We start from the raw sequence: 142,771 nt of genomic DNA on the forward strand, positions 1-142,771 counted from the left end.
AATACAATGAACCCATGAAAAATGCATAGCACAGGGCATGGTGTATAGTGAGCACACACTAAATACTAGCTTAGAAGTTTGATTGGCTTAGTATTTACGATTATGGTGGGTACCTCAGCAGTGTATCAGGCCAATCTCTTTAGGTCAGCCTATATATTTTTTGGCCATTCATCGTTAGCTGCTAAAGAGATTCCCTAATTTCTATAGGTTAGGCTGATCAACTTGGCAAGTCACAATAATTAAAAACTCACACCTTGACTATATTGTCATAATTATCTGAATAACTGAGGGAAAAGTTACACATGCATTCTGAAAAGGAGAGTTTAGCAAAACGTTCCTCCTGCCCACCACACAGTATACATTCCTTTCTATTTTTTAATTTTATTGAACTTATTGGGCTGGCTGGCATTGGCTAATAAGATTATATAAGTTTCAAGTGCACGATTTTATAACACAGCATCTTTTGTAACCAGTTCTTTCCCTACCCCCGATGCAGCTCACCTCCGAATAGTGTAAAAAAGCAATGAAGATACAACAAAAGAAAAATACGTAATCTCGTGTGCCGTTTTGCCATTTATAAAACACGATGTCACTTACAGCCGTTCACAAATAACATCTTACAATAAAGAGTTCTGTTCACATTAGAGAAATGCTACATATAGATTCTGAAAACTGAACTCCTTGTTGAGGCTGGCCTTTGTATCAATGATGTCTTTCATTAATGGACAGGGAAATAAAGGAGGTAGCTGTCAGCATGCACCCTTTACTTCTCAGATTTGAAAAGGAAATGATCCACGGGGATGTTTTTGATCTGCAGTGAAATGTAATATTCTGTTCAGGAGTTGACATAAGAACCACCATGTTGAGGGGGGCTGGTGGGGACAGAAGGACCCCCGCATATTTTTCGCTTGTTTCCTCTCTCATCAACTGGCAACGTGACAGTATTAGCGGCAAACCTTCTACCCCGTGTCTGAAAACCAAGCACTTAGGCATTTTTGAGTGATAATTCAATAGGATTAAATTACACGCAGGTGACAGTTCAACCTCACTAATGAGGTACATTTCAGTAAACTGTTGACAGAACTGTCTGGAAGGTTTCTTTAATTTACCAACATGTAACAACATGGGAAACGCATTCGTCAACGAGATGAAGATGAATAAGCAGGTCTAGGGGTATTTTACATTAATACCTGACAACCTGAAAGGGTTTTTGTCACGGGCTCTATTTAGCCCACGGCAGGCACAGAATAACCGGTGCGTGTTAGCGTGATTGACTTCCCCAAAGCAATGAAAGGAATTATCGTGAAGAGGGCTGAGTGGAAAATATGTCAGAGAAATTTCTTTTCCTTCCAGTTAACAGGAAGCGTGTGCCTTGTACAGCAGGTGATGGTTGCAGCCAAGTTCAAAGAACGTTTCAAATCGTTTCAGCTGGCTACATCAACACTTTCATTTTTCAAATTCTTTGAGTTTGTCCTTATAGTTGAAAAGATCTGTCTGTATATATTTCCAGCAGGTGTTGATTGGGAATAATGTAAGGTTATCCTTGCCCAACTACATAATTTATTCCAAGCCAAAAAAGAGAGAAAATATAGGGAGCATGAAAGAGCAGGAAAAGAGAGACAAGGAAATCGGCTTCTGAAGGCATCAAATGCTTACCAAAAAGCATTTCTAGTAAGATTATACTAGCCAATAAGAGGAGGGCAATGCAATCATTTGCATCCTTTGAGAAACATTCTGAACTAACAATGGCCCTCTAGTGTCTGGCATGTTAACTCTACCTCAGTGGATGAACATGGTAACCATTTGGTCAAAGGGATTGTCTGGCTGTTACGTGACCAACTCGATTGTCACGTAATAGCTTGATGGACACAGTTTTAAAATTAAGAAGAAACAACTGAATTTTGTTTAGAGTTGACTAAGCTATCGAATCAATGATTTTGGAAAGTTTCAATACTACGAATGGTTGATAATAGCTGTTTACCAGCATCGTGGAATTTCATCGCCCCACAATTCTATGGACATCAGTGCTATTATTAGCCACAAAGATAGGATGCAAAAGGCAGATGGAGAGCCCACATGGCATGGGAGTAATCAGCAGAGCTACCACTTGAATCCAGGTCTGTAGTATTCAGACTCTTCTGCCCACTGGTTTCACTGTTCCTTAGTAGATCCTGCTTCTCCACTAACTTCCTAACATTCTCCTATTTTGCTAATTCTGGTCATCTAACCCAAGGGTGGCTTAGTTTGCAAAGATGAAAAGGAGTTGAATCAACAGGGAGCAAAATGAAATACATTTTAATAGAAAAGTCTACTTTCTTATCATTGGGGAAGTCTAGTGCCAAGCTGCATGAGTGGCCAGAACGAGTACCAGAGCAGTTTTTTTTAAATGAAAAATCAATCCTCCAGATACACTTGAATTTGAATATAAAGATGTATTATAAAGATTTAAATATTGTTTGAAATAGGAAGTAAAAGAAAAAATATTTGGTAGGGCCAAAGGAATAAATAAATTGTAACAAGCGCATGCAGTAAAGTACTGTGCCACCATTAAAAGACATTAAGTAGATCAGTGTGTGCTAATATAGATCAATGGCCAAGACACAATGTTAAATGAAAAACCAAGGCACTCCTGGTATATCTAGCATGTTACCAAATGGATTGAGATACAGATTTATACAAAATAGTATATAATCACTGGAAGGATCTAGAAGATACTGGCGTTTGTTGTCTCTGGAGCAGGCAACCAGGAATCAGAGAAAAGAGACTGCTTTTTGTTATGTAATTATTTCTACTATTTGAATGACTTTTTATCACGTGCATGAATTACTTAAAAGTATTTTAACATTGATACAAAATAATTGGGGCTCGGTCAATGTTTGTTGATCTGGACAATGATTAGAACACACGGGTCGTGTTAATCCAGAAGCACTGGGCTTGGACACACACAGAGATTTTAAATGGGGTTCTGTCACAAACTAGCAGGACCGGGTAATAGTAGCTACCCGACACCTCACAGGCTCGTGAGCATTAGATGAAATAATATGCAGTAAAACATTATCTAAAGTGTGAAAATACAAAGCATTGTCCCTGTTTATTGATAAGGCAGGCTCCAGTGAAGATCGGGAAGCCAGGAGTCAGAAAGGGATGGCTTAGCAGGGACAGTGTTTGACTTGCTTCCGCAACGAAATATTTCCAAATAGCCGCTTCGTTACCCTATTCCTCCTGTTTTGCCGCTAGATGTAAAAATATTATTTTCCTGTTCAACAAGGGAAAATATTCATTTGGAGAAACACTTGGGTGATCCTTTGGAGGAGAAGGTCAACGTGAGAAGGTAGAGAGGCTTCTACCTCGGTAGAAGGTAGAGAAACGTGGTCACGTTTCCTTGGAGAAGGTGGAGCAGAGAGAGGAGAAGATACAGACTGAGCTCAGAAGAGATCGGGGCTCAGCAATGGGCACCGGCCACCACTGCACTTTCCATTAAGACCACAAAATGGTGGAGGTGAGCAGAGCTCAGGGGCCGCCAGGAAAAAGGCCAAGCACAGTATGTATAGGGTCTCTCAAGGCAAAAGAGACAAGGAGATGAGAGATGGAGAGAGAGAAGCACAAGGAAGTAAAAACTCAGGGCCGCTTGGGAATAAAAGACTCGTGGGCCCTCAGCTGCACGGGTTGAGATCTGGGCGTCACTTCAGACATGTAAGAGGCAGGGGCCCCAGCTGACTTCAGGGTGACCTACTATTTCCCCAAACAGGTAGTGAGCCACTGAAGTTCAGTACATGTTTGGTGTTAGGCAGAGCTGGCAGGATGCCACGTCAGTGAACTGATCATCCACAATCAGCGGGAGGGTTCCTAGGTGAAGTGCAAATTGCTTTCCCTGGTGCCTGACCCCTCCAGACCATAGTGATAATTGCTGCTCGGTCCTAAGCTGGGCTTATGGACCTCTCAGGGGGCCATGCCCTCCCTTCAGGAAGGCTTCCAAGTCACAGGGGCTGCATACACCTGAGTGTGACAAATGAGGAGTTTATCTGCTAATCAATCAGTGCACAATAGTGGGTATTCTGTCCTATCCCCAAAGCAGAAAACACCACACCACTCACCTAAAAAAAAACAAAACACAAAAATGAAACCTACAGCTTCTCTCTATTTCTAGTAAGACATGAAATCGGTTCAATTTGAATCCCATAAGCAGTAAATCAAATATCAAATTTAAAACAATGGACTACAAAGAGCCTCCTCGAAGTCACTTAGCGTTGATAAATTAGTAATGTGTTATTAAATTATTCATATCTTTTTTTTCCCTTTGCACTGTAATGATGTACTGTACACAGCACCGATAATTTACTTAAGGCTGAGTCCATTCACTTAATTATGCTGCTGAACTTGGTCGGCCGATTGGTCATCACGAGGGTTTTCAGGCAAGCTAATCACAAATACATAGAACATGTCCCTTATTGTCCCCAGCGGCTAAGTGCTGAAATGCTATTTAGTGCTCGGAAGGTTAATGTGCTGCTTATGTAAATTGTCCAATTTAACATTCAGCAGCCGTATCATAAATTCTGGCTCCAGAATTTCATTAAACGTATGTTCAAACTAGTTGACCTTAAAGGTTAACAAGCACAAGTTGAACAGGACAATTATTTAACTCGCTTCTTATCAAGAGACTGGCGCGGACTGGCCCTGGCATCGCCCCGCGTCCCTCACGATTACAATTCTTAGAAGGTCTCCGGCAAAACTGCGGGTCATGAATTTTCATAAGGATGTCAGATAATAACTATTTATCTGAACTTGTTTTTCTTTCTTATAAACTTAAACTTTGATCTTAACATTCAATTAGAAATGACTCCGCAGAGGAGGACTAGGTGACTCCGGGAGCCCGTGGTCGCATTCTTGGGGGTCCGCGCGAGGGTGTAAAGCAGGGGATCTGCATTTTCATTAGCAGAAATGAATGTGAGTCAGACACTCACTACGCAGTGTGTGCAGCTCCAGGGAAGTAACTGGCCCAACACTGAGGTGCAATATCCCTTGTTGTTTTTGGACATTAGACCAAACATTTCGGCTTCCTTCCTTCCTCCCTTCCTTCTTTTTCTTTCTTTCCTTTTCTTTCTTTCTTTCTTTCTTTCTTTCTTTCTTTCTTTCTTTCTTTCTTTCTTTCTTTCTTTCTTTCTTTCTTCTCTCTCTCTCTCTCTCTCTCTTTCTTTCTTTCTTTCTTTCTTTCTTTCTTTCTTTCTTTCTTTCTTTTTCTTTCTCTTCCTTCCTTCCTTCCTTCCTTCCTTCTTTCTTTCTCTCTTTCTCTCTTTCTTTCTCTCTTTCTTTCTTCCCTCCCTCCCTTCCTTTATCGTTATTCTATTACAGTTGTCACAATTTTCCCCCTTTTACCCTCCTCTGCCCAGCGCCACCCCCACTCCCACCATCAATCTGCACACCAGTGTTCCTGTCCATGGGTCATTCATTCATGCTCTTTGGCTAGTCCCTTCCTTTTCTTCCCACCATTAACCCCCTCTCCCGCCTTCCCTCTGGCCACTGTCAGTCTGTTCTTCAAATGGCTATCAACCTCCTGGAGAAAATGCATTCTCCTTTGCCTTTCTATTATTATGGGTTTTAATATAATATAAAGGACAGATTATTCAAAGCATCATTTTCCTTGCCAGTCTGGTTTTCTCCACTGGCACTTGCTGGGCTTTGTGAAATAGGGGCAAAGCTCAGGGGGTGATGATGGCCTCAACACTCTCACCTAGGGCTGTGTGATGCATAGAGCCAAGCCCCTGGGCTGACGTTTCCAAACCCTGCCCGCTGTGGCAGGATCTGGCAATGGCTTCCGGGACGCATCACACTGGTACCCACACACCAGCAGTCTCCACAGCTGACCGTCACTGTACACCAGGAAAGGCACAGGAACCAGTCACGGCAGGTTCAGCTGTGAAGACTGCTCACTATTGGAAAATCAATCAGCGAGGAGGAGCAAACAGGATTTCGTTAATGCATCCCAAGCTGGCTTTCTCTGAGGAGCTGAAATGGAGAAAATATGTCAAAATTGCCCATAGGCACATTTATCGGGTGCGTAATAAGCAATTTTAAAAATGTGTTTGTTAAAAGTAATGAAATGCAATGATAGAAAAGAGATAGATGATCAATAGATAGATAGATAGATGATAAAGAGATATAGGTAGATGACAGATAGAAAGAGAGATAGGCAGGGGATAGATAGGTAAGAAATAAGCCCATCCTCAGCCAGTTCCTCATTCTGCACTCCTTATTCCCCGACAGGTTCCTGGATTGTTAGGAACTGTTTAAAGAAATAACATAAGGAAGAAATATTTTCCAGCATGAAAAAAAATGTGACAGTGTTTTATACCCTCTTGTGTTGCTCTTCATCCAAACTTCATCTTTTGAATATTGGCTCCGAATCCTGCCTGAAAGGGGACATAAATAAAGCGAAATGGCTAATGGACTAAAAACACTTATGATCAGGTTTTCATAACTAACGTTATTGATAGCTTCCCTCGCACGTGCGCTCCTGCACACTGCAATATCCATTTCTAAAGTAAGATTTAGAGCCCTATTTGCAATAAAAGGCTAGCACATGCAAATAAAGAACTGGAAAGGGAGGCCAGCGGGTGGCATTCCCCTGGAGAGGGAGAAGAGAGCTTCTTGGGAAATAGAGCTGACCGCGGTGTGGTGGGGATGGAGAACACCTGCAGATTTGGGTGTGGCTGTGCTTTTGCTTGTGTCCTGGACAGGTCTTAAAGGACGGAGAGTTGTTAATCTGGAAAGGACCGCTCCTTTCTACTTAATGGCATCAGCATCTGACCGTGGCCATGAACATAGGTTTGTATATCTGTCCTTTCAAAGAATACCAAGATGGCCATGTAGGAAATGTAACCAGCAAACAAGGAGGCAAGATGGGAATATTTTCAAGGGGATTTCAAGGGGATCTTTATGATACGGCTTCCCGTGTCAATTTGAATATGGTTTTCCTGGTTTTATTTTCCCCCTTGAAGATCTCTATTTTAGCAAAGATGATTAAAGTAAAGCTTTTCCAATGCCTAGAAATTTGTTTTGTGCAAAAAAATTCATATTATAACTTTCTCCTTGACAGTATTTTAGCTGCAGTCACAGTGAAAAGATATTAACAAACAAAATATTTTATCTGCTTCTTGCTATTTAGATTGAGTACTGGGAGCAAAATTTTCTTCTACTTTATTTTTATTGATTTTTTATTGATTGACTCAGAGAGAGAGAGGCATCGATTTGTTGTTCCACTTACCTATGCATTCACTGGTTGCTTCTTGTATGTGCCCTGCCTGGGGATTGAACTCTCAACCTTGGCATATCTGGAAGATTCTCTAACCAACTGAGCTACCTGGCCAGGGAAATTGGCTTCTATTTTATTTAGTTCCTATTATTCCAATGTCAGCAAAAATATTTTTTTCTTCAAAATCTGGACTTTATTATTTTATAAAAAATTAAGTTCAGATTACATAGTAAACTGTAAATTATGGCTCTATTAAATTAAATCAATTAGAAGGAACACATGACTTGCAGAGTTGATATAGTTACTCATATCTACAATAGGGTCCCCATCTTTAATTATATCAAAAATACAGAAACACTGCAATCCTGGTAAGTGTCCCACTTGGAATTGTGCAGTAATACTAGAGATTGTCACCTCTGTCCTGCCAAAAGGCTCCTTGGGGAACAAACTCGCTGGGATTGAGACCACGGGGCCACCGGGCCATTGCAGGGCCTCACAGGCCATGTTAGGGATGATTAATCACTATGACCTGTGTTTGGAAAAAAATCGTTGTATCTGCTGAGTACATGCAGGGAGGCCAACTGGAAGGGGTCGGGGGCTTTGCCAAAAGCCCACTGGAGGGATAATGGAGGTTTTGACCATGGTAGTGGCCTCGGGAAGGAGAAGAGTGGATAGATACAAGAGGTATTAGGAAGTAGAGTGCCAAGCAGCACGGACAGTCTTGCTGTGTGTCTTTTTTATGACCATTTTCACAGGCTCGGTGGTGCTCCTCAAGGCTGGGGAGGAGCCAGCACAGTGAGGCTCCTGCCCTTAGCCATCTGATTTCCAAGGGTTGCATTCCGGCTCAGTCGACTTCTTTGTTTGTTACTTATTGCTTATCCCTGTAATTTCTAACTCAGCACTTTTTAATACTAAGATTGACCTTGAAATCGTCCATGATCTGAAGGACATTGTTTGCATTTCCTCTTTAAGGGACACAGGCCCCACCTGGCCCTTCCAATGATCCAGCAGGCTTACTAGAAGCCTGTCAAGTCAGCTTCCACCTTCCACTTTATAGGTAAAACCCGGAATGGAATCCCAAGTTTGGAGGAAAAAGATCATCGGTGACTCCACCACAGCCTGAGCAGCTGCTGAGGTCAACAGAATGGTCTGGCTATTGCACGGAAAAACCCACAGTCGTCAGACCATATTTATGACCGTATTTAGTGCCCCGCAGTCACAATCTCGTTAGGGCCGCCCTCACACAGTACAAGGCCTTTTCCATTAGTCCAAGAAGGAACAGAAGGTCAATGTCTCCCTTAACTTCGATGTACTAATTAGAGAGACCCTCTACTGGGCCAGGCTGAACATAATTGGGCCATTACCGAATCCCACCACAAAATAAAAAGTATACGGTTTCTTTCTTGTTGCTTTTCCTGTGAGTGAGACACAGATCATCCACGAATGTTCAAAGTATAACATGAATATGACTTGCTGGGTTTTCTAAATGTGAAATCCCAGCTCCTGAGACTCCATTAATACTCCCCATGTTAAAGGACCTTACTGAACAGGGAGACCTGCCTCTGATCCATTCTAAATATCTAGTTTCATGAACATCATTTCATGGGAAGCTCAGGAATTACTATTGACACTGAAAATTCATTTCTCTCAGGAAAGACACCAAGGTTTCCTTAAAGGCCATGATGTCCCAGGGACAATTCAATAAGACCCCTTCCAAAAAGTTCTGTGGATATAATACATGGAAACTTTCCCCCCAGAGCTACCTGTACACATCTGGAATAGCTCCTCCAAATCTGGCCTGAAGTCAGGGGGAGGACCATGGAGACATCGTCTTTTTGGAGGTGAAGTGAGCTACCAAATCCTCTTGCAAAGGCCAACATTTTCCATCCCTTTCTCTTTTCTCTGGGGCAATGACAAAGCCCCAGTTCAAAACGTTGGATGTCTAAGCCCAACAATTTCTAGTTTGCCTTTAAAAAATTAAATTTCACACTTACTCCTTCCATATGAATGGGTCCGTTTGAAATGACAACATGAATACAGCTTGAGAGAAAGTTAGAAAAGCAGTGTGCCGTTGCTTCCTTTGGAAGTATCTGTGGTCATAGTGGCCCCAGTTTCACTTGGTGTCAGAAGGGCTGCGATGAAGTGTGATCACACACTCGATCATCCCCATTTTTCATATTGAAAGTTCTCTCTGTCAATATCACAACAACTCCGCAAGGGAGTGGAGCCCAAGAAAATGGAAAGTCGGTATTTCAATAGATTGCATTCAACTGTCACAATAGGGAGGGAGTGGCAGGCCCTTGGATACCATTTGGGATACACTTTCTACTGACAGAAATGAGAATCTAAAGGTCCAGAAGGATGAAGGCAGCCTGCTTTCCTGTTTACTTGATCATTCAGAAATCCTGGGCAAATCATGTCACTTCTGGCGAGTCCTGCCGAAGAGACAGTCTACTCCGATCACGAGGTGAGTTTTTAATGGGAAGGTTTCATGCGAGGTGAAATATGCTCCCTGATGCATGAGAGTGCCCGCCCGGCTCACTAATGCAGGCTCGGAGACCAGGAGTCCACGAGCAATTTGTTCCAAGAAATAAAGCCTATTCGTCTTGCCAGGATTCGCCAACCAGATGATGTAATCTGTCCCTTTCTTGTTTACAGGCATGTCCCTAAAGAGGCGATCGAACATTGCGTCATTCTGGTTAGGAGTAATGAGGCCGCTGCCTGAGTCTTAATTACACCGCAGGCAGGAGTTCAGCGCTGGAGGAGAGAAAGATAAACGGGGAAGCTCTCCTCTTTCAAAGGATGTTCCACAGGCTTCAGAAACACGTGTCCTTAAAGGAAATATTATAAGACTCAGAAAGAGTCCTCTGAACAGAAGGAGTCTGGAATGTTTGGACTTTGGAAGTAGTTCTACTTTTCTATGAGAGAGCAAAATTGCTGTGAAAAAAAAAATGGAATTCTAATTAATTTCTTCTTAATGAATTTCGAAGGCTTTAAGGAGACACACATGAGAGATTGTTGCTGGTCACTTCTTCTATCCTAAGGGTCAATACCCACAGGAGACAGACCCTCACCCAAGGGCAACCCCGTTCTGGGAGTGCCCATCCTCACAAGGACGGTTATCCGCTGTGCTACACAGCAAGCAGTACCCCTCTCTCCTCCCACGATCCATTCCAACGGGGTTTGGGCTGAAATCAAGATATACCTTACGAATCTTTGATCTCTCTCAGGAATATGGTACCTCATTTCTTTTTTTAAGTTTTCCTTTACATCTCTCATTAAAATGGCAAATCAATTAAATGTTTGTGATGCCATTTCCTCTGTGACCACAGCAGAGTTTAACATTGATGACAATCTCTTCGTTTAGGGAACTCATCCCACTTGTGTTTAGGGCCGTCGTATTGCTCTTCTCCTAACTTTCCTCCCCAATCCCTCATTCTCTTTCCTCTCCATACAGGAGCCCTGGTAAGCCCTGGGACCCCGAGACAGCTTCTTTGTCTCTATACTCTCGCTTCATAATCCCACTCTCTGTAGGGAGCCTGAGGACTATCACATAACCAGAACCTCTTTCCAGAAGTCTTGCCCATTGTGTTTGCATTCAGTCCCTGCCAGACAGCGGCATCCCTGCCCAGGATCCACTGTGCAATCAACCCTCCTGGCTCTCAGCTCTTAATCTGTTCTCTGTCCATCAGTTTAGAGATTTCCAACGTGCTCACATCAGCCAAGCTGCAACCGAACATCCAGAAGAAAATATTACATCTCTTTTCCTCCTATAAATATTGGTGTTTTTACAAGGAACTCTTCTCCCTCCATCTGCCCCATTCTTCATAAAAGGAATCACCCTCAATGGAGTAGGCCCTGCAGGCAGGCAGGGATGGACATATATGGGTGCTGACAATATTTTCATCACAGCATGCATTCTAGCTTTCTATCCGTCAAGGCCAAGCAGGACACAAAACTGCTTACTAATTTCAATCGGAACATTGAATATAAAGAATTATGTGTAGAAATCTGGGGAGGAATATGTGGGGAATATAAGCCATGGCAAGGAACGGCCGCTGGAGAGGGAGGATTGTATATTATGCATTAATGGGTGATCTTGATAGCTGTTCTCACACTTTCTCTGTTCAGATCAGTAAAAGTGATGTTATATAGTTGCCAAGCCATACTCTTTCTAGTGTTGAAAATAAAGATGATAAATAAGGATTCTCATTTGCAAAAAAAAAAAGAATTATTAACTATAATAGAGGGTTGGCGTAACAAGGGATTAGCTAGTACGAAGTTAAGTCTAGAGAATAGAGTAACAGCAGATATCAGGAGTTGAGACTATTCCCAGAGCTGAGAATCAGCACCCAAGGAAGAAGTGCCCCACACCCCAAGCCCCTCCAAACACACAAAACTGAGGTCCAGATCTGGTGGGACAGCGCATGGCTGTGCCTTATTTATTTGGGGGGCGGCTAAATATTTATTAAACCAAGCTTTTCAATGATATCTACCTACAGTCTGTAAACATACACAGTACACATGCAAGTAAAAGACTCTTGGATTAGAACAAGTACAAAAACTAAAGATCCATTTCTACACGGGCACCTCCCTACTCCCTGGGCTGTTGTTATGTTGTAATTGAGAGTTAACTGGAAAAACCAGAAGGAGCTTAGCCCAACGCCACGTGCCAGCATGGATTTCGAGACTTATATTTGTTCCACATTGTGGTAGGTTGGATTACAGCAAGGCAGCAGTACACTTTCCACCTTCACAGACGGGATGACATAGTACAAGCTAAGCTTCTCTTCTCGAGGTGTCCCTCCCTGTTACCATCATTAATAAGAAACGTGGTGTAAAAGAAATGATGGACCCCAGGTAGTTACAAAAATAGATAACTATAGAATAATAAATATCTGCAGTGAGCAGAGCACCGTCTTAGAAAATTTATTTTATAAGAACTTGCTGGAAACCCAACCTCCAGCACTTCCCGGAAATCGATGCCCTTTCAGGTGCCAGAGGAAGTTGTTCCCTGGCAGATATTCCCCTGGAGGCACTCTGCTGTGACACTTCCCCAGGGGTGGCCTGGGGAAGCTGCTGGCCACTGGGTGCTGCGGGCCACCGTGAATTGCAGAGTCAGATGCTGGAGAAGCCACCTGTGCATAGGGAGGCTGCAGACTGAAGCACCCAGTAACCAGGAAGAGGTTCAGTCTTACAATGTCACTCCAGTGCCCTCTACTGACAAAGCTGAACATCTCGCTGGCGCAGGCAAAGGGAAAATATTTAAAGGACCCCACTGTATTTTCACAGAGCAGCCAAAAAGGATGGATGTGGAGCTGAGAGGCAGCAAGCTAATACCTTGCACAGGTATGTTTGTACCAATCCCCGTGCAAGTAGACAGAGGATTCAGTTATTTCCATCATACCGTAGGACATTTTATTCGCATCCTGTTCGTTATTTTAATTCACTGTGAGGGCAGGGATTTTTTTTTTTCTAATTTATGAATTCCCGTTATGAATGCCAGTGCTTGGCAGAAATTTCCATTGTCTGTTTTCAGGACCTACTTGTTCAAGGAGTAAGTGCAATGGTCCAGCACACTAGCTCAGTAGCTGAACAGCCCCTGGAGCGGACTGCTTAGGTTCGAATGTGATTCTGCCACTTACAGGCTGTATGACCTTAAGCAAGTATTTCATCTTTTCTGTGCCTCAGTTTCCTTACCTGTGTAATGGGAACGATAGTGCCCAACTCATTGACTGATTGTGACCCTTAAATAAGCTAATACAGAAATGTTCCACTTAATAGCAGTAATCCCGTTATGAAAATCAGATTTCTGCAGGAACACCTGGATCCTTTGTTACATTATTTATAAGAAGAAAAACTTGAATGTATAACAAATCAACCAACCTTACCTCTCCAAGCAATTTCTCAAATTGCCACCAGAGTAAATCCCTCGACATAAACCATCATATTAACGACATCAAATGCTCAAAACATCACTGATCACAGCATCTTAACACGTGGTGTTTCCTATGCAGGGCATCTTCCTTTCCTGTGTAATCATTTCTCTCTCTCACTTTGCTTCTTCTCTACAATTTTTTTCAATGCTTTCCCGACTGTGTTTTGAGCTCTATAGCACCAGGCAAAAATAAGAGCTAAATGGGAAAGTCCTCAGGACACAAGTTCAAGACCAAGGTTACACCGAGCAGCATGATGAGGGCTTCTGGTTACCGGCAAGGTCCTAATCGGCCCACTCCTGAGCTGTGCCCTTTTTGTTGCCAACAATTCCAGTTTTCAAAAGGTTTAGGCTGGAATTTAATATTTTACCCATTGTGTTTGAAATGAAAGTTTTCCTGCACACGGTTTTGTTTGAAAATGCATTGAATTTTGGGAGGGAGGGATTGTAAATATTTTTTCCTTATATAAACAACTGAGTGAGTCCGGTTGAGAGGTTCCTACTCCATTAGAAAGTCTGGGTATTACAAACCGCTAAAACTGGAAGGTTAGGGTTAGTCTTTAGAGTGCGCCTGGCCTAGAGAACGCGACGTAAGGGTTTGTTTGCTGTCTTATCCGTCTCACTCATTTAACCTTATCAGTGGGTTCGTTCATTCATTCATACCTTTCTTCCTTCCAAAAAATTTTTGGGGAGCTTCTAAGACGGTCCAGATCCCATTGCTAGCCATGGGGCGGGGGCGTGAAATGATGAATGAGATATGGTCCCTACTTTCAAGAATCCGACAATTTAGGAGGGAAAACGGGCCGATTGTGGCAGCTGCTTGGAGGGAGCGCGGGGGCTGCGAGAGCAGGTGACCAGATGACCTTCGGGAGAAGCTGGCGGGGGAGGGAGGCAGGAGAAGGGATCCGCGTACTGGCGCGGAGCTAGAAGGGTCGGACTGGACCCCCTAGCTCACGGAACCCGGGGGGGGGAGGAAGCGAGAGTCTATTCGCTTTGCAACTGGAAGCCAGGTTTCTCCCCGACCCAAGTCTCAGGCTGCAGCCGGGAACTCCGGGCTCCAGGGCCCCGCCCCGGAACCTTGGGTCGCCGGAACTCAAAGCCGAAGTTCCTTTCCTTACCACCGGACGCAACTCTCCAGGGACGCTTCCGGTACGGAAACATGGCCGCGGCCGTGCAGGACTCACGTGGGGGTACAGGGAGAAAGCTGAAAAATTCCCTAAAGAAGAAAAAGAAGATGAAAAAGGTAGCCAAGGTTGTAGCATCGGAGCTGGAAGACGACAAAAAAGACCCTGACGGCCTTGGAGGTAACGTGCTAGAGCTGAGCGCTGGCTGCCCTGAGAGAAGGCCAGGCCGAGTTTGCGGGAGGCAGGGGATGCCAGTGCCTTTGCTCCGAGCCCCCCGAACTTCATCTGCGCGCCTGGCGTCCAGGGGGCCACTTTGGCCGCATGAGAAGGCTTGCGGGGAGTGGTGTTGAAGGAAGGGACGTTGTCAGCCTTTTGCGCTTGCACACCTTTTTTCAGCAGACATTTTCACGGCCACTCTTATCAACTAAACTAACGGAACTGCTGCTTACGGTAGGTAGCAAAAGGCGAAAGGAAGGGGGAGTTTTGAAATCACTAGAATGGGATAGGTCTCACAGGGAGCGTGGAGCAAAAGGCTAAAGCAGGTAACAGGAAGATGGATGGTGCGCTTGCCTTTTCGTGTGCGGTAGGTGGGTGCGTGTGTTCAGGAGTTACACATAGCAATGAATGAAAGAGTAGGTGGTTGAAGTAGAGTAAATAAAAGCGGCTGATAACTGTCTCTCGCAGAGACGCTTGATGTGGAAAGGAAGGGAAGGTGTTTTGAGGCTTTCTACCGTGCTGCATCCGTCCTGCTTCCTCTTTATCATCATTCTTGGCACTGCCAGCTTCTTAGGTTACAGGGCATTGCTGACGATCCCTGACTTCCTGTAGCCCAGGTATTGCTCTGACAGCTAGAGCTCTTCTTTTGCCATGTACCTCAGTTCATGTCGGTTACCATCTCAAGATATCCCTTGGCTTCCCAACTCATAATGACATCCAACAGCCTATGTGGTCTCAATCAGGTCGTCCCACGTCATCTGCTGCCCTGGTCCTTACTAACCACTAAATGCATCCTAGCCGTGCTGATATCCTTGTGGTTGTGTTTAACATATCATGCCCCCACACCTAGGTTTCTGCACTTGCTGGCTTCTCTGCGGAAAGTACTTTTCAGATGTGAGTATGGCTCTGTCTCCCTGGGTTCCTGTAATCTCTGATCCAGTGAGTTACCAACAAGACTTGTGCCTGACCACCCTACCTGATGTGCCACCACTACTCTCCTTGCCTCCCTGCCTTCACTGTTCGACTTACTAGCCTGCTTTGTAAGCATTTCCCAAATCGTCTGACGTTTTCTATGTGCTCGGCGTCTCTCCCAGCTGGAATGCAAGTTCCTTAAGAGTAGAGATTGCTGTATCTCCAGGGCCTAAAACAGTGCCTTTGCACAGTGGATCATTCCCTGATGTTTATGTGAATAAGTGAATAAACTTGAACTTCCAAGACCAGGAAGAAGAAACTGTTACATGCTACTGCTGACCCTGCATGCTTAGAGTCTTCATTACCTGCCAAAGGAGTTAAGAAAAACAAGCTATTTGTTGAACAGAAGTTAGAATTTTGGTTTGAGATTATATATATATACATATATATATATATGTATATGTATATATATATATACATATGTATATATATATATATACATATACATATATATATATATAAACAAACTCAATAGACTGGTTCATGTGGAGTTGTCAGAGAAACACACACTTACTGCATTTGGAGCAAAGTATCAGTGCTGCTTACAAATTTAGGTGGAAATTCGATTTCCCTTTTCAAGTACTGGGTAATTCCAAGTTAGATCTCTTAGGTAAATGCTGATTGCATTATTGTAAATACTAATTAGGTTGTAAGGTTCTCTCGCTAATATAGATCAATTACACTATGGGTTAAGAAGGCTTTTCGCTAACAAGGAAACCTCATTATCCAGTTCAGTTCAGTGAACACTTGCTGTGTGCTGTTCTATTTCAGTCACCCACTGGGTGTTGAGGATACAAAGGATGAGTAGATTCCTGCCCTAGAATTGTAGTCTTAGGAAAGATATTAAACACAGGACTTTAATACAATGTACTGAGTATTATTATGAAGAGGTAGTTACAAAGGTGGTAGTTATGATTATAGTCCAATTAAAATGAGAAGGATGGAGACGGAGAAATCCGTATCCTATCCAAATCCAGCCTGGTCCTTGCTTCCTTCTATGTTATACCTGTCGCTCGTAGTATACTGTATTGTTAGTATGTTAACGTGTCTCTCTCCTTGTGGACACATGTTCTCTAGCTTACCGGCGTCACAGTGTTCTGAACGCCCCATTTCTTGAGCACAGTCCGCTCTGTCTGTGCCCGGCAGTGCTTTTGCTGTTCTGTTAACGTCCTCCATTTTTTCCCCTTCACTTTCTCTTAACCAGCTTTCCTGTGTCTTTCAGGTTTCAACTTAGTTGTCTCCATCCACTTTTTCCTTCAAGATTTAGACTCTCTCTGTATAGAAATAAACAATGAAGGGCCTTTTATTTAATACATTCAGTAACGTGGACCCTTTGGTTGTCAGATGGGGCATTTGCTCGAATTTGGGCTTTGCCATTTAATGTAAGAAGTTGCTGTTTTTCTCTCACACAGTCAGGTATTTCTGGAAAGGTGACCCATGGGAACGGCTATCCTAGTTCAGACGTTTGTGAGCACAGGGCCTTGGCAGAACTATGACATTATCAAAATTTTTCGGATAATAGGTACTGAGAAACTATAAAGGCAGAAGATTGAGTTTGGCTTCAGAGCCAGGAGGAATCAGTGTGCAAATTATAGGGTTATTGTGTACCTGCTCATTTTATCAGGAAGTTGAATCAGAGACTTATCTTTGGATTTTAATTGGACCCCAAAAGTTGATAGAGATATGCCTTATATCCTTGTGAAAGTGATTTCCTTTAGCAAGATACTCCTAAGTTTCATAAAAAAACCCACGCAGGTGTTGTTTGAACTTTATTTTTCATCTTCCGTCTTTAATTTCTTTGACACTCGTATAAGAAAGGTAAGAAATTATGCTTCTATGGGTATAAAACTCTTAAGTGTTGTTCGTCAGACTGCAGAAGTCTCATTCTGTGCAGAGAGGCCCGTCTGCGTGGCAGGGACGGTGTCTCGGACCCTGGCACGTAGCACAGAATGTCCATTTACTCACTGGGTAGACGGGGAATTTCTCTTAACCATAGGTACCAGGTGTCATTGAGGGTGAAATTAACAGAAGTTGTGTGTAATGTGAACTTGAATGATAGCATAGCAATTCGGAGTGACTTTTTGGTAAATTGTAATTTTCTCCAGGAGGGTTTGAAATTTGTTCATAGCAAAAATCACAGGTGATCATGAGTCAGAAATATACAGAAGGTAAAACACTACATCTAGCATTATACATAATAGATAAATGTCCTGCATTATAAGGGGGAAGATAACACAATGAATATTTGGCTCTTAAGTTTGTAGCCTTTAAAATACACACACACACACACACACACGTACACACATAGCCTGTCTAGCAGGTAAATCAACTCAGGTAAAGATATACAAACGCTGTCTGATGATATCAAGTATTATCGAGGGCAGGGTGGTAACTTCTACCTCGGAGTCATCTCGAACTACTTAGGTTTATTGAACTAATGCACTGTTGGAGGTTTAGACACCATGCTAGCTGGATTCTCTCGCTTGTAGTCTTGCTAAAAAAAAAAAATGTAGAGTCGGTAAATCAGCCCTGGTGAAAAAAGCCTTGGTTATTATCCAGTGCCATGAAGTAGTTGGCCCCATCCCTCGAAATGGGCCCATGTGACATGAACTACTGGGGAGGATGGTAGTTTTATGTCTCCTGAATTGCTCTGGTCACATACGTGAAACATGGCTGTCAGGTCTTAACAGCTATCCCCTCATTTTCAATAAACTACAAAGCTATCTTTAAGATATAGTAACCTAGCAGACAAATGTGCTTTCCATCAAACTGTAGCGTACAGCCTCCTTCATCATTTAAGTTACTGAAAAGAGCAGAGGGACACGCCTAAGGAGTGAAGTCTGTCACAGCCCTACTTGAGTGACGGAGCGCTGTTTGGGACGGACTGGGGAAGCAGAGTGCCTCCAGTCTGCCTGTGTCGGCCCCTGTGATCTCATCCGACAGCTTGTCCTGTAGCAACGGTTCTACTTTGTTGTTCGTTATTTTTATGGAAACCTGGGATGGCTACATGTTGTTCAAAGGTAAGTGCTTCTGCAGAAGTTTGAGAGCGTCAGTTTTGAATGTTCCAAATGTAGAACTGATTGGCAGGAACGACCGGGGGCTGAGCAGAAGAGATGATCCCAGCCGGGGTGGGGAGCAGCAGTCGCACAGGGCCCTGGACGACGAGGGCTCTGTATTCTCAGGTAGAATCAGAGCGAGTGCGAGGACCGGCTGCTCTGGTTAGCAGAGCCTTAGGTAGAAATTCCTTTTTCATTCAAGCTCTGTTACAATATTTCATGAACAGTTTCTGCATCAGCTCAGTACACATTGGTCTGAGTTGGGTCTTTGGTGCAAAGCTCCATGGTGCTCCAGAAGTCTAACAGTCTCCTGTCCCTGGGCCCCGCTAACTTTGCGGCTTTGGGCATGTTTTTCACTTTCCTAAGGAGCTTCAGAATCATCCCCGGTGTAAATAGATAATAAAAGGAGCTCACGGAGTGTTGCGAGGATTAAAAAGTGTTTTAGGTCATAACTAGCTCTTAACACGTGTTCTCTAGTTAGTATTAGCATTATTTCAACCAAGATTGCAGCCGCAACTTCAATGGAAGTACAATCCATGTTACCCCTCCCTTTTTTTTAGTCTGTTTTTAAGCTTTTGGGATCCTCCCTGCTCTTAATCTGCCAGGATCTCAGTGTCCTCCTCTGTCTTCTGGTTACTTACTGTCGTTTGTTTCGTGCCTGCTGCAGACCAGTGCTTCACCTGCCTTATCTCATCTAATCCTCTCGGCAGCCCAGTGAGGGAGGCACTGTTCTTATCCCCATTTAAAAAGTGATGGAATCCGGATATGTGCCAAGTCTGTCTGCTTCCATAATCTGAGCTCTTGGCCCCAGGATGGACCTTCCTGGTCATCTGAAGCTTCCCATTCAGCACCTCACGTCTTGCAGATTCTAGCTACCAGAGGCATTTCTTCTGGGCTCCTTCCTTTTCCTCCACCAGCCCCTTAAAATTCTCGCCAGGTGTATCCACAGTGGCGCCCCCTTAGCCACTGTTCTGCTTTCTGCTGTTCAGTTACCGCAGGAACTGTGTGGTCCAGAACCACATTCACATCCATTTTATTACAGTGTATTGTTGCAGTTGTTCTATTTTATTATTACTTATTGCTGTTAATTTCTCACTGTGCCCAGTGTATACATTAAACTTTACCGTAGGTATGTATGTATAGGAGAAAACGTAGTGTGTTCAGGGTTTGGTCCTCTCCATGGTTTGAGGCATCCACTGGGGAGTGTTGGAGTGCATCCCCCACAGATGGGGGCAGCTACTGTGTGTGAGTGTGGTGTGTAATCAGTACTTAAGTGTTCACTGTGGGTGGGCTAGGCACTCTTAAGTATATGTATATATAATCGGTGGGGTGGGTGCTGTATGTACGTACGTGTGTGTGCGCGCATTTGTTTAATTATCACAAAACCCCAATGAAGTAGATGTAGATGAAGTAGATGACAGTATTCTATTGCCATTTTCACAGACAGGAAACTAAGGCACAGAGCTTTACATCTTCAGAAAAGTTGCATAGATTTGAGTCTGGAGTTGAGGTTGAATCCAGGCAGCCTGACATCCCTTTTCTTCCTGTTAACTGCTTCTGTGATCGCAATTAAACTTTTATAAGGACTTCTATTTGACTTAGGCTAACTTCTGAATGTGTGAAGTATGTTAAAGGTTAACCAGGAGCCTTGATGTTCCCAGATGGTTTTGCATTTTATAAGGACAACCTTCTTAACCCAGTGGAGAGACTGCCCAAGTGCAGACCTAAGGTGGATCCCCAGAAGAAAAGTTCCAGCCATCTGGCCTCGGACTGGCAGCAAGCACACGGCTAGAGTGTAGAGCTGGGTTTTGGTTCAGGGTTAATGTAGATTAACTTGTCCTGGATCATACTCATTTCTCAGACCAGCTTTTTTATATTCGTCTTACCATCCGGTCCCAAACCTCCATTTTCAGCCAGTGTGAACTTCTTGTCATTTTGTATATATCTTACTTGTAACATTCTCATGCCTTTGGACATGCTGGCTTCTTCTGCCTGGAATGCCAATAATGATCGTTGCAGTAATCGGTTTAATTTCCATGCAGAGCGTAGACTCCCAGCTAGGATGTTTGGGTCCTACATTGAGGCGTCCTGCCTCTTTCAGTTGGCCCCGGGCTGTGGGACCTTGCTGCTTTGGCCTCCTCCCTTCTCTTGTCATTCAAACCCTTGCTTTGTCCTCTAAGAAAAACCGAAGTGTCAGCTTTGTAGGAGAAAAATACGCCCCAAACAGCCACTCTTTTTTCATTGTTTTTCTTTTAGAAGAGCCCTTCCACATTTTTGCAGTTGGTTAACTGATTTATCTACCCTGCCCAAGAAGTCATTTCTTCGGGGAGAGAAACCTGGATGGAGAGCTTTCATTTTCTCCTTCCCTCCTCATCACTCCTGAGTGCTCAGTGCATAGTATTGAGGGACTGCGGGTTTTCTTAAAACTTCATCCCAGCTCCAAAGGCTCAGGGCGATGGCTCACTCTTCTGCCAGCAGCTGACCCTAGCTGGGGTCAGGGACAGGGGGCAGGTTTGAAAGGGAGCTGGGCCTTTGGGGAAAGGGCAGCGGGAGATGAAAGATGCCTGCGTCGCCCTCTGTCCACGGAGTGCTGCCCTGTCCTATGCACTAGTCACTGGCCGCGTGTAGCTTTTAAAATGTAAAGTGGTTAAAATGAAATAAAATACACAATGCAGGTCCCTGTTGGGGGGACCGTGTGACTCTGGAGTCCGGCATACACTAGACTCACCGAGCTATCAGACTGAGCTGAGTGGTAGTGCCGTCAGCTTTCCTTTGTCGGAACTTTTTAATGTCATGGGACAATATAGTTCTTGTCACCTGTATTGCATGTCAAAGTCTAGAGTCATGTGTCCTCGGGTTTCTTAAGTTTACCTGCCATTCAGGATTCAGAGAGATGCTTCCAGTTAAATAACTGTATGTGGCAAGTGCATTTTTAGGTGTTTTCTACTTGTTAAGAAATATGGAACACGTTAGGGCACTAGAATTATTCCGGGTTTCTTGCTTCTATCAGTTCCTTTAATATTTTTTCATACCACTGACATACTTTATGGTGTATGATAGTGCTTTTTAAAAACTTATTCTGCTTCCTGTGTTTAACTCATGTGTATGTCATGTTCTGATACTTTTTTGGAAGATAAGGACCCTCTTTATTTTTACCCATATGCTTGAATTGCATTTTTATGTATGTTTAAAAATATATGTTTTATTGGCTGTTTTCTAATATGTTACACATTTTGAAATATATTAAATATTTAGTTTTTACATCCTTTTCATTTCATGAATTCTCAGCACTTCAAAAAAATTACTTTTGTGCAAAAGTAATACCAACATTGCGAGTAGTGTAACGACCAGCCAGACGTTCAGCTCTTCCCTCCATTCCTCCCTGAAGTCATGGCTTCAGGTCAGGAGGTTGGGGGGTCACTCAGAGGTTACCAGCTGACATCCATTCCCTTGCTTTCACTTTGATCACGGCTATAAGCTCATATTTTTTTTAAAAAACCTAAAGGACATTTAAAAGGAGATGTGGCTGAAATAACTTAGAGGAAGAAACGGGGCTTGGAGTTGCAGATGGATGGTTGTGAGCGGTCAGTGGGCTGTGAGAGGTGCAAGCAGGGGCTTGGGTGGGCCGCTGCTCGGGGAGGGGGGTGGCCCAGCCCTACACGGCCTCCGAGGACGCTGTGCTCTGGGCTGTGGGTTGCTTTGCAGTCCCACGGGTTCAGGTGAGGGTTCTGTCTGGATGGGAGGGCATCAGATTGAATTACACAGGGAGCGGTGGGAACCTTGTTCGTGCTTATTTAGGCCTCTTTCTAAGTCATTCAGCATTTAAAATGCTACTTAAGTTACTACTGGTGTTTAGTAGAGATACTTTGATTGAAAGAGTGGAAAGGAATGGTGTTTCCAGTGTGCATTTGGAGACGCAGCTGGGTCAGGATTGGTTGGAAGAAAGCACAGTTCCCCAAGGACGGTGCTGCCGAGTGGCAGGTGGCAGAATGCCACGCCCCTTCCTCTGTGCTCACCCCCCTCAGCCACCCCTGTCAGCTCTTCTGCTTGGTAAGGAACATTCCGGGCTGCTGAGCTGTAGCATGATTTTCTCCTTTGAAGTGTTTTCTAGTACGGTCCGCGCGTTTCTCAGGACAGAGGAGCTCTGGGGGGGGCGCTGCCTCAGAGAGAGGCGCAGGCTGCCGCCCGAGCGCTGGGCGTTCCATGCGGTCACCTTCCAACCCCGGGGGCTTCAGAACTTCACCACCCAGGGCTTCTCAGCCAGTTCACTTTCAGACAGGGCTGCCAACTGGAGTCCTGCCAGTTCCCTGAGCCCAGCCTTTTGAATCTTATGTGAGGGACTAGCTTGTGGTCACCTGGATGTGCTTTCTCGGGGGGTGGATTGCAGGATATCATTCAAACAGTCACTTTTGTATTTTCAGTCCGCAGCTTGATAGTCTCATTGAACCGCTCAGCAGTGCAATTGCGTCTTCTTTATCTCGGGGTACATATCCCTTCATTAGATTACTTCTCAAAACTGGTAGAACAGCCAGCTGTGTAGTTACTCTCAAATTCTGTGAAAGGAGGCTGGCTTTCGGCTGCTTCTGCACATGATGGAGAATGTGGAGGACCTGGCCAAACCCCCAGGGAGGCTGTGCCGACTCCCCTGTGCCACGGAGACGGCGCGTTCTCTTGGCAGTTTGCCCTTTGCTCATAAAATAATCTTGTTCATCTCCTCAAGTGGTTCACTGCACAGAGAAGGCCCGTGGACTTGACCGTCTCTGCACTGGCCCCTGACCCGTGTCATCCTCTGTTACCCCTCGACAGCAGGCTGGGGATGGGGTGGGGTTTGTTTTTTGCCACCTTGGTCCTGGGTGAGGGGGACCCTGCATTGCCACCCCTCCCCCATCAGCACAGCCAGATCTCTGGAGGCTGGTGGCAAGGGCGGGGTCCCACTGTCACTGCTAATCTCTGTGCCCGCACCTGCCGTCCTGGGAGAAGCCCTTCTTGCAAGAATGGGGACAGGTGGAGAACCGCTCTGGGGTTCTGGGGGCTGGCCGTGGCCTCGGCCACCTCTGCCTCTGGCGTTAGGGCTCCGCTCGTCTCTTCTCCCAGGTCCTCCAGGGAGGTGTGCGTCCGACGGGGGAGCGGTGGGGGCCGACAACGAAGATGAGGCCGGCCCCAGTGACGGTGACAGTGAAGGTGCCGCAGACGCCCGCGTGGACACCAACGCGGGCTGGGCAGACGCCATGGCTAAGATCCTGAACAAGAAGACGCCCACGAGCAAGCCCACCATTCTGGTCAGAAACCGAGAGCTGGAGAAGGAGAAGGAGAAGCTGAAGCAGGAGAGGCTGGAGAAGAGGAAGCAGGTGTGTGCCCCCGGCGGCTCCCTGGTCTGGCTTGTGTGTCCTGTCCAGTCCTCAGTGCTTGTCTGTAGCCAGCTGTTCCCTGCGGAGCTGGTCCAATGGGCAGTCCGCTGTGGAACTTACTCTTCCCAGCGGGTGGAGGGCCAAAGTTCTGTTCACAATCCTAGTCGGAGTTACTCTGTGGAGTAGGTTCACCCTTCAGTCAAAGAATCTGAATCTTGATTATGTGGCCCAGCTAGAAGAGGTCCTAAAAATACCAGAACCCTTCAGTGCCTGGTCCCAGTGTCCCGGGAGAGACCACCTTGGAGGCTGGAGAAGCCACTGGTGACTCTGCTGCCAGCCGGAGCTGTGTCGCAGGTGACGCTCCCACGCAGCGCAGGGGGGCACACGCCCTGGGCCCACGACACGATGCGGCACAGCTGCCACGGATGCTGTCAGTCTGTGCTCTGGTTAGAGCCTGTGGCAGGTTACCAGTTTGCTGGGTAACCAGTACTTATTCCTAATCGTAAGTATAAGGATGTATTTCAGAGTTTAGAAATATTTGGGGATTATGCATGCCTATTTTCCCTTGGGTACTACAGGTAATTCACAGGAAACCTAAAAGTAATATGTATATTTTTTAATTTCTGGCATAATCTGATAGTGAGTTTCACGACCCTTGAAATAAATGATCTGATTTGGGGAAGAACCTGTGCCTTTAGAAAGGAATCGGCTAGTCTTTATCATGAGAGCGGGAATTCGGTTTTGCTGTTAGCCGTTTTGCTACTAGAAGCTGGGAGATGGGGTGCATGGGGAAAGGGGGCAGATGAGAGCAGGCCCACTGCCTGGTTCTGGCTGCGGTCCCAGCGCTCGCCGTGCCTGGTGCTCATCGCGTTCGGTGTGTTTGCTGCATGGGGACATGGAACGGGGCAAGGGGTCTGGGGGCCACTTTGATCACATTGGGTTTCACTCGCAGGCGGTTTGAATTCGATCATTTTGTCTGCGGGGGTTTCTTATTTCCTGGCTCCACTTCTGCCTCTGCGAGATGGCAGTCACCAGCGCGCTGCGGTTTGTGCCTGAGAGGCCACGTGGCCAGGTGTGCCGTCAGAGAAGTGGGTTTAAATGACTCTGAAAAGAAAATTAGTCACTGTATAAACTGGGTACATCTGGACATGACACTGTTCATTTAAAAGCTGATAAAGGTTCTTCATAATTCTGACTGAGGAAGTTGTTCCTGAAAATAAAGAGAAACAGTGTTTAAACTCGTGGCTCCCACAGAGGGCAGTTTGGGGTCCTCCCAATGCCACCCCTGAGGGCCAGGGCTCCTGTGCACAGCCCGCTAGGCCCCCGCTGTCACAGCCCCCCACAAACCCACCCGAGCCCCCCACATGACATGCTGGGTGCGAGCCTCAGGCTGCCCCGAACACATGGGCCTCTGGCTCTTCCGAAAAGGCCTAATGCTCTCTCACCGACACTGTCACAGCTGGACAGGAAGCGGGAGTGGGAGATGCTGTGCCGTGTGAAGCCAGATGTCATCAGAGACAAAGAGACAGAGAGGAACCTGCAGAGGATCGCCACGAGGTAAGGCCGTGGTTTTGCCCCGAAACCTAGGTGTGCCAAGCTGTGAGAGCCATGCGCGTCCGGCCCGACCTGGTGAGGGGTCGCTGCCTGCTCAGGGCCCGTGACTGTGTGTAGGCGGCCTGTTTAAGACGGGACGCAGCCAGGTCTCCGCAGCCCTCTGGGACGAGAGTGCCGTGGCTGATGGTCTGTCTGGTGCGAACCTGTTTCGGATCATCTTGTTTTTATAGCCACACGTGTAATCAGAATACTTACTGCTGTCTCTCTTAGGGTAGGTGTCTAAATTTCTGGCACTGGATGATTACTTTTATCTTGAGTAATATTTAAGGCATGACAAATTATACGTGATGGCAGCCTCGTGCTGTCCTTTGATCCTGCACTTTTCATCATTGGCACCGAACACTTGCTCGATGCCCTCTGTGTCTAGGTCAGTGGGATCCGGATGTAGCAGGGGCACAGCCTGTGTGTTGGGGACAGGTGACAGGGGAGTCGGGGACAGTTCACAGAGGGGATAGCTTTGGGGTTCCTAGGTGAAGAACACAGCAGGTATACGTGGTGGAATTCTTGCACTTCTAGTTCCCTGCACTGTTTCTTCCCTTGTCTAGTCCCCCGGTGTTGGAGAGGAGACCCCGGGGGTGGCGGTTCACCGGGGAGCAGGACAGCTGGACAGCCAGGTTCCGTGCCAGTGCTGACCGAGGAGCTGCGTGTCCCTGGGCTGCGTGTCCCTGGGCTGCTACCTGAGTTCTCTCCGGCTCAGTTTATCCGTCTGTAAAACCGGGACAACATTGTCCTTTGCCACAGGGTTCCTCTGGAAACGAATGAACTGACACGCTGACCTAGAGAAGTGGGGCGCCAGTGCGGAGTGTGGGGGCCTCCTGAGCTCTGACCCTGGGGCGGCGGGGAGAGGGAGGACATTCTTTGCCTGGAAGGGTGTGGGCGTTACCCTGTTTGTAACTGGCAAGGGAGCCTGTCGGTCTCTGGACACTGACAGAAGAGATGTCTGGGTCAGAGACACAGGACCCCGTCACTCACGGCCGACTCAGCAGCCTGAGCGGCGCGGCAGCCACACTGGCTCCCTTTGTCCCCCTAGGGCTGCACAGGGGCCTAGCAGGGTGCCTGCCTGCAGGAGGCGCTGTCCTCGGGACTCGGCAGCCTACATGGCGAGTGGGGACCAGCCTGCTCTGTGTCTGCAGGGCCCTGTGAGGTCGCAGCCAGAGAGTGGACCTGTTCTGGAGTGTCCGGGCTGGAAGGGACGCTAATGGTCTTCATGGGTGCCGCCCAGTAGACATGGGATGGCAGCCGCAGATGCAGTGCCAATTGTTCTGGTGGCCACGCTGAAGAAAGTAACAGAGGTGAAATTAATTTCAGCGTTTCATTTTAACCACTGTATTCTAATGATTATTATTTCAACATGTTATCAATATAAAAGTTATTCATGAGATTCTGAAAAAATATTTCATATAAAGTCAAATAGATATTTTTTAAAATTGGATTTTAAAATTAGTTTTGTATCGTAGGAGTTTCAGGCAGTATAGCTGACTGCCTTTTAGGCTGCCTGAATATCACTTTTCCCGTTGGCAGATGAAATGAAGGTCTGGAAAACCGACCCTGGAGTGCGCTGTTAGGCAGCTGCCTCTGAAGGCTCTGCTCTTTCCAGGGCCCCGTAGTGCCCCGGCCATTGGGTAATCATGGTTTGAGAATAGATGCTGGTGTTAAAAGTAACTTCTTAGTTCTAGTTGCGCAGAAGTTGATCTAGAAAGACCAAAGCTGAGAGGAAAACAGATTGTGTGTCAATGCACGTGTATATTCATTCTCCTGATAAATTCATAAGCTTATATTCATTCATCGAAACGTGCGAATACACTGCTCCTGCCCGGAGAATGTGTCTTCCAGTGTGACTGGTGCTTCCCCGCCCCGCTCTGGCCCCACAGGGGTGTCGTGCAGCTGTTCAATGCTGTTCAGAAGCATCAGAAGAACGTGGACGAGAAGGTGAAGGAAGCTGGAGGCTCCATGAGGAAGCGCGCGAAGTTGATCTCCACTGTGTCCAAGAAAGACTTCATCAGCGTTCTGAGAGGGATGGACGGAAGTGCAGACGAGCCAAGTTCGACGGGAAGGGGTTCAAAGGCCAGACAGGTGAGCCTTTCAGTTTGACACTGAACAGTTTGGCTGGGCGGGGGCGGGGCCGGAAGCACACAGTAGAACGAAAGATTCTTCAGGTTTCATTGTCATTTTACACGCCCACAGCCTAATTTAATTTGGATTCTTAAAGTCGCGTGATGATTTATTCAGTATGGGCTATGGATGGCATAGCCCTGTGGTTAGAGCTCAGCAACCCATAGGTTCGGATACACTTTTTAGAGGCAGAGCTGCACCTGTCCCATCTGAAGTCCTGCCTTTTGTGCACTTTGGGGACCAGAAACCTGAGTGGGACGTACAGCCCCAGTGGGAGGTGTTTCCCGCGGGGGTGTGTTGATGCTGTGACTTCTACAGCAGGAAGAAGCAGAGCCTTGGGCAGCAAGGCGGAGTCTCCCTGGTGCTGAGTGAGCAGGGACGTTTGGTTGGGAAGGACGGACATGGATGTTTTCATGGTCTTTGCCGAGATAACTGTGCTTGTCCAGCCCTGGGGCCTGTGTGGGACTCAAACGTTTCCTCTTTAATGTGCAGGTAGAAGGGTCCAGGGTGCTTTAATCTCAGAAGTGCCATATTTTAAAAATAAGCGAAGTACGTAGTTGTATTTGATGGGTTGAGTTTATTGCCAACAAAGGCACTTCAGGGAGGCAACGAGTTCCTGATGGTGGGGCTCTGCGTGCCTGGGCAGCAACTGAAGCTCGGTCAGGAGGGGCATGTGGGGGTTCAGCCTGGCGCGGGGGCGGCACGTTTCTCCAGCTCCTGTGGTAGTTGCCACTTCACCTGTGACAGACGCATGAGGACGCAGACTGAAGACGACGTGGTGAAGGTGCTCGCTGGCGCTGCCGCTGGCAAGGGCCTGTCGGAGTCAGTGCAGCCACCCAAGCTCTGTGTTTGGGGATTTGGCCTCTTCGGTCCGGAAGGCAGGCCGGGTGCCGGGGACATCTGACTGGCAGAGCTGGAGAAGGGCCGCGGCGTGGGCTGAGAGCAGCCAGTGGGGCGTGGGAAAGGAAGTGGCTGACCTTGGCCTGGCGATCCTCTGTCCACTCCAGTGCCCAAGGGAAGTGCAGACACACCCACGCCAGCCCAGGCCCTTCTGGTTGGGGAGTTCCAATGGGGTCGAGTGGGCTCTTTCATTGGGGACTGCCCAGTGTCGGTTTCTGGAGCCCTCTGGACCCCTGCACCTGTTCTGGAGAAGAATCTGCAATCTGCCGCCCCCCTCTGTGGTGAGAACGCGGAGCCGACCGTAGGCCAAGCTGCCTTGGGGCCCGGCAGCCGGCCTGCGGGCTGTGCTGGTGCTGCTAGAGAAGCGCTGGCTGTCTGCTGCCTGCAGTCCTGAGTGACAGGCCCCACGCAGGGTTTTCACCGATCGGAGTCTGCCGGTACATCACCATCAGCTTTTGTTTTGTAACAGAACCACAACAGTACCTTTGCGGTAAAGGGAAGCGCCGGCCAGTTTCTCTGGGAAAGGGTTTCCTTCGTGATCGCCGGGCACCGAATCCCCACGAAGGTCTCCAGGTTAGACAAACCACTGGGAGGGAGTCGGCAGTTACGTATTTTCCTGCTGTTGTGGCAGATGTCAGACACAGAAGTAAGTCCGGGGGCTCTGTTCTCAGGCTTCTCATGAATGGCACCCGCCCAGTTTCTGCAGAACGAGGCTTTTAGAGGCGGGAGTGCTTCTGAAACACCCGGCTTCTCGGGCGTCTTAGTAACTAACAGCTGGACTCACATCGCTTTGTAAAAGTGCGCCTTCTTCCTGGTTTGTGGACCTGCTGAGTTTGGAAGTTCCAGAATTTGGAAACTCGTTTAGAAAGTTCTGTTTCAGTTGACACTTTATATTTACTGAGGAGTTAAAGTGCCCTGGGTACCAAGTGCACCATGACTTAGCCGTTACAACGCACGCTGGCTTCCGTGGCCCTTCGGCTGACCCCCTCCCTTTGAGCGATCCCTTGCTTCTGGGGTGACAGGGTGACCAGACCTGCAGCCGCCCATTTCTCCCAGGAGCGCCCATGAGGGCCGTCCACTTAAACTGATCTGTGATGTTGAACCATCCGCGTCTGTTTTCTAGATGGACTCAGGCGCTGCTGATCCGTTTGAGTTCCCATGTAAGCGCTGGGATGCAGCCAGTGAAAGAACGGGCTGTGCTTTAGGAGCCTGGCTCCCAGGGCCTGACAAACAGCTCGGGCTCCAAGCGAGGGTGGAAGTGTACAGGGCTCCTTGAGACATTGCATTTGTCTTTCTGGTCAGTTCGGTCCACTCTGACTTACTACCAGTTCTCTAGAGGATGTAAACACCGGGGAGAGTCAGAGTTGCCCACAGACTTCCTGCTGTGGGGCGGACGTGGACACAGCACGTTAGAATGGAACAGACGTCACCGAGGAGAGCTGCTCCGAGCGGGGACCCAGGTGCCGAGCTCATGGCAAAACCAAGGGCCACAGGGGAAACTGACACAAAAACGACACAGTGAGCAAAAAACTGTTGCATGAAAGAAGCATGTTTTTCAGGAGTATTGGGCCTGAATTCTTGGGAAGCTAGAATGCTGTCTGTTGAACTTGAGCTTGGTCCCTGATTGAGGCTGACAGGATTTTAGCCTCTTGGTCTTCTTTCCTAGGATTTCCAGGGGAACTCCAGGGTTAAAGGTCTTAGTTTAGTCAGCAAGGCTTAAGGACCACAGTGGGTGCAGCGCTGCTGTTCCAGATGGGGCACAGGCCCCCAGGACTCCGCAGCTCCGCCTTTGGGCCCAGGGCGTCTGCAGGGTGGTATCAGAGCCTTCGGGGAGGGAATGGCGCTGAGGCAGGTACAGAATTCTTGATCTATAAGTAGACACTAGGAAAATCTCTGCAACTCTCTTCTGATTGACCTTTTCCGAACCCCTTTCCTGCCCGGTTCTCCTTATGAAGAGGTGGGCGTGAGATGCGATGTTCAGGAGGTTTTTAGGTGCAAACCTGCCAACCCCTCGGGGCACCAGCATCTGAATAAAGTGCCCCTGGAGATTGAACCCTTGTCTCTGCTTACTGGTGTCGGCGGTGACAGCACGAGCACCGGCTTTCCCGGTTTCAGGATGTCCTACTAAACGCTTTTCGAGTCTGCCGGGGTCTTACACACTGTCCATCTGAATGCGGAAACTCTGCCGAGTCTGGAGACCATACACGGAGCTAACAAAACGGAAGCCCGTGTGAAACATCCTAGTAAAACAGTTAAAACAAACTGAAACAAGTTTGTGAAGGAATGGAGAAAGCAAAAAAGGTCAGAACACCCAGGAATTGCTTATTAAGAATTCTTTAAGAGTCAGAAAAGTTGGGTCTGTTTTGATACAGGGTCTTCCATATTATGTTGTGGGTTCCACATTGAAAATTGTGAGCCCTTTATGATTATTGGGAAGTTAAAATGCCCTGCGTGGTGGTTAGGAACACACTGATGTTCTTACTCAAATTCTAAAGATTCGGGGCTATATTTCGCTTCTGTTGATTGCTAGCAGAATACATTTGTTAGGTACTGGGATTCCCAGTACCCTGCAGTTCCCGAGCTGAATTTTCAGGTGGGCTTTAAGCTCATGTAGAGGAGACTGCCAACGACGACAGCCCACTGAAAGTTTACAGCAACAAGGGCATTAGGACGCACTTAGCCAGAGTTGAGAACCTTTGTTTAAATTTAGGTGAAACTACATTAAAGTGAAAGCTGAACATTCTTCTAGGGGAAAGCGGAGAAATCAAATATTGCTGATTGCTAACCGTAGATGGGATTATGTGGTCTGTTTTTGAAGAATTCGACTTTAATTTTCCCTCTTCGGAATTGAAATGGGCTCAGCTCTTCATTACTTGGTGGCAGACTAATGAATCATTCCAAGCCTGTTTTCAGCTTTCTTTTCAGTAGCCGCCAGTGTAGGTTTGAACCTTGAAATGGGAGCTGATTGACGTTTTTAAGGGTTGCCTTCATCTTCCAAATCGATACAGATGCTTCTGTCTGATCTTGCTGGAATATTTATATAAAGCCAGGCCAGGGAGGGCGGGCACGGGGACTGTTTTGGTTCCTTGCCGCATGTGGTTCGCATTAAGTGTTTGCATTTAATCAGTTTTGCTTTTCGGTTGTGGGCGCTCACAGTTCTCCTGTAGCTGCTCTAGGTCACGGAGTCGGCCCCCATGGGCAGACTCCCGAGCTGCCAGGTCCTGGCCCTTTCCATCTGGGCTTGGACAGCGCGCAGCCTCCCTGCAACGGCAGAAGTCAGCGCCCGCCGTGTGTAGCCCGGGGAACTGTGTCTCACGTCCTGTTCACCCGGGTGGCTCCAGGCTCCGCGTGTGTCAGAACCCTGGGGTGGCTGGTTGGACCAGTTGCTGGGCTCGGCCCCCGAGTCTCTGGGCCAGCAGGTCTGGAACGGCCCTGAGGTGCTGGATTTCCAGAAAGTGGTGGCGCTGCCGATGCCTGACCTGGGACCACACTTTGAGAAAAACTGGCATAGACTGTGTCCATTGCTCACAAAACAAAAGCACCTCCGCCAGGACCCCCCAGAGAAGCTTCTCTTCATTGTTAGTCTTCACACCGGACGACTAAGAGAAGCTTTGAACTTGTCCTCTATTGCTCTCTGTGCCAACAACACATGTTTACATGCTTGTCTTTCAAGACATGCAGGAGAGGCCATTGTACCTCCTCCCCTTTGGCCCAGCGCTGCTCCTTCCTTCCTGCCGCGTGCTTTCACTCCACCCCAGTGTGCTTGGGGGCGTCCTCAGTTAGTTAGCCTCTTCCTGGGCCGGACTCAGGTTCAACTTTGTCGGAGGCAGGTAGGTAGGTAGGTAGACAGTTATGGAAAACGTAGTATCTCCAGGTTCAGGAGTCTGCTGGGGGTCCCAGACCGCATGCCCTGGGGTCGGGAGACCGCACTTGGAGGCTCTGTCCCGTCCTGGTGAGCCCTCCGGGAGCCACTCTGCCCCCAGGGCTCTGCTGCAGGTCCGTGGTGCCCGGTGGTACCCTGTTGACAGCACCTCGGATGCAGTCAGCTGCGAGCGGAGGCCGCCTCCGAGACCGAGCCTGTTCCTGGGAGCAGGTGCTTCTCAGACGGCACAGGAAGCTGTGAGCCATGCGCCGGGCAGGAGAGGAGTTCGGATTGTTGCCTCCCCGTGGGTCTCCGTACATTGGGTGCGGCTTTCTCTTGTTTAAGGTGGGAGGGGGTTGGCAAAGACAAGTGGGGTTGGACGCGGGAAAACAGCCTCTTGCCAGGTGGGTGGCTGACTCGGACCCCACAGAGGAGGGCCAGGGTGGCAGGGGCGGGGCTGCACCGAGGTAGGTGCTCGGCCCGGGGTTCAGGGCACTGGGAGCTGTCCCGGTTGGTCACCCTCCTCCATGTGGGCACCGGGCTCTGGTGTTCTCGCTCATCGGCTGGTCCAGGTGCTCTTTGTTTGCTCCTGCGTGTCGGTTTGCCCCAGTGCAGTGTGCTGGGCGACTCCCTGAGTCCATCCTGCGCCCCTGCTCCCCCGCGTCGCTCTTGGACCCCAGGAAGGGGGAAGGACGCTGGGAGGGCGCCTTTCCTCTAGGTCGCAGCTCCAGTCCTTCGAAATGGGACGATCGTTTCGGGCCGTATCTTTTTAAAGGCAGCCTTAGCAGAATTAAATGTCATCTCTTGTAACCCGACAAATATCTTTAACATCTTTTCTCTTAAAAGTTGCTTTTCATATGGTTTGTAAACCCCATTAAAGATAATACTGTTTCTAACCAAATGTCACGGGGTCTCGCATCTCTAGAGGTTTTTCCAGTACTGTGCATTTCTGTGAATGGAATAAATAGAGAACCATCGACTGTGAGCTCTGTGAAGACGGGCTTTGTTTTGAAGGGTGCTTCTCAGTATTTGCGGAATGAGGGAAAGAATCACAGTCTGTGTTCTGCCTATGTTGTAGTACCCAGCTGTGGCCACAAGGTGGTACTGTTGTACCGTGAAATGTGAGGCTGCTGTTGGGCTCCCACGTGGGGGGGGGGGGGTCGGGAATGGAGAACTGTACTTGAACAACAATTTTTTAAAATGTGAAGAAAAAGAAAAACTTTGGGGCTGCTGGGGTGGGAGTGAATGTGTTTTGTATGTGAGAAAGCATGAATTACAGGATCTAGAAGGTGCAGGGTTTTAAGGTGAGTTGTGTCCTTGCGCAGTTCCTGTGTTGCAGCCCTAACACCCTGCACCCTAGAATGTGACTGTGTTTGCAGGTGGGGCCTCTGAGGCGGCTGGGACGGTCTCCCATCTAATGCGGCTGGTGTCCCTATAAGAGGAAACTCGGACACTCAGGGAAGCACCAGTGGTGCAGAAATACAGGGGAGACGTGTGAGAACCTGTGAGTGTGTGGCCGGCCCTTTGCAAGCCATGGAGACGCCTCAGAGGGAGCCAGACCTTGATCTTGCCCTTCCAGCCTCAGAGCTGCGAGGAAATGCATGTCTGCTTTTTGAGCCAAAAAACTAACAGTAACAGACCACCTATCATGCGTACTGCCTGCTCACCTATTTACAGTGTTTGCACCTGACTAGCCTTTTGATTACACGATCAGGTCAGGCAGTGAGGTCGTAACCTAAGTGAAGAACATTTGGTTCGCATTTTTATCAACTGTTCAATGAGATCGCATGTATAAAAACCTAGCACAGGGCCCAATTAGCTTCCTTTTCTCTCCTTTCTTTTGGGTTAAAAGCCTTTGTTAAAGTTCTGTTTGTCTTAAAGTAGTTTGTGAAAAGTTTTAGTAAATTATCAGTGAGCTTGAAATAATATTATTAGACTTTTTTGTCAAAGATTTTAAGAGTTGATACTAAGCCTAGACCTTGCTGTGCTTTCTCCCCATTGCAAAAGTGATTTTGCTTCTGTGAGTCTTTGATGAGGTTGAAACGTCCTGTTAACCCTCAGCTCCCTGGCCTGTGTGTGCAGGTCTGCTCACAGTGCACAAACAGAGCCGGTCTGCGCTTCGTCTCGGTCTCTCTCCTGTCGGAAAACCAGGCGTCGGCAAGTTTGCCGTGTGGCTCGGCCTGTCTCAGTTTCCCTGTGACCGAATGGGCTTTTAAACACTGTGGTTCTGTGCTTGTCCTCAGACCGAAGTGAAAGAAGAGGGCCCCAGCTGGAGCATCCTCCGTGACGACTTCATGATGGGCGCGTCCATGAAGGACTGGGACAAGGAGAGTGACGGGCCCCATGGCAGCAGCCCGGGGCCGGGGAGCGACGCCGACGCATGATGCTGGGTGCGCAGGAAGCAGAGTGCACCGTCGTTCTGTGTTTCCCGGACAAACACTCCGTGCTCCGGAAGTGAGGGGCATGTGAGGACCCCGTTTGTAAGAGAGCCAGAGGACCTTCCCTGTGGCCAGCTCCGAGGTGTCCCCTTTCCACGGAAGCTTTGCTAAAACTGTCTTCAAACTTGTATAATTGTAAGCATTGCATCCACTTGTCCAGTGAGATACAACTTTGCCACAGTTGTTGTGGGTTTATATGCTGGTCGTGGGTATTTGGTGTTTTGTTCCATTATTACCATTGTTTCTAGAAAGGCAACATTCTTTATAATTAAAATGAACTCCTTGAAGTTAATATTTTTCAGCCTACAGCCCTATGTACTTACAGTTTTGGGGAAAGGTTTGGTGTTGGTTTTGGTGAGAGCTTTTGAGAAAACTTATGCAGTGAAATTTAAAATTATAGTATTTCTGATTTGGGGTGATAATTTTATTTCCTAAGATATTCTGACAAATATGATGTACAAAACATATCAAGTCTTTCATATTACTTTTTTATGTACTAAGCAATGTACGTAAATAATGGCCGAGATTTCAGTGCTGGGATGGATATTGTTGCCTGAGGTTTACTAAGGTGGAAGCCTCACGTTTCACTGATGCAGCGAGGCGTAATTTCCAAGGAGGCCGCACTGTTTTAGTCCTTCTTTGTGAATCCTCACCTTATCTTCAGCTCACCTTCTCTCTTGTGGTCGTACTAGAGTTACCTAACAGGTGGTCCGCATCAGAATACGGCATCTGGTGTGAGATGTGGTTCTTTCCTATTGCCTAAAGGCTAAAGTCAGACTCCCAAGTTCAGTGAGTTTTAGTATCTTGCTGGTAAATAAAAGGGGAAGACAAAGTAATTCATTCCAAAATTTCTGTGAAACCAGCCCAAGATTCTGTAGGGGAATTATTTAACAACTTTTTTTTTTTGAAGGCGACATCCTTCTGTCCATCTTTTGAGTAGATTTCCCCTGCTGGCCGCTTGCACATACTTGCATCTGTTACACAGCGAAGGGAAGTCCTCCCAGAGCTTCGCTAGAGGAGGACGTTTGTGTTTTTAAACCCGTGGGAGCGTCGCCAGTACCACATAGCTGAGGCCAAACGAGTCCGCGGCCCGGGGTGTATCCGAGAGGAAGGTGCACACCTCCGGTACCCAGAGAGCCCCGGCGCAGCGCAGGCGGCCTCCTGGCTCTGTCCCGGCTCTCGGGTGTCAGCGTCTGGTTGGCTGCGTGGTCAGTGTGATGTAAAGAGATGTGACGTCAGTAGTGACGCCGGAGGGTTAACTATCCCATTACAGCTTGGCACAGGTGAGTGTTCCCTTGGTTATACCCTAACACGTAGGTGATTTTGGAAAAAAAAAATTTTGTAGCACCTAAAACCCTTTTTCTCCCCCAAGTTAAACATTATGCTTTATTTTTGTTGTTGTTGTTATTACTCTCTGCATCCTACTAAACCTTCGTGAAAATTCTGAATAGTGCGTTTGGTTGATAGAAACTAGTAAATGTCACTTCTCGTTTACTGAACAGTTGTCTGTTAAATGCGCGCATATACCCGTCGTACAGTCCGTAGTTTAATTTAGGAAACTGAACAGGGTTTTCACACTGAAAGTAAGGAAAAGGGTATTTACAGGGTTCCATGTTCCTGAAATTATTTTATTTCAAAATAAAATTGAGTTGCCACTATAAAAACATCACATCAGAGGCTGTAAAGCTTATATAAATTACGTGAAATAAACTATATCATAAAGATGGGATGTTTTATATGTACTAGTATTCTGCATCTTGGCTGGGAAATATTTAGGCAAAATACAGTGCTACCATATATGAAAGTGAATCTAAGGGTGAGCAAATACTTTAGAAACTGTGTATCTTTAGGTGGTTTTCATAATTTAACTCTGTTGTCTCTACCCTAAATACTTATATTCTCTGGCATCAGTTAGGTAAGTAGTCCTGCATCTATTTCATTTTTCTACATTGTCATTGAGGTCTTTGAGAAGGGAAATTGAAGGAACTGCATTTCTATCCCCCCAACTTATCTAAATGTAGCAATATTTGGGTTTAATTTTGGCAACTATTTAGAGTAATATAGTAATAGAACTTATTTTTATTTGTTTACAAAGAACTATGCAAAATAGTAACCAGGTGACTAGTAACTAGATGTTACCTTCTCCCTGACCTGCATGCTTAGATGGCTGGGCTGGGTGTCTCAGTGCTGAGCATTGTTTAGTGTTGGTTATTCATTGTTTCTCAGCACTGAAATCTCAAAGTCAAAGACAATACCTGTTTTTGATGGAAAATAACAGAACCATCTTAGTAGTTTACCACTTTAACTTGGAATACTGGATTTATTTTCAAGTTACCTAGCTTTCCTCTTAGATCAACTATTATGCTGCTCCTTGAAACATACACCTTGGAAACCCTTTGAATGAACGGGTCAAAGGCTCACCTTTTTAGCAGTGAGAGCCTAGAATGACTCAGTGGGAGGTTCTGCGAGGTTATTTGAGGGTGAGTCCTAGTTCTTCAAAATATTTTGTGTCTTCCACAGCGAGGGGGTGGGAAGGGACTGCCTAAGTCTAGAAGACCTCTTAGTGCTTTTGAATCACTGCGTTGCACATTCAAGAAGGTTCGATAATGCAGTCAGTGGCCCCAGCGAACCGACCCGCATCGGTGCTGGTTCGGGGCCATGTGCGCACTGTACTCGGTGACAGAGCCCTGTGACTACTGCAGCTCATAGAGGTCCGACCGAGTTACCCGTGTGGCTGCCCGGAAGCTCCGAGGTCAAGACACAAAGAGAAAGAGGCAAACTGAGGACATAAACTGTGTTGCTGGGGAGTTCAGGGCATCCAGAGGCTAAGAAAAGGCCCGTGAAGGAATCTTCAGAGAGCGTAAGTATCTCTACAGAAGAGATAGGAGAGCAAATAAATAAGGTGATCCTTTCACATCTTTCAGACAACTTTCTTGTCTGTATATGTATTTTATTTTTATCATAGATTTTTATTAATATGTGTGTGTTTGCCTTTAGAGAGGCATGCACATACATTAATAAAAATCCATAATAAAAATAGTGAGGTAGTTGTATTTTTTCCCACCGTTTCGATCACTGCAGAGCACGGACTTTGTTTAGCATGTTGATACCTTTGTGCTGTGTGAATTTCATCCTCAAAACAAACGCTTGGAAAGTCAGTAGATGTGTGTTTTACCTGAGTCTTCTCCTAAGGAAGCATGTGTGTGTGTGTGCGCCTTGGTCCAGGCTGCTGAACCAGGATACCACAGACCGGAGAGCAAAACCAACAAGCCTTCGCCCCTGAGAGTTCTGGAGGCCGGGCTGCGCAAGACCCAGGGGGGCAGGTCTGATGTCTGGGGAGCGCCCTCTTCCCAGGTTGCAGGCAGCTGACCCCTTGCTGTGTCTTTCCTTACAGGGGGAGAGAGAGCTCACCTCTCGGTGTCTCTTTTATAAGGGACACTAATCCAGTTCACGAGAGCCCCTCCCCAAACACCATCACATTGGGGCTTGGGGCTCCCACCTATGATTTTGAGGGGGAGGCACAAGCAACGTATGAAATAGCAAGTTGTACATTTTTAACTTAGATGTGGAATAACTTTAGGCACCATTGTTTCTTACATTTCTTAATGGAATTTCGTAATAAAATTAAGTGAAGCGTTTAGCATTAACTGAGCGCCCGTTCCAGGAACTGCTAGGATTATTTGAGTGGTGATATTAATCATGGTAAAATAAGGGACAGTTTTATAAAGGCCAAAAAGTTGAATCTCCTCCTCCTCTGTCAATTCCTGCAGTAAGTTCTCACTGCACAGTTTGAATTGTGTGGCAGTTTGGATTCACAGTGACAACTCGAAATCCATCAGTCACCTACCATGAGTTTAAAAAGTAGTTTTATTATAATGGAACCTAAGTTGTATATTAGTAGAGGCACAGCTCTCTTGTTGGAAACAGGAGAGAGAACCACTCCATGCCAATAAAGAGCTCCCTCATTCCTTCCCCAAGAAAGCAGGAGCCTGAATTTGGGCCAGCTGGACAGGTGAGCCAGCCCTACCGGCTCTGGCGGAGGAGGGAGGCTGCAGGGGTGAGCTTTTCTGAAACCGAATTCTCTTAAAGCTGCGGGACCAATGAACAGATTTGGGAGTGGGGTGGTGGGTGAGCTAGGTGATATTTGGAACAGTGGCTAATATTTAACAAAACACTGAGAGTTGTGATGAATTGTAATGTAACCCCCACGCGTGGGACTCATGTCGGGGGGCCCCCTCGGTTGGGAGGTTTCCTGAGGACGTGCCTTCGGTCCAGGAATTCGGTTGTGCAGTCCATTCCGGCACACACTGGGCATCTTGCACGTGGCAGCTGCCGATTGGGGGAAAAACAAAAAACCAGAAAACAGAGCACAATGAGCATTATTATTATTATTTGCACAGCCGGTTTAAACTGATGAGGTGTTAACCACATTTGTATAAATAACAGTTTCTCTAACCCCTGAATCGCTGGCCTGCGCTTCAATGCAGTGGGTTCGTAAACATCGAAGCAAGCGCACCGATTCGGTGTGGGGCGAGGACCGGCTGGGGCTGGGGCCTGGGTGGGGAGACTGCCGAGAGCCGTGTCCTCGTGCGTGGGTGGCCTCCGGGTGGCCTCGCAGCTGCCCACCCACCCTCCGGCTACTAGACAGTGGCGTCTTCGCGGCTGCAGACCCAGGATTCAATCTTCGGTAAAAATGGGTCCCCTCCCCCGGAACGGACATAAACAAAAACAGTGGGGTGACCTCAGCGTGGCAGCCAGACGCGCAGTCAGCCTGAAACACTGAGTGGAACCACGCGTAACGTTCTACATAATGTTTGTCTTTGTTCGGTAACACCGGGCTCTGGAGGGTGCTATAAATACAAAAACTCAGAGCTCCACGGGGTCAAGGCCATACTGTCCTTTTTCGACGGGAGGAGCCCACGGAGGGGAGCGTGCCCGCCACAGCCACCCCGCTTTGGTCCTGATGGCAACGAAGCGCAATTCTACTGACATCAGCCGTTTTTAGAAAGAGCATTTGTTGTTAGATGACAAGGCATAATTTTGGAATCACGGCTGAGTTCAGAGTTCAGTTTGGACGCTTCTTAGCTACTCGTGTCCTTGACAAATTTCTTAAACTTTTTTGAGACTGGCACAGAAACCAGGCACGGGGATGCGTTTGCTCTTACATCACAAGGACTTGAATAATGTGGGCACAGTGTCTCGCACAGGCCCCCATAAGGAGTAGGGCCTCAAGAAACAGGGTGCTGTGGCTTTGTCACTCCTTTCTGACCTTGTCCATTGTCAGCCTCCTCTTCTGGCTGAAGAAGCTTAGAGTCTGGCAGAGAGCTGGTAGTTACTGAGGCCCAGTAAATCCCCTTCTAGAACCCCTCCTTAGAAAAAATCCTAATTACAAAAAATAATGCTCTGTGAACAGGATTCTAGCATCGTTTTTAATAGCAAAAGATTTTAGACAACGGAAGTTCGGTGCCATGAAGACCTGTGAGCAGACCATGGTACTTCCCCTGCCCTGCACCCGCTCCACACGGTGGGCGTGTGTGAAGACTGGAGAAAACATACATGTCCATAATATGTTAAATGTAAGGTTCAAACCACGGATAGAGAAGTAAATTTTTTTAATGCCAAAAATTCACTGCGTGGATGTAAGAAAGCATTCTCCAAGACAGTAATTTCCAGCAGTCTGCAAAGTAACAAGGGACCGAATTTATTAAAACTCCTCTTTGCCCACTTAGAATGTTCCAGAACCCAAACTCTACGTGCTGTCTGGGTAGGACCCGCTAAGGGTTGGTATGCAGAGGTGCAATGGATGACTGTCAAGAGGCCTGTTTGCTAGAATTATGCTTTTGCTTTTCAATTTTAATAATTACCCTGCTTTGAACCCTGAACATAAAAACAAAAATGGACTCTTTCCCATCTCATGTATCACCTGTTTCTTTGCCTCTCTTGATAAATAAAAATTTCTTTTACAATAAATAAACCTATTTTCTTGATTTAGTAAAACACATTTTTTCTTCCTTTTGCTTTCAGCCACCTTATTTTGATAATCCCATCAAACGTCCAAGTAAAATTTGGAGCAGAAAATGTCCTACCAGCAAACATTTACAGAGTAATTACTTTGTGCCAGTTACCGTTGGAGGCTGTTACAATGCCCTTAATTCACGTAGTGAAGCAGGTGCTGTAATTGTCCCCAGTATATAGTTGAGCAAACAGTCAATAGGTTAAGTAACTAGCCCAGGGTCACCCAGCTGACATGTACGACAGGGAATCCTCACATCGCAGATGACATTAGTATCTTACAGAAAAGGAGATTTTAGCAACTTCCTTTATGTCTTGGGGAAAATGAGGGTCTAGAAATTGAACTTGGCTCTGGGAAAATAAGAGGGAAGGGCATGTTGCATTTCTCAGTCTCGCAGAGTGCTGGCCTGAACCTGTGGTTCGGAAAGGGACAGGCGGCCCCCACGTATCCTCCAAAGGTGAAGGAGCCCTGGCAGAGGCTGCGGCTGTCCATCTGTTGTGTCTAGCGCAGTGTCTTCCAGCCGCTTGTCTGCTTGCCCTGCTGCGTGCTAGTGACTTTGCCGACGTGACTCCCGAAGGTGTGGGTGCTGACATCTCAGCTCCTACGAACTTAGATGCTCTCAATACGCTTTATAAAGGAAGACGACGTTTGAGCGGACGATGTTATTGGCTACGAGATAACAGGTAACTAAATCTCCCTAATTAAGGAAGTCCCATTGTTAACGATGTAGGATCTCTTCTAAGACCACGTTTTCCAATTTTTATATGAAAACCTAGTTTTTGTTTTGTGTGCGGGAGTTTTTGTTATACAGCGCCTTTCCTCCAACCAGTCAGTGGAATACATTCTCGAGGTGAAACTGGGAACTGTTTGTTACAGTTTTAAATAAGATTTTACAGCAAAAAAAAAAATGATATTGTAAGATTGTTTTAACCCGCTGTGATGAAAACACCCAGAGAAAATTGAGCAGGTTGGTTTCTCCAAGTAAGTTGTGAGGCATACCACTGCTGTCCTCTAGGTGGCAGGCTTTAGGCTCTCACCGAATTAATGGCCCGGTTTTCTTCCCCCACAACCAGAGGAGGGGCGCGTTTCTGAACCATCTGTACAATCGCGGCATTGATGCGATGTAATGGCTACAACCGGCCAAATGGGCAGATTGATCGTACGTGTAAATCGTCTGCTGTTTAAGGACGTTAGTTCACATCCCAAACCTCTTAAACAGAAAAACAAAAACTTGTTACCTCTAATAACCAGGGAGCCCAAATCGTTTGTGTGTGTTGCTGAAGTCTCTTTGGCTCATATAGTACAGATCGTTTTTAGATTTATTTCTTTGGTTTATAGTAAGTAGCTTGCCATTTGACAGGACTTGTAAAGATACTGATTTTGTGCCGAAAAGAACACATAGCTATAACTGAAATAATCTTTTAAAAAACCTAGAAATTGAAGGGGTTTTTGATCATAAAAAGTTTCAAGGTTCCAGGAAACACAACCCTTTCAATTAGGTGAAGCCAACGCCAGGTGCCCCTGGTGCTGCTCAGCCTTTAATGTTCATTAAATAGGAAAGCTCGACCTGGAAAAGTCGACGTTGGGTGACCCATAAGCACCCGCTGACAGAAGACATCCTGTTTTATTTTTCTGTTCACTAAAATGGGGGGGGGGACATTATTCATTGCCACCGTTTGGATTCTTGATCTATTGTTGAGTTTCCAAAATTTAAAAATGGGTTTGGCTGAAGACAGAATGCATGAAATGCTCCTTCACCCCCAGAGTCATTACCTTTTCCCTCTTTCTCTCCCCGTAGGAGGTGGGCCGTGAATTTTGACCAGGCACCCTTTAGGGGCTTCAGTTCTCGAGGGTGGCACATATTTACATAAATGCTAGAATTGTACAGTAAGCATTTTCAAATTAGAGTTCTGGTAGTGATTATTCGAATGTGCAGCTTAGGCAAAGAAAAAACAGGCTTGGAAATACACAAAACGTATCGCTGTTATAACCAAGAAACTGTGCAAGTCTGATGTATTTTACAGATTCAGATTTTAAAGCGGCTCCATTTTAAACTGAGCGACTGAGGAGCAGACCTCATTCACCTCTGCTGCCCCGATGTGTGTGCAACGAATAGTTTCCCCTCCGGTGCTGAAAACGCTCCGGCCTCGGCCATCACTTCTACGGTCGCCCCAGTAACAGGGGCGAAGCTGCTGCTAGTCCCTAGTTGCTCAAATCTGAACAACCCGTACCGCTTTGCTTTTTAAAGTAGTTATGAAAACATACTTCCACGTGGCTTTTTATACGACTTATGTGCTAGTTTTTTCTTCTAATAACAACTACAAAAAAAACTACCACTGGGTTCTTTCTTTGCGTGCAGTTACTGTTGCCTATTGGTTTTCATTTTGTTTTCATTTTTTAATTGCAGAATAATGGAGGCAGCCGAAAGGGAAGGGTGTTTGAAATATAGGTTGGTAACTTTGCTAATGGAGATTTACACACTGGGATTTCGCACAACCTATGAAGCCCACTGAAATGATGACAGATAAATCTATTTAAGACTACATATCTTAAAAAAAAAAAAAGTCCACTTTATGTTGTCATACTACTTTTTTTTAATGTCACACTTTTAATTATGAGAACATAATGATGTTTTTCTCTACCATTTGCTGTTTCTTTCCCTCCCTCAATTTTATTTTATTTTTTTCTTCTTTGAGCATACTTCTCTCTCTCTCACCCTTCCTCCCCAGCAGCCTAAGTCTGGCCCTCACTCTGTGATGGGTCTCTGGGCCCTGGGCGGTTAGCTAAGTGAAGTCACAGCAGAGATTCTGTGAGGTTGACTATCAGACTGCCCTAAAAACTAGGGAAAAGTCTGCTGCTGGCTTGTCACTACGAACACTGGCATTTTATTAAGCTTGTCACCATATCATACTGTCTGACAACCGTCCCCATAATGGTCACTTATTTATGTCAGCCACTAACTGCCATTTATTTACATCAGTCACTAAAGCCAAAGGAGCAGGAAAGCAGAGGCGGCAGCTGACTTCAGTAGGCCCTGGGGTTGACAAAGCCCAGGCCACTGAGATGCCTCCGGGAGAAAGACTCCCTCTGAAAGGTAAAGACCTGTAGACACAGGAGGGCCCAACAGCCACAGCCACTAATCCATCAGCTATGACAGCTCCAGGGGGTAAGATAACTGTCCCCACAGCATTCCATTAAAGCCTCAAAACCTGGAGGCCCTGCTTGTCCCTGTCCCTGTCTCTCCAGTCTGTCCCTTTATCTTTTTACCACCCCTGATCGTCTCTTTAAGCCCCTCTCCTCCCTGCCCACCATTCCCTCCCTCCTTTCTCCTCACTTCCCTCTCAGATTAACCTACAGGGACAGAATGGAATAATAACTAGACGACTTGGGCAAATCACTAACCTTGCCACTTCATTGTTGAGAGCAGAAACTGTTTTTCTATAGAAATGCACACAGAACGTGAGATAAAAATCATTATAGACTAAACATTGTTTTTCAGTTGTAGCAAATATCAAAGTATAAGTAAGAACTTAAAAGGCTTTTGGTATATTTTCATGTTAAGGGGTTATGTTGCATTTATCAAGTGTCCCTCTTAGAGTAATACGTATCAGTCACAGTGGGTCCATATGGTTCTTTCTCCTCATGCCCTGGTTTTTAATGCCTGAGACCATTGTGGAAAGCTTTTGGCTTTGTTCTAAAAGAAGTTTTCCTTTCACCAGAGTTCGGAAGGACCTGTTAGATCTTAAACTCTCGCTCACAATCCATAGGAATAAAATTCCAGAACAGAAGGAGCAGCTGGGTTGATAGCAAACATTTGTTTAGCCTCTTGAGGGAATTCCACATGACTTAAGTGAAGAGACCCACTAATGAGCCAAGAAGGCCCAGTGGTCGAAACAGCTGCACCCTCTACTGCTCTGATCTGGGGAACAAAGGGTTCCATTTTAGGATATTAAATAGTAAGAGACCTTAATCTTTAATTTGGACAAAACAGGACTAGGATGGTCAGAATTCTATTCATCAAAAATGTGGGGGGGGGGGTTGTCTTTCCTACAATTACTGGGGGGAAAAAATACCATAATTTGTTTTTCAAAATATCATAATGTTTGAAGAACTTGACCTTGTACTTAACAGAAACTGCTAGGAGGTGTAACCATGAACCAAACTCTTACTGGCAACTTCCCTGGCTCTTTCATTCTATTTACATCGAGAAAGAGTGGGGGCCACATGCTTTATGACACATCTCTGACAACGATGAAGAAGCGAGAGCTTACGAACTTGGTAAAGAGCATTTAATGAGCACAGAGAAGGTGCCAGGCTGTGCTAGAAGTGCTTTCTGTACCTTGGGTACTTCAATCCTCACCATGATTTTACACTGTTTGTACAATGGTTGTCCCGTGTCGCAGATGAAGAAACCAACACAAAAGGTCTGAGTGACTTGGCCAAGATCACAAAGCCAGGAAAAAATGGAAATTTGAGCCCAAGAAAACTTGACTCTGGAGCTGGCCCCTTAAACCACTATGCTCTCCTGCCTCTATGAGGTAATCAGGAAGGTCTATGTGGGTTAAATACCATTTTACTATGAAGACTGTACAAAGTCCCTAGCACATACTAAGAGCTCATTAAATATAGTGAATGTTTACTTTCTGAATGTAGAGATGAAAAGACTCCAGGAGAGTGATTTAATACAAGAAAGAACTGCTTTCTAGCTACAGGGAGGCAGCTCTTACAGTCTGACCTGTTTCACCTTCACTGGGTTGCTCACCTGAGAGGTAGAGAGGGACTCACCTACACCAGAAGATTTCACCAACCCCTCCCCTCGCCTGCCTTCCTGGGCTTTGGGAAAATTAAAAGTAGCCTCTTAGGAAAAGACCAGGGGTCAAAGGGATTGGAAAGGAAGCAGTGAGTTCAATAAACCAGGAATCATGGGCAAAAGTATGTATGTTCATACTGACAGGGGCGAGCATGGTGGCCAGAAGAATGTATGGCCTGGGCTGTTTTCCTACAAGTGATGGGGGTGGACTTCTGTTGCTCTGGCCACACTCTGACCTTAATCCACTAAGCTCAGGTATGCTTGTGTTTATACAAAAAAGGTGGTCTCCCTGCTTGTCATCGGCATTGTCCCAGCAGTAAGAGTAGTCAACGTTTGTCCCATTGTGTACAGCTAGATTATTGCCCTTCTCAAACTGAACTCAGGGCAACAACTTCGTGAAACTCAGCCACCTGAGTACATTTCGCTTTGGCTGTCGGAGTGGTGGCCGGTCATGTCCTTTCAAGTCGCTTCCGTTTGAAACTGGCCTCAAGGAAAGGCCCCTGCCCACGCCCTTTATATCTACCCTTCAGAAGTATTGGGAAGTGTATTGGAACAATTCGTTTATTCCAGAGGTTTCCAATGTGTGTTAATAAGGGGGGGGGTGGAATGCATGGTCAAGGGAATTTGGATCATCTGAGTTAAAAAGAGTGGAACAGTTTTCTGCAAAATTCCCAGAGCCTTTAATGTAATGATGGGGATTCTGCATCTGTAATAGAGTACTCAGGATCCTCCCAAACTTACATCACCGCGAATCCTTGTCGGAAGGCACAGCCTGGTACCAGCGTGTCTCAGAAGTCTGCAGTGGGTAAGCGTGTAGACAGCGGATCCCGACTGCAGAATCCAGCTCTAGCGCTTCCTGTGGTCTTGAACTAGCTACATGATGTCTGTGCAGCACAGTCTCCTCGTCTACAAAGTAGCAGTGATGGTAATAATTATACCTCCTTTACAGAGCTGTGACGATTGAGTGACCATATACATCTGCCTGCCTGCCTCACCAAGTGCAAGACACGGTAGCTATGTTACACCTACACAGCCTTCTGCTTACTAATAATCCAGGCCCCATATACATGTAAAGCGTACATTTCAAAAGTTAGAGAAAGTCCCTCGTGACCTTTCTACAATAAAAGGAACACATAACTAGGGAATCGTGTGGAGGCTTTGAATGTGGGGGAAGGCTTGACAGAGCTTCCAGTTTAAATCATCTATCAGTGCGGCCACAGCCATGATGAAAGGCAAATGTGGACTTGGAGTAACTCAAGGCGAAATGAAGGAGAAAGGGAGAAATGCACAGTGGCAAGAACCCTTCTTGTACTCATCGAACTTGGACAAGGTTGAGAGAGAAAATGTCAAACTCTGTGTGATGTGTGACGGCAGACATCAAACACCAGCTTCCTGGATGTCTGTGATGGAAAGAATGAAGCTGCGGGCGACGGTCTGGCCCGAGCAGGAGGTGAAGAGAAAGCCATATCAAGAAGGGGCTTAGGCAGCAGTTGAAGAAGATACCCATTCATTCCAACAGTTCCGCAAACCAGCAGGCTTCCCGCTCTGGGTAAAAAGCAGGGAGGTCTGTTGGGAGTAGTTCGCCGTCAAGTGGAAGGCTGGACTGTAACAAACCGTAAGAATCATGCCTTGGGACACAGGCCCTGGACTAGTGTTAGGGAACGGGGGAAAGGGGATCACTAAAAAGGCAGGAGGTGACTGTCAGCTGGGAAGGCTTGTCTCAGGGCTGGCCCCGCCCGGGGTGAGCTGATGCTCCTTTGTGTACAGTACACGGCACAGGAGGGGAGACTTCCATTCCGGAGCAAGTGATTCCACCCGGGAGGCGGTGAGTGCGCGAGCCCCACTAACTCGAACGGGAGGCTCGATAGCGTGTCCTTCAGCAGACGGGTCCAAAATGACTATATAAAGTAAATACCGTAAATCATCGTTGTCAGGGCGCACACTCCACCTCCCCCGCCCCCCGCCCACACACACCCCCTCGGCGGGTCGGGGCCAGCTCGTGGGCGAAGCGAACCAGAGGACTCCGGACTATAATCCTAGCACGTCACTCTGTTGAAGGCAAGCACGTGGTTCGGAGGGAATTTATAAATCTCTCCTCCCAGGCAAGCCCGTGATGTTATCTGCTGGCAGCAAGAGGTTCGCTTCGAGGGGAGCTCCAGAAGCTCCCAGCGAGAGAGAGAGAGAGAGAGAGAGAGAGAGAGAGAGAGAGAGAGAGAGAGAGAGAGAGAGGAGGCTGGGGAAAGGGATGGAGAGCTAGTGTAACGGTCTAGGGAGCCAGTCGGGATCCCGCCGAGAGGCCGCTGGCTGCAGAAGGGGAACGCAGCAGGGTCGCTTTCAGGGTGCCCAGTGCCGACCTCCCCTAAGCGAGAAAGTCCAAGGGGCAGAGCAACCAGGAGAGCTGGGAAAGGGTGGGCGTCCAAGGGAAGCCCTACGCGAGCCCCCTAGGAAAAAAGCTGCCCCGCAGCGGTCCCAGGGGGTGAAAGCCACGGCGGCGGCCGCCCGTCGCCTGTTGCCGGGTTGGCGTTTGGAGCGAGAGGAGAAGGAGGAGCAGGAGAAGGAGGGAGCTGGAGGAGGAGGGAGCTGGAGGCTGGACGCGTTTGCCAGCGGCGGCGGCGGCAGCAACGTGGAGTAACCGGGCGGGTCGGCGCGCTCCGGCCCGGGTGGAGGCCACAGCGCGCGGCTCCGGGAAGGATCCTCGCCTCCTCGGCAGCAGCCGCTGCGGCCGCCGCCGACCCAAGCGCGTCCCGAGCGCCCGGCGCAGCTCAGCCACCTCCCCACGGCGCGCCAGGCTCGCCCCCAGCGCGCGCACACGCGCGCGCGCACACACACACTCACTCACACACACACACTCACACCCTCACACACGTGTGCGCTCCTCCGCTCCCGAGCTGTTGCTGCTGCTGCTGCTCCCAGCGCCGCAGTGGACCGCGGGGCCCAGCCGCTCCTGCCTTAAATATATAAATCACGGCCGCGCGGCCCTCGCGCTGCTCGCGCTGCGCCCCTCCCGCCCGCCCGCCAGCTGCCAGCCCCGGGACCTCTTCGCCTCTTCCCTCTCGGCCGGAGGAGCCGAGTTCAGATCCGCCACTCCGCACCCGAAACTGACACACTGAACTCCGAGTCCTCCTCTCAAGTTCATTTCTGCCTAATAGCCCCTCGTCTCTTCCCCCCCCAGCCTCGTCGCTCCGAGAAAACTTTTTCTTACTCCCCCAAGTGAGGGTTCCCCCTGCCCATCCTGCATTAATACTTCCACTCTGGGAACTACTGGCATTTTCTTTTTAAAGGAATTCGAGCAAGATACGTTTTTTCCCCCACTATTGGACATTGATTGACTCGGTCGTTCGCAAAAGTTTCGCATTAAAAAAAAAAAATCTACCTGATCTGTACTTTGAGACTGGTTGGTTTCTTTTCTTCCTTCCTTCCCCCCCCCTTTTTTTTTTGTACTTTTTTTTTACCTAAAAAATTTTTTTTCACCTTTAAAAAAAATGCACTACTGTGTGCTGAGCGCTTTGGGGCTTCTGCATCTGGTCACGGCCGCGCTCAGCCTGTCTACCTGCAGCACGCTGGACATGGAACAGTTCATGCGCAAGAGGATCGAGGCGATCCGCGGGCAGATCCTGAGCAAGCTGAAGCTCACCAGCCCCCCAGAAGAGTACCCCGAGCCCGAGGACGTCCCCCCGGAGGTGATCTCCATCTACAACAGCACCAGGGACTTGCTCCAGGAGAAGGCGAGCCGGAGAGCTGCCGCCTGCGAGCGCGAGCGCAGCGACGAGGAGTATTACGCGAAGGAGGTTTACAAGATAGACCGGACGCCCTACTTATCCTCGGAAAGTAAGTACTGTTTTTCGCTTCCGTTTCCCGAGGCTTAGCGCTGCCCGAGTCTCTCCACACGGCCACCAACCACTCCGGGGATCGCCCTTCCCTGTCCGTGTCCCCGCTCCGTCTTCCCTGCTCTGGTCCCTCGTCCCACCCACCTCCTCCCCGCTTGTCTGCTGGAGACATGTAGGCTTGAAAACCTTGCCTTTCGACTGTAGTTTCTCCATTCCTCCCTTCCCCCGCCCTCGCCTCCGTCCTTTCTAAGGCGTTATTCTCTCTTCCTCGCCCCTGAAATTCTTTGCCCGGCCACCAGCTAGCTGTCAGCTCTCCTCTGTCACCCGAGAGGGGCCCCCTGGGGCCGAGTTCGGCAGCGAAATCTTGGTGGGTTTCTTTTCTCGGCCCCGATGGGCGCGGAGGCGGTCCAGCTGGTGCGTGAAGGGTTAAAATAAAAAGGGGGCTCAACGCTAGGCTCTCCGGAAGGCGCCCCTGTCCGTGCCGACCTATCCCATGGCTCCCCCAGCTTCCCTATTGTCTCGAGCTCCCCCCAAAATGTCAGCATCGCCAAGACAAACCCGATTGGGTGAAACCCCTCGAAAAACCTACCTCCGAACCCCCGATTCCTGAACCTATTGCCACAGCTAGGTGTTTACGTTCCCCAAAGGCCAGCTCTGGTAACCACGGCCCCTTTTTGATGTCACCTGGAGTGCTGGAAAGGACGACTTTGTTTCCGACGATGCCGAAGGGGGGCTGACTTCATGGTATTTTCCAGAATCCACTCAAACCTGCCTTCTTAAGCTCGCGGTCTAGCAGGTCATTTTTCTTACGCGTTTATTTTTCTCCCTCTTGAGCCCTGGGCTCCCGCAGTTACTTGGGTGCGTTCCTAAATCTCAGATAGAGTAGAACACAGCTGATTTTTTTTTTTAATTTAAATAAACCGGCTTCTCCAAGGGCAGCGACTTCAAAACCAGCTGGTAGACAGTAGCAATGGGAGTGAAGTGATTTATTGGGGAGTTCCTTGGGGGGTGGGAGGGGGACAGTTAGCTTAGAATTAGTTCCAAGTTCTTACAAAAAGGGGGAAGGGTAAAGGAAAGAAAAGAAGAAGGATCCAATGATACCTGAGAGGGTTAAATACCAGGAAGAAGAAGAAAAGGGGGGGAAAAAAGCTTCCACATTTGCTTAGTCCAAACCCCAAGTTGTAAACTTTTCATTGGTTGCCCGCTTCTCCCCACCCCATTCATGGCCCTATATACGTGCTGCCTTCAGAAAGCCTCCGTGTCCTTCCTAAATAGATAATATGGCCATTTTGATCGTTTGATCCTCGAGGTTCTAATTATGGGGTGGAGCTCTTCTTTTTTAATATTTGTTTTTAGTTGGACAAGTCCCAGCTCTGTGTGACTCGCCCAGTCTCCTGCTCCATGGTCTCAGCATCCGGGTAGCTCAGCCCAGTCTTCCCCGCGACTTGGCTTGTGCCGCGGTTTCTCCTCTCATTCAAGGGCAGAGACAAGAGGCAGGAGAGCCTGGCAGGCAGGATGATTTCATCATCGTCATCACGGCAGCATCCACCCCAGTGGTGATCAATACACCCCCCACCCACCCCGGTTCTGCCCTGCAGAAAGCAAAGCTTTCTGTCTGGGGTGGAGCCAAGGAGATTTTAGGCAGGAAAAGTTCATTGTAATTAGTCCAGAACCACTGAGACCAAACAGAGGGTTGAGTCAGTTTGCTTTCTCTAGCACGTGCATGGTTCCTGCCGATATTTGGGCAGACAAACAAGTATGTTATACAGAACCTGAGCAGGTCAGCCCCTGTAGACTGTTTGCCTGCAAAATCGCTAGTGAGCTGCCAGCACTTTTTAACAGAGGAGGTCTGAATTCGTCATTAGGTAGGTGTGGAGAGAGCCAGTTACCCAAGGAGCTGCTAACCCTTTGTTCTTTCAAGCGTATGAAAGTGCAGAGGGCTGAGATGGTCTGACCCAGGTTCACGGTCATCACCAAACAGGAAAAATCCTCCGAGTATTAGGATTTCAGAAGATGGCCTCTAAGATCAGCGTGCAGATATCCCCTCCTCTCCACCCCCAGCCACCAAATAAATTAAAACCTCTAACAAGTCCGCTATAACAATATATGTACTATCAGTTCGCATAGGAAAAATTACAGGCTTCTGCAAGCCTGGCTCGTGCATGCCCGTTTAGGAGCAGGAAACCATACTGACTGCAGACTTGATCTTACTGCGCAAGGACTGTGGACCATGTTATAGAAAGTAGGTTAACTGCTTTTCCAGCCTTTTCTAGTTATACTGGAATAGAGCAAACCCTTCCAAAAAAATTTTAAAAAAGGAAGAAAAAAGAAAATCGCTCCACCATATTTTTAAAGAGCAAATTGCAAGTACAGCGCTTCTATACCAACTTTTCCCCTTTAGGACTTCAGCAGTGGCAGTGGGGAGGGAGGGACTATGCCTGTCACTTCTTGCAGTGACTTTGGCGAGGGTCATAAGCCTCAGAGCCGAAGGCATGGGAAAGATCACTGGTTCATTTTTTACCACCAACTTATTAGTGTTCGGGGAGTGACTGCAGCTCAAATATTACAAATATGCTCTAATTATACTCAATGAGCTATATATCATTACAGATTGCTGATAGCCCTTGGTGGGACACTTTATACAGCTCAGACTAAATATTTTTAGCAATGTGGAAATTTAAAAGTAAAAATATAAGAGATATTGTATATGCCTTCAGGCGTATTTTGTCTTAAATATTATCCTTGGCCCAGCGTGCTGTATAAATACAGTAAATATGAATAGAACTGGCCCGTTGCCAGTCTCCTAGGATGAATTTTAGTCAAGAAAGGTATTTATGGGATATAAATAATACTGCGTCAACACTTAAAGAAGGAGTCTGATTACTTTCGAACTTACTCGGATTGATCTTTTCACATGCTGTCAGTTTAAGGCTCAAAGTGGGCTTGTGCTTAGGTTTTACCTAGTGGGATTTCGTGGATCCCTCGTGCTTCTGACAATACATTTGAAGTTCAGTACCCATCCATTCAAAACACACGGCACAAGGCTCTAGAAATTTAGCAAGAGAAACTTCCTCCACGAGACGAGGTGTCAAATGATTGGCAATCCGTCTGTAGAGACTTGGAGAGTCAAAAAAGAGAGACGGAAAGGTTCATTTTCTGTCCTTCCCTCTTTCATAGCTACAAATCGGGCACTTGTTGTGGCTCTAACTGTGGTGAGTCGCCCGCCGCCCCCCCCTCCCCGCCACGCACACTGCCCCCCCCCCCCCTCAGGATACGTTTGGCAAAGTCCTGAGATATTTTTGGTTGTCCTGACTGGGCGTGGAGAGGTGCTATAGGCATTTAGTGGGGAGAGGCCAGAGAGGTTGCTGATCACCCTAGAATGCACAGGACCGTCACCTCTCCCCCTCCCCCACACCGAAGAATTATCCAGCCCAACGTGTCAATAACACCCGCGTTGAGAAGCCCAGATGAGCCCGATATTTATTTTGGGGTACTGAATTCTGCTAGTAATACCATTTTAAAAGTAATCACCTAAAAATAAAATGTGCTTATGATGAAAAGGACACTAAAATGAGAGTGTTGCCTAGAAAGATAATCAGGAAGTTATGTTAACTAAATAGGAGTATGAATTGGACCATTTTGTATAGTACACGCTTTTTAAAATGATCTTAAAACACCTAAATGAGAGGCACCGGAGCTTCCCATTCATTTAGCCCAGGGAAAGGCGTGCCCCCCTCCCCCGAGACGATCAGTAACTCAGTCAGCAGCATTGTGATGTTTGTCAGAACAAAGAGAAGCGAGAAACTATCTTGGATTTTCCTTGCAAAGAAAATAAGCAATTCACTTTCATGAAGAGTGGATTCTCCAAACCAGGCAACCAAAGAAAGCCAGTAACCGTGTTGGTTTATTCCATCCTATTGAACTAGATAAACTGAAATACACAGCCCGAAACATCACAGTGAGGTTTCCTGCGTCACTGTCTCACGTGAAGGTTAAACACTTCATATCCAACAATGTCCCCGTTTCTGTTTCCCCTGTTATTTTCCCAGTGAAGTCGTGGAACGTAGAACGAATCCCAATTGCACTATGCGACTTAAGATTCTATTCGTGGGTATGTCTTTCTGTGCACAAATTGCCGGACTGTGGGCCACTTGCCCAGTGAAGGAAAATCTTAGCAGTTGCTGGAACATAGTCGTATTTTTGCTTAACGTTCAGGGGTTTTATTTTTTAAGATTCTCTGTGTGTGGGTGTGTGTGAAAGAGAAACAGAGAGACAGAGAGAGATCAAAGACAGACGAAACCCCTTGACTTTTGCACAATGCCTGAGTTATTAACAAATAACAGACCAACTTTAATTCTTGCATTTTTATTGCATCATTGCTTGTACTAACTCTAGTGTCTAATTGTGGTTGCATTTAACTTAGGCCACATTCTCTGTCAGGATTTCCTCTCTGCTCTTTCTTTTACTTTTCAAGGACTAGGAAAAACCCTCAAAGAAATATACTGTTTATAACCGAAGCAGTTGGGCCGTCTTTGTTGCCAAGTGAGGCCAGCCTGCTTCGATCCTCTCTGGAGGACTCCCCACCAGCAAGGAGGCTGGGCTTGGTAGCAGGAGGGGCAGGTGGGGACGACTTGGCCTCCCAGAGGGTCCTGGAGCCCTCTGTGTCTCCACAGCGGCCCCTGGGGTTGGCTTCAGAAGCTGCACCTTTTGTATGATGATGTCTCCCTGATGCAAATGAGCTGATGTAACTTCCTCACAGCATCCATCGTATAAAGATATCAAAGAATGACAGATCAGCATTCCTAGAGGACGAGGCGATGTGAAAAAAGGGCTAATGACTCACTGTTGATTCACTGTCAGATCTGGGCTAGAACCGAGGAGGTCCCTGAACTCCTAGGCCTTCGCCCAGAGATGACAACACAGTCGGGGCGGCATTTCTAGAAGGTTAGTGGAGAAGCCTGGCCTGAGGAGAGATGTGCAGGCCAATCACGGAGTCCCGGCCTTCCCCATCACTCCCACCCACCTCTGTAGGCTTAGGAGGAAGGTGAGCTGCAAGCAAATAGACTGCATGGAAGAAGAGTCTAAAACAGCTCCTCCATCTGTCTTGATACAGAACTTCCGATACTTGAGGGGTCCTGGAGAGAGGCCTTGGGCTTCCCAGATGTGCTCGCTCTCCTTGGGAAGCCTTCTGCTGGAGGGTGGGTTCCGTTTTTCCGATTCGGAACAGCTCACTGAAATGTGCCTCCAGCCAGAGATAAACAAATGTTTCCATTGTCAGTCTGAAACCATATGGTGCGCTTTTCTTTCTCAAGATTCTTCCAACCAAGATCATTTTTTAACCTCAGAACTCCTTGTTCTCCGGGTATTTCAGGCTGAACAGCATCAAGGAAGGGGCTCACTCTTCCATGGGTTTGCGTAGACAGCAAACCTTGCCTTTGTCCTCTGTTTTGGGAAATTGGAGAAGGGCGTCTCATGCTCCACCCACAAATGGGTTGTTGCTGTTGTAGTAGTGGCTGTCTTTTGTTTCTTTCCTAACCTCTCACACCCGGAAGTGAGGGTTGAACTGTGCTCCAGTGTGAACTCTGCCCTCTTTCCTGGGTTGGCTTCGTGGCCTTGACCCTGCACACACACCCTCTTGACCTCTTCCCCGCAATGTCTGAATTGCTTCATGTTCTTCAGTATTCGGGAAGATCTGCAGTGGGTGGCAGTCAGCTTCACTGAACCGAGCCTCAGTTCCTTCCCCTGCAAAGGTGAACACGAGGGGTGTAAAGGATTGAGGGTAACCGGTGTAAAGCGCCCAGCTCCGCTCTGGCACTTGGGAGGCAGCTGTAATGCATTGCCTCTCAAAACCATGGATTTTAAGATGCACCTTTATTTTATGTGCTGCTAAGAAGGAAATATCACTGACAAGTTGCTCTAACATGCTATGGATTATGAGATATGAAAAGAGATAGTTTAGACATTTTAAAATGTGATTAAAAACGGATGTTCTAGAAACCATTCCCGTGAGCCTGGGTTGTCTCGGGACCTGCATCTCATTCTTGTCCTTGTAGGTTCCACTCAAGGGATCTATTTTCCTTGCTCACTCGGGTTGTTCCTTAAGGGATCTTTGCCACGTAAGGGGCTGGGAACAGAGACCAGCAGGGCTGGTCAGCCACCATGTCTAGCTCTAGACAGCAAAGGAGCCCTTGGGAAGTGAGCCTTCTTAGGGAAGACTTCAGATGTCTTAGTAACATGCAGGACTTTTCTGGGTCTGTCCCCTTCTCCTTGCTCAGCCCCACCTCTCACTGAATCTCTGCTTGGAAACTACACTCCACCCACATCGCCCTGTTTGCCTTTACCCAAATGGGCAGGTTATTTTCGTGCCCTTGAGCCTTTGTTTATGCTGTTTCTTCCAGTTGGAGATCCACCTTTTAACACCTTTCAACATCCTTTGCGGTTTAGTCAGATGCCACCTCCTTAGAAACCGTCTTCCATTTTCCTAGCCATAGTTAATTAGCTCTTCTCCTGCATACTCACAATGCTGATATCCATCTCTCTCTCGGCCTCTTCTCTTTGCTGCTCGTAAACTCTAGCTGTGTTCAGACCTGTATTCTTCCCTGGTTTGGAAGCTGCCTCAGAACAGACACCGGCTCAGACTTACCTGTGGTGTTAGAGAAACTAGCACATCATATTTGCTCAGTAAATGCTTGTCAAATGAATGAGCACTTCCCTTTAGAGAGTCAGACTGACCCACCAGAAGAAGGATCGATGAATTCCAAGCATCAGGGCCGAGAGATGTGTGGAGATGAAGCCCTACTCACCTTCATTAGCAGGGTACCAGGGCTGGATTGTGTCACGACTGTGCTGAAGGCAGCGAGGTTTGTATGGCCATATATTTCCTCGTTCCGGTCTTACAGATAATAATGAAAATGATGGTGACGATGACGATGATGAAAGCTAACCTGCACTGGGTACCTGCTGTGTGCCGGGCACATGCTCACAAGCACCCCAAGGAGCTCCAGACTATTATTTGCCCTCTGGCACGTGAGGACACGGATATCGTTATTCCTATCAGTGACGTCTTATTGAATAGAAGGATTTTAATTCCCACAAATGATAGAGGCCCTAAAATAGCGACCAGGGAATAGAGAGCCTGACTTTCCCACCCTTTTGCAGAACGATGTAGCACATCCATGAAACAGTGCCTCTCCTCTCCTACAAGAGAGTACACCCAAAAGCTCTATGTTCTTTCCCTACAAAAGGAAATGCCCCTTAAGCCAGGCATCCAACCCTGGGTCTTTTTTCTTATCTCCAATGCATTCAACCTTTATCTCTGCTTTTGGTTGACACACAAAAAATTGTGATTTATCCAGTCTCTTGGTCTCAGCCTTTAATGGCGACCATGTCTTCTGCAACGTTTTGATGAATTTGATTGATAGAGGATTCATCTTGTCTCTTTCAGAGAATTAATTTATTTGGGAAGGCAGGATGGCATGGCGTGGGGTGCTGAGCACTAGTGTGGACAGACAGGTCCAATAAGCTAAAGAAGGAGAATAAAGAAAAGGGACTCTCAGAGACTGTCAGGGAAGAGGTGACTTCAGAGATAAGGAGTAAGACCCAACTTGGTCCCAACTATGTGGTCTTGTTTGAGTTCACAACTTGGCTCTCTCCATGTAAGTTATCACAGCTGCCTCGTCAACCTTGAACTTGCTTCCTGCTGAATTCAGATCTTGGCTCGGCCACTGTTGGCCTTGTGGCCAGGCTGCACCTGACCTCAGTTTCCTCAGTTGTAGAGATGAAGAAGAGAATACCTGCCCCCTGGCATTGTAAAGGTTTGACAATGACGGGTGCAAAGGAGTCTCCAGGGCAGCTGCTTCTGGCGCTTAGTAGGCCTGCTTTGCATGGCAGCTTTTCGTCACTGAACATCAAACACCCTTGACGTTAAGGTGCACCATTATTTTATATGCCCCTAAGAAACAAAGACCATCACTAATTAATTCTAACAAGCCACTGATGAGGTAGAAATGCGGACCTTAGGTGTTCCCCCTACCAGAAGGACCTGAGGGATGTAAGGCAAATGGAGGAAGCTTTCTGGACGTAGTTCCGGTGCCTTTCCCACCTCCACAGGCAGCTGTTTGCTCTCACACTAGCTTGTCCCACGTGTCCCTGTTCACAGGCAGGTGTCCCCCTCCCCTGGCCTTCCTTGCTGCCTACCTGTGGATCACTATGCCCTATAGTAACATGGTGTTTCTGAAGTCAGGTGCAGCTGTTTGAGGATGAGACCTTTTTTTTGGAGGTGTTGTTTGTTTCAAGAAATGCTGTAGCATCTTTCCAATCTCATGAAAGAAAAGGAAAAATATTGTGACTTAGATGTTGGCTCTGTTCATTTGGCTTTTCCAGTCTAACCCACAGCACGCTGACGAGTACCACGTGTGTCTTAACAAGCTGGTTCACAAATAACTGCTCATCCGCAGCACTGGGCTGTCACAAATAAGCATCCTTCTTTGTCACTTGGTCTTGCGAATGAGAAGTGAAGTCTTTTCTTCGAGAGAGAGATGCTGAAGTGACCACACATCCACTGGTCGATGCAAATTTAACAAAGACAGCACTTATTAATGTATTTTAAGAGCACGAAAGTATTGTTGCCAAATCATAAAGGGGAATTTTCTGGGAAATATAACTTAATTTTTGAGTGTAGGGTTCATTTGCATTTTGTTAACTTAACGCTTCTCAGACTAAGTTCACCCTCTTTGTAGCACACAGAACAATAACTTCATCATCCTCCCCTTCTGCGTTTTATTCTTACTCGGTGACTAATTTCCCTACCCATTGAGTGAATCTCGTTTTCACTTCTGCTTTGACATTTTAATGACAATATCACTGAAGTTGTATTTCTTTATTGTAAACTCTTACAATTAAGTTGGCAGCTGAGAAAAACCAAAAAAAAAAAAAAGTGAATTGCTTATTCCAAGTCTACTTTAGAAGGAGAAAAAATATGCCAGACTGAGGACATGTCTTTGCAGAAGCTGGATGATGTGGTAAAGGCACTGGGGTCCCAGAGGTCTGTCAGGGCTTCCTGCGGGGAAACGTTTCCACGTGCAAGTGCATCATTTAGCATTTGGGGCTTTGGAAGTTAAGGAGAGGGACAGAGCTCCTGACTTTTTACCCCGAAGTGGCTGAGCAGGAACAAAGCCGAGTCACGGCTGTCACATCAGGTTCTGAAGCAGCATTGGCACCCTTAAACATGTCTGTTTGAAAACCATGTTGAGCCCTGGCTGGTGTGGCTCAGCTGGTTAGAGCATTGTCCCATAGACCAAAAGGTCACAGGTTTGATTACCAGTCAGGGCACATACCATGTTGTGGGTTCGATCCCCAGTCAGGGTACATACGAGTAGGCAGCCAATTGGTATTTCTCTCTCACATCAGTGTCTCTCTCTCTCTTTCCAGTGAAAAATGTCCTTGAGTGAGGATTTTAAAAAATCACGTTGATTTGAATGACTTAGTCCTTCATTTGTGCCTCCCCATAGAATTAAACCTTAGTTTATTCAGAGGATTAACAGAGGTTACGGTCAGCCGTGTGCGCAGAGTCCTGAGTGACCACTGTTTCACCTGCGGAACGTGGGCTTCTCCCCTCCACAGAATGAGGGCACCAGTGCTGGTTTGCCTCGGAGAGAGAGAGTCAGAAGAATTCCACTGTCAGAAAATATCTCCATCAGTAACACAGCTACGTGTGTAGAATCGTGTCCGATCTCATGGACGCTTTGGCAGTAGCACTCAGATTCTAGAAGGTGGGTCTTGAGCCAAGTTGACCCCAGTCATCGGGACCAGAAGTTTGTCCTTTCTCAGTAACGTTTGCTGGGAATTCTCTGAGTCAAAAGAAATGACTGTACCCGCTTGTGGAATTACTATAATCAGCGGACAGGTGTTTATGTGGAGGGCTGGAGAGGGGTTGAGGCAGGAATTTAATTGGACTTGGAGTTTTAGGAGCATGTGTAATTGGCATTGAATTCTGCTTAAGGTACCCTTGCAGCAAGAATGACTGTACCCCTCTCTTACAGACACTTTCACACCACACAAAACCTCTGCCCACTCAGAACAAAGAGCCCTCGATCCACTTGGTTGGGTTGCTTTGAGGTCAAATAAGATCTGGTGAAAGGCCAGTGGTTCTCGAATTTTACCGAGCAGAGAGCCACCGGTGCTGCTTACTACAAATGCCGATTCCCCCCCTCCCCCCATCCAGATTGTTGTGCAGTCATTTGAAGGTGATTCTTGAGCACGTTGTTCAGAAAGACACTCTGGAGCCACTGGGTATTTCTGTTGTTGTGCTGTCTTAGTTTTGTCATCACAAGCAAACGTGAACCCCAATACTTTTATAGGGAACCTCATTGTCTTTTGTTATTTCTATTAATTGGCTTCAAAGAGAGGGGACGAGAGAGAGAGAGAGAGAGAGAGAGAGAGAGAGAGAGAGAGAGAAACACTGAGTTGTTGTTCCACTCATCCATGCACTCATTGGTTGATTCTTGTATCTTCTCTGACCAGAGATCGAATCCACAACCTTGGCGTATTGGGACGATGCTCTAACCAACTGAACCACCTGGCCAGGGCTTCATTGTCTTTTGGTTTCCTTGTAAATTACTTTAGTTCCAGGACTGTTTCTATCTTACGACTTCTGTGAGCCACAGAGGCCCCCGTTATGAATTACTGAGTGCCCAAGTACTTCTAGAAAGTGCTATTTCTCCAAGACTGCTCATGTTTCAGATTTTTTCTTAGGGTTTCCCACTTTAAAAATATTTCACGGGGCCCACAAGGCCACTTCAATCCCATAGATTGCTGAAAATTGGTTTTCTCTTAAATGAAGAATTGCTTTCTTTAACTTAAATAACTACTATTCGCATCACTTCTCTCTCCATCCAGTCCATGGTTTTAACCTCTGAGGCACTGGATTGGCGCCAGACCACCCCATCCTTTGGCCTGGCTTAAAAACAAACAAATGAGCAACAATAACAACAACAAAAACCACAAATAAACAAACACGTACATAAATAAAAGAAGATTTTGATAGGGCAGCTCTACAGCAGAGTGAAAGGGACCCAAAGGTGCCTCCTTGAAGCCTGTTTGTTGGAAATTGCAAATGACAATAGCAAGCTCGCCTCGTTCCTGCACAGACTTTCTCTGACCCGGTTGACCTGGGACAAGTTCAAGGAGCTGGATCCCATGCATAGAATTGTCCCACAACAGCCACTGGCCTGAAGACAGTGCTGCTGTTTCCCAGGAAAAGGAGTTAAACGCCCCCCTAAGAAATGCATGGGGCCCTGGTTGGGAGAAAAAGTCTACGCTGCCTTTCTTGGGGGATACCGAGTTTTTTATGGAAGGTGACTTCCAGCGTTTCTGTTTAGAGGTCAGAGCGAGCAAGAAAACTTTGACTTGCCAATCTTGCGACGACCCGTTTGTGCCCAGCGTAGCTTCCTGTCCTTGCCGACTGGGTGATACGAGGGAATTTTCTTCCCGGGAGCCCAGGAGGAAGGCTCTAAAAATAAACAGCATGTTTGCTCATTGGTGAAGACATACGCACAGGTGGCCACTGGCACCCGCCCGTGGTGTCCACGTGGCAGGAGTGTGCCACAGAAACCCAGGTGTGGGCCCCGCCATGCCACTTGGGTTACCCAAGGGCCCTTGTCCCCGTTAGAGAGGGTTCCCCCGGGGAGGTGTGGTGCACACAGGTGTGGGAACAGGTCACCGAGATCTTGTTAGTGGGCTGAATGCTGGCGACGGTAAGTTACAGGGCATGGAAGAAGTCTTTCCAGTCTATTTTAAATTTGAGAAAACAGGTCTGGGAGAAAAGTGCCGGGGGGATCCATAAGGCCACCGTCTTTTGTCAGAAGCAGCTTTCAGGTCAGGACGGAATAGCGAAGGTGCGGTTTCCAGAGCAGCGGTCCCCAACTTTTTTGGTGCCAGAGACCGGTTTCGTGGAAGACAGTTTTTCCAGGGACCAGGGTGGGGAGCTTGGTTTCCGCATGACTCAAGAGCGTTACGTTCAAGCTCACCTCCTGCTGTACAGCCCGGTTCCTAACAGACCCGGACTGGGCAGCCTGGGGGTTGGGGACCCCTGTTCTAGAACACGTGCCCCAGGCGAAGGGCAGGGGCGTGGACAGATGTTCAGTCTGTGGCAGGAGCTAGGACAGAAGCCCATCCAAGCCAGGCCTAGAAGCCAGTCAGGGAGGCTTCCGTCCACTCAGTTAGGAAACTAACGTGTTACATTCTTGGGTGACGTTCTGTTTGTCAGCCCCATTTCAATCTTCGAATGACCCTCAGGGTTGCATTATGTCCACTTCATTTTACAGAAACGGGCCTGGGCACATCAAGGCACTTGTCCCAGGAAATTGGTGACAGAACAGGGGTTTCACTCCACATCTCCCCATGCAAAAATCCTGTATTTATGATTAATTGACTCTCCCAACAACCAGACAGCCTTGGAACGCCTAGCAGGGCTTCCTCTTCCATTTTTGGTGTAATTTTTACATAACGATACGGTGGGCCTTTGCAAGATGTAGTCGCTGTTACTTTAAAGGAAGCGAAGTTCCAAACCTCAGGCTGTAATAACGATGATGGAAGATAGGTTCTCTCCCATCCGAGGAGCCCTAAATGTTTCGGCTGGGACCCGGCAACCCAGACCGATATACACTTGTGTTTTCGACTCACTCGAGAAGGAGCTTTCAAATGTGGGTGAGAAATGATGACAGGTGGTTTTAAGAAACCCCAAACCTAGGCCAACCAAATGAAAAACAGACCTTTATTCTTAATAGGTAGGCTGTCTTCTGTCAAAGGAGGTCAAGGCCGTTCCGATTCCTCTTTAATACAAGTCAAGGTATTTATTTGAACACTTCGGTGTATAAATTGTACATTGTTATTTTAACACTAGACCGTGTTAGAGGGAGAAGCGAATTCAGGAGTCTGACAGCTGGTTAAAGGGGTACCAAACACCTGGGACCAGAACCCAGAATGCCCCTGTAGATTTGTAGGTCTAATCCCCCGGCCCCGAGGAGCAGGAACCGTACCTCCCTGGGGGAAAACGATCGGAACGTGCATTGCGTCCCTGAGTCTTTGTGTAGCTCTGTGCGAGGCGCGTCATCAGTACACTAGCTAATGACTGTGCTTTTTAAAACTCCTAGCTGTCTGCCCAGTTGTTACAACACCCTCTGGCTCAGTGGGCAGCTTGTGCTCCAGACAGTCCCAGGTGCTCTGTGGGTACCTTGGTGAGTACTCTTGTCTGCTTTATACTCATTTGACGTGGTGATATCGACTCTCTCTGTCCTGTGTGTGTCCTGTGGGGAGGTGGTCGGCGGCGCAGCGCAATCCTGAAACGCAGCCCAGCACACAGGGGCCCCTAATTTTTTTTAGGTGGCCATGTCTATGGGGAACACTCATGAGTAGCTTTGAAATGATGGGATGGCTTGATTGGTGTAAGTGACAGGGTGGATTGCGGGGTGTCTGAGAGATGTGTCCTCGGGGTTAGAGGGACTGGAAATATTGATCTTCTGACCCCCATGGAGGCTACTCCCTGGAGGGCTGAACCATATGGCCAGAAGGTCAAGGTTCCTTTTTGTTGTTGTTGCTGTTTTTTTAATATCTGATTTTTTAAAATATCTATGTCCTTATTTCTGGCACATAGTAGTTGCCCAACTAAGGAGGAGATATTTTTTTCCTCTGCTTGGAAGTTTTAGAGGGAGGCTTGTGGGAGAGTTATGCCAATGCCATTATTTGTGACCTTCATGTTGTCATTTCCGGGTTGCATGAGAAAATGGGTTTCCTGGGGACAAGACTCAGGCTGCCTGGACCTGGTGGGCACTTGCCACACGCTCACGCCACTTAGCCCTGAGCTTCAGAGCCGTGCCACATGCCAGGCTTGGGGGCACCAAAGCCAGAGGTCTCACTCTGCTTTGGAGCATTAATCAACTTAGCTGGCTTTTATTGAGCACCTACTGTGTGCTGGGCAATGAGACCACTGCCAAGAACAGGATTTAGAGGTTCCTGACACTGAAGAACTCGAGGGCCTAAGCTGTCCCTGGCCCCGGGCCCAGGAAGAGAGGAAGTGGACCTCTGACCCTGGCACTGGTTCGCTCTGAATTTTCGAGGCCCTGAGCGGTCTGGATTATACTGATTCTAAATGCGGGCCAAGGTCCCAGGTAGGACGAAAGACATGCTTTTTGTTACCCTAAGAGATGTCTGATTCGCTGGCACCGCCTGCTCTGTAATGGACCGTGCTTAACCTTGCTTCTTAGGAATCAAGGAATAAAATGGTTTATTTACAGTGGCCTAAGCTGGGGTTTCCTCAGAAAGCACTGATTCTATTGAGATATACATTTACTTTAGTCCGGAAAGCCTTAGAGTGCCTCGCTAGAAGCCGCCGTGGGAATACCAGGCATGAAGGGTTTCATCCCTGCTTTTCAAGGTCTCTTTTGTGAGAGAGATTTTATTTTGTAGTCGGTCTCTAAATGTGTATTTTATTTCACTGTCTTAACCAAGGAGTTAATTGTCTGATTTTGTTTTTCCCCCAGTAGCTTTTTGGAAAAGGACAAGGGAGAGAATGACAGAAGGGAAACATTTGTTGAACATCCTCTATGTCCCTGTCACTTAACACGCCTCCTCCTGGTCCTCCCCACGTTGTGCGTCGGTCGGGAGGGGCCAGGAGGACAGTCCGCACTTCTCAGGAAACTGCGGCCTGGGGAGGGAAACGCCTGGTCCTCGCTCGTGGAGCTCGCTGGTGGCTGGGCCAAGCCCCGAATGCTGGTCTGGCCTTCATGCTCCCCACCACGCTGCCCAGGCCCCAAACTTTTTTTTGCCTTCCTTTTGCTTTCCCTTGGGAATCCTGTCCCTCAGTGTTATAATTTTCTTACCTGCTACTTTGCATTCGTGTCCCTGCCCATAGCAAACATATATCCCATATGTCCTCCTCCCACAGGAAACACGTGGTTTTGCCTCTCAGACACCCTCACTTGGGGCCACTCTCGGTCATTTCAGTAGCTGCAAGCATCGCTCTTTCTTTGATGAGGAAACATTGGGAACCCACCTTGCTCCAAAACGTCTGGGAAGATCAGGAGTGTCTGGGGAGGGGCGCATGGGAGGGGAGATAGGTGGAGGCTGCCTGTGCACTTCCCTCTGTGGGGGGGCCCTGCTGCCACACCCCACTTCCAGACCTGTGGGGAACACCCTGCTGACCCCTCCCAGACCTTCCATGAGAGACTGCCGAGCGGTGGGGCTCTGCATTTTTTTTTTTTGTCTCTGTTCTTAGAAATAGTAATTGAGTAAAAATGTAAGTGAGCCGATGCCAAGCGGCACGCAGCCAGGGTCAGGGTGAGTTTCTCCATGCTGAGTGGAGGCCGGCTGTGCCAAGCAGCTCCAGGGCCGTCCCTGTCACCTTGCGTGAACCTCCCCTCCATTCCAAGGAGATGTTGGGAGCGGCTGGAGGGAGCCGAGGCCTGTGGCGCCTCTTGCTCGTCTCGCCCACTGTAACCTGGGGGCAGTCGGCAATGGCTGCCTGGACCCCAGTGACGGGACTGGGGGCTCTGAGCTCCAATAAAACCCTCTGGGAAGTGAAACTGTTCTTGTTCCTCAGAGGCCACATGGCTGCAAAATCATTTCTCTCTTTGCAGATTCATTTTCCCCTGCCGCCCCAAATATTGATTAGGCTGCAGTTAGTCTGCCTGAGAGTTTTTCTAATACAATATAAAAATCCATAAGATAAGCAACAGAATGAATGAATGGATTTAAAGTCGTGAAAGCGATTTCAGATTCGTGTGTGTGTGTGTGTGTGTGTGTGTGTTTCAAGTATTTGCTGAGCAAGAGGCATTAAGTGGCTTGGTGAAGATTTAAGGATGGTGCTTCTCCAAGTGTGGGAAGCAGATTCCCTGGCCTGCCCCAGACGGGCAGGGCAGTGACCAGCGACCAGCATGGGTGGGGCCCAGGGATCTGCATATTTGAGTGGCACTACCATTCATTCCCCTGTCACTACAGTTTGCGCAAGGCAGGGGCTGCTCTGACTGGGGGGGTCTGTCCACAGCGGTCCCCCAGCACAGAAGGGTTCAGAGGGGTCTCTGTTTCATCAGCCAGTCCTGAAGGTGCAGGACCCTGAGTTCCCAGCACAGCCACATTCTACCCGGGACTGTGCATGTCCCCAAATGTGTGCAGATAGCGAGGTAGACTTGTTATTCGCACACGTCACACCTCTCCACCCCAGAGGGGACAACGAGTGTGCATGGAATTAAATTACACACACGCAGGGAAGGTTGGATGGCTAGTTTGGAAGTTACATGGGGGAGTGAATTCCTCCACCCAAGGGCCTTCAACTGGGCAACGGTGGTGTGAGAAGATTTTCAAAACGAATGTCTAGTCTAAGAGACATGCATCTTCTAAAGTATAAGTCCATGGATAATGTTCAACTCCCCGAGGTGCTGTTTGGTCAAAGCACAGCCGACCTCTCCACCACCTGGACCCTGTTCTGGGACATTCCGTGGGGTAAGGATCTAACCAACAATGGAATGTAAACTCTACTATCTCCGCCAAACTCAGCTTTGAGTAACTACAGCTTTCCCTTTCCAAACAGTGTTTTTCTCCTCCAGAGGCTTAGAGCAGGTGAAAAATCTGACCCAGCTCTTCAAGAGAAGAGTCAGTGATAAATTATGTGGTATTTTCTTTGTGCAACTGTATACCTCCTGCTTATCTGATGCTATTTTGGAACCACGCGGTATTTTGACTCCAACCATCCAGTGTGGATGTTCTGTAACTACTCTAGTGTTTTTGGCCATCAAGCTGTTAGAGAAATACCCACTTCCACGTGGTCTGTATCACTGAGCAGCCCACGTGGCTTCTGAAGTATTAAAAGAATGACAGATGGTGTTAATTCCTCTGCCCCATAAGCCTTCAATGAAAAGATGTGTACATTAACTACGAACATAGGGTTGGGGTTTTTTAAAGATTTTATTTATTTATTTATTTATTTTTAGAGAGGGGGAAAGGAGGAAGAGAGGGAGAGAAACATCAATGTGTGGTTGCCTCTCATGCACCCCCTACTGGAGACCCGGCCTGCAACCCAGGCATGTGCCCTGATTGGGAATCAAACAGGCGATACTTTTGTTCACAAGCCAGTGCTCAATCCACTGAGCCATCCCAGCCAGGGCCAAACATAGGTTTTTAAGATAAATGTCAAATGTAGGCAGAGCTTGTTGGAAGACAAAGATAAAGAGAAAATATGCTTCCAATAGATTAGTTCATTCAACAGTACTTACGGAGTGTCTGCCGTGTGTTAGGCACCAAGTTGGGCACCTGCCCAGTGATACTGTCAATGGATAAAACAGCTAGAAAACATTGCCCTTGGGCAGCTTCACATTCTGGAGGAAGAAGAGAGACAATTAATAAGGCTGAGAATGGTAGGATTTGATAGCTGTTACAGGGAAGAAGAGTGGAGCTGGGTTGGGGGAGGGGAGACGATTTGCGATGTTAAGTGAGCTGGCATGGTAGGTCACTAGAAGCGTAGCATCTGAGCAGAGACTCGAGGTCAGAGGGCAGCCTGGGCTATCTGGGGAAGAGCATTTCTGGCACAGCGGCCAGCTGCTGGCAGGGTTGATGGGTGCAAGGGTTAACAGAAACGTCAAGGGAGATGACATAATAGAAATCACTGTGGACAACTCCTGCAGGGCCTTGGGGGCCGTTGTAAAGTCTGGGACTTTTCCTTCACTGAAATGGGGAGGAGGCTGGTGTTAGCCAAGGAGTTCCTGAGGCTGTGAAGTTGAGGAGAGCTAGTGCCCAAGGGGAGTAAGGCAGCAGCCAAAAGCCCAGGTATCTTGGTAACACCTGGAGTGGCTCTTTGCAGCTGTATTTCCAGGTGCAACTGCACTTTACCAGGAATTTCCAACAGCATTCACTTGTCCTTAGGTCTTTCTTTAGCAAATAATTTGAGTGCCAGGCAACCATGGCTTCTGTAGATAGAAAACTCCAAGTCATTGGAAACCCACCCCCGTTCTTTCTGCAAAAGAAACTTTGCACACTTCTGTGGGTGAAAATAGCCTTTTGGGTCTCCCCTTTTGTGCTGACAAGTATGGAATGACAGCTGTTGGAGTTTGTACTTGCTGTCATGCCTAGGCACAGCCATCCTCGACTCAGTGGCCAGGGACACAGGGCAGCAAACTGACAGGCGACCACCCATTGGCCTAGGAGAATGACAGACTATCTTTCCGTGTGGGAAGTAGAGAGAGCTGGGCTTACGAAGGTCTTAGGATCTGTCCAGCTGTGCTTAGTGCCTTTGCCTAAACTTTGAAGTGAAGTCATAAGCCAAGGAATTTGCAAAACTATGTCTCTTATCAGTCAAAAAGCATTTCTGTTGGACCAGGGTTTGCTTTCTAATTTTTAAGTTTTGAACATCAAGGCTTTACCCTGGGAAGTTGATATCATTCCTTCATCCATCTGGACAAGAGATACCTGCTGAGACTGCAATGCTGCGTGCCAGGTGTTGAACTAGGTGCTGGTAGGTGGGGAATATAGGGTAGACCCTGTCTGCAGGAGCCTGCAACCTAGGAGGTCAGGAGACCAAACCAGGCAAGCAAAACTAAGAAGCCAACACCACATAGTTGATTATAAGGAAGGCATCTGAGAGGTCAGAAGAATTGCTTACTTTGGTCTAGAGAGATCAAGGAAGACTTCTTGGGGGAGGTGATGTTTGCTGCTTGAAAGATGACCATTAAAGTTGCAGTTAAGCCGTAATGGGAAGCTGCTTATGTTTTCTGGGAGGAGAGAGTTTGCCCTTCCATACTGTCCTCTTCCCCTGGGAGCCTGCATGACCACCCTCTCAATGGACCATGAAACAGTAGAAACACTTAGTGCATGTAGTCTTTGTAAAAATGGATGTGCTCCTTCAGGAGACCCACTTGGAAATATTGAGACTGCAGAACAGGGCACAACTGTGATATCGAGGGTTAGTTATTCAAAGCGGTTCCATTCAGAAGGTGTAATTAACCTGTCACGTGTAAAATCCATTCTACCATGATGTGCTGTGATGTAATGGGACTCCGTGGAATATATCATTATTATACAAAGTCAAGGTCACTACAGGAACTCTTCTATTCATCTCAATGGCCTATCACGAAGGTTGCTCTCTCACTGCTGTTACACGCACTGTGGGTTGGCTGGGGCACTGCTCTACGTCACCTTCCTTCCAGGACCCAGGCTGAGGGAGCAGTAGGGATCCAGGCTAAGTCTGCATGAGTGTTTAGGTCCGCAGTGCTTAACTGTTCTCTGGGAGCAAGCAGCAGCATGACCTTCCTATTTGTTACCTCTCTGTGTGAGTTCCATGCAGTGTAACTATTTAAAACACGTGTACCGTGTGCTTCTCTAGAACCCTGTCTAACCTGAACCTGGGTCTCCTGACACTGACCTATCAGTAGATTGCTTAGACCTGTGCTCCTTCCTGCTGTGTCCCCTGAGCAAAGTGGAGAGTAACCCTGCCTGGCATGGGGCATCTCCTGTGTGACCCCCAACGCAGTGCCAGCCAGCCATCCGCGCCGATGGCCCCTGAGCATGCTCGGTGCTTGCAAATTTCATAATCACCTCCACAGCCTATTCTTAGTCACAGCAGATGCTGGGATTTCCCATCCTGCTCTTGGAGATCAGCAGTGAGAAAGAGCAGGAAAAAAACGAAAGCATTGTTTTGCACACGGCGGAACACCTGTATTTCTGAATCGCCCCGTTGTGCGTATCGTGCAGCTCCTGAAGCTGTTCTGTTGAATGTGAACTTTGTCCACCGACTGGAGTCTAAATTGGTTTCGGATCCTTCTGAAACTGAAATGGTCAGCCCACATTTTTCTAATATTCGGTTGGATTGTGTCGTTGCTCTGAAGTGGAGCTGCCTTGTCTGCATTCACATCCACAGCAGGGGTTGCTTCTTCATTTTCCTGGGAGGCGCTGCTCGTTTTCCCAAAGCTGCTGCTACTTACCTCATCCGTTGCCCATAGTGAGGGGCCGGGGAGGGCAGCTCCCCGGGGACCTGTGGCCACTGTGGCTTCAAGCATTGTGTACTCTGCCGTTCTTGTCAGGGAGAGAGCAGCCTGTTTTTCAGAAACGAAACAGATGGAGGACCAAGAACAGCTAACCTACTAGGTACGCTGGTGCCATGGCAAAGACTTGGACTTAGGGCTCAGATAGTGAAGCACACTGGTCCTTTAGTGGAAGCATCAGTCCTCAGGGCTGTGGTCTCTGTTCAGCAGCTGCAGCCCAGAGATTCCCAACCTCTCTGTGCATGAGAATAAGCTGGGGTCCACCTCCCCAAAGTCTGACTCAGTTGGTTCAGAGTGGGGGCTGCCATGTTTGGTTTAAAAAAGCCCCCCTGCCCCGGTGATTCTAATGTGCAGCCAGAGTCCAGAACCTCTGGGGGGTTTACATAGCTTTTGCTAAAACTGATGTGTTCTTTTTGTCTAGCTATTCATGTCATAATCTGAATTTCTTTATGAAGTAAAGGCACATATTTGGGTAGGAGTGTTGATGGATGAAAAGGCATGAATTGTGTCTTTAGGATAAAATGAAGAATATGAGAGTGATGGCCCTCAGTTATTGAATACTTATATTAAGCACTGTGCTAATCCCCATAGTATCCCTGTAAGATAAACACTGTTATCATTGTCATTTTTGTAGATAAGAAAACCAAGATTCACAGATATCACGTAATTTTCCCACAGTCACACAGCTAGTAAGTGGCAGAGCCAGAACTTGAACTTGGTCTATCACACTCTGAAGCTCATCCTACCAATCATTCCCCTAAGATGAAAAACTTCAATACCAATAAGAATGTTTGGGATGAAGGGATGAGAGTCAGAAAAGGAGAATCCACTGAGTAAGAAGAATGTGTATCTAGATTAGCCATTTTCAACCGGTGTGCTGCAAGGACTTTTAAAACATGCAACATCTGACTATTTAGTCAGGGGCACTGACCTCTTTCCCCTTAGATCGTCAAATAAAAAAAATGACAAGAGACAACACAACAGTAGCCATCTAGTGTAAACGAATCAAAATTGTACCATTTTTGTCAGATTGGCAAGCAATAAAATATAATATGCTTTCTGGTGTTCCACAGAACTTTAGTAATTAGTCATTGCGTGCCATGAGATGAAAAAGGTTGAAAATCGCTAACCTAGATTATTAGGAAATCCTTCTTTTCTGAAAAAAGGGGGAAAAAGAAGTTTGGATGTCTTTGTTTTTCTTCTTTAAATTCAGTATTTCTTTCCTACCAACCTAGGAAAGTCCAAATCAGGTGGCAGAACCCAAGGGCTTGGGTGTTGGTGTTGAAATTATTCAGTGGCTTCCAAGGTTAGCTCACCTCTTTTCTCTGTGTTCCCCATTTGAGTGGAAATGGTTTCTTCTTACACGGATGTATATAAAGTATGGTGCCTTCCTACAGTCATTCTCTTGCCGGGCCTGGGTAGTCACTGGAGTGTGCAATATAAAATCCTAATGAAACCCTAAGACATTCCATCTTCAGTTCCCAGCAGTCCTCTCTGTCCCCATTTGTATGAAGAAATGATTCAGGCACCCAATAAATATTTGCTAAATGAAGGAGAGAATGAATTTTGCAAACAGGCACCATAACAGAAATAGTGCTTTATATATTGCTAAGGACATTTTGGGAAATGAGAGAAGTCTTCATCCATTGGAGCGCCCCCAGTTTCTCCAGGGGGCCAACTCCCAAATGCCTACCTGGGGTAACTTTCTATACACTAAGCATAGCAGTACAAATAGCCTTTTTAAAAAAATCTTATTATCATCCTCCTGTTTTCTAACTTTCAGCCTTATTGAAGGCTACTGGCTTTCCTCATTCTTAGTAGTGTTTTTCATAGGATAACTTAGGAAAAGTTCCCAGGGCGCAGGAGAGGCAGGAGAGAAGGTACCTGTCAGCCTGTGAGAAAGAGAAGCCCAATGTTGACCCGTTCTTGTCATGCAGGGACACCTGGACTAGACCCTGCCCCCTCTGGGAGTTCAAGTTGCTGTCACCAGAGCCATAAAGGGACAGTGAGGCTTGTGTTCTCGGGTCTTCAGGCAGACAATGCAAGTATTTTTAGGGCTCTTCTTGTTTCAGTCTCATTTCTGCTTGAAACTTTAACACATGCAGGCTGTACCAAAACGACTTTTAAACTACTCTCTGGGTAGTGTAGGAGGGGTTGGATTTGTACTACAGCCTTTAAGCAATTTTTTTTTTTATTGCTAAGTATCCAACAGGCTGAGCAGAGGAAATTCAAGTCTAACCCTGGAGGGACCCCTGTTTAGTCATCTGTCTAGACAGACGGGTTCATATAATGGGCCTCTCTGTTTCTCTTGCTTTGTTAGAGCAGACGGTGGTCCCTTTCTTTCAACTCTGTGAAGATGTCAACATTTGGTTGTTTTGATCCCAACCTACTGTTGATAAGCCAAGAAAGTGACTCACCCATGAGCCAAAGATGACTCTGAGTGTGACACTTAGTCTGTGATATAGAAGAGAGAAAATAACAGGCTTTGCATAAAGCAGACCTGGGTAAAACCCTGGCTGGGGAACATTGGGCAAGGCCATTCCCCTCTGGGAACCTCATTTGGCTCTTCTCTGAAATGGGGATTAATTTTTAAAAATCTGCCTCTTAATGGCACTTTAAAAGAAGGAATTATCTAATACACAGAAATGCCTTGCATATGGTAGAGACTGAATACGCTCATTCATTCATTCATTCATTCACTTCAAGGTAATCAGTGAGGCCTTTCACCTTTTGGCTTTTCTATTTTGAGAGCCATCGAAAGCCAGAAATTGCACCCCATGTTTTAAATATCAGGTTGGCATACACTGAAATAAAGCAAGTGATAATTTCTTAAAGTCTAGGAAAAAATTGAAAGTGGCGCCAATTTCTGTGAGAGGAAAATAGTATCAGACATAGTGTTTAAAAATCAGTAGAAGTAAATAGGACAGAATGACCTTCTTTGTCTTAGCAAGGAGGGCTTAAAACTTGCAGAACTCGCCCAGAAAGACTAGTTGTGTTAGTAACTATTCCTTCAAAGCGGTGGTACCTCACTCTGCCTCCTTATTTCACTTCAAGCCCTGCTGGGATTTTCCCTGAAAACAATCATGTGGGAATTTTTGTTTTATTCCATTTAATTCAGTGAATATCTACTGAAGACATATTGCCTCAAAGGCTTGGTGCCTGAATCACACAGGTGACTAGACAGTGAGACAGGTAGGGATGGGTCCCTCCCGGAGACACAGCACAAACCACCCAGAGGAGTCACGGGGACCACACACCCAGGTTCAAGTGGAGGCCCCACTGTCTCCAGTTACATAACATCAGATTGGGCTCATTCCCTTTTTTTATTTTTATTTTTATTTATTGAATAGAGAGAGAGAAACGTCAATTTGTTGTTCGACTTATTTATGCATTCATTGGTTGAGTCTTTATGTATCCTGACGGGGGACATAAAGCTGCAACCTTGGTGTATCAGGCCCATGCTCTAACCAACTGAGCTACCTGGCCAGGGTGGGCCACGTTCCTGCTTTAAGCCTCAGTTTCTCACCTTCCCCCAAAGTGGGACAACTCCAGTGCATACATGACACATGGTATGCCCCTCACAACTAGCAGTATAGCCTTTGTTACTTTTATTCTTTTTATTGTTATAATTATGTATCCCTGCCCTCAAGTAGCTTATAGTGTATTTGTGAGGACCCATTTGTAAACTACCCTACACAAAGCAGAGTAATAATATAAAAAAATCACTGAGTGATATTTACAAGTAAAGGATAATGGGAAGTCAAAGGCAAGGTGGCTGGTTAATGAAACCAGCTTTTCAGAGACTCGATCCCTCGCGTACCTCTTCGTCAGCTGGGAAAGGACTGAAGCAAATAACATCTGCGTTTATACCCAGCCCTTCCCATTTCACGGTACAGTTCACGACAGTCGCACGCATTGAAATCCCATTAGGACCCAGTGTTTTATGTGGCTTGGGATACCGTATGTCTGAGTCATGTCTCTTTCAATGCAACTGCAATCAATAAACGCCCCCCCCCCCCCCCCCCCGCCAGCAAGTGTGGGTAACCACAAGGACATCCCTCCTCACCACCCCACCCCCAGATCAGCAGGGTGACTCATGCCGTTCAGGGCTCCTTCTCCTACTAAACTTCAGATTCAGGGAGACATAGGCTTCCTGAAGTACAGGGAGCCCTAGTCCTGCCCTTGTGCTGGTTACCTGTCCCCGTGCTGCAGAGCTTGTCCCCCTCCTGACCCCTGGCAAGCCCAGCTCCCAGGCCTGGAGCTTGGGTGGCAGTGGGTGGGGAGAAATTCTGCCCAATGTCAAGGGTACGCAGGATAGATGCAGCCTGAGGTCCCCAAGTACTTCCTGAGTACAGACTCTTTCTCTCTGACTACCGTCACTCTGGCTCCTTCCTGTAGGCTCTGTGAAATGAACCCCAAGATGAGGGTCCCCCGAGAGCTAGCCCCTCCTTGGTTTTAATTCATTATGTATGTTGTAGTGTTTCTTTCTTTCTTTTTCTTACACAGCAGGGACCTAGGGAACAGCATGAGTGCTGACTGCTCAGGGCAGGCTCAGGGAGCACAGAGGAAGGAGAGGAAGGGAGGGAAAGACAGAAACAGGCACAAAAAGGCCGCAGAGACGGCCCTTACCTGCATGCTGTTACGGCCCGTGGCCCCTTGAACAGCGCCGTCCAGGCCAGTGAAGCCACATGGGTGTCTGTCTGCCGATGGTAGCTGTCATCCCAGCGTCCTTGAAACATGACCTTCCATCACTCACAGGGGAGATCTGGCCTCCCTATTACCCTAAACTGTAAAAGCAGACCAAGAGAATGTGCTCTCTCTTCTTTATTCTTAGGGAAGTGTTGAAACTTTGGGCCTTCCTAATGCTCAAATTCAGCCTCCTCGTCTTTCCTGGGGATGCTTGGGAAGAGGTTTTACTTACAAGGTCTAAGGTTAGCTCTGTGCAAGATGAGAAGGAGCCTGCTGAAAACGGTGTCCTTTTTCTTTTCTTGTGATGAAGACTGAGTTCTGTCCTGACATCTAAATCCTCGAAGGCCAACGCTTAAGTCACTGGCTGTGCTATAACCTAATTTTATCATCTTCTCTACTTGGGTTTTGTTACTAGACAAAGGTGGGCCTAAATAATCTCACTGCATTTATCTCCTTTTACTTTCTTAAGGGACAAGTTACGCTTTGCTAAGGACCTATATCTACTTTCTTTTATTCATGCTTACTCACTAGTAGCAATAACACTGACAACAAGAATGATATTAATTACTTCTCCTAATACAGTGCTTCTTCTACTCCAGGGGTTCTCAGTGTGTTAGAGATGCTGAGCCATTCATTCTGGTACCAATAGAGAGGGACTGTTATTTCCTCTACTCCACATATAAAAACATCAAGGCAGAGAAACATGAGTAACTTGCCCGAGACCAATGGCTACAATTGGGTAGACAGGGCATGCAGCCACCCCAGCTGCCACCACTGTTGCGATGATGTCTCTCCCTGACTGGAAGCGCCTGTCCCTTACCAGTCATGTGACCCAAAACACAGCAGTGCGGTGTCATAATTAAAGGCTACAAACTCAGAAATAAAATTGCCAATGTCTGTTTGAAGACAAAGCAGCCCACTCTGGAGGGGGGTGGAGTCCACCAGGCCTTACAATAGAAATCATTTGTATGTTGGGAACCGATGCGGTGTGTATACACGCAGCGCTCCTTAGGGTCTGGACTGAAAAGAGCCGTCAACACGCCATGTTCTCTTTAGATGGCTTTTTTTAAAAAAATGGATCCCTTTGATTAGCAAGCAGTACAAATGTTTCTGGAGCTGTAGGATTTTTAATATCTCGATTTGAATTGCAAGAAGCGGCCAAGTGTCGTTTGGCCTCGGGCTGCTGTGTGTGCGTGTCTGGGTGCCAAGAAGCAGCTGAACTCTGCCTGAGATGCCAAGCATTCCAGACCTGTTACCTTGTAAGTGTAATATTTACCAGATTTTTGCTTCATCTGGAGATGAAGAGCAGAGCTGAGTGGAGTGGGGGTGGGCTGGGCTGCTGGCAGGGGAGCTCTGTGTTCAGAGGGATCCCCAAGTGGGTAGGTAGCAGGGAAGGTGAGCAAAGATCTGCCAGAAACAGCCCTTCGGCTGGCAACTGGCAATCTAAGGAGAGAATAACAGAGCCCACGTGTTGGGGAGCTTACCGTGGGCCGTGCTGTGTGGTTCCTGCATTCCTATTGTATCCTCACTGCTCTGCGAGGGGAAGCTGCACCGTCCCACCTTGGTAGGTGGGTGACGGCAGTTTGGGGAGTTAGGCAGATTGCCCACAGTCCTGTCGCAAGGTCTGCCTCGACCTTCACTTTTGTAAAACTGGGCTGGACACGGGATACGAGGGGCCAAGTCAGGCCCCGATGAGCCCAGGCACTACAGGCATTTCTTCTCGCCTTCCCCACCGGCCTGCAAGGCGGCTGCCATCCACACTTTACAAACAGGGAAACTGAGGCCTAAAGGGGTTAAGAGATTCTTGCCCAAGGCCAGTTTTAAGGGGCCCCGCCAGGGGAATAGAGCCTGGGTCTGCTGAGTCCCGGACCCTAAATCCCTGTGAGTTGTAAATAATATAAAGTCACCACCACGTCTTCATTAGACGCCAATGCCAAGATTACAAAATCAAACCAAACCCTAGACCTCTGGACGAGCACAACTCTGTGTCCTGTCCCTAAAAGAAAAGGGGCTTGAGGCGGAGTTCCAGACAACCTGAGCAAACTCCCTGTGTCAACAAACAGAGCTAGTAAATGAGATAATGTCATTAGGAGTGTGTGTGTGTGTGTGTGTGTCTGCTCACAGAGGGCTGGAGCTGGGGAGACTTATTTTCTACGTGAAGAGATCAGCGGTTGCCAGAGCACCACGCGTCCTGTCCCGTATTTTAGTTTTATCGTCAGTGGATCTGAGGAGTGAATGGTGACGAGACCCCCGAGGTCAATGAGAGAAGACGGTGAAAGCTGGTTGCCGTCCTTTCTGCCCTCCACAGCTGGGGCTGCCCCGAGGACCCTCAACTAGCTGTAATTTTTTTTTTGAGGGGGAAGGGTTTGTGTGGAAATTAGGCCATGGCACCAGAGGCAGCCTCCCACCCCCACTCCGATGTACTAAGGGCTGACTTCAGATGAAGCTGGAAGTAAAAACAGAAAAACCTTCTTGCCCAGAGGCCCTTGGCCAGAGCCCTTACACTGTTGCCTTTGCTTGGGGAGGTGATGCTTTGATTGCCTCTCACCCCAAACAGTGTTTTCCCGGAAGGTGGAGCCTTATGAGAGCAAAGGCGGAATGAAGTTTCCAGGAGAACAAAACCCCCTGAGCAGAGAGTTTGCTGCAGGGCACACATTCAGAGTGGGGGGTGGGGCTGGTGCAGCTGATTCATCCAGATGCCTGCCTGATAAACTGACTCCTCTAAAGCACGTGAACTCGCTTCCAAATTCAATTAGGTAGTCAGGTTATTTCTCTGTGGAAACTCCGGTTTCTTTCTCTCCTGGCTTTGCCGTGCCACGTGTCCTGTTGGGCATTTGGGCACAGGGACGGAATGCAGAGGGTGATGTGCCACCATTGCAAACCCTGGGGCAGAAGAGAGTGGAGTAGCAGGCAGGTTGCAGGGAGAGGGGCCTGGATTAGGGAAGGACGGCTGATGAGACAACCTGAGGCCAACACCTTGCTAAGAGCCCCTTCAGGTGCCACCTTTGCTTTCCTCCGGGCCCTCCTTTCTCAGTATTCGCAAGCCCTGGTGGTGTGTGGAGGCCGGATGGGCCATTTCCCTTTGGACCAATCGGAGGCCAGATGGGCCATTTCCCTTTGGACCGATCGCTCACTTCGATTTTTTAAAATAAACGCGTACGGGGTGAGGAGGTTGCCCTATGGTACAAGCCATGGAGTAGATTGTTTTTAGAGTCTTCTCGAAAGTAATTGGGATTTTGAATTAAATGCTAGATGATAATGGGAAGTTTCAGCGAAGAATACAAAGTGAAAGGAAAGAGAGACCCCAATCGGGAGGAAAGAAAACCACTCGAGGGAGCCTCAGCCTGTTAGATTCTGCCCATGCGTGGTGCGGGACAGTTGCAGGGGGGATTTAGGATGTAAGCAGAGCTGCAATGGAAGACCATGGGCCACCCACACTTAGACAGGACCTGACCCCCCTGTTTTCTCCATGTACAACCCCCTGGGGTCTGCAAGTGATCTTTAGAAGGGACCAAAATCCAAGGTGAGATGCAGGTGTCTTTTGTTTTTAAACATATCATTGATTGTAAGCATGGATCTGCATTTAAAAAACACAAGGCCATTCTGAAAAGCAATAGCAAGAGTGCTGGCTTGCCCTTCAGAGGTCCCTTCTCTTTGGTGAGAGAGCAGGTGGCATGGAAGGGGAGGGGCGTCACAGGCCTTCAGGGTCACACAAGCTTCTACTGACTTCACAAGTAAATAGCAATTCCTCCCGAGAAGTGGCTCTCCTTGTGGAAGTCGTTCATCCGCTTAACCATGGTGTTTGGGAGTTTTTTACTGAAGAGTTTTGACACATGCCAGAGGGCTCGTGGGATTTGGTGACAGGGCCTGCCCCGTGAGTCGGGTTTCAAGGAGTTAGAAGCTGCCACCAAATGAACCACACGCTTCTGGAGAACTTTCCCCAAAAGGCATTTTTGAGTGAGAAACACTGCCTTTGGATTTTTCCCACCTAAAAAGGTGGAAAGTAAACACGTACAGACAAAAAAAGTAGCACAGTTCCCCAAAGTCGTGAAATGACGCAAGAGTGGCTTCCTGTCGCCTTTTCCTTCACTTCGACATCGCGGAGCTTGTCGCGCAGGGCGAGTCTGTGGCAGCAGGGCTGTGCTGTGCAGACGAGGTATAGAGCAAGTTTACATGACTTATGCACAGTCATTTGCAGGTTTTTCCCCCTTTTCTTCCAGAATATCTTGACTTTTAAAACAAAATAGGGGGGAAAAGGAGCTAAGTACTGTAAGTGTTTTTTGAATGCATGGAGTGCGTGTCTTATTTTTAATGACTGTGTCCTGTCATTCATCATTGTATAGGCCCAGAAGTGACCATCCTTTTTACGTGGGTAGTTGAAATGGCTATGTATGGTGGGACAGAATGAGAACAACTTGAGCTAATGTTTCTATGAGATGTCACTAAGGTCGTACATGAGATGATGTCCAAGGCAGTGCTTTGTCAATGGTATGTGAATGTGGGCACTTTTAATAGCAAAGGCGCTGGAAGTTTCCTCTGACGCCTGGCATATGTGCGTGTGATCTGATGGGTTGACAAATGCAGTGGAGGCAAGAGTGGTTTTCTAAGACATGTCCTAGTGAACCAGGCTCACGTGCATCCCCAGTTTCCTGGCACTAATGGTTATAAACTGAGGGGCAGAGGCAGACCCCAGGACTGCGCTGGGTTATAAGGCAGACAAAAAGCTGGCTCGCATCCCCAGGGTCTCAGATAGGGCTGCCGATCTGACACACGTGACCCTTTCTTTGTTCCTGGTCGGGAGAGTCTCACTGGCCTCAGGGTCCGAGAGTCAGTGCCGGCTCCCCTCTGCTCCCAGCGGTCCATTAGTAATAGAAGCTTCCATCTATTGAGTCCTCGCTAGGTTCAAAGGCATTACCTGACCTCACCCTTTCTAGCCAGGCTTAGAGGTGAGAGTTAGTGGGAACATTTGAAAGATACAGAAATGAGCCTAGGTCCTGGCTCTCCTGCTGCGCATGTCCCCTCACAGCCGACCTGGCCACGGTCCAAGACCCATTCCCACTTGATCCTTCACTTCCCTGTCCTCCCTCACACTAGACTTGTGAGAAAAGCCGGTCCGACTGAAGGCTGGGGAAACCAGACTGACTCCATGTTGACTGGATATGGAAATAGATGTAGTATAGATTAGACTCATGAAGTGCTCTCAGAAGGATCCTGAGGTCCTTCTCTGAGATAGTCTAAGGTGCTGGACACGCCATGAGGTCCATGTCTCTGTGTCCTCCCCCTGCCCCAAGCACTGTCCCCATCAGCATTATTCTTCATAGAAATGAGTGCAGCCTGCAAGGGCCCCCGAGAACAACCCTGTGCCTCTAAGTGCTCTGCAAGTTTGGAAGCTGTGATTCACAGACCCTGTGCACCCACCACACCACAGGCATGGGGTTCGACCTAGAGCATGAGTAGGGAGAACTATGGGGAAGGGACTTTGCCTCTTCAAGCCACCCCCTGCCTGCCTTCCTTTTTACAGTAAAAAGGACTCAAGTATGGTCAGTAGGTTTCAAAAATAGGAAGCAAAGGGCTTGGCTGGAGTCTGGGAACCAAAATGCATGTAACATGCATTGGGCCAGGGCTGAAGAGCTCCTCTTTAACAAGGACGTAGTCAGTGCTTTTTGAGGATGGAGGAGAACCATGGACTTGGAACTAAAGAAAGTCATGTGTCTCATTCTGTCTACATGGCTGTCCTGGGAGAAATGAGTACAGAGAAAGCTTCAGAAACCACCTGAGTTTTGGCCCCTGTCATTAGCAAAGACTTCTGAAAGCTTTTCAAGAAAATGGAGGGGGATGTAAGACAGAGCTTATTCTTCCCTAAAAAGAAGAAACTCTTTTTTTTTTTCTTAAGAATTCTCTTTTCTCAAAATTACAGCACCTCCCATCTTTGCTGGGGTATCAAATAAATTGGAACTTGTTGCATGAACTCTTTGGACATCCTGGCCCGTTACTATTGAGTCAGTTTTCTGTCCCAGTGTCCCTAAGAGCAGATTTAAATGGGTACACTTTATAGCCATTAGGCACGAGCATCACAAGCTTGAAGCTCAACTCCAGAGCCTACTCTCAGATAATTAAATTACAATAACACATACTCAAACATTGTCAAGTACTTAGCCGTGGTCAAGTTGTGCAATGGAGAGTCTTACTTTAAAGGCTGTTTTTATTTCCTCTCCCAAACGGTGGCCTGACCTTGAACAGAAAGCTGCTCAGCACCCAAGTGAATGTGATTTCTTAAAACAAGCATAGCATGTGGGGCTCCATTCCAGCACTCGTCGGTCTCCCAATTCATCTAGATTCCTATAATTCCTGTAGGTTCCCATATCTTAATTGCCCGCAGCGGTGCTGCCAATACAAACAGGATGGGGGAAGAGCACACGCCCTTAACAAATACATCTACCAATCCTAAGAAAGCCCCATCCTTTGAAACTCTAATAGTGTTTGTAAGGCACTGCGTGGCCATGTGCTGCAGTGCTAATCAGGATATCGAATAGCTAAGAATTCCTTTCGAGCAGTTCTTACTCCCTGCACCTTTCTCCTCCAGCGCCAGGGCCAGCATTCGGCAGAGAGAACAGTCCAGACCTTCGGTCCAGCTTTCCCAGGCAACCTATTTGGACACTCATTCTCAGAGTGCTGATGAATAGGGGATGGGTGTTAGGGGTATGGTGGGTTCCAGAACCTTCCTCAGCCCTGTCCCGTGGGCCATTTTCCTTGTTGATGTGCAGTGGAACACAAATGGTCCACTCATCCACGTGGAAGAAAGTGTGCTAGCGGGCGAACGATTTTGTTGGACGGTAGTGTGATTGCACGAGCTGGAGGCCCCTTCTGGGGACTGGGCTGTCCCCGCTGGACACCAGAGGCACAGTGGTGGGACCTGGTATAGAGAGAGCACCTCAGAAGGGAGAAGGTCCGGTATGGAGTCAGGTCTGTCTTCCCTGAAACTGATCCTAGAAACTTTGTTCATGGTCTGTGAATCTAGGGGCTGAACAAAATAAACACCAAGGATCTTCCCGATTTTAAGACTGTCCTTGCAATATTATTTCACAAACGAATGCACAGGTTTACCAAATTAGACTCCAGACCCATCTCAGCATATTTGAACGGAGAAGTTGAGTCAAATAAGTACACAGTGAATGGAGTATATTGTAAGTTTTGCACCAAAAAAGCGTCAACACATTAAAAATGAAATAAGGACATCTGTAAAATAGTTTGGAGGGAAAGACCAAAGACCTGTAATTTATTATGCATTCAAAAGAGAAAAATATGATTTGAGTGCGAAAGTTAGAAAAGGAGAGAGAGAGTAATTAAGTGTTGGGATGCATTGATAAAAGTAGAAGTTCCACAATAACGAAGGTGATAGTTCTACCCTATTCTGCCTTGAGAAATTTGTTCAGATTTAAGGGTCCAGTTTTAAGATTGGATAAAGAGGACATCCACAAAGCTAAAAGGCTTTTATGGATAATAATGAAAGGAAATAGGGATGTTTGCTTAGAAAAGAAAAAAGATGGGGTGGGGGAGGGGACATGAGAACTGGCTTTGGAATTTCTAAGTAGGGCCGAGTGGAATAGACCCCCTGAGCATATCTGAGCCCAGTGTAGAAAAGAGACTGTAGCAGGCCATCTCCCTGAGTTCTGAGTTCTCTGGGAGTTCTGGGCGAGGCTGCCTTGTCTTGTCCTGTAGACAAAACTGTAATAAAAGAAATTAGATACTGTTAACATTGAGAAAGTACCGAACACATGCCAGGCAGCCCCTTTATGGACTTTCACGCCTAAACGCAACGAAGAGTTTCAGAGAGACTGAATATTGGGTGTATTTCCTTTTTTTTCTTTCAAACTGGACAATCCAGATCATCGATTCCTCTTCATGTTTACTCGCTCCCAAGTCCTGCATTTAAGATGTTAGTGGTAATAGCCCATGCCAGGTAATGACCTTGGTAAATAGCTTGCAATCCTAGCAGGGCGTGCCCTGCGCCTTATTAATTTAGCTGCAGGGCAAAGCAACCAATCCCTGTAGTGCCTCAGAGTAATTAGGTGGTAGCCTTACAAAGAAGCTGATGGGAAACCCAGAGAAAAGCTCACCATGGGGCAAGCGAGACATGCATTGGCTATTATATGCACTGCTGCTGTAATTTTAGGAAGATTAGGGAAAGATTTGCAGGCTGGTAAGGAGTCCCTCCACCCATTAAGCATCTCAGAAGTCCACACCAGTCATTAGGGAGCTGCAGGAAAAGCACATCATTTCTGGAAAGGGGGGTGTTGCAGTTGGCTTGTTCTGGGACGAGCATACTCTCTCTTTGCTGGGATGGGCAAGACTGTCCAAGATTGTGCGTTTTAATTCGTATTTTGCCAATGATTTCGCATCATCCTGGAAAGATTTTACTCCTTGGTTTTTCAATCTGTAGAAAGAGATTAAAAATAAAAAGTGCTTTTAATCCATTAAGACAGTGATTGTCAACCTTTCTCATCTCGTGGCACGCATAAACTAATTATGCTAAAATTCTGCAGCACACCAGAAATATATCTGTTGCCTATCTGACAAAAAAACAGCTGTAATTTTGATTTATTCACACTGATGGCTATTGTTGCGTTGGCTGTTGTCATTTTTTAATTCGACAATCGAAGGGAAAAGAGGTTAGTACCTCTGACTAAAGAGTCAGGTATTGCATGTTTTAAAAATTCTTGCAGCACACCGGTTGAAAATCATTGCATTAAGAGATTAAAGATGCTATTTTAAATTTCCAAGTTTAACTTGTTAGTGGAATCAACACCTATTGCCTTCCTACTGTTGACCTGGGTAGAGAGCCCTTGCTGAATTCTGGAATAGGTGTACGGATGACGATGTCGTGGGGCCATGGGCCTCCTTAAATGCCATTAGGGGACCAAAAACGCATGACTGCTGTGCTCCCTGTATATTGTAGATTTTTAAAAGGCACAGATTGAAGAGAAGTAAGAAAAAGAGGAGGAAAAGAATATGGAGCAAAGAAAAGAGGGAGAATAAGAAAGAAAGAAAGAAAGAAAGAAAGAAAAGAAAAACAACCCCAAGCCAGGAGAGCTGAATGTGCTTTAAGGAACAAGACAGCAACAGGACAGAGTGGCTTCAGTTGCCTGTTCCAACCATCAGGACGGCCTGCCACTGCGAGGCCATTCAGAGAGGTCTGCCGCATCCACGGCCCACCTGCTGCTCGCCCCTGACACTCCCCTCAGCCAGCCACTGTTGGCCTGCCCTTTTCTGCAACCAAGGGTTTTACTGCTAAAACCCAACACCCCCCTCCAATGCACATGGCCTGCACCCAGAGCAGGACCGAAATATAGAGGCCTTGAAAAGAAATAGGTGTCTCCCTGTAGGTGGGGTTTTACAAGAGTGCTGGAAACTTTGCAGGAGGAACTAGAATCCCTGGGTCCCTCACAGCTCAAGAAAACCAACCACCCTGGGTCGCATCCACTGCTCTTTGGCTTTGGTTGCCCTGAGTCAGAAGGGGCCCGAACGCTCACGCTGACAGTCGTACAGCCTCAAATAGCAGCGCCATGAAGGCCAAGTCCCATAAGCTGATGCTGACGCAATTAGACTCCCAGTTGCCAACGGCACGTCAAGTCTGACACCGGCCCCCCCATGGAGACTCCCACTTTCAATCACAGACGCTCCAGGGCTGTGTTACATTTAGTAGGAGGGATGGCGGAGGGAACATCAGAAACCACTGCTTGATGCGCTGTTTATTTCTCGGTCGTTTTGTGTGAAATTGCTGTGACTTGAATGTCAGCAGTGTTTGGGATGTGGTCGTGAAATAAAATCCATCTCCAGCGTGCCAAGACAAATTTCAGGAAACCCCAAAACACAATTGTCTTGGTTTCTTGCTGGCTGTGTCAGCACGCACACCAATAGAGGCTGGTTTATTGCCCTCCAACCATTTGGTGGGTTGCCTGCCTTGCCGCCCTCTGGGGATGCCTAATGAACCCCAAACTATTCCCCTCAAAGCTGGGGATGTCAGGAACGAGGGGCCACTGCACTCATTAAGCATGTCAAAAGTCCATGCCAATTACTGTAGAGCTACGGGAAAAGTACAGTCATTTCTGGAAAGGGAGAGAAGGAGTTTGTTTTGTCCCTTCGAGGAGCTTGGAGATAAGAGCCAGAGTATGCTGGGGGTCTCAATGATCCTGGGCGGTACTTCAATGGGGGAACTTCAGGACTGAGCAAGCCCCCCAGAGCTCCAAACCAGGGTCATTCTTTTTAGGAGCATCAGTGAAAATACTGGGCCTTGCATTAGTTTCTTGAGCTTTCTTACAAGGTCAAGCTGATCTGTAGTTGAGAAGGAGCCACTTTTTGTGTCCATTTTTTGCAACAAGGCTCCAAGGTTGGGGGTTGGTATTTCTGCCTGGGGTGGTATTCCTGCCTTCGACTCCAGGGCTCCTCTGTGCAGAAGGCAGGGCATTGTAGTGAAAAAAGCCACAGTTTTGATGGAAAGGCCAGCCTCACCTTGACATTGGCCAGGAGTTATTTTATTCTCCTTCCTTAGAATTTAGCTGCAAACAGGAATTAGACACTCTTTGTTAGCCCTCTGTAAAGCTGTTGTAACAGGGGAGAGGGGGTTATGAAGTAGAATCCGAGGCTGCAGTGAGACCAGGTGATTCCTTTTAGGGCGTGCATGGCAGGGTGGAGATAAGTTCATTCATCCAGCACAAGTACAAGACACTGAGTAACAATGGGAAGGGAAGCCTGGCCAAGTTCACTGTGGTTAGACCAGAGTCTAGGGCAGACATTATCCAGCCTAAGTGCAAAACAGAGTCTCATGTGATTCACCTCGAAGGTCTGGGATGGAGCCAGGTGATAAGGATGTTAAAAGCTCCCCAGGTGAGTCCCACGCAGGTAATGAGTGACAATCATCTTACTTAGAATTTTGGGGAGAAAAACAGCTTTTGGAAGCTCGTCCATGGGGAACATCAGAACGAGAATGATGTCATGGCAGAGCTGTGAGGAAGCTGGGTGGCCACCTAGCTCAACCCGCCCCCAGACTCAGGATACCCCACTATGTTTGGGGGGACAAGGCACATCTCCAAAGGACATGAATTCTTCCAGTGAGGTGAGTATACCCAACACTGAAAGACAGTAGAGTCTGATGTTTCCTTTTTAACTTTTCTAAATTATGAGAAAAATCCTTTATATATTGAGCCAAAACATGACTCCTTGGCTCTACAAAAAGTAGGGACTTTCCATGTGAAGTATTTGGACTCTCCAAAGGGATTTCGTGTCTCTGAGTCGCCTCTTCTTTAGGCTAGGTGTTGTCAGTTCCTGTCTCTGAGGGGTTCTCCCCCCAGCCTGGGCATGCGCATCCTCTTAGGAGCTCAGAAAAGTCCACCCCAGTCCAGTGAGACAGACTCTCAGGGGCTGGGTTCCAGGCCTGGGTATTTTAAAAGTTCTCCCGTTTGAAAAAGGTGGAAGGGATTAGAAGTACAAATTGCCAGCCGTAAAAATAGTCACGGGGTAGAAAAGTGCAGCCTAGAGGGCACAGTCACTAATATTGTGACAACTGCGCGTGGCGTCACGTGGGCCCTAGACTTCTCAAGGGGTCATTTAGTAAGGTGTTTAAATGTCTAATTGCTGTGCTGTGCGCCGGAAACTAATGTCACATTGTAGGGCAACTAGAACTGAAAAAGTAAAATTTAAAAAATATATATACATTTTACAAATAAAAAATAGTCTTCGGTTTGAAATGTGCAGTCAAGCTAGACAATTAGCATAAATCATGGGGAAGTATTATTTTTCTGTTACGAGAGCCTCAGAATTCTCGTGTGGCTGCAGTTTCTTCTTTTCTCCATCTGATTATTTTTTTTCCTATGTGGAATGCCTGCTGAAACATCCTCTGTCTTTTTTTTTTTTTAATCATCCAAAAATATTTATTGTGCTACTACTTCCTAGAAACTTTGGCTTCTCCATTTACCAAAGCAGACAAAGATCCTTCTGTAGAGTTTACATCCTAGCAGCACAGACAGGCACTAATACCAAAGAGGCTAATGACACAAGTCAATTTTATAGGATGTTAGCAGGAGATCTTTCAAAAATAAAGGTGTACATCATAGATGCCGCTTTCTCCGTCTTTCTTTGTGGATTTCCTTTCTTCTGTCCTTTAGTTCAGTGGTTCTGAGACTTAGGGTACATAAGAATCACTCAAGGAGTTTGACAAAATGCAGAGCCCAGGCCCCACCCCACGCCCGTGGTTCGAGAACTCCTGGTGTATGGGATCCATGCATCCCTCTGATAACAGGAGCCTGGACTGCTTGGTAAATCTCTTCTTCCAGGCCTCTACCAACTCCCTTCATACCCTCACCTTCTGCCTTTCACCCTGAACTACCGACCTGTGATTTGTCCTGGAAATTCCCCAAGGACATGGGCCTGAGTCCAATTTCCCTTGGGGGTTTTAGTTCCTGCTGGCTCCCAGAAACCTGTTGTTACATGCTAAATTTTCTTTCTTCTCAGTCCCTGACCTCCACCTACCTGCGCGTATGTGATATTTCACTGGTCTCACCAGTCCACCGGTACCCTAGTGCAGTGCTCACAATTCCATGGGGCATCAGACTCCCCTGGATAACCCACCTCTATCGCAGGTTCCCAAGTGAGGTAGATGCCATAGGCCCACAGATACGCACGGCACCTCTGCAGAAGAGTCCAAAGCCTGTCACGTACTTCTTTCCCGGCAGTCTGGTGGTCCAAGCAACCTAGCAGGGAATAACCGACAGGGGTAGATGGTGAAGGGCTGGGCTCTGTGCATCCCAGCGAGACTCCTTTCAGGCCTCCCACCTCCGATCTCAGTCAAAGCTCATCACATGTTGGTGATATAAGACCTGTCTTTAGTTTTTGTGTTTCAACTAACAAATTTTTTTAGATAGCGCCAATTTGATCATCTTAGTGGGAGGAGGACTTGCCTGATGCAGAGATGTTTGGGGGCAGTAGAATTTTCTTGTCTTTTTTGTTTGTTTGTTTGTTTGTTTGTAAAAAAGGCAAAATATTACAGGCTGGTGGTGGGGAATCTGAGAATATACGGGTGACTATAATTTCCATGGAGAGGACTTAGGATATGTAGACACGTTTATAAACTGCTCTAGGTGCTTAGGCAGGGAGAAGATAACATACAAGGAGCAGACAAATTATTTGGAACAGATAAGTCAACATATAATGCTTATATTACTAGTTTGTGGTGAGTGCTATAATTAGGCTTTCTGTATACGGTGACTTGGAAAGTAAATAACTAGTTAGATTTCCTCATTCTCCCTTCCTCTGTCCATTACCCAGCTTCAATTCAAAAGGGATGTGTGGCCCAGGTTAAGGTGAGGGAACACTGTTTACTTGATGACATTCTGGAATCTTCTATGTGCAAGATTTTCCCTGAGAGGAAGGTTCAAGGGAGAGTAGGGAGAGGAAGCAGAATCAGCCTCATGGCCTGAATCAATCCAAAGAGTGAAAGGAAAATCGATTTGACCAAAAAAAAAGAAAAGAAAAAAGTGGGTCAGAAATTTCGAGGAAAGAACCAGCTGGGGTGAGTGTGGGTAAATTGGCCAAGGTCAAGCAGAAGCACCTGGCCACCCAACGATGGACTAGGAACTGGGATGGGAATGGCAGAGGCCTTGAGAGAGAGCTCCCATTCTCCCTAAGAGTTCTTGGAGAAGACAGAGGAAAAGCTCCACCCTCCGGGGCAAAGTGGGTGGCTCAGGCCTGGCTGGGTGTGGATGGACCATTTTCAGTTGTCCCCACATGGTGCATCCAAAAGCTTTAGGCCGGAGCAATATGCTGTGATTTTTTTTTTTCTAAATGCAGAAACATTTTGCAAATTGTTTAAGTTCCTCCACTGGGCAGGGGGCTGGTGACCCACAGCAGTTGACAACAGGGGACAGACAGCTGGGACCGTGGCTTGTCAGTTCTTGGTCAGCCAGAGCAGGGGTAGGGGGAGTCTGCTGTTTCCTTCTGGCCTGGTAGCTTCACTGTGGCTACCAGACCAAAGCAGAGTCACTGGTGGAGGCTGCTCCTCTGTCTTCTCACCTCGTGCATTAACCACTTCTACTTATAAAACAAGATCCAAAAATGCGGATTTGTATTATCAGGCGGTGGAAAGAGAAACAGTCAAAATGGGTATCATCGCCAGAGGGGAGGAGGGCTGCTTGCCAACGCAGAGGGAGCAGAGCAGAGCGAGCACACTTCACTATCAAGCTACTCCTGTAAATATTTGCAAATGCCCCTTCAAAGCTCGAAAGCCTGGGACAGGATCATTGGACGATTTGCTTAGAGGAAGGAGAAACAGAATTGACCTCGTGGTCCGTGGCAGCCATAAAAAGAAAGAGTGTGTACGGGCAGGAGACCAGAGAGGGGGGAAATGGCTCAAAGTTTAATAAACACAAAAGGGAATAAAAATAAATCTCAAGAGCACTTATTTACACACTTGATGGAAGGATGAGATGGGGAGGGTGAGTGTGAAAAATGGGTGTTCGTGGAACAGACCCAGGGGGTTGCATTGAAAGGCAAGGGGAAAATGAACTGGATGTTTATGCTATCTAATGGCAGGAAACACACCAAACGAGCTTTGCTCTTCCAGGATGCTCTTTCAAAGCATGTTTGCAGCTTCTGCTGGCTAATGGAGAGGCTGTGGGGTCACGAATGCAGCCCCTGGGCCTGTGGAAGGGTCTGGCCAAACTAGAGTGTATGCAAAGCCAGAGCGCATGGCCCAGCCCTGCCCGGGCTTCTTTGCCTGGGCTGCTGGCCTGTGCTGGTCAGGCTGGTACCAACCCATCTCATCACCTGCAGAAGTCAAGTTCAGAGGAGGGAGAAATCAATTTCTTCTTAGCAGATACCTTTTCAAATTGCTATGCCAGGGACTCCAAATGTTCCTGCTTGAATGACTGCTTGCCCACCTGCAAACTGCCCACCAGCTGTTTCACAGAACAATGCCGTGGGCCGTCGACGTGTCGGCACGTGTACTTTCTCGTCCCCCAAACCCGATGCTTTAGATGTACGGGGTTGCTTGTTTGCTCATTTCCTTGTTTCTGAGACGTCTGGCTCAGGAGCTACCAAGCGCAGCTCACACAGTCATTTCTGAAGCAGCCATCAAGGTGAGCAGGGCTTGCAGTCCACCACTTCCCCAAGAGCTCCTTTCTGAGAACCCAGCGCGGGGGGGAAAGCGGGGATGCAGCCAGGCTCCCAGGCTCGCAGGGTGGAAGGGTGAAGAGCCCTTCCGATCAGGAAACTTCGGCGTGTACTTAGCATTTTTGTCAGTGTGGTCATCAGGGCGTGGGTTTCTCAAGAAATCACAAAACGTGTTCCTTTCTGTTTTAAGATAGGCAAGATGGCTCATTGTATTTAGCCAGGGCTTAGCCTTGCCAATAGCCTGATGCCTGAGTCTTTCAAGGCCCCGTTGATGACCAACGAGGCAAACAGTGGGTACTTGGTAAACTGCATGTGTGCAGAGCCCTGCCCTAGATATGGGGAGAAGAAAGACTTGACAAACGTGGCCTCTGCCCTTGAGATGCTTAAAATTGCACGGGGCGGGGAAAACAAAATAAACACATATAATGCAGGTGTAATCAAACCGTTCGTCCAGAGCCATGGACAACAGTGAATGATTCTGTGGTAATGAAGCTACATCATTCAGGACAGGCTAGAAGAGAGTCGTGAAGCCACCGGGGTTGGATAGAGCATTCCGGAATGTTGAAAGAATGTTTGCAGGAGGTTTTGGAAGAGGGTTGTAGAAGCATCTGTACCAAGTGGCCTGTCCAGCATAGGTGCTCAATAAATGGGTGTTGTACAGGATGCTGGGGGTGGAATGGGACCTGGTTTGCTTTAGGGATAGCCTCCATTGCATCTTCAAAGCAATGACAGATGGCTACAAAATAACCACAAAACTCTAGCCACCCGTGAGCTTGAAATTGTTATGTGCTATCTGCATCCGTGTATCTTACATGGCTCAGAACTGATGGAATTTGGGCTGATTCTTTCTCTTTATTAGCCAAGGTCCCCTCCCACCAACCGCTATTATTCTAAACAAAGAATATTAAGACTGGACCTTATATAGCCAGTATATGGGTGTAGCTTTTTTTTTTAAGTCAGATTTCCTCATCCTAATGTAACTAGAGGGTGTATTTGGTCACATGTGTTAAAAACCAAACTATTGAGGCCAAAAAAAAAAAGATGCAGTACATGAACCTGGATAGAGTAGAACATTTGAATGCCAACATTTCAAGGAAAAAAAATACACGGGCAAACTGCTTGCCATTAGGAGCTATTTTCTTGGCACGTGTGATTAAAGTGTATGCGACTCTGACAGCTCACTCCAGCATCAACTGTCACGAACATGCTCCAATTCATGACCATCTAGCATTTTCCACGGCTATGTCAACTTTCAAAGGACAGGGTTAACTGCATGCCCGCAAATGGAGCTGGAAGTGGTTTGTTAATCTCCATTAATCTGCTACTCCTGTAACCAAACGCACATGTTTATTTTATTTTTTCTTCGAGTTAAATGGTTAATGGTATGAAATTGGCCATTGAAAACAAAATCATTCTGTAGATATGTTCCTTATGGTGTCTCGAGACCGTCTCATGCTGCACTTTTTTTTTTTTCTGAGAACAATGGATTTTTCTCATTTTCAATGACTGCCCTCACTTTTTGCAGATGCTATCCCGCCCACGTTCTACAGACCCTACTCCAGAATCGTCCGGTTCGACGTCTCCGCGATGGAGAAGAATGCTTCCAACTTGGTGAAGGCCGAGTTCAGAGTGTTTCGTTTACAGAACCCAAAAGCCAGGGTTCCTGAGCAGCGGATCGAACTGTACCAGGTAACCTTTGTTTGGGTTGTGTTCATGGGCCATCAGCTCGAAGACTTGGGGTAAAAGTCTTCTTACTGTCTTCGATTTTCTGAGCCAATGCAAACCATCCTATGCAATCACAACGGTGGCATGGGCCCTCCTTTGCTGTTCCTAAAGGAAGAACTTTTGAAGGGGGATGGTGACTCTCTGGTCACACTCCTTCAGCAGTGTTGATGGCTGGAGTACCCACCCTCGGGAGGGCTCTTGTCCAGAGGTTACCCCTCATCTTCAAAGTCAGATAACCTTGGTCCACTTCCACCCTGGAAAGAGAAGCCACTTACTCTCCTTCCTCTGCTCTCCTTGTCCTGTGACCATTGTCCCTTTCTTCTCTCCTCTTATCCTCCTTCCTGCTGTCATCTCTCTCCCTCTTCTGCATTCTTTTGTCTTCCTCTCTCTTGGCCGCATCCTCTCTCATTCTTTCTGCTCTCTCCAGTCCAGCCACGTCCCCACCTTGCTCACACTCAGTCCCCTGTCTGCTCCTGTATCCTACCATTTCAGGCTCCCTGCTCTCTCCCTCACCTCTCTAATCTAGTCATGGGTCGTTGTGTCCAAAGGCGATGAGGGTGACTGAGATTTAAGAGATGTCCTTGAAAGTGTGTTACCCATCTGGCGCCCACAGTGGGGAGCATCCACATCCCCCGGGAGCTGTGGGGAATGCAGAGTCTCAGGCCCCACCCAGCCACGCCAAGGCAGAGCCTCCACGTTTAACAAGACTCCCGGGTGGCTCTCACACACGTGAAAGCCCTGCTCTCACAGCCCTGAGTCTGGGGAGGGAGGCAGGTCTGTGAACGGGAGACATCTGTGTGCCGTCCTGTCGCAGGAAGACTGTGGGTAAGCGTGGAGGGCAGAGCCAGAGGGGACTTGGCATTTGGGCGGGGCCTCCCGAAATCTCTGTTTACAGAGGGTCACTTGGTCATTCTTGGAGGAAGGAGCAGCTTGGGCAAAGACAGGGTCTTGAAGGATTGAGGGTGCCTAGACAGAGGGTGCTGAGTGGCTGGAGGTGAGGGGAGATGGAGAGAAGGTTGTCCCTCCAGGGAAACTAAAGAAGATCAAGAACAAACCCCCTCCCCAAGAACCTCAACGTCAGCAGTAGGCATGTATGACCACATGAACTAAAAGTGGGCTTACTTGAAAAATGGAAGGAATCAACACTGTATGAGGAAAATTCAAATTGTCGTGTATTCCAAACATTTGGTAATTTGGATAAGAATTTTCTTTATATTATGAAATTGAATTACCATGCCAAAAAAAAAAAACCCAAAACAAAAAAAACCATTGTGTGTGAGATCTCAGAGAATAAGTAAAGTTTTTAAAACAGTCTTCCAGGCTTAGCTTATATGTGTGCCCGATCCTCTCTAAACACTCCGTAGGCAATACACTCACCTGCGCGGGGAAGTTTGCATGAAAAAATAATCTGCTGGGATGTAATTGACAGAGAACATTGTATCAGTTTTAGGTGTACAGCATAATGATATGATATTTGTATATATTGCAAAATGATCACCACAGTCAGTTTGATGAACACCCACCCCCTCATGTAGTTACACATTTTCCCCTTGTGATGAGAACTCTGAAGATCTACTTTCCTAGCAAGTCTCGACTGTGCGATACAGGGCTGTTGGCCATGGTCCCCATGCTGTACAGTACCGCTTTAGGGCTTTTTTCTTTTCTAACTGGAGCTTTGTCCCTTTTGACCACCTTTACCCATTTAAGGTCTTCTCTTTTACTCTTATTTTTTCCCCTCCATTTTATAAAGAAAGACACTGAGTCACAGAGAAATTAAGTCACTGGGCCGGAGACACAGCTAAGAAGTGGCAGGGCTGGGACATGCAGCTGCCCACTCCTCACCACACACCACGCTGTTTGCGGCAAATCTTTCCCTTTCTCTTCGCCTCAGGGCAGCCAGAATAGAAGAAACATTAAAACAAACCAGGCCAGCCAGCGGGTACAATGATATTTGGAGGGAAAACAAAAAGCAAGGCCTGGGTTCTCTGAAAAAAATAAATAAATAAAAAGCGAGTTCAAAAGTAGCCAGCTACGTTTTCAGGTGATTTAAAAAATAATGAAAACAAAACCATGATGGTATGTCCTATTTTTTTCTTTTTTCAATTCAATCACTTGGACATGCCTCTGTGCAGACGGCAGCTCCATGGATGGTTCCCGGGCCCTGTTCCAGGGACACCGCTCCGTAAATGGAAGGCAGGGCCTCTTAGGTTCCGTTGCCTGTAACGTAAGCTGCTAAATCTTTGTTCTTCTTTGGCCTTGACCTTCTGCTCTATGAAGGGGTCTCTGATAGCAGGATTCCTGATAGTTTGCCTTACCATCTCATCTCCAGGAGGGGATGTGTCTAGTGTCCCTTGAGCCTGGCAATTTGAGGACCTTAGAGAGTTCTTAGCGGCTGTGCCTCTTCAGAGGTCACTGCCACTGTGGATGCCCCATGGTCCGAGCAACAAGATCTTCCTGGACTGCAGTCCCCCCTTGGTAAGGGACCCCCAAAGGTGGAAGTTTACTGTCTGGAGAGGACGAACATGGGCTTGCTCATTGTCACTAAACACAGGGATCCGGAAGGAGGTCGTTTTAGAGGGAAAATAAGGAAGAGTAACAACTGCTCATCTACCTGGCGCTCAGCTAGGCGGCAATCTAACCTCAGAAACCCAGCCCAGGTCCAGGAAGTGAGTCAAAGGGACCCCCAGATCCGCTGGTGGTCACAGAGGGCACAGGCAGCCGGCTCACCAGAAAGGCGGCCGTTGGCCCTGGGTTCAGCTCTGACTAGGGGGCTTCTCCCCGGGACCACAGGAAGCTAGAAACCCTGAATTAATGGTGGGGAGCCGGAGGAAGACACCATCAGGAGCAGATAACCCTTCAGACTTTGAGATTTTTGTGCACACCTGAGTGCTAGCAGCCTGCTGTGGGCCTTTTTCCTAAATCGTATCCTGTTTACAGTTAACCAGCTCTATCTCTGTGGCACCCTACATGGCCTCTGATGGATGAAGGGGAAGAGGAAAGGAAAAAAAATAAAGGTGAAAACTGAACTTTTTCCAAATAGGAATGATCCTTATGTTTTTAGAGATTTATGTCAAAGGTAGTCTTTATTGGAATGTTCAGGAATATGCTCAGTGCCCTGGGGAATACCTTTGAACTTAAAATATTCAGTATAGCTCTCGGCCCTTCCAGAAATGTGACTACATCCTTCTTTGATTCAGTTGCTCTTGTATTTATGATTAAAGTCATGTCCAGTGTTATGTGAAGGAGAAAATAGAGAAGGGGGATCTTCTTCAAATTGAATATCACCAACATGGGCAAGGGCAGCTACTGTCTTGGACTAGGGTGAGGCCCCTGGGTCACAAGTGAAGACCTGAGGCCCCCAAATTAATAACTTATGTAAGGGCACCCAGGGCCCTGTGACCCCATGGGACAACCAGAGAAGTGCTGTTTGGAAGTGCTGACCTCAGAGGTCCTCGGAGCTCTCATTTGCTTCTAGCTTCTTCTCACCAACTCACACACATATCACACGTATTGCTCATTTCCAGCTTGACCAGCTTTAGAATAAGATTTGTCTTTGTAACTTGTAATGAATGATCTGTTCACTGAAAAACAAACTACCCCCAAATTTCATGGCCTTGAGTAACAGTCATTTTGTTCCATCTCATGCTTTATTCCATCTCATGGTATTATGTCTCATGAACTTGGGCAGGACTTGGCTAGACAGTTCCTCTGCTCCGTGGGGCTTTGACCGAGGTCATGTGGTGGCATTCAGGTGGCTGTTGTGCTGGTCTGGAGGATCATGGCGATTTCACTCACGTGGTTGGAGCTCGGGTGGGATAACTGGAAGGTGGGGCTCAGCTGAGCCCCTCCTCCTCTGCAGGTAGTCTCAGGGTGTCTCCATGAGGTCTTCCAGAAGAAAAGTCAGCCTCAGGGGTCCAAGTGTCCAAGGAAGAGGCTACCACCCCTCTTAGAGACGAGGCCCAGAAGTGACAGAGCATTGCTTTCACCTTATTCTGTGGATCAAAAGAGCTACAGGATGGTCATGGTTCAAAGGGAAAGGAGATAGACCCCATCTCCTGATGGGAAGACTGTCAGAGAAGTTGCAGCCATCTTCCGTCTGCTGCACTGACCCCGCACAGAGAGTAGTAATCTTCAGTTCTGAGGGAGTGTCTCCTAGCGTCAGCCCGTAACTGGTGCCCCAACTAGAGGCAAATCAGACTCAGCCTCCATTTTCCACTTGCTCAGAGTCCGGTGGAGAAACAGACTTGTAAACTGCATCTCAACAGTATGCTCTTTCCACGAATCTAGATATACTAAGGGCACTCTTGGAGCCAACTCTGGAGAATCCAGAGAAATACCTCAGGACTCTTTTCCTCCAGAAAGGGAGTTCTGAAAGTTTGGGGGCAGCCTGCTGTTTGGGTTGGGCCCCTTGGGTGAACAGGCACATAATTCCAAGGGGATCTGCCTGAGGCAAGACATTCTTTTGAGCCCAATAATATTTATAGCAGGGATATCTGAATAATTGGACTGAGATAGGAGCAGGCTAAGAGGCACAGTGTTTGCTTTTATTCCTGTTAGGACCACCTTTGTTGTGTTTCGTTGTGTCCTGGGCTTTGGTGGCTACCTCTGTATTGTCCGTTCACCCTTGGTGAGGCCGAGTGGTGCAGGGTTCAATAGCACGGGCCTTGTACCGACGTTTTCTTAATAATTCCCTACTCACTTGGTATTTATTGTGAGGGGGACATGAAACACTATTTGCAACTGCCGGATAGAGAGGAGGCACTCAACATGCGTTAGTTCCCTTCCTTCAACTTTGACTTCTCAGCCTTGTACTCCAAGAGAAACGGCCCTCGATGGAATCACCTGCCAGAGTCCATTGCCGGGTTATTTTTAAGATGAACTTATTTGCTTCAGACCACTAGGACCTTTGTGCCAAAAGAACTCCCTGGGAGGCAATGGGATGGACTGGGCTCCTACAGCATCAAGCATCAGGAGAAAAATGCCAAATTTTTGCACAGGGTTGATTGAGGCCACCCCCGTCGGTGCCAGGTAGCCTGGTAGAATACAGTCAGTAGATGGGTATCTGGTCATCAGTAGGCAGACGTACTGCAATTAAACTCATGGCTTTCAGAGGGGCCTCAGATTTCCTGACTGTGGCCCTAGGAGGAGCCATGTGGCCATTCATTTTGTGGGGGACAGACAGCCATCCAGCTTCAGTTGAAGTCACCATTGCCTTGACCAGGGAACTCCGCCCTCTACAAAACACTCTGTAAAAACTTTGACAGAGGAGGGTAGAATACAATCTGTCCTGCCTTCTCTGACCTCTTCCTTCCATAGCTGGATTTTAATGCCCATTTCAGCTTGCATTTAGACAGTCCCCAGTTCGTCAAACGTGATGAAATCGCATCTTCAGGGACCAGTTGCAAAGATCTACAAACCAGTGGCTTGATCCTAAGTCATTCATACTTGTTTATTTTTGGTTTCAAGCAGTATAGTAAATGTTAAATGATGCTTTAGATTTGAGGATAAAGGGGTGAAGTGGTGCTTATGGACTGAACTAAGTAAGCAAAGATTTTAGTGTGAGAAGTGAATAGCCAGCTACTTTTGTGAACATTTTACACACACATATATCACCTCTGCAAACAATTTCGAACTCTGCACACCCCTAAGGGTTTAGAGTGAAAATTCAAGGTTGATGGCGTAGGCCTGCTTTTTAAGGAACCCTATTGCTGCCGAATGAAGGCTGGGGACCCTAACATTTTGGGGAGTATGGCACTAAGGGAGTTCATGAAAATGGCCCCTTTTCTAACTCCAAACACATGTGTGTGCCTGTCTCTCTCTCTCACACTCACACACACACACACACAGAGCTTAGCTCCCATTTCTCATGTTGCCCCAGGGGGTGTAAAATAAAAAGAGGTCAGCCAAAAAAACTGACTGTCTGTTCAATGAGACTCTGCAAAAAGTGTTACTGGATGGAAAAAAAAATGGTAGGCCATGCTGTTTGTTGGACAGAATTTTACAGCACACCACGCCCTTCGCACCGGTCCTCACCCCGGCGCCACCTGGGGGGCACACACCATATAGTACCCTGCTTTAAAAAAAAAAAGGCTGTGAGGTATAGTAAACACTTTGTTTGCACAAGGCTATTAATATCTCAGGGTTTTTCTAAAACCCGATCGAATGATGGGCTGGCCTCCTGTGGAAATCAGAGCGTTATCATTTGCATTAGGAAGGAGGTGGCCCGGGGTCTTGTGAGCAGAGAGAACCCCACAACTCCAGCAAACGGCAGTTCTATCCCACTGTATTCAAAGCAGTGTTAATAATCATTCAGTTAGAACTAATTGTCCATGTTCTTGTAATGGGACTCAGGAACGACGTCGGTAATCATTGCTAGTACAGCTTACCATGTGCTGGGTACTTTTTTAAGTGCTTTATGTAGACTGATTCATTTAATCCTTTTAATAACCTTAGAAGGTAGGTACTGTTATTATCTTCGTCCTACAGAAGTTAAGAAACTTGTTCTGCCCATGCAGCTATGAAGCGGCAGAGCCAGGATCAGAACCCGGGCAGTCTGGCCCCAGAGGCCATGCTCTTGACCACTTTACCAAACTAGTGGCGAGAACACAGGCTTTGGAGTTGGGCCGGTGTGGGTTCCAGGTGTAGCTCTGTCCCTTTGGGGAGTCAGAGGAAGTCACGTCACGGGGACAATCTCCACACCTGCAGACATTGACACAAGCACCTACTTTTGGGCCGGGACTTTGTGAGGTAGGGAATACAGGGAGGCTCCCTAGCAGAAGATCAGTCTACTCGATGGTGACCATTATTACCATTATTATTCAATATTATTACCGTTTCCAAAGCCTGGAGTTCGAACTTTTTAAAGAAATAGTCCCTTAACTTCATGATCTGCTCGAGATCTCTTAAAAACGACTACTCGCCCTGGCCCCTGTTGCAGCAGAGTCTGGGTTCTCTGCGGCTGCCCCTGCAGTTTGCTTCCTACCATCCTTAGGTCCCATCTTCAGCTCGCTCTGCGTGCAATGGTCTCATTCTGAGCACTCATTGCCGATGAGCAGCCCAGGACAGGACAGAAGAGAACATCGCGGCCCGTCAGCCCTGTGTTCACCTGCTGCCTTTTCTTATTAGCTTTCTGGTCTTACCAATCACGCATCAGCCTGAGCCACAGTTCTGCATCGGAAAATGTTGATAACTGTTCTTGTCCCATGCATTTCTGTGTAAGGGTCTGGCACGCTGGGTGTGTAAGGCGTGGGTGGCGATCCGGGTTTTGCTTGTCATCTGAAACGCGAGTTCTGTTTCCCCTGGAGTTGGCTTGTGGTTAGAAAACGATGCTGTGATGACATCAGTCATCTCTGATGGGCAGGGTCCACTCTGATCCAGGGTTATGGAAGGGGCCATTCATTTATTTGAATTTAGAAATTCTGCTACATTTGTTTTAAAGATGTCCTTCTATTTATAGGAAAAAGAAATAGAAACATACACATATATGTGTGTATATATATGCCCATTCTCTGCTATTTATTCCCAGCTAACGTTGATTAAGTGGGTAAAAACCATGTAGTTAAAATATGATATAATCAATTAATGAAACTGATATTCTTGGGCAACCTATAAACCAGCATGTTTGTAGAAAAACCAGACATATCATCATTTTCTTAGACTCGTTACTTTATAGTCACACCTCCTAAATCAAATATAAGCAAGGGCTTAAGTTACAGAAGACGCCCCATGTGTATTGGTGGCCAGGAAGTAGGAAAGGGTGTTAGAAGGGTGCTCCCCAGGTATGAGTGTGTTAGTGTCCAGTCAGAGTGGGATTGGAAAGGAAGATCAAATAAGAAAATCAGAAGATTCAGCCCCAGAAAGCCTAAAGACTTGTCGGGGAGACAGTCCCCACCCTGAGGCAGGAAACAATGGTGATTGTCAGAATTTATTGTCCCAGGCGGTGTGGCTCAGCCTTAAGGACTGACCTGACTCAGTTTCCCTTCGAAGTCTGCCATCAGCAGTCGTACCGCATGTTTCTCTCCTTGCCTGTGCTCATGTGACTTTTGGCCGGCCGCATCTCTTTCTCTGCTGCGTGATTTATAGATAGTGGTCGTAGGCACGTGACTGAGCTGCAGCTTCCGAGGGACTTCTGATCACACAAAGGGCTCCTTCATCCTCCACCTGCAGAAATGAGTTCACTCGTTCACGCACACGCATGGTCTGCACAAAGGCCTGTCTGTAGAGAAAGGGAAAACAAACAACAATAGAGAAATACAAGGTGTTTTCATCACAAAGGAGAGACAGACTTTCCTGTGTGTGCCATTTTCATAAAGCTCTCTATATGCCATACTTCATCCTAACTGCACGCGGACAGGTGTCCGACAGGAACTATGCACTATATGGAGAAAGAGGTGATAGAGCAATGCAGTAATGAAGACACCTGAGCTCCGGAGAGGCTGTGTTTCTATGTGCATCTTTCTTTGGAAGCCAGCGTGGATTCCACAGGAGTCTCCTCTGAGGCTGTGGAGGAGCTCTGGTGAGGTATCCCCTCCTTCCTTACCACCTTCCAGGGGATGCAGTTACAAAGGAGCTGTGGTGATTATAGGATGTGGCGATGGGGAGCCAGTGAGATCCCCAAGGGTAATCAGGCCATGTGTGGGCTTGTTCGGCACCTCCAGGGTGACCTGGCCTCATTCTAGGGGGCTGCTGTTAGGTGGGAATACAGAGCTACGTTTATGCCCTGGTGGAAGAAAAGCCATGTCCCTAAATTCCAATTCCCTGGAAATTATTTCTTGGTTTTTCTCCCTAATTTTCATTTCACAATGCAGTATAGTAACTAGGAAGGGCAAAATACAGTATAAAATTGCTTGCACTATCTGATGATTCCTTTTGTTTATATATACATAAAATGTGTGTTATATATATAGTCTCAGTGGGGGGGGGTGTTTTGTCATGAGGGCAGAAGTCTCCTCCCCAGGCCATGAAAGCTTTCTGGAGGATGAATGTCGAAGGATTAGGGAGAATCGGTTGTTTCTCCTGCAGATAAGCCAAGAATACGCTGATGCCTGTCTGCATGAGCGTTAATGTGGGATTATCAAGATTTCCACCCAGAGCGTCCGATTCCTCCCACATTAAAGTAGTGAACACCTCTTCTTGAAGCTGCTAGCGTCAGCAAACCAGAACACAGGGTGCGTGGAGCCTTCCATGCTTTGTTCCCCTCTGTCGTTTTGGGGCTTGATCTCCCCTGGGAAGAAATTCACATTGACACCCACACAGCTTTCCCCTCATAGCCACTGAGGGCCAGGGGCTGATGGCTCAGCACAACCAGTAATTGTCCTGGGGAGCCAGGACAAGAGCACTGCCTTTGGAGTAAAAATATAGTTTTCATTTTTTTTTTTACTAAAAAATTAAAATTTTTTTAATTTTATATTTTTCAGCTGGAGTGAAGAAATAATAGAAAGTTTTTTGTTTTATGATTTGTCTCCTTTTTAGGACAAAATCGGAGGGGAGCATTCTAGTAGGGATACTCGTTTAAACACAGCATTTGGGACATAAAATATATAATTTAGGGGTGGTGTTTAGATTGGGCTTCCAGAAATGAGAGGCACATCTAGGATGACAGGGTGGTGGCTCGTTGTGTCTTAAATACTGATCTGAGGAATCTGAAGTTTATTCACCAGACAGTGGAAGCTTCTGGAAGATTTTGACCAGGTAAGTCACTTGATTATAATAATCATTCACATCTATTGAATACCAAACATTGTAATAGGCTCTTTGCTTTCGCTGAGTCATTTAATTCTCTCTAAAAAAAAAAAATGAGTGGGTTTTATTAACCCTTTCATAAACAGGAAGGTCACCGATTCAGTACGCGATGGTATATGTTCGCCTGACTTCAAAGCCTGGGAAGCTTTTCACTACACTAGTGATTTCTACACACACGTGGGCTTCTCTAAGAAATCTCAGGGACCACAGAGGAAAGGGGATGGAACGCTCGTCAGTTGGCGAAGGGGCAGGACTCCTCACACGTCAGGAGAAATCTTTGGAGACAGACGTGGTGGAGAATGCATCGTATTGTTTTGGAGCAGATGACTCCCACGTGGCTTTCCAATGCCAGCATTTGGTGGTACTGAGGTCGGTAACTCCAAGTCAGGCAGATCTGGGAGGGTGGAGCTCATAGCCAGCACGGCGCGTTTTGTCTTGCGTTTACTAACCGGCGCTCACCACGAACGTTCACATTGACTACATTGAAAGCATTCAATGCATTTCAAGACAACAAGATGCGCTGATGCTAGTTAAGCTGCTGTCTGGTTTTCTCCGCTGCCCCATGGTGAAGTTTCCCTTAACATTAGAAGTCTGGTTGCTTTGGCTTCTTGGCTCTCCTGTAGGTCTGTTGATGTCTGAGTATGCAAAGTAAAATAGAGTTTCCAACGTTTTCTTATAGCTCTTTGCAATGCCTCATAGGACTGGAAGGGTGTTCTTCACGTCTAAGCCAAATCCTGAGTTAAGTTGCGGCATTATGCCTTTAAGACTTAAGATTTCCTCTAGCTATAATTTTGCATCTAGACTGCTATTTCTTTTATTTATTTATTGCCCTGAACTATTGGATAACACCAGTGACTTTCGCTTCTATCCACTCCCTGATTGGCTGCTTTCCAGTGGCAGAGAGATGAATGCATCCTTTTATGTAGGGAGTTTTGTAATTCAGTGAAGAGCTTAGCTTGCCAAAGGCGAAATGTGGATAATTTGAATATAATATAGATAATGTGGTGAAGGTAACATGCCAACATCACTGTGGGTGGTAGCTAAATGATAGACAGCTAAATCTCATTTTCAATGTATTAGAAGCTCTCTTTGCTAATTCAGTAAGGAATGGTTATTGCTCTGTTATTTAAAGAAAATGCCAATTAAAGCCAAGGATTCTTGAAACATTTAATTGACAGCCCCCGAGAACCTCTGTTTTGTTTTCTATCTCTATGAATTTGCCCATTCTAGGTACCTCAGAGAAGTGAAATCATATGTCATCGGTCCTTTTGTGCGTGCCTTATTTCCTTTAGCATAATGTTTTCAAGATTCATCCCTGTTGTACCATGTATCAGCATCTCATTCCTTTTTATGGCTGAATAAAGTTCCACTGTGTGCACATCTCTGGATGGACACTTAGGTTGCTTCAGCTTTCAGCTACTGCAGGGAACGCTGTCGGGAACATCGGTCTCTGTCCAAGTCACTGCTTTCAGTGCTTGTGGGCGTACACCGAAGAGTAGAACCGATGGACTCTAAGGCACTCCACCCGAGTTTAAAAAAAAACAAAAACAAAACCCACAGCTTGCTTTCCTTCTTGTCCTGTATTTCCTCAGTTTCTAGACAATTTAATTAACGTGTATAATTAACAATATCGAGTTCAACTATCATGAACAGGTTTAGAAACATATACAGTTGCCACCTGTGAAGTGTACAACTCAAATGACGAGGCCAGACTTGCTGGGAACTTATGTGACAGGAGCTTTCTAGCAATGAGGCCCAGCATTCAGTGGGCATCAGCTAATACATATCGCAGAACAAACGGAGCATCCTGGCTAACCGGGCCAGTTGTTAAGAGAGTTTCTATCATTCAACTAAATTTTCTTTGTCATGTAAAGACATATAAAGAAATTTAGAAAAACACCTGTAGCTGTACAGAAAACATCTGTATGTTCACGACTGTTAACACCCAACACACTCATCAGGAGATTAGGGAAAGGCAGAGACAGCAAGGCTGAAATAGAATGGGAAGTTGACCGATCTGGCCATTTTTGTATAAAGTCTTGAGTTTAAGAAAGGGACTGGTGGATAAGAGCAGAGGGTTGGTTTTCTTCCCTTATAGTCTCATTTAGTGTGGGTGATAAACGGAAGGTAAACAGGGAATAAGGAGGTCGTGCCTATTCTTAGAAAGAAGATACCTTTGAAGTCAAGACTGGAGACTTTGAGACATGATTGGAAGGGTTTCTAGCCAGTTCTGAAGCGAAATCATGAAGCTGGGGGAGGTGTACTTTTATATAGCATCCTTCATCCTGGTTTTGAGACCCACGTGATTAAAGGTTTGGGAAACTGCCCCTGTAAGTATCAGCTTCAGGAACTGGGTTTATTTAGCTTACAGAGGGAGAGAGAGTGCTCCAGCATGCTGAGGGGGACTTAATAATAGCCTCCGGGAATATGAGGGATATTCTCTGAGTGATGGAGAGCAGCTGTTTCCTGTTCGCATGGAGGACCAGACCAGGAAGAATGAAGTAAGCTCCAACAAGTACGTGTGAGAACTCCTTGGCCAGAAAGCTCGAGACAGCAAACCCACAGGCCCAAAGTCACTTCCACATTTCAGAATCATGTAGCTGACTAGCTGTCTTTCTTGGGTGGTTTAAATTGCCCTGGTCTTGAACCTCTAAAAAGACACAGAGGACCTGCCACCCACGTGACACTACAAAGTAGTTCATTGTCAGAACTTACCAGTGTTTGCCCTCTGTGGCTAAGAAAGCACTTACCTCCTAATGAGATTTTACGAAGAAAACTGTTTCAGAGTATTTTTGCTCTTCTTTGGTTCGCTTTTCAAGCAAAACCCTCCAGATTTATTCTTTCGCTATACGGTGAAGAATTTCCATAGATTTTTCCAGTGCGCTTCCTGCCTATTTGGTTGATATGGTCATGATTTATTTTTTAAACTCTGAGACTACATATACTTATATGTATTATATTTATGTTTCTACAGGGGTGTCATAGATATATTAATTATATTATATGTAATAAAGTCAACAGCGAAAGCAATGTTTTGTTCTAGACAGTATGTCTCAATGTTAAGGGTATGAACATGAATAAGATATACACCGTGCTAATTGGGAGCAAAGCAGATACACAAAACATTATAAAATAATGCATCATTATAGGAGGTCAGTTAGGGGAAGTATTTTAAGACAGAAAAAATGAGTTCTGGGTGTATTAGTTGTTTTTAGGCAATGAGGCAGATGGAAATGCCCGGAAACTTCTCCACCATTGTTTTGTCATTGTTATCCTAGATTAGGTTAAGTATACCCTTTATTCTGAACTGCTTAAGTGGTATCTTATTTGCCCAACTGGGAGTGTTTTCAAGGCGAAGTTTGACTTTTCAGAGGATTGGCAGCTGTTCGGCTTGGTTTTTAAAGTTATAGGTTCACGTCAGCATTCACTTTGCATGCATTCCACATTTCATACTTTCATCTTGTACCCACAGTGATTATAATCTCATTAAAAATCTTCGCCTCGATCACTTCGCGTTCTCTGTCACCTGGAAGAGGGTATGGGGGACTCATGTTCCAGCCCCAACTCCCCCAGCTCTATGGCCTTCACACTCCAGCTCTGAAGTGGGAAAACAATAGCATTGCTTGGAGATCTCTCTACCCTTGTTCACTGTGAGACATGGGGAGAGCTACTTAACCTCCCAGAGTTCGCTTTTCTTAATCTACCTTACAGCAGTGTTTTGAGAATTATATTAAATTAAATAACATGTGCCAAGGCCAGAACCCAGCTTTGCCCAGCCCTCCAGTCATATGTATTTGCTTCTTTAATTCACAAAGAACATCTCTTGCCTATTGGAAGAACCCTGATTAGATTCTCTCCACTTAGTGGGGTTTGTTGGACCTTAGTGACAAGGTCGGCTAGTAGGGTTTATCTAAAATTCATGCCAGCACCTCCGAGTCCAATTGTATGAATCTCTTTCCTTTTGTAAACTTGCTTAATCCAGAAAAAAAAAAAAAAACCCACTCCACTATAATGCTAAATATTCTAGGATGCATTTGTTGCCAAATGACCTGAGACAAATCATATATACTCACTGAAGAGAAGTGTATTTTAAAATCCACAGGAAGATTATTCATGTTTGTTTTACAAGGTTTAAAGGAGAGTAAATAAATCTTCTAGACATTCAGATAGCCATTCAATTAAATCAAGCACTGTGCTTTGAAATGACATCAAATTGAAGTCACGTTCCCTGGGGAAGCTTATGAACCTGTTGGAGAGACTCAAGCCATCTGTCTGAAATGACCACGGAAGAGTTAGACTCAATGTCGGGAGGGCGATATAAAACAGCACAGGGCTTGGGCCCCTAAACCCTGAGGAAAGGCAGGCTGTAGCTCTGGGTAGGGAGGTCATATCGCTCTAGGAGACTTAGGATCCTGGGTTGGCTGGTTCCGAAAACACCAGGTGGTGACTGCTGGAGGCAGGGGGGTGGAGGGAGGTGGATGGAGGTATGAGGGGGTAAACGGTGGTGGACAGACCCTTGACAACTTTGGGGTGGTGAACACACCACACAGTGTTCAGGTGAGGTGTTGTAAGATTGTGCATCTGAAACCCGGGCAATTTTGTTAATGCGTCACCCTAATACATCCACAAAAAAAAAGGAAACAGACCCATTGTCATTTAAAGACAGAATGTTTTTAGCCCCCAACAATGTTCACTTCCTACAGAAATTCAAGAACCTCTGCAACTGCTGTTTATTTATTTGAAGTAAATGCATCCTTCTAAATCTTAATGTTCAGGCTGATTTGCTCTGAGACCTTCACCATGTACCGGGCCAGACCTCTCCTGCCCAAATCCGTTCTTAGTCTGCGGGATACGGAATATCTTTATAAATCATAGCAAGTCACACCGAGCGTAAAACTCCCAGCTGGAGACTTACCTCAAGAGCTGAGGCATGCCGCGTTTTTTAATGCCAGTGGATTTAGGAACCGGGGTCAGGACCTTCCTCTCTTTATTAGCAGGAGATTTATAATCCGGGGTCCTGTGGAGGGTGAGCATGGGCCCTCTGACCCAGGCCCCTCCCCACATCCCAACTCCCGAAATTAAATGTCAGGAAACAGAATAACAAAACCATTAACTTCATAGTGCAGAATTTATGGCTGACGTCTTGCAAAGCTTATGTCAGCAAAGAAAAATAATTACTGTCACTTTCTTTTAGACACTCGGCTTTATGGTTCCTGTCACTTTTATCCTAACACACAGCTGATTTAGTAGCTCTGTTTTTCATGGCGAATGGCCTGGTGTGATGTTTTCCTGCACATGGCCACGCTTTCGCGAGGACACTGCGTGGATACCCTGGAGTGGAGCTAAATTTAAATAGGGAGCTGGAAGACCGTTCCCAGCTCTGCTTTTGTCCTGCTGTTCATATGCCAACTGAGCTCTGTCCCTCCCTCTTCTCTCTTCCAGATTCTCAAAGCCAAGGATGTAACGTCACCAAACCAGCGCTACATCGACAGCAAAGTCGTGAAAACAAGAGCCGAAGGAGAATGGCTTTCCTTTGATGTGACCGATGCTGTGCACGAGTGGCTCCACCATAAAGGTAACCCCCACCCTCTGTCGACCCCCCCAGATGCCCAGTGACCCTAAGTTAGTCCAAGTTGACTGCCGCTTTACGGGCATAGATGTGCATGCAAATGACCTCCTTGACTTCATGTTTTCCAGACAGGAACCTGGGATTTAAAATAAGTTTACACTGTCCCTGCTGCACCTTTGTAGCATCTAACAATTACATCATCCCCAATAAAAGCGAAGAACTAGAAGCAAGATTTGCAGGTAACTGAAATTTGGTCGTCTGAGGTGTGGTGGGGAGGGCCTATGTTGTTAATCTCGCGGGGGATGAAGTCAGTTCGAATGTGAAAGTGGGATTGTTTGGGGAGGCCTGGGGAGTTTCACTAATCTGGGCCAAGGTATGGTTGGAGAGAGATGTGTGAAGGCAGAAAGGATTGGAAGAAAGGAATTGCTTCCTGGTTTATGCTGCTCGATGCCCAGTGACGGCTTGGCAATATTAACTGACGGAACAACCCTTCACATTGTTCAATAGTTAAGCTCTTTATTCAAACCAATTTTCCACCTATGCCAAGCATTCAAACAAGTCCCCAAAACCAGCATCAGGACCCCACAACTGTATTTCAGAGAAGAGGGAAGTCCCTTCACTCCATAGCCCCTTCAGCTATCTCCTGTGTAGGGGACCACTTCACGTTGACTAGCTGGTGCCCAGTGTTTTGACTGCCTTCCTTATCAGATTTGTACAATCGTTTATAAACTCATAACAAGGCCGTAGTTTCCTCCAGGCCCTTGCTGACATGTTAGTGAATTAGCCAAAGTCTAGGTCAATGAGGAGATCCAATGGTGTGTTAAAAGGTTTTTTTAAATCCTCACCCAAGGATATGATTTGTATAGATTTCAAAGAGAGAGGAAGGGAGGGAGAGGGAAAGAGAGAGAGTGAGAGAGAACATCGATGTGAGAGAGAAACATCAATTGGTTGCCTTCTCTATGTGCGCCAACTGGGAATCGCACCCGCCACCTTTTGTTGTACTGGACGACGCTCCAAACAACTGAGCCACCTGGCCAGGGCCAAAGGCTGATAGATAATGAGTCATTGGGTGACGAGAGGTTGAGAAGGAAGTGGGTACCATGTGCGGGTGCAGCACCACCAGGTCAATGAGCCGATTTCCTTTCCCTAAGGGGCACTGTCCACTTGCAGAAGGCCATAGTGGCCCCAGCTCATGGAAAGCTCCTCCCTGGGGTTGGGAGATTTATTTCACTCTGACACCTCCTCAGGATTCCCTCGGAGAGGAGATTAAATGCTGAAACTGGTGGTCTCCAATGAGTGCTTTGGGGCGCTCGAGTTTCTAACCCTCAGATGGAATCAGGGAGGTGTTAAGGATGTCATAAACTCAATGAAAAAGCCCTTTCTTCCCAGCCTCCCCAAGTAGCATTAGGGAAGGCAACTTCTGTTTCACTGGAGCCTAATTCACTGCACGTCAGTGTCAGGCTTATGTTCGTTAGGAAAGGCTTTTGTGTTCAGTGGTCCCAAGAAGACAGTGAGCCTGCGGGTGACCAGGGAGGTTCTGCTGCTGTGTGTTCAGTCATGCAAGGGTTCGAACACAGCCTGCCCCGAGGGTCAATTCATATCAACTGCCTACATTTCCCTGGGACCAGAGGTCAAAGACTTCTTTTGTAGTGACTTTCAGAAGCAGCAAGCCCTGTCTTGGAGCCTGAATGGCCATCTGACAAGAGCCCCATTTAGAAGTGTCCATTGTCACCCGCTGTAGTCCTGTGGTACCTTATGTTTCTGTGGGGAGTGACCGTTGCCAGTCATCACTGCTATTTGTGACAATATAAGCAAACAAACAAAAAAATAGGGCTGATAATATTTGATGAAGGTAAAGCTAAATGTTGATTACCCAAATGCGTTTTTTCAAGGTATTGATGGCACCTCCACATATACCAGTGGTGATCAGAAAACTATAAAGTCCACTAGGAAAAAAAACAGTGGGAAGACCCCACACCTCCTGCTAATGTTGTTACCCTCCTACAGACTTGAGTCACAACAGTCCAACCGGCGGAAGAAGCGCGCCTTGGATGCAGCCTATTGCTTTAGGTAAAGAAAACAAAAATAAAACGAAGGAATTGCGTCCGGTAGCTCTTGCACTGCCTTTGCCCATTCTTTGACCCGCACGCACTGCGTAAGGCCAGGCACAGAACAGGGTGGCCATCCCATTCCCTAACATCACTCTTCCCAGAGGCTTAATATAGTTATTTCCATGTTGGACTCATCATCTCGTAACCTCCCAAATCCTTGGGGAGCACTTTGGGGCTGAAGAAGAAAATCAGCTCTCTGCTCCCCAGAGCAAGTGGGTCTTGTTAGGGAGACTCGCCATCTGTATGAAGCCTTGGCCCTCGCTGCGCACTGCCTGCGGTCATAGCTTTCACAGTAACGGAGACGAGGGAGATGGAAGAAGAATGTTCTTTGTCCCTTAGCTACAGGATACATGGGAAGCGAGGGCCACACAGAGTTATGCCCTTTCCCACGTGAGTCCATGGAGGGAGAGTGTGAATGTGCTTCCAGGGTTTCTTATCAAGCCTGCTAAGAGGCGAGCTCTTTCCCCATTTCCAGAGCTGTGGGGCCGGGAGGGGTCCTCACTGATTAGGTGCACAAAGTGTCACAGTTCATGAGGGACTTGGCGTTTTGGGGTGGTCAGGGCCAGTGTTTGTACTAAGCAAGACGCCATGTTTCTTGATCTTTGGTTCATTCCTAGATCAAGAAACATGACATGAAATAAAGGGTTTACTGTCAAAGGAAAATACCCGAGGTGTGGAGCTTTGGAAATAACTGCTGCGCTTCATCATTTTATGTTTGAGGCTGGATGGCCACTCCGTGCAGTGTTGGGTGGAAAGAGGTTGGTCTCCACCAGCCACTCTCCACTTCTATCTAGTCCATCATGGGCAAGGCTTGATTTTCAAAGTCACATTCAGGGGGGTCGTGGTGTAGAATTGCAAAGGGAGAGTCATCCCAGCTCATCACCCTAGTCCCCCATCATGAAGGTCACTTAGATCACAGTAAAACCATTAAGACCTGGCCTGTGAGATTTGCTTGTAGATATTTGTCCAATAAATGAATGAGTCACTTTTCTGGTTGGGGTGAGGGGCAGGGGGAAAATAAGCTTTCAAATCTCCATTGCTCTTCTTTTAACAGAAATGTGCAGGATAATTGCTGCCTGCGTCCACTTTACATTGATTTCAAGAGGGATCTTGGGTGGAAATGGATCCACGAACCTAAAGGGTACAATGCCAACTTCTGTGCTGGGGCATGCCCGTATTTATGGAGTTCAGACACTCAGCACAGTAGGGTAAGCGTTTGGTTGACTTGTCTCTTCTCTTCTTGGCTTGCTAATCTATACCTGCTGATGACATTTGACCCTTGAACAATGCAGGGATCAGGGGTACTGACCACTCCTACACACACACCGTTGAAAATCCATGTGTAACTTTTGACTCCTCTAAGAGTTAATGTCCGTCATCCCTCTGTATCTACAAGGTATTTGTTCCAGGGCCCTTCACAGATACCAAATCTGCAGGCCCTCAAGTCCCTTATATAATGTGGAGTAAGGTGATGCCCGCTGTCAGCCCTCCCCATCTGTGATTGGCTGAATCTGTGGATGCAGACATCCGGGATATGGAGGGCTGAGTGTGTACGTGTTGAATCTAAGTGGACCCATGCAGTTCACACATGTGTTGTTCAAGGGTCAGCTGTGTTTCCAGATGAATTCCAATTGTCCTGGTGCCAGGTGGTAACATGGAAAGAAAGAACATTGAGACTTCAGCGGATGCTTTGGCCAAGTGAGTCACTAGCCTCTGACAGTTAGAAAGTCATTTCACTTCTTCAAACCTCAATTCTTATCAGTCAAAAAGAATGTCTCCACTCAAAAGTATGTTTAAAGTAAATAATGCCAAGCTCCAGAGTTCATGTGAGGAACACAGAGGTGATCTGTGAGGACAGAAGGCCACTTCAGAAGGTCAGGCTTAGGTTGGGTGCCAGGGCTTCCAGCCCAGATTAGCAAAGACCTTTCCTATGTAATAACGGTATTTGTCCAAATGCTGCTTTCTGGTGCGTGATGATGAAAAGGACCACCTAGTTATCTTGTCCAAATCTCTCACTTTTCCAGAGAGAGGGGAATCTATATCGTGTAGGTGACTTGCCCAAGATCAGACAGCTGGTAACAAAGCAAAGCTTGGAAGGCAGGCTCCTTGTTTGATAACTAGGCCCCGGTACGCTCTGCCTTACTGAATTCCACTCTCCAAGTGTGGCTGCCATTGGAGTTACGCCTCTGTAAATCTCCTTATTAAAGAGGCATTAGAAAAATCAGCTTCACCGCAGGGTAGGAAAGTGAATCTACCGCCAAGAGCACAAAACGCATTCGGCTGCACTCAAGAGTTCCAGGGTTATCAATTATTTTAGACAATCCGTATTTTCCAAATTCCTCTTTAATTCCTATGAAAAATCATGCGTTCACAGAACATGAAGTCTATTTATTTATAAATGCCTCCATATGCTGGGCTTTAAATTGATAAATACGCCCCACGCACCCCCCTCGCCTTCCTTCAGCTGTTTTCCCAAGTCCCCTGTAGATTTTGGCACCAGGAGCTGACCATGTGCTTGGCCCCGTGAGAGAAGCTTGCTCATGCCTGTCCTTCTGTCCGAGCTCTCCGGCCAGGCGGCTTCCTCTGGGCTGTGGCAACAGGAGCTGTAATGTGGGCAAGGTCCCGCTGCCAAGTAGAAACATAATTCCCCCTCCCAGATACACAGAGGGAGTGTGTGAAGGCAGAGCTCGTGCTTGTTTTCCAAGGAGAGAGGAAGAATAACTGTCCTGGTCACAAATATGTGGTTTGGACAGCTACCCAAGAAGCCAGAGGTAGCTTAATAAAGTAGTCAGTGTTACCGCGCTGAACAGATCTTCTGTCTCGGGCTGAAAAAATCGCAGTGAATCTCGAGGAAAAGGTCACTTGCTGTTTGCCTAACACATTAACGGCATCCTTGGAAATGACTGTCATCGCCGGGGAACCTACATACTTCCCCTGGTAAAAGTCACGTTCCCCTTTGAGAAAGAAGGGGGTTCACAGTTCAGGACAGGCTGCAGAACTTTCTCCTCTGTCTGTCTGTTTTAGGGCTGGCTAGCCACTGCAAAGCCAAACGGTGGGTGGATTCTTGTTTGTGTTATTGTTGGAAGCCAAGTGTAAGAAAGTGAACAATTAAAATATAGATTGCTTTTGACGTTGTATTTATGAAGCAATGATAAGTGAAAAGACTTTTTTCCTATTTATTTATTTACCGAATTCATGGGTTAATAAAATCCTATAGGCTTCAGGTCTATAATTCTACAGTGCATCCCCTGTAGGTTGTATTGTGTGTTTACCACCCTTATCTTTTTCTCTTTTAAATGAAAATTTAGGTGACGTTAAATTGACCTGAGAAGGTCCTTAGCATAGAAAGATTTCACACTTCAGACAGGTTTTTTTTCTATACCTAAGGGTAGACTGAAACTCTGATGGAAGTGTTAGTAAAAAGTGTGATTCTTCTACTTACCCGTGTATTCATTTCTTCATCTTACACATGAGTCTTACTTGACCAGAGAACAATTACTCTAAGGTAAGAACAAAGTCTAAAGATTGCCTTGACCTCACAGAAAATTTTCTCTGGACGGGAAGGCAGAATGTGCGTTCATGAAACAACTTTAGTTGCAAAGAAGCGTAGAGACAACACCAAACACTAAGAGAACCGTTTGTTTGGAACCCCTGAAATGTATATACAGCAAAGCAGCGATCAAAGAGAGGATTTCCTGGAAAAACCGTAAAATCTGTCAAATGAGCAATTTTGTCCATTCTGACTTTCAAAGAATCATTTGTTTACAATGTATGAAAAAGGGACTCTGTAGGAAACTGATGAATTCATTGATTACTAGGGACACATACCATTTTGACCATGAGTGGGAGTTAAGACAAGAAAATTGTAAACCAAAAGTTATTTAAGTGGCCCATTCAGGGCCATGGCTGATAAGAATAGGGAATGATTCCTGCAAAATGAATTGCCTTTTGCTTGTTGTCATCTCTTCTCTCTGGTGTCCTTACAGGTTCTCAGCTTATATAATACAATAAATCCGGAAGCGTCTGCTTCTCCTTGCTGTGTGTCCCAGGATTTGGAACCGCTAACCATTCTCTACTACATCGGCAAAACACCCAAGATCGAACAGCTCTCTAATATGATCGTGAAGTCGTGCAAATGCAGCTAAGATTCTGGGAAAAGTGGCAAGATGATAATCGCACGACGATGATGATGCTGATGCTGATGCTATGACAACAATAACAATGTTCATAACAGGAAACATAAGAGCCTTGTTCCATCAGTGTTTTTAAAAAATTCTTTGAAAAAGCGGTACTAGTTCCAACACTTTGGAAGTTTGTGTTCTGTTTGTTAAAACTGGCATTCGAAACAAAAGAAAAAAAAAAAACAAACGTTGAAGGCTTTATTCTACATTTCGCCTACTCTGTAAGTGAGAGAGACAAGAAGCAAAACCTTTTTTTTTTTTAAGAAAAAAATAAACACTGGAAGAATTTGTTAGTGTTAATTATGTGAAAGAAAAAAAAAAACGAAACAGGAAAATCCCGTTAAGTGGAGTTGCTGTACATACGTTCCTAATCCCGGGCCTCACTTGATTTTTCTGTATTGCTATGCAATAGGCTCCCTTCCCGTTTTTACTCTTAGAGTTAACAGTGAGTTATTTATTGTGTGTTACTATATAATGAACATTTCATTGCCCTCGGAAAATAAAACAGGTGTATAAAGTGGAGACCAAATCCTTTGCCAGAAAACTCATGGATGGTTGAAGGAACTTGAACTCAAACGAGCCAGAAAAAAAGGCCATATGAGCGGGATGAAAACCCAACTGAGTTCTTAGATGGCCCAGCCAAGTCGGTGTTAAGATAAAGACCCTGGAAACGATGCTATGTACCAACTGCCTAAGGAAGCTTCTTGTAAGGTTCAAAGCTGAAAAGCCTGTTAATAAAGGAAACTTTCAGTCAGAATAAATCTGTAAGATTTTTTTCTTCCTTTTAATTGTAAATGGTTCTTTGTCAGTTTAGTCCACCAGTGAAATGTTGTGATGTTTTGATGCATACTCGTCACACTGCAGACCTAGGACTCTTGCTGTCTAGTTATGCCATAGGTTTTTCTTAGTTTCGGTATATATAACCATACCTGTATTATTACAATAGATGGGTGTAGAAGCCAGTATAATTGGAAACACATCTGCAGACTTTTTGTGCAACCTATTAAATCAAAACATTAACTACTTTGCGTGTAATGTGTAAATTTTTACCATATTTTTAATGTTCTGTAATAATGTCAACTCTGATTTAGATTGGACTTAAATGTGGGCTTTTTATTTTTATTTTTTTAACAATCACTCAGAACTGTGTTTCCTTTAGCTGGCTAGTGTTTTTGAGTAAAGCCCCTAGATTTTGACTTGCACTAAAAATACATGTTTCATAGTATTTGCTCCACTGTGCTTTATAAATTGTCCATTTTTATAATATAAGCTACCCGAGTCCGCTTGTCCTTTTTTCTTTTCCGGAAAAGATGGATTTGATTTCAGTCATCTCCCCTCGTCTTCAAAGCATCATTGCTGATCGATTCAGACATTAAAAAGCTTCTGTTTTAGGAAAATTCGGGACGAATGTACATAGAGAGACAATTGAGGTGAAATGTTTTAGTTTTAGCATGTTTCTGACTGAAACTCAGCAACTGAGCCCAGGAACGCTTCTCTACCCTGGCTCAATCAGTATTTGTACAGAACCCTACTGTCATCAAAAAGCAGACAGTTCATAGGCAACTTCTTTTACTTTTATTAGGCTTGTAGTGTTCAGGGTTCAATAGAAAGACTTGCCTTTTCATTGATTTTTTTTTTTTAAGGAAAAAATACAGGTCAGCACAAATCATTTAGTTTATCTCACTGAAATTAAGGTTTTTGTAGATATTCTAGGAAGGTTGAAAAGGCACAAACCAAATTCTCCCATGTTCAAAACATATTTTTTTCCCTGTGAATAAGCATTCTCTAGATCTGAGGCTAGCACTTACGTTGCTTTAATAAATGATTTGCTACATGATTGCCAAGGCGGTAACCTTAGGTCAGAGTTTGTGGAAGGTGTCAGTTTGCCCATGGTCCCTTATTTAGCTTTAAGATAAAAATTCATAGGTCGAACAATGGAATCTGCAGTTTCACTTAAAAAGCAGCACAGTGAAGGTAAATCCAAGGGAAGTTGTTTGATATAGTAAACTTCTTCTTCTTTTTTTTCTTTTGGAACTTCCTGACCATTAACGAAAGGGACAAATTGGATTTACAAGTTTGAAAACTGGAAAGGCGAGAGATGGAAAGCCACGGTAGTGAACACCCCTTCTGGTAGATGTACCCCAATCCCACACTGGAGTGTGTGGATTTATTTTCTCTTCCACGTTTCTATGAATTCTATGTAAATCACTTTTATTTCTGCAGGTATTTTCTTCTCAGATAGCAATGACATTTTGTTTTGTATTATTTTGTCTCTCCTCATGAATGCACTGATAATATTTTAAATGCTCTATTTTAAGATCTCTTGAATCTTTTTTTTTTTTTAGTTTGGGGGTTCTATAAGGTCTTTATTTCCCATAAGTAAATATTGCCATGGGAGGGACGGGAGGAGGGGGGATGGGGGAAATGTTAGTATGCAGGGTGGGGGCGGGGCAGTTTTTATGTGTTAAACAGCAGTACAATTTTATGGTTGGCATGGTTTAAAAAAATGGAATATAAGAATAGCTGTTTTGTATTTTGATGACTGATTACGCTGTATTTTAACACAATGTATGTCTGTTTTTGTGGTGCTCTAGTGGTATAAATTATTTCAATTTCATGTCAATGTGTTTTTTCCTGCCATGGCACTGTGGCTGAGCCCAGAGAACACCTCTAAGGCAGTGGCAATGACCTCCAGCTGGAAAAGCCAGACCATCTTTATGATGGTGCATTTTTATTGTGGTTGTTTGTTTGTTTGTTTTCCCCTCCAGGATCCACACTTCAGAAATATCACGCTTTATAGCTTGAGAGCCAGGACTTATCTATCCAGAACTAAAGAAAGTCCTGTGCAGTCTTTTTATTCTCTTGTTTCTTGCTCTTTGGTAATTGTTTGAAATTTCGTTTCCATCCAGCTTGACTGTCTACCAGAAAAAATGCAGAGAGATGCTTGGCCCATGCTCTGGCTCTCTGGTTCTATGTCCTGCCAACCCCAGAGCCAAAAGAATTGGTCTAGACGACATCCCTGTAGCCCCATAACTTGGGCCGTTGCTGCACCAGCCAGATATAACAAGAGCCACGTGCTCTTTGGGGTTGGTCTTTGGGAGCTGCTACTCCTGTCTGCATTTCACCCATACCACTGCACCAAAAAATCCTATTTCCACACATTTCCTTGGCTGTTTCCTGCAAGACTAGACTTTGCAAATGCCTTGCCGAACTCTTAATAAATAGCACTAATAAAAAAAGTAGCCGTGGCTCCATCCGGTTGTCTTGCTTTATCTAATGAAAGAACTCATCTGTACCTGTCGTCTAAACACCACAGAGAAGCAAACTTTTAGGGCCGAGTGTTTAGGTAGAAGAGAAAATGGTTCCCTTTTCCACCACCTGTTTCAACTTCTATACTCAACGCAGAGAGGAAGTCTTTCTCTCTACAACAATAAGTTCATGCTTCTCTGCAGAGGGCCAGTGGCAGGTCGATCTCCCTGGCCCCCATGCCCTTGTGAGCCACTCTGACCCTCTGTATCTTTATCTTAAAAATGAGGATGAAACTCCTGGCTTTTCAGGGTTTTGCGTGTTTGGTGGTTTGGTTGGTAAGTAAATGGGCATTTATAGTTTTTATAAAATACTTGGCTTAGTGTTTGGCCTACTGTTGACAATCTAAATGTCAGTCTTAACACTATTTCCCAACCTATTCTGTGTTCGGCTTTTTGGTAACCCTATAACCACAAGCCTTTTATAGTCAGGCTGGGACATGGTCCCAAACTTCTCCACCTTGATACTGAAGGTTTAAACCCCTGGACTACAACCTCCTACATGGGTCGAGCCATCAGTTATTCCTGAGAATAGTCTGTGACCCTATCTGTTACCCTTTTGGTTACATGACTGACCAGAGATTGAAACAGTGGGGAAATGTTCATGTTACACCTTGCTTAAGTCCACCCACCGGAATTCAAAGTACATGAGACCGAGTGGCTAGTTGAAAGACGTATTTCCTCAGAAGGTGATGATGGTAACTGAGGTTTGCTGAGCACCTACTAGGTACAGTTCTCTGTTAACCTAGTTAACTTCATATTTGACCCCATGATGTAGGGTTTTAAAAATACATACGACTCCCTATTACAGGAAGTGAGCAGACTCAGAATGGTTAAATTACATGTCCAAGGTCCCTCTGTTTGTAAGCGGAGAGTCTAGAACTTCTTGTCTAAACACTAGCTACTAGTCAAATGCGGATGTCAAGTAACTAAAATAGGAAAATACGGCTAATCCGAACTGAGATATTCCAAAGGAGTAAACTATACATCAGATGTGGAACACTACAAAAGCATAGAAAATGTCTCATTAATGTTTCCACTGATGACATATCTAAATAAGACCAGTTTTGAGATATGGTATTAAATAAAGTATATGACTACAATTAATTTCTCCTGTGTCTTTTTACCTTTGTGATAATTACCAGAAAATTTAAAATTACATTTGTGGCTCACTTAGACAAGGGAGAGTGTGTGGGGTTTTGTTTTTGTTTTTGTTTTTGTTTTAAGAATTAAAATTACAAGTACAAAATTAGATTCAGAGCCTTAGAAAGGGCCCATACAAGCAAAAAGCCAAAACACTGTAAGCTTCGAGAGCTTGACTGCAAATCGCTCCCTGGGGTTTAAGCTAACACATGCCCGAGTTTCAGTAAGACCGTTACTTTGTGATTCCAGCAAAATCCAGATCCCATCTCTATTGCTAATCTACAAAATCAGTTGTTCCTGGTCTCTGCCCTCCTCGTTTCTGCAACCACATATTCTGTGCTGAACACAGGGAGATAAGACGCCGGTTTCACTAACATTCCAGGCCAGAGGCAATAGAGAAAATGTGATTCTTTATACCCCGCCTGAAACATCAGTTTGTAGTTATCCACCATATAGTTATATAGCATAACCAGATCCTATGAGGTTGGAGAAATCATCATAGAAATATTAGATCATCCTACCAAGAGAAATGAATCACTGTAGCTTTTATACGTGAAAACATTGCTTTAGGATTTTTCCCGATTGTGTCTTTATTTCCCTGAAATCCTGAAATCCTTCATAGTTGGTCTGTGTAATTCAGCAAGTCATGGCTGTTGGGAGGGAAATTGAGTGTATTCCTGTAACTGGGCAGAGACCTAGTGAAAGGAACAGGTCGTACCGAGGGAGACGCCGTGCTCTGTGATCAAAATGAGTAAAATCATTCAGCCTAAGAGAACAGGCATCATTAAACAGCAAGGCAAAACATTAGTGGTAAAGAAAAAGGCCCAAAAGAATCTCTCAGGCTTTTCTGCCAAAGTGGATTTTTATTTCCCGCAGATACCAGCCCCACTAAAGGAACACAGAAGGAACACTCAGGTGACCTCACAAAGCTCTGGCCAGCCCTGCTGTTGGCTGGGAATAATATTGTAATAACTATGAGTGGTGCAGGCGAGTACCATGCAGGCGAGTGGAAACCCTCTCCTCAGGCCCAAATCTCCCCTCGGAGCCACATAGAAAGTTCCGAATCTCAGGACGCTGGGAGCAAACACGCTAAGAAGTGATGCAATCTGATTCTGCTCGAAAGGCGATGTGAAGTCATAGAGTTTGGCTCGCCCCCAAACCTGGGTGGAACACTGATTTCTTCCTTTGACATGAAGTTCAGTTAAGCAGGACAGAAAACTGAGCAGAACTTTAAACCGAGCAGTGGAGGTTCGGTTGGTGAAATACCAAATTTCACATTTCTGCATGTCCCTCTTCCCCTCGTCAGATCCTGGTGTTCCAAGAAACCATGGGTGGCGTTCTGGTTCCTAAAAATGGTGAAACACAGGTAGAAGCTGGTGCGGGCGGCCTTGAGGAGCTCCAGGGAGGTCTGGCAACCCCCTGAATGCGGCTCCCCTGTTGTAGGCTACGGTGCAGAATTATCCCTGGAGGATTTCCCGAAGGCGCCTGACACTGACACCCAGGGGCGGGTGCTGTTGGGAAAATGGCACCGATAGACGGGCTCCATGCAGGGTTGCCACCAACCTTCCATTTGTTACGAAATCCACGTCTGCACGTGCGATGGAATGAGGCACACCTGTGTGCGTGCGCGGGCTTTCTGAATCCCACTGCCCTTAGTAAGTGCGTGTAGCACAGGAAACAATTCCAGCCCCACGGCACTAGGATCGATTGTTTTGAGTTTTACTTTTCAATTGCAGTGTACATTTAGTATGATTTTGTATTAGTTTCAGGTGTACGGCACAGTGGTTAGACATTCATATACTTTATAAAGTGTTCCCCCCAATATTTCCAGTACTCGCCCGGCACCACTCAGTTATTACAATATTATTGACGATATTTCCTAGGCTGTACTTTACATGCCGGTGACTATTTTGTAACCACCAATTTGTACTTCTTAATTCCGTCACCTAGTTCACCCCCCGCCCCCCGCCACCCCCACCCTGCCTGGCAGCCACCAGTCCGCTCTCTGGGCCGGTGAGGCACTAGGATTGATTTTGATGTATTGACTCTTGAGCGGGGCTGTGGACTAGTGAGACCGGTGAACGCCTGTGGAAGGGAGGAGGGGACACAGGGAAGGGGGCAGGGAAGGGGATGGGGCCCACGGAGCACCTACGTTATGTGCAAGGCACACTTAGTCAGGAGTTTGATGTATGGCAGCAAAGCAACTAAACAAATGTGAGAGAGACAAAACAAATTGGTCAGCTGGGCTTACCCGCCAGCAAAAGATTCGAAGGAGGAATCCCACTGTGCCCTTGTCTTCCACAGGGTCTCGAAAAGCCAAGTGCCGGCTGCATAAATGAGGTGACTGGAAGAAGTGTCTCTTTGTCCTCTGTCCCTGCCCTGCTGTGCTGGGTTTAGGGAAATGGTCACATCCCGCCCCAGGGACCTTCCTCAGAATTTCGAGCTGCGCCATCTCCTGATTCCTAGTTGGAAGCAGCCCTTACTCCTCCTGTGTTTCCAGAGCCTGGGACATAATGTAGCTCCCGACAACTCACCGAGTGTTCGTTAAATTGAGGGAAGGCTAGGGATGGGATTGTGGCCCCGACTCTGCCCGTGACACACAGCCTGGGACCCAGGGAAGCCCCTCGATGTTCTGGGCGTTTCTTTCAGTACAGTGTGTTGGATTAGGGATCTATAAATCCCTTTGTTGTGCTGTCTGCGCTTTTTTCTGTTTCGTAGGTTGGCCCCATGTATTTCTCCATGATCGTACAGGAGAGCAAGAAGCATCTCTTCGTTGATTCATTCCTTCCACAAACAATCACTGAGCCTATCTTACAGACAAGATTTTCGTTCAGGTTTTAGGTGCTAGGTGCACAAATGTGAACAAAACAGGCCAAGTGTCTGCCCTCAGTAGGTTGTGATTGTGTGGGGATTTCACTCCAGGGAAACCCTAAAAGATGCTGTGACCGCTGCCCCGCACGGGAACCTGGTTCACCACCTCTGGCAGAGGCAGTGTCGGGGAGCCACAGTTTTGGCCTGATTTTGAGATGATGGAGAAGGAAGACCCTTTCCATCCCAGGACGCTTCTTCCACCAGAGGCTTTGAACGGGCAAAGGCTTCCATTCCCCAGCCAGAGATGAGGCTGAACTATAAAGCCCTGTAGGGGAGAGAGCCCAACTCTGCCTCTTCACACAGAAGAACTGATACGCTGCTCTTCCTGCCGAAGAAAGATGGCCCGAGATCGTCTCTGCAGACAGAGCAGCCACCGATAGGGCTTCTGTGTTCATCCCGCTACCCACCCTCCCTCTTGACAGCCAGGAGTAACCAGGTCTGCTCCCCAGGAGCTCAGAGGTTGGCGTACAAAGTATTTTTATTATCATCACTTTTGCTGCCAGTAGTACCATCCCACAAAATCATCACTACAACTTGCTAAGCGTGTCTATCTTGATTTACCACCCGGAGCTCATCTGTTCCACGAAGGCCAGCGATTCCGCACGGCGGGCAGTTCTGCCCGCCAGGACTTGCCACAAGATCTGGAGACATTTTGGGTTGTGACAACTCAGGAAGTGCTACTGGTCCCATGGGCAGAGGCCAGGGCTGTCGTCACCATGCCACAGTGCACGGGGGGGGCCTCCCTGCAGGAAGAATTACTTGTCCCCAAGTGTCCGTATCGATCGGTGAGGCTGAGAAAGTCTGATCTCGATAAAAACGTCTACATTTGGTAGTGATCAAGCATTTCACAAGACAGTGAAGAATTATGAACACATTTGCATAAAGTAGGATGGGCTTTGATGAGTTTCTGAAGTAACCATCTAGTCACACGGAAGCAGACGTGAGAATGTTTCTAGAAGCATTTACCTTAACTGAGGGTCTCTCTTAAAACAAATTCTGCCTTCATTTGTGTCTGTGATGAGGCAGAAGTCTCAGGGTTTTGAAGGAAAGTAGACTTCCATGTTTTATATTCAATATTGCATTTTCCTCACAGTCTTTAAAGAAATTGGTGTTGGGATCTGTATTTGACCACGCAGGAAAGGGAGTTGTAGCGCCATCTTTCATGATGGGAATATTTATTGGAGGGTACATAAAGTTGTCCCCCTCAGTAACTGACTATTGCTTAGACCTCTAAAAGAGATCCCTTGTTTGTGATCCTCAGTTAATGCTGTTCTGAGAAGAAGCAGATCTGCCTGCCTTTTATCTTGTTCCCTCCAGTACATTCTTTGCAGATGAGCGAGAGGATCTCTCTGAGCAATGTTCAAATATGTCAGTCCCTGCTTCAAACCCTTCGGTCCCTTCCCATTGCTTAGACAGACCATTTTAACCCTTAATGTGGTTGCTATGCATGTTAAGACCGTGTGTTCAGATTTGAAAAGAGGCATTTCATATTTCCGTGATTGACTCCACTTAACTTACAAGCCTCTCATTTTGTTTGGGTAGCAGAACAATGAAGCCTGCCAAGCCAGGATAACATCGCTTTAGTTTAAAAGCTCTCTCTTGGTTAGCCACTCGGTCTCTTTTCTAGTTTGTTTGTTTGTTTGGTTTTTTATTGATTGATTTGAGAGAGAGAGAGGGAGAAAAAGGAGAGAAAAAGAGAGAGAAGAGAGAGAATCATCAATTTATTGTTCCACTTATTTATGCATTCATTGGTTGTATGTACTCTGACTAGGGATCAAACCCACAACCTTGGCTTATCCAGAAGACACTCCAACCAACTGCCCTACCTGACCAGGACTGCTCAGTCCATTTTTGATTTGCTCCACCCACCCCTCCATTTTCCCCTGAGTAGCATGTGGGTCCTAGGGTGCAGCCCCCTTACCATACGGGGCCTACAGAGGTACCTATTTGATCTATGGTGCATTTCTGTTTTCACTGCTCTCTGGGAGACATCATAACCTATCCGAACTTGGGCATGGCCTGCTGTATCAGAAAGGGTCCAAATAGGAAAAAATAAAAACCACTACCATTTGAAATAGGAATTGGATGTACCAAAATGATTACCCAGGTGATGAAGGAGCTGAGGAACCAAATAGGGGACATGAAGGAAATCGGAAGATTAGCAGCAACAGGAAGCTAGGGCCACCCCTAAGGCAGAGGGACAAGAGAGAAAGCAGTGTTGCCAGGGGCTGGCGGCACAGTGGGCCTATCTGTTAGCCACTGGCACCTGGAAGCTGTGAGAAAACCCAAGCCGCACGGAGAGACCGTGTTTTACTGTTCCAGCCCACAGCCTCCACGGAAATATGAGCTGACAATCAGCATCAACTCTCAGACACGTGCTTGAGGAAAGATGGCCCCAGGCCCAGCCACCGACTTTGTGCACAAAGAACCTCCAGCAAGAATTGCTTAGCTAAGTCCAATGACCACCCGGAACCACAGAAAGTCATAATGAAAAATTTTTTTAAATAATAAATGATTGCTATTTTAAGCCACCGATTTGGGGTGACTGGTTACACAGCAACGATGACTAAAACAAGGACCTATTTTTGCCTTTGCAATTAAGAATTAGCTGCGTGACTTTTTCATTACTAATTAAACTAAGAATCCCTGTAAATACGAAAACTTAATTAGATGACCTACATGGACTCTTTTCACTCAAAACTAAACTTTTTTGGTGGTACAGACATTTAGCAACGTCTTCTATTGCCAGGAACTGTGTGAACGGCTGGCAATTCAGAGATGGGAAGTCCACGTCCGGCACGAGGTTCTCACGGTCTTCTGAAAGAGGGACACGTATAAATAGCAAGTATGACTTCGAAGTTGAAAGCAATTAACTCATCGAGTATGGATTGAGCACCTACGATGTGATAGGCATTCGACAGGTATTAGAAACATAGGCACACGATACTAGTGGGTTACCGCAATCTATGGGCGAGATGCCAAGGTTCTCAGTAACAACAGCAAATGACTCTGGCAAAATTATTAGGTTGAACCATAAAAACGTGGGTTTTTTTGGTAGGCCACAAAAAGATTGACCATTGAACATTTTATAGGAGGCCCACAGCTTCAACAGGGTATCAGATTTGGGGATCAGTGAGGATCAATGAAGCCCTGGAGGGGCTGGAGGCAGGAAGGAGAAGCCAACCTCCTACTGCAGAAAACAGCCAGGAGAGGCGCTGTTGAGCCAGCCACCACTGTGGCCGTGGAAGTTAAGAGAGTGGCTTCCTAATGCCTCCTCCGTCTGTGTCTCCCACACTCAAGATGGAGAGTTCCAGAAGAAAGCATCCATTGGGCTGAGCTTAGGTCACACGCCAATTTTTTTTTGCATGTGGGACTTTTAGAGGAAGAACCTGGTTCCTTCGGCTCTGAGGTAGGTGTGGCCCTAGCGAGTTACCCTCTCAAAGACACTCCTTACACGATGGAAACAGGAATCGCTCGGGAGAAAGTCAGGTGTTATCAGGGAGGTGGAGGGAGACGGGGCCACCCACATCGACCAGCCTTTCTGTATTAGTTTAGCAGGGCGGCTGTTCCAAAGCACCGCAGACAGGGTGGCTTAACAGCACAGATGGATTGCCTCTTGGTTCTGGAAGCTGGAAGTCCAAAAGCAGGGTGTCAACGGGGTCAGTTCTTTCTGATGGCTGTGAGGGAAGCTTCTAACCCAGGTCTCTGACCATAGTTTGTAGATAGCTGTCTCCTCCTGTGACTCTGTACTTTGCCCTCTGTGCCTGTCGGTCTCCACGTCCAAATTTCCCATTTGAACAGACACCAGCCATTTGGGATTCGGGCCCACCCTCAGGACTTCCTTTGGACTTAAGTACTTCCATAGAGACTCACCCTCCAAATGCAGTCTCATCCCGAGGTGCTGGGGGTTCAAACTCCATCCTGTCGCTTTGAGGAACGCAATTCAACCCATAACAATTTAACTCTGAAGTACAGAGAGAAATGACTAATTATTCCTGTGGAAGTTCAAGGAATAATTAACTGTATTCAGAATGGATTTTACCAATCTGCTAATGGTCAGATATCTCTGCCAAAAATAGAGAAGGATGTGAAGCAATCAGGCCAAACTCTGCTACCCAGTCTTCTTTGTAAGACATTTTGAAAACTCTACAGTTGTAGGGTTGAGCAAACTCTCACACTGCACCCTGGCTGGTGTGGCTCAGTGGATTGAGTGCGGGCCTGCAAACCAAAGGGTTGCCTGTTCGATTCCCAGTCAAGGTACCTGCCTGGGTTGTGGGCTGGGTCCCCAATAGGGGGCGTGAGAGGGAACCACACATTGATGTTTCTCTCCCTCTCTTTCTCCCTCCCTCCCCCTCTCTAAAAATAAAGGAAGACTCTCACACTCCCATATGGACAGGTGCTCCAACTACCCCCAGGGATCCCAAAGTCAGTACACAACAGAGTCACCCGGAGAATTCTTTTAAATTGCAGATTCTTACGTTCACCCCAGGCCTACTGAATTAGATCATTTTTGGAGACGAGAAGAAGATTTCGTAGGAAAAAATCTCTTCCAGATGAACCTGACACAGTCCAATGGCAGCATTTGTCAATTACTATCTAAACAAATGGATATAAATTTATGAAAAAACGTTCATAACAATGAGTCCATTCCAATGAGGGATCATTTCCAGACACAACAGATATGTGAAAGAGCATCAGTCGAAAACAAGTATCAATAATGTCATCCCCAGGGACTTTAATTGTCTTGGCTCCATCCTCTCCTAAGAGAGATGCTTGTATATCTGTCTAGCTCTCTACAAGCACATCTCTAAAAAAAAAAAAAAAAGTATCTTTATTTCCACTCTATTGCATGGTATGGGTAGAGTTGGGTCTCCTGGGAAAATGTGGAATATCAAACATGAAATGTTTAGAAGACCGCAGTTTGTCATTTCCCAAAACAGACGTATCCCAGGGCGAAAAGACGGATTGTTTCTTCACGTGACAGTAGCTGCAAGAATTCGAAATGGAAGTTTGGCAAATGGCGTGGTCTGCGATCCGTCCTCCCAACTAGACATTTCCTGTGGGCCTGACTCTTTCTGTGGGAACTTGCTCGAGAGTTTCTCTTGCAGAGAGGCCTCCGCTGGTGGCAACTTTTGACCGTCCATCCCCAGCTGATACAGAGTTCTGGCTTTGCTATTAGTCTCCAATCATTTAAGAACAATCTAATTTGGCTATTTTGTCCAAAAGTTATATCAGTCGATTAGTCTTAGGTAGCCAAGGTGACTTATGTTTTTCCTTTCAATTATGCTCTGGAGTCTGTGTATGCATCTTTGGTGAGGAATGTTTCTGAAGCAAGAGAAGCATTATCTGACTGTATGACTTAATGGGATGTTTTCCCACTAAGGGTATAGTGTGTGGTTCAAGCATCTGTGCTAGGTGCAGAGAAAAGCAGAGTGAATAAGCAAAAACACTGACTTGTCTTTTGCTCAGTATTTACTGCTCACTGGTCCGCAGGAACCAGGTCGCCGCAATTTATTTCTAAAGACAACAGACTCTGCATGAGACTGTGAGTGCTTGACCTCTGCAGTCCTGAGATAAGATGGGTAAAAATGCCAGCTCAGTGCTTGGCACGTAGGAGATGCTCAGTAGATTGTGGTGCTCTTTCGTCACCTCCCCGGTCACATTGCATCCTTACATCATGGCGCTGTTCTTAGTAGCAAATCCCGCCCACCCTGGAGCTTTCTTCAAACCTGTTCCAACTTGGCTTGTTTGACAGCTATTACCTGCCCATCAGGCAACACCTGTGTATGTTGCGCATCAATTAGGAGGCTTACCCCAAAGCAAGCCCAGGTCTACAGATCCTGGTCTGTCTTCAAAACTCTCCAATTACCCACTTATTTTGGAATGTTGCCCTGGTTACCACTGTGCCAGAGTACCCCCCAGAGTGCAACTGGCCATTGTCTGATGTCCTCGGAGGGAAGAGGAGATCTGCATTTCTGTTGGGGGAGGGGAGGGAGCAGTGTTCTGGCCTGTGTTGAAACCTTGGCATCCTGGAAATTCACTCAGCTGGTTCCGTAAAGGGCATCTGCCCCTTACCATGGCAGAACCCCATTGCTTCTAAGGAATGTTTGGATAAAACATTTTCCAGGCCACATTTATCCCTGTGCAGGACTATGCTATATGTGACAACCTTCCAATTTGGAGGCATGACTTGTGCCAATCCACACAGGCAATTAGAGCTGACACATTCCATGGGGTATTGGTCAAGACTTCAAGAGACCAGGAAGAAAACCCATACAGAAAGAGAACCCATGGTTCTCTTAGGTCACCCACGGAGCCTTACAGTATAAACGTCTCTTTTCACTTGTATATATGCTGGGCAAGCTCTGACTCCAGGAGACCCAAAAGTAGTTTGACTTTTGTGCCCCAGAGGGACTGCAAGCCCTCAAGATGGTACCTGAGCCATTGTGCTCCAGGGAGAGACAGGCGCAGATAAAGAATCGATCGAAAGGGTGCTAGAGAAATCACTGGACTGCAGTGTTCATCTGATTAACTTTCTCCCCTGAATTCCAAACCCCTAACCTACCCTTTTCCTCTCCTTGTAAAAGAGGTCGGCTCGAGATGAGAGGTACGATGGTTTTTAGGGTACATCACCCACCGTCTTCTCTGAGCACTGGCATCTGAATGGAGCACCCACAAAGATGCAATCCCTGTTTCTACATATTGGTTCTGGTGGTGACAGGTAGCACGAAAGCTGACTTTTCTGGTTTCACTGGTCCTTGGGTTCCTTTCAAGGGAGGGGGGACACTTTGGTTCCGGGTGCAGCTGGAGGTCAAAGTTCTCTCCTCCACACGTGCCTTGTCAGCATGACTTGCAGTTTTGTCTGTTGTCCCTGAAAAGCAACGCAGTATCTCATTCAGCAGGGCAGGACCGTGTTGAGCTGGTTCTGCAGGTACACTGTTACTGTTCTATGGACAAATTATGTTCACTGAGAAGGCAAAGTACAAACATCAACAACCTAAAGCTAGTGAGCATTGCCCGTCCCAAAGAGTTCAGTAAGAATTAAATGTAACCTTAAAGGCTCTCCGTTTCTGTAAGGAAATGGTAACAAGTTTGCTAGGATTGCCGTCCAGCGTGGGCGCTGGGTTTTTGTTGCTGACTCTCTGAAGAGCCATGAAGCAGAGGGAATGAGACCTGAAAGGAAGTGGGAGGAGCTTACTTGGGCAGGTCGCTTGGCCAGTGGGCCGCAAAGACACAGAGGAAAGTGCATCTAGGCTATTTGGGAATGAAGTCCAGTCTCCCCACGTCCCTTTCTTTGACTCATGGGTCTATTTCTCATTCGCCTGTTGCCTGGAGTCTGTAGAGGGTCTTGCTGTAAAACTATTGTATTCATTAAAATGAGCCCCTGCCTTCTCTTTCTGAAAATGAACCAACATCATCCAGGTTTCGGACTCTCTCCCTGTCATCTCCTGGCAGTGCCCTGGGCAAGGCAGGCGTGGCTGTGTTGTGTGAGACCATGACAACTAAGGTGACCTTGTCTGTGGATTGCCACAGAGATGGGATTGCAAGCCAGACCCAGTGAAAGCCAGCTGAGGAGCTTCACAGAATCACAGCAGAGTGTTCAGCTTTGTACATAGTTTGGAGATGACTCACCACCAAACGCTTCCTAAAAGAGACTCACAGCCCTACGGTAACACAGGAGGACAGTGTTTATAGTGCCAATAGACAATAGGAGGGGTGAGTGCTTTGGCCGTGGCCTTGGTCTGTGCACCTCCATCGCCTCGGCATTTTCTCTCTTGTTCAGTTTTCAAGTCTTCCTCGTCCCCAACCAAAGGCAGAGCCTACAAGAGACTGCTTTCTCTCACACCCCCAGGGCTCTGCCCCGGGCCCCTCACTAGCAATAAACAGCCTCTCAAGTACTCAAGTGCTCTCCTGGTATCTCCCCCCACCTCTGCCCCTCAAGCTGAACTCTCTCGTGGCTACGTTCCTTCCAGCAGTCTGTTCTGTTGTTAACAATTCAGAGGGCCTGTCCTGGAATGAGTGGAAATGCAGAGGGTATTTGCTTTGGTCTCCTTCCACTGTGTATGCCCCATTTCCGTGGCTGGCCATTGGTTGCCCAGGATATGGTCAGGGAGGCAATGGATTGGCTGGGAGCTGGGCTGGATTCCCCCGGAGGCTGTGCATTAGGGCTTCGTGGTCCAGAGGGAGGATGCCTTAATCGAGGGCCCAATCAGCCTCCCAATGACCCCTTCTGGACTGCACTCCCTCCGGAGCTCCAGGACGTCTACATACATACCCCCGCTTTGGCTCTTCCTGACAGGTTGTACACATTTATATTTTTGCCGGCTGCTAGGCTATGGACCCCTCAGAAGCCACGGTCATATGTGATTTTGAACAGTGCCCAGCACTCTTCAAATCACACAGAAGGTGCTTAATATTTGTCAGTTGAATATAAGCCTACATGAACACTTGATCTGTTTCTTTGGAGTTTGAAATAAACTCAGCGTCTTACATGCCTATGGTTTTGTTGAAAAATAAAACTAACATTTATCCATTTACCTATTGTGTCAGGGCTTTTAAGACATGCTAACTTCTTCAGTTTTCACCTGGGAAATGATTGGCTTCAAGGGGAGTAAGTCATTTTGCCTAAAATCTTCTGTTAGTAAGCGGTGAAGCAGGATTTGGGCCGCTGTGAATGTTTTCTTGTACACTGCTCCATCATGCTCCCTCCCCCAAACTAGGCTGCAAGCTCTAACTCTGAATTAAACTGGGAAAACGTGCTTTTTTGAAAGAGTCACTCAAAGAGTGGATATTGAAAATAAATGAACGGCCACATACAATCTTAGCTTTGTATTATGGAAAGTTTCAAACATACACAGAAGTAGCAAGAATAGTACAATAAATGCTAATTTCTATGCACTTTCCTCTTTCCCACGCTGGATATTTTTTTAAACAAATCCCAGAGAGTGTGTCCACTGACCAAGACTTTAAAAATCATTAGCATCCTATTGCGCCTTCTCCAGAACAAAAACAGACTCAGACAATTTGGGTAAAAGCAACCAGAGACATTGATTCTCTCCAGGTGCTAGACCTACATGGCGCTTTTTCTTTCCTAAAGAACAGGGCCCACAGTCCCCATTATCCTCAGACCCCGTTAGTCCTTTAGGGGGGACATGTGTCCTAGATTAGTGGCAAACAAAAGCCCCATTAAAGCGTGCTCCATAGTTTTACTTCGAGCCATAGTTTACTTGGCCTTGTGGAGCCTTTAAGGAGTGATCTCCATGAGCACAAATGAGTTCAGCTTCCAACTCCTACTATTTCCCTTTCCATTGCAAATTTTGCATGCCGTATCAGGGAAAGGGGCTTTTTCCATTCTCTTCAATGGCCTCTCTGTCCGTTTTTCAGAGGCTGGCTGTTGGTAGTAATAACAGGAAGGGTAACATCCACTTACCCTTGGGAAAGTGGATGGGGAGGGTAATTTCCCATTACACCACCCAGAGTTCAAGACTGCTTGGGAGAAATAACTAGCCTTCAAATGCTCATAGAAAAACTAGCAACCACCCCCAACCACCCCAGCATTAAAAAAAAAACTTTGGGGAGGAAGCCTTAGCTAGAATGGTCTTTCATCTGCGGGAAGTGGGTTAGCATTTCCATTCCTCACCGTAGTTTGGGTTACAGTCTAAGGCAGAGATGGTGGTGGTGAGGCAGTGGGCGTGTGTGTGTACAAATGCACCAGACCCACACCATCTGAGGAGAGGACAGGAAGTGCACAGGCACCAGAATGAGAACCGTTTTGGTATCTGTTGCTTTATATACTTTGGAATGTCAGATCTAAAAATAACCCCCGCTTGGAACCCTTGTTGTTTATCGGTATCCTGGGTTTTCCCATTCTTAAAAATACCCTGACCTGCATATAAAGACTGAATTCCAAAGGTTAAGGCTCCTAAATCCTGAAGGGAGTGGTGAGTAAATTCTTTATAGATCAATCCAAGAATAGGTCTTGGAGCTATTCTAGGAGATATTATAATGGGAGTGTGGTTCCTTCTTTTTTTATTTTAAAATTTTTTAAAATAATATGCAATCACTTTTAAATCTTATTTTTATTTATTGATTTGAGAGAGAGAGAGAGAGAGAGAGAGAGAAACATCGATTTATTGGTCCACTTCCTGATGTATTCATTGGTTGATTCTTGTATGTGCCCTGACCAGGGAGCAAACCTGCAACCCTGGTGTATCAGAGTGATGTTCTAACCACTTGAGGACCCAGCCGGGGCTCTTCTTTTATAAAGGAAGCAGATGGGAATGGATGAGGAAGGAGAGGATCCAAAGGAAGAGATGAATAAAAGGGTTTAGACCCCAGGTGGCAGACACAAGGCCCGAGGGCCGAATCTAGCCCGCCACCTTGTTTTATCCGGCCCAGCACCTTGTTTCTAGCCGGCAGCAGCACCGAGCTCCTTGCCCCTAGTTAAGGAGTAGTTACTTTACACAGTCCTAAAATTACATTCGGCCCTTTGAAGGCACCCTCGAGGCTGATGTGGCCCCCAATGAAAATGAGTGTGACACCCCTAGTTTAAACAAAATAAAAATTATTCTTTACATTTGTCTCTAGCTCAAAAGAATCATTGCCTAGAAATGGTTTTGAGAGTAGAGGGGAAAAGAGATTGTGGGAGAACATTCCGTCCACTATGACATTTCCATCTGAAGCCTGTCCTGGATACTCTGGAAAAAAGTGAGCACTTAAAGGCAAAAAAAAAAAAAAAAAGCTGCTTCCCGCTCTGACTTTTTGGACTCAGGAGACTCTGGTTACTTCCCCTGCATGCAAGGATGACAGGCCTGGCCGGGTCTGGCCTGCCCTCTCTACATGGAATTCTTTTCGTCTCCTGTTTCCGGCAGAATGTCTGGCAACCAGACTTTCTGAACCAGGTTGTTTTTGCGCTGCTGCTCCCAACGTGCTCGAGTCCAGACGAGGAGTAAAATAAAAAAATAAATAAAACAAACGCAACCAGGCTGGTAAAGGTTTCAGATACAGTCCAGTTTCCTCTCTGAATTAATTGCCTTTCTCCATGTCCCTCTATGCTCCTGGCCATCATCCTAGGCCCAGGGGTCACCTCCGACCAACACCCAACCCTACTTCCTCGAAGTACCTGTTGTGTGTGTGTGTATGTGTGTGTGTGTGTGTGTGTGTGTGTGTGTGAATTAAAAACAAGCAAAATTTTTAAGCGGTATACATCTGAACAAGTTGGGAAGGTCAACTAGGTTTTGTTTTTGTTATTTTTTTTAAAGGATGTATTTCTGTATGACTCACACTGGGCCTTCTCACTTCCTGCCAGGATTGTTACAAAATGAATTCGGGAGACAATAAGCCTGTTGAAGACTTCAGGGAATATGGACGGGCCTGCTACAGAGTCGGGTGCCCCTCTGCCAACGGGCCTTTCCTTGGCCTGCCCCAGAGTTGCCAGCAATGTCCCAAATGGTGCAAAGATAACAGTTTCTTCTTCCCAGCTGGCTTTGTACATTAGGCATTTCGGGAAAACTCGTGGCTACCAGTGATGACTGAGACTTTTGCTCATGTGCATCCTGATGGAAAAAGGAATTATGGGATGGGTTGCAAAGACATTGCTTATGGCGACTGTTATTTCAAAATGTGTTGTGTAATAGGAATATATGTTGGTACTCTGGACTTCAAGTTCTCAAGCACAATCGTATATAGTAAGGAGGGGGCTCTCTGGTCCTCAGGGCGTCTTGTCCCAGTGTCAGCACTACATTATATTTGTTCTGGTATCATGGTTATAACCCCACTGGTTCTGAGGTCATCTTTGCTTAGATGACATTGTCCTCGAGACATTTTCCACCCACGTGTTTGAGTTTCATGCCAACTAAGCAACATTCAAAGTAATAACCCAGATTCTCAGCTACTCACTACATGGAAAGGGATGTCTCAGATGGGAGGGGCAAGCAGTCTGGACACTGGACATAGATACCCCCATAATAAATTAGTCCATTGACCTTTTGGTTTCTACATTACTCTCCTGTGGGGAACTTAGTGTGTGAGTCTCTCCCCAAGCTGCTGACTACATCTAAGGCCATTGTGAGGCCGAAAAGGCAGAAGACCAGACTGGTCTGACTCATTCTCCGAAGCAACACCGTGTTGGAAATGCTTGACCAATTGCTGAAGTGCTTTTCTCCTGTGACGTCTTTATTTTGCCTCAAGTCTTTTTTCCCAGCTTCAACATATCTCAACATTGTAAGATTTCAAGTCTCATCCCAGAATCTGGAATTATCTATTTTTTACCCCTGAAGTCCTTTGAAAATTCCATTCATATTTTATTTAGAAATACTCTAGTCGGACAAAAACCAAGAAACCCACATGCACCTTCCTTTTAATAAAGGAAACTAAATGGGAAGGTCAAATTGCTCTTAGAACTTTTTATAGGCCTGGCGATACTGGTAACATTTCATCATTAAAGAACCTGTGACAAGTCACTGGGACCGTTTACTGAGGGTTTCTCAGGGACAGACCAAGAATAGCAAAAGGGATCTTTTCTGACAGACTCCATGGCTTGACTTGATTTTCCCGAGAACAGCTAGGACTAATTAGAAATAACTTACAGCTTGTATTAGTTACATTTGAGTATTTGTTAACAAGCTCTTGTACGCACAACAAAGATGGATTTCAACTTGATTCATCGCTCTAGCTCTCTTTCCATGTTCTGCTCCATCTCTTCATTTAAATGCAAGAGTTTCTTGTTTAATGTCATTAATTAGCAGAGGAAGTTGGGATGAAAATACCTTGAATGCTCCAGCTAATTATAACCCCAGTCATGAACGCTGGAGCAAATGTGGCTTCTTAATAAAAAGAAAACACTCCAGAACAATATTATGCAGTTTATAAATTCCACTGAACCACTGTACAAATAAACAAGGCTACTGAATCACACAACAAATCATCTCACAATTAGGCCACACAAGACCAGCTGCTTTACAAAGGAGACGTGAGCCAAAGAGAAAAACTTTGAAGATAAATATTGCCATATGTGAAAAGAAAAAAAAAATTCCCAACAAACCTTAATTGCACGGAGCATCATTTTGAAATGCTATTTGCCGTGGGAATAAAGGATTTCGTCTTGTGACCCGTGACTATTATAAGCGTTCTGCTTCAGTACGGGGGATAGGGTTACGGATTTGATTGGAGACCGGCAATGTGGGCCTGGTGACATGTGAGATATACCTCTTGCCTGATCCATTTCTTCTTTTTTCCCCCACGCCACTGGCATTTCTCATGACTCAACATATACAATCAATTCTCCATTAATTGATGTGGATTGTCCACTCTGTACCCCAAGTGCACAAAAATGTTTAATACAGGCTGACCTCCCAGAAGGCTGGGTTGTTGGATATCCCCAGGGCAGAGACTCATTTGAGTATTTGTTCGAGTTCAATGAGAAGACTCCCTGACTTTGATGATCTATTCCAAAACCAAATATTAATGTTCTGGGCTTCACTGCAATTCTCAGATTATCCTTATGTGTGACAGTAACTGCGGTTCTTAGATTATTCTTTGTCACCACTTTCCTCATTTTTATTTTTGAAAGCCCCGCAGCAACTGCATTTCCAACTGCGCTTCTCGTTTACGTCGAGTGCCAGCCAGGCTGGGACAACCGCCACAGGGAAACCCGGAGACATTTCCAGGATGCCAAAAGGAGGTAGGACAGCCCAGGTGGGCAGCCTCAGCCACCATGGCGGAGCCCGGGAAGTAAAAGGCACCAATTTCTTGGGATGTCTTGCTCCAATTTCTTGGGATGACTCTGCTTTTAATACTGTAATCCCTGTACATGCAATACTTGGAGAGCTCTTTGAAAGAAAATCACTCCACATTATCATTATTATTTGTGACGTGTTGGCAGGCCTACGTCCCTTTATTCACAGGTACACCATTTTTCCGCTTCTGGGGAGTCTTCCTGTGGCCTATAATGGGTAAAGTAGTAGCATTATCAAAACTGTATTTTAACAATGTCATCTTTGCATTCCATTTCCTAAAAGAAGTTGTTCCCCCCCCTCAGCCTTTACAAAGTAAATGCTCTGCTTTCCTTTTACTTTCCCCCTTGTAGATTCAGGAATCAAACCTGCCTGAATCAAATGAAAACCTCCCTAAGGAAGGGGCCACCAAGTGTATCAGATAGTTATAGTTTATAACATTTGTCAGAATAGGATGTGGCGTGTTTGAAGGATGGTGGTGGCACCAAGTCCTATTTTTAAGCAAGCACCATAGTTTGTATAATGTTTTCTTTTAGAAAGCCTGAGAAGAAAATTAGAGTCCTTTTGCAATGGGAACGCATCATTAACAACAACCAAAAAAAAAAAAAAGTTAGAGGAACACCTATTTACTTGAAAAGATACTTAGAATGTCAATGCTATGTAATTTGCGAGATCCTTCCTCCTGTATAGTTACTGGCCACAGGCCATTATCCCCAGGAGTATAAAGCAGGCACCTTCTGTGATTATCTTCTCCGGGTGCTTGGGTTAGAGCTCTTCAGGAACCCTGCTTCGTACTAGAACTCAGCAGTGTCATGGACACAGGCCATGTCTGCGGTGATGTGGGAAGGAATGGTGGCCACCTGATGTTTCCTTCTCTACCGAACGCAATAAAGCCGGGGCGGCACAACAGTTAAGATCGTGGGGTGTGAGCATACACGCATTCGGGCCACCGTTCAGCGGAAGTGGTTTGAGTGAGGTCAGGTCCAAGCAGACCCTGAGGCACAAGTAAGCTCCATGTGCACAGGCACAGGTGCTTGGGGACACCTTCCGGGTACGTGGCTTCTTCCTTCTGCACACAAACTTGGGGCCCAGGAGGGTTCCCTATAATCCGTTGACTGAGGAAAGAGTCATTTAGATGTATAGACAGTTCTTGGCGATACGCTGGCCCCACCCAGAGGTACGGTCCTCGTCCACATTGGCTTTGCATGGGAGCAATTTCAGATGTGGATGTCTTTATTGGAAAGACAAACTCCCACAGTGACCTTCAGGGGCCACAGCTTCCCTTCTGTGGTTTCATGACAAGTGTCGATACCTTTACCCAAGGGGGAAAAGAAAAAGAGCCGGGAGAGAAAGGAAGGGAAACAAGTTTTCAAATGTATACCATCCATTTTTAATGCTGTTTCAACTATTTGTCTCATAGTAGGTCTGTGAGGGGCGTGTAACGCACCCTGTTAGAGATTAATTAGCCGAAGTTGATTTTCTCCGCGATGAGCCAGGGTAGCAACGATGGCGTCTCTCATCTCCTGGGAAGGGGGGAGTCAGGGGGAGATGAGAGAGAATAACCTTTACCTCATAATTTCCCTTCCCCTCCTCTGCGTAAGCCACATTAGTCTCTCAGTAAAGGTACTTGGAGAAACTTGCTAAAATTTTCCCTTATGCTTGAAATTTACTTACCCTGGGTAACAGGAAATGTGGACTCTTGTGATGTAGATTGTTATACCAGATGGTAATCTTAGCACATGCTATTCATGTCGATCAGCCCGTGGCTGAGTCATCAGCCACGTGGGGCCAACCTCAGCCACTGTGAAATTGGGCTCCATAGCCCATTATTAATAAATAATAACAGTGCTGATTATGCACCGTTCTGGCACACGTGTCATGAAGCCATAACCTTTACACGATGTGAAATACGGCATTGATTTCTTTTTCTACATAGCACTTTATTACCAATGGGCTGCATGGTTAGATTTCGGTTCCTTCCCAGCGAGGGCAAACAACAAATGTAACTCAGCTAAAGCAGGTAGTTAAGATACCTGCCACTTGCCTCCAACTGTTCCTCCGCTGCCTTGAAGACTTTGTTCTTCCTTTCGAGTGAATTTCTATTCCTTTTTTATAGTTTATTGATTATGCTATTTCAGTTGACCTGATTTTTCTCATTTTGCTCCCCTCCTCCACTCAGCACCCCCTACTTCCTTAGGCAGTCCCTCCACCATTGTTCATGTCCATGGGTCCTGCACATAACTTCTTTGGCTCCTCCATTTCCTATTCTGTACTTTACATCCCACAGCTATTCTGTAACTACTTATTTGTACTTCTTAATCCTCTCACCTCTTCACCCATTCTCCCCTACCCCCTCCCATCTGGCAACCTTCCACTAAGTAACTTCTTTTCTCTAGCTTTTAAGAGTCTCTCTTTATCTTTAACCTTTGACCTTTTAATAATGATGTGTCTTAGCCCTGGTTGGTGTAGCTCAGTGGATTGCATTTGAACTTTGAACCAAAGGGTTGCTGGTTTGATTCCCATTTAGGGCACATGCCTGGGTTGTAGGCCAGGTCCCCAGTAGGGGGCACGTGAAAGGCAACCACACATTGATGTTTCTCTCCCTTTCTTTCTCCCTCCCTTCCCCTGTCTCTAAAAATAAATAAGTAAAATATTTTTAAAAATAATGATGTGTCTTAGAGTGGGCCTCTTTGCATCCATTATAATCGGGACACTGTACTTCCTAGACTCGCAGGTCTGTTTCCTTCACCAAGTTAGAGAAGTTTTCTTTCACTATTTTTTAAAGTAGACTTCCAATTTCTTGCTCTTTCTCTTCTCCTTCTGGTGCCCCTAGGAGGGGAATGTTGGACCTCTTAATGTTGTCCCAGAGGCTGTTTATACTGGTCTCATTTTTTTTTATTCCTTTTTCTTCTTGTTGTTTTGCATGGTTGTTTTTCACTTCCTTATGTTCCAAATCATTGATCTGATTCTTGGCTTCATCCACTCTGCTGTTGTTTCCCTGTAAATTGTTCTCTATCTCAATTAGTGTACCCTTCATTTCTGACTGGGTCTTTTTGATGCTGCTGAGGTCCTCACTAAGTCCCTTGAGCAGCCTTATAACCAGTGTCTTGAACTCTGCATCTGATAGATTGCCTATCTCCATTTTGCCCAGTTGGTTTTCTGGAGTTTTGATCTGTTCTTTCGTTTGGGCCATGTTTGTCTCCTCATTTTGGCAGGCTACCTGTGTGTGTTTCTGTGTATTAGGTAGAGCTGTTTTGACTCCGTGTCTCAGTAGATGTTAGGTAGCCGAGGGGGCTAGGAAAGGATCAGGAGCCAAAAAGTTCTAATTAAGGGCTTTTATTCGGGGCAGGACACTGAGATCAGATAGGCTGAGTCCAAGCAGACTACAGCAGCTAGGGGAGGGGTAGAGGGGCTTTTTTAAAAAATTTATTTATTTTATTTTTAGAGAGAGGGGAAGGGAGGGACAAAGAGCGGGAGAGAAACATCAATGTGTGGTTGCCACTGGTGCGCCCCCTACTGGGGACCTGGCCTGCAACCCAGGTATGTGCCCTTACTGGGAATCGAACCCGAGACACTTTGGTTTTCAGGCCGGCACTCAGTGCACTGAGCCAGACCATCCAGGGTTTAAGGGTGTTTAGCAGACCCCCAGGGTAGGGTGGGTCACCCTGCTGATCTGCCCCAGGCGTCCTGGGTACAGGTGTTCACAAGACTATGTCCTCTGATGGGGGGGGTTATGGGGTGGCTGATACAGTGACAGAAAGTCTGGGAGATTCATGGATTCATGGGCCTTGTTTCTGGGAAAAGCTTGAGGGAGAGGGGAGGAGCAGTGAGGATTCAACCGGTTTCCAGCAGGATGCCGGCGGAATCTCTCGGTCAGGTATTTAGCCGGTGACGCATACCTTCATTGTTCTAGCATAGGCAGTGGCTCAGGTCCTTCATGTCCCAGTACATTCTAACAGTAGTGTGCCCTAATGTAGTAGGTGTCCTGTAGGGTCCGGTGGCACAGCCCCCCACATCACCTAAGCTGGGTACTCGAGGTGTGTCCTTTGAGTGAGCTAAGTATACCCTTCTCTTGTAGTTGTGCCTTGGTTGCTGTTGGCAGATCAATGGGAGGGATTTACCCAGGCCAGTCAGCTGCAAGGAGTGGCTGTGACCACTGACCACCGACCTTCACCCTCCCTAGAGGATCAGCTGTGCAGGGCATGCTGGTGGTGCTCCGATGTGGTCTGTAGCTATCCTCTGGGTGTGCTGGTCCTAGGGTTTCCCAGGTGGTGCAAGCCAAGGTCAGCCCCCACCTGTGTTTCACCTGGACCACCCTGCCTGGGCTGTAAAGCAGTCTGAGATGGCTGCCACTTGTGCTGGGCTTGGAGATTCCCAGGTGAAGCAAAGCTGTGACTCTAATCTGGCTGCCACTAAGGCTCACTGAAGCCAGCTGCCACTTGTTTGATAGGCTTTAAGAACCAAGGGGAGCCACTTTTATGGAAAAGCAGCTTGGGCAGCCCGTAAGTTGGGAGGGATGGAGCCTGTGTGGATCTCCAAGGTGGGTCACACCGTGTTAGCTGGGCAGATGGAGTCTGAGATATGGCACCAGCCTACCAGCTCTATGGGGGAGAAGGCTCTGCAAAGGGACAATGGCCTCTGCTCACCTGATGCCAGACACTACAGCCTCTCCTCGTATGCCACTGGTGCCCTTCAAATTGCCACCCCAGTGCTGGAGCTCGGAGGGAGCAAGTCTGAGTAGGTGAGACCGTGCGTGGGTTCCCCAAAAGGAAATGCTTAGGGCTCCAGCAGCCTCCTCCACCGAGTCAGTCCCTGCTGGGTTTCGCAGCCAGAAATTGTGGGGGCTTATCTTCCTGGCTCTGGAACCCTGGACTGGGGGCCTGGGGTGGGCCTGGGACTCCTCACTCCTGAGATATCCCTCCCAAATGTTTATCCACGTGGGTGTGGGGCCAGCCTGTTCCGTGTCTGCGCCCCTCCTGCAAGTCTGGATGGATATGGTTTCTTCAGGTCCGTAGTTGTCAGACTTCTATTCAACTCCATTTCCGACGTTCCTGTGTGATGGCTACTCTGTATTTTAGTTGTAATTTTGATGTGGTTGTGCAAAGAGGTGTGCCATGTCTGCCTCCTTTGCTATCTTGACTGGCAAATTTCTTATTCAAATTTTTCAAATTATTATTCAAAGTTTCTTCTTCCAGACCCTGTGATTTGAGTTATTGCTTTACTGCTGAAGGTGAATTTACTGCTGGGATACAAACCCTCTCACCTTCTCTCCCTCTTAATCACCAGCTAATTTAGTTTCCCATTTATCACAGCTTTGAATATCTAGTTGTTGCAAGTAGGCCAGGTGGTAAGGGCTTCCAAAGATGCAAAGAAACTCTTCAAAGTCAGGAATTAGGTTTTCTTTGCTTCCAACTGGCTCTCCATTCAGCTTCGGACACTCTTCCCTCAGCAGCGCCGAGGGCTGTGCTCTGCACACGAGGGTCCGCACTCTTTTGGCCTTGCTGTGGTCTGCAGACATCCTGTAGTGTGAACTTGGCTGTCCGCTTGCTCGCCAGGCTTCGCCCTTGGCGCCCTGTCTTTGCAAGAAGCGACTCCCCCTCACATTTCATGGCACCTGAACAGTGTGTCTCTCCTCCCTTTTCCTTCCCTTCCCTCCCAGCTGTGGCTTACTTTGAAATTTGGTCAAATTTGGTTGGCAGCTCCCGGGCCTGGGGCAAGTGTGAGCTGCAAATCCCGGCTACCTGACATTCCTTAGCCCAGCTCTCACGGCTGTGTCCCATTCTTCCCGGAACTTTCTTCCGTGAGGCATCCGCCTTTGCCTTATGTTTTTCCTCCTTTTCTCACGGTGGCACTTAGAGCTTTTCTACACAGGCTGTGACATGAGGCTGTCCCACCTTTCTGGGAGATTTCCTGTTTGTCTTTTTGGGAGAAACACCATCATATTTTTTAAAAATTGATTTTAGGAACAAAGACAGAGGAGGGGAGGGAAGGAGGGAGGGAAGGAGAGAGGGAAGGAGGGGAGAGAGAGAGACTTGTTGTTGTACTTGTTTATACATTCATTGGTTGATTCTTGTATGTACCCTGACCAGGAATCGAACCTGCAAACTTGGCATATCAGGATGATGCTGTAACCAAATGAGCTACCTGGCCAGGGCCATCTTTTTTTCCTGCTTGATTTTTCTTACCCAAGGAGAACATTCTGACCCAATGTTGTTAGGATTAAGGACCCTAAAGTTTCCCTGCAATGAGTTTACATGCTTTTTTTTTTTTTTTAGTCTTGGCCTTTATGACCAGAGTCCTTCCTTTGCTCACTGAATTTGAATCAGAAAACAAAGATAGCAAGTTCCTAAGGGGTTTTCATCCTTATGCATTTCCACTGCAATGATTAAAGGTAAAAAAGAGACAAGTTTCAGTGGGAAGGAAGAATCATCAGTTTGCTCTTTCTGATGGGATTAAACGGATACTGAAATTGGGCTGCCAATGTTTGGTGATTTATTTTTTTTTTAGATGCCCTACTGAGTGAGGCACAGAGCTATGAGGTCTGTGGGATTCTTGGGAGCCAGGTCCTTTATCATCAAGGACTTTCTCCGCACAGCCTTCCCCAAGGGTCCGAGGATAGACACAGCTCTCTTGGGAGCTTCCTCTTACCTCAGAGGAAGCAGCACCTCATGGTCTAAGGTCTAAATAGGGGCTCATCTGAGACAGTCGCAGCTTCCTGCTGGGAGGGGCAGTCTCCCCCAGATCAGCGCATACAACGGGCTTTGGAATCACACGAATGTAGGCTGGAGTTCCAGCCCCGATCACTGGAACCTCTGAGAAGCAGCCAGACCTCGCCTGGCCTTGGACTCCTCACCCGTTAAACAGGAATAACAGAGCACCCATGTCAGAGAGCAGCTGTGCGGCTTCAGTGAGAAAATCCTGTAAAGTACCTGGCACCGGCTGATGGCAGCTATTTTTATCTATGATCCAGTAGGTAGAACATTTCCGCGCTCTCTCCAGCCTGAAATGGAGATGCCTTGACATCATCCTTCATGGCTGTTCTTCATTACTCTTGTCATTTGGCTTCTCAGTGCCCATCATGAGCTTTTTATTGAGCCAAATGTTTATAAAACGAAATCAATAACAATTACAGAGCCAGTGTCTGCAGGGCTTTGGATCCTGACATTGTGTCAGAATTTCCAGATTATCAGTGATCAAAGCTACTGACCAGCAGTTTCGAGTCTGGGATCATCATGGATACCTACCACCATCTCTCTCTCTCTCTCCTGACTTAAAACGCTGAGTCATATAAGACACCTGTGTAGGAACACACAGGTGGTGAAAGTTCAGAGGTCAATAAAATTAAGAGATGAAGACTAGAGCCAGGAGTTGTAGGTTTCAGGGTTGCCTCTTCCAGCCCTAATATCCTGGGATCTGTGACCTGTGATGGTGAGCTCCTTGGCTGGATTATAAACTCCTCGAAGGACTTGATTTCTGGAGAGAGAAAGGCAGGGATGAGAATCTACAGTGATCTGAAATGGAATCAATTCGTATAGTGCTCCCTGGGCTTATGCGAAACCTCCACTCCTCCGAAAGTGAACTGGTCTCCCACGTAATGAGCCTAATTGTACTCTCTACGAGCAGGCAGCAGCTGCGTAGTGCCCCATGGATCTCTTGCGCAAAGATCGCACTTCATATTGGTTTCAAGGTGAATATCATACTCTAGTTAAGGAGATACGCAGTCAATCTTGAAACATAAAAAGCACTTATCATAAAGCAATTTAAGAACATAGTACTCGCTCCCCTAAATTTTCCATCGCGTGCAGAGCAAAGACTCAAGACTATTTGTTTTGCTTTTTTTCTGGGGCTTTTTTTTTCATTCATTTATGAAACTCCTCAACAGCATATCTATAAGATGCTGTAAGAAGTAGAAAATTCTTGAACACGATTATAAGGGCCTATTTTTGAGGATAACAGTTTGTCAGTGTAAGAAGATTCTATGGCTACAGATAGCAACATGATGGTCTATTAGAAAATGCCAAGAATCCGAAGCCACTTGTGGGGTGAGTCATTGTCACTCAGAGTCTTCCACAAATGGGCTTCACCCAAGCAGCCCTCTTATATCAACGAGTGGCAGTGGCTAGAAAGACATTTGTGATTTAACAATGACATAGTCATTTTTTTTTAAGTTTCTACTGGTGGTTCTTTAGCCTATAGTATGAAATCTGGAGTCTAAGGGACTCAGAGATGAGCCCCATCCTTATCCAAAGCATGAACCCCGTCCCCACTGGTCAGGATTACCCAGTGTCTGTTCACAGTGCAGCAGCGCTGTCCACTCAGAATGGAATGTGGGCTAATAATGAGGCTGCATAGGTTACTTTAAATTTTCTAACAGTCACATTAAAAAAAGTAAAAAAAAAAAAAAACCAGATTAATTTTATTACTATGTTTTTTTTTAACTCAGTATGTCTAAAATACTATCACGTTAGCATGCAATCATTATACAAATTATTAATAAGATATCTTTCATTTTTTTCACACCAAGTCTTCAAGTGCTCAATTGTCACATATACTTTCTATGTGACTGGATATGGGACAGCACAGATGTACACAGTCACAAAGAATTAATTCACTCCCATACCCTCTGACCCCCCTCCAGAAACTCAATACATTTTTCAGCAGGTCCAGGTATCAGAAAGTTCTTCCTTGTGGGGCAATGAAATCTGCCTACTTTCAATTTCTACCCTTAGTTTTTGTTCCCTTTAATTGTATATATATTTTAAAAACATCCTCACCCAAGGACATTTTTTATTGCTTTTGGAGAGAGAGAGGGAGAGAGAGAGAAAGGGACATCAGTGTGACAGAGAAACATCAATTGGCCACCTTCTCACATGTGCCTTGGTCGGGGATTGAACCTGAAATCTTCTGGTTAGGGGACAACGCTCCAAGCAACTGAGCGGCCTGGCCAGAGCTAGATCATACTATTAATTCTACTGAAATTTCCTGTTGGCTTTTAGTAGTGGCAGTATGTCGTATGTAACTCTGCTTATTTTCAAGTTTTC

General features: G+C 46.5%; 2 protein-coding genes and 2 long non-coding RNA genes across 6 annotated transcripts in view; 2 read left to right on the plus strand and 2 right to left on the minus strand.

The window, feature by feature from the left end:
* Positions 1-14,333: 14,333 nt before the first annotated feature.
* RRP15 (ribosomal RNA processing 15 homolog) lies at positions 14,334-36,758 on the plus strand. The gene is made up of 5 exons (XM_024576086.3): positions 14,334-14,488; positions 23,647-23,900; positions 25,360-25,457; positions 27,386-27,587; positions 34,632-36,758. Exons 1-5 carry the CDS (start codon positions 14,344-14,346, stop codon positions 34,770-34,772), a joined length of 840 nt encoding a protein of 279 aa, XP_024431854.2. The 5' UTR covers positions 14,334-14,343; the 3' UTR covers positions 34,773-36,758.
* Positions 36,759-38,675: 1,917 nt separating this feature from the next.
* On the minus strand, positions 38,676-51,159 carry LOC112318907 (uncharacterized). The gene is made up of 2 exons (XR_002976266.3): positions 50,066-51,159; positions 38,676-39,155 (listed from the first exon to the last, which is right to left on the minus strand). It is a non-coding gene; the product is annotated as an uncharacterized lncRNA (long non-coding RNA).
* TGFB2 (transforming growth factor beta 2) lies at positions 47,372-114,316 on the plus strand. 3 transcript variants are annotated; one of them, XM_024576146.4, is made up of 8 exons: positions 47,372-49,477; positions 62,628-62,711; positions 90,877-91,040; positions 106,260-106,392; positions 106,515-106,625; positions 108,394-108,456; positions 109,552-109,705; positions 112,484-114,316. In XM_024576146.4, the coding sequence occupies exons 1-8, from the start codon at positions 49,132-49,134 to the stop codon at positions 112,506-112,508; spliced, it is 1,080 nt and encodes a 359-aa protein (XP_024431914.1). In that variant the 5' UTR covers positions 47,372-49,131; the 3' UTR covers positions 112,509-114,316. The 3 variants fall into 3 exon arrangements, with proteins under 3 accessions (XP_024431914.1, XP_024431912.1, XP_024431913.1); XM_024576144.4 differs by having other exon boundaries at positions 47,375-49,477; positions 108,279-108,456; XM_024576145.4 differs by lacking the exon at positions 62,628-62,711 and having other exon boundaries at positions 47,380-49,477; positions 108,279-108,456.
* Positions 114,317-141,012: 26,696 nt separating this feature from the next.
* The window catches only part of LOC123478257 (uncharacterized), a 3,981-nt gene continuing 2,222 nt past the window's right edge, over positions 141,013-142,771 (minus strand). Inside the window, exon 3 of the long non-coding RNA XR_006653420.3 lies at positions 141,013-141,203. This is a non-coding gene — a long non-coding RNA (uncharacterized lncRNA). The remainder of the gene's footprint in view (positions 141,204-142,771) is intronic.

This window comes from Desmodus rotundus, chromosome 10, assembly GCF_022682495.2.
Source record: "Desmodus rotundus isolate HL8 chromosome 10, HLdesRot8A.1, whole genome shotgun sequence".
Taxonomy (NCBI): Eukaryota; Metazoa; Chordata; class Mammalia; order Chiroptera; family Phyllostomidae; genus Desmodus; species Desmodus rotundus.

Bases quoted from the DNA above. Each gene is read 5' to 3' on its own strand.
- TGFB2 (XM_024576144.4), top strand. From the start codon at position 49,132: ATGCACTACTGTGTGCTGAGCGCTTTGGGGCTTCTGCATCTGGTCACG. The intron at 106,626-108,278 runs GTAACTGAAATT...CGTTTTTTCAAG, and splicing joins ACTAGAAGCAAGATTTGCAG to GTATTGATGGCACCTCCACA. The intron at 109,706-112,483 runs GTAAGCGTTTGG...GTGTCCTTACAG, and splicing joins CAGACACTCAGCACAGTAGG to GTTCTCAGCTTATATAATAC.
- RRP15 (XM_024576086.3), top strand. From the start codon at position 14,344: ATGGCCGCGGCCGTGCAGGACTCACGTGGGGGTACAGGGAGAAAGCTG. The intron at 23,901-25,359 runs GTGTGTGCCCCC...ACACTGTCACAG, and splicing joins GGCTGGAGAAGAGGAAGCAG to CTGGACAGGAAGCGGGAGTG. The intron at 25,458-27,385 runs GTAAGGCCGTGG...CTGGCCCCACAG, and splicing joins CTGCAGAGGATCGCCACGAG to GGGTGTCGTGCAGCTGTTCA.